The sequence below is a fragment of the Oryctolagus cuniculus genome, chromosome 3 (assembly GCF_964237555.1).
Source record: "Oryctolagus cuniculus chromosome 3, mOryCun1.1, whole genome shotgun sequence".
Taxonomy (NCBI): Eukaryota; Metazoa; Chordata; class Mammalia; order Lagomorpha; family Leporidae; genus Oryctolagus; species Oryctolagus cuniculus.
Window position 1 is genome coordinate 90,499,438 of NC_091434.1, and position 143,387 is coordinate 90,642,824.

Below are 143,387 nucleotides of genomic sequence, written 5' to 3' on the forward strand. Positions count from 1 at the left end.
GTGCTTGGGTCCCCATGTGGGAGACCAGGATGGAGTTCCTGGCTCCTGGCCTTGGCCTGGCCAAGCTCTGTCTGTTGTGGATATTTGAGAAGTGAACCAATGGATAGAAGATTCTCTCTCGCTCTTTCTCTGCTTTTCAACTAAATAATCTTTATTAAAAATAAATTTATTATCATACAATTCCGTAGCTAAGTCCAAATGGGTCACACTGGCCTGAAATGCAAGTGTTGGCAGGGCTTTGTTCCTTTCTGAAGGCTCGGGGGAAAATCTGTTCCTGCACATTTTCTGGCTTCCAGAAGTGACTTCCTTCCATTCCTTTCCTTCCTTCTTCCCTTTTCTTCCTCCTTTCTTCCTTCCCTCCCTTCCTCCCTTCCTCTCCCTTTCTTCCTTCAAGATTCATTTATTTATTTGAAAGTCAGAGTTGCCGGGGGGAGACATAAACTCCCCAAAAGACTGCAATAGCCAGAATCAGGAGCCTGAAACTCCATCAGGGTCTCCCACGTGGGAGCAGGGAGCAAGACTGGCAGTGGAGTAGCTGGGACTCAAACCAACACTCATATTGAATTGTACCTGGTGGCTTAACCCCCTGTACCACATTCCTCCATTTTCTTTTTAAAGATTTATTTTTATTTATTTGAAAGACAGAGTTGTAGAGAGAGGTAGAGTCAGAGAGAGAGAAAGAGAGGTCTTCTATCCATCCACTGGTTCACTCCCCAAATGACCACAATGGCCAGAACTGAGCTGATCAGAAGGCAGGAGTCAGGAGCTTCTTCTGGGTCTCCCATGCGGGTGCAGGGCCCAAGTCCTTGGGCCATCTTCCACTGCTTTCCCAGGCCATAGCAGAGAGCTAGATTGGAAGAGGAGTAGATGAGACTTGAACTAGCGCCCGCATGGATGCCAGCACTGCAGGTTGGGACATTGACCCACTGCGCCACAGTGCCAGCCCCCCTCCATTTTCAAAACTGGTCATAGAACATTTCTCTGACTCTGCTTCTTTTGTCACATCTCTTTCCCTGTCATTTCTCACACTTCTCTCATCTACTTTTTTGAAAGGCTTATGATGACTTTGGGCTACCTGCATGATCCTAGATAAAGCTCCCTATTTTATGGTACTTATCACACTTACAAAATTGCTTCTGCCATATAAAGTAACATTCACAAGTCCCTGGGCCGGCACCATGGCTCAACAGGCTAATCCTCCGCCTTGTCATGCCAGCACACCGGGTTCTAGTCCTGGTCGGGGTGCCAGATTCTGTCCCGGTTGCCCCTCTTCCAGGCCAGCTCTCTGCTGTGGCCAGGGAGTGCAGTGGAGAATGGCCCAAGTGCTTGGGCCCTGCACCCCATGGGAAACCAGGAGAAGCACCTGGCTCCTGCCATTGGATCAGCGCGATGCGCCGACCGCAGCGGCCGGCCGCGGCGGCCATTGGAAGGTGAACCAACGGCAAAAGGAAGACCTTTCTGTCTGTCTGTCTCTCTCACTGTCCACTCTGCCTGTCAAAAACAAACAAACAAAAAAACAAACAACAACAACAACAACAAAACATTCACAAGTCCCAGAGATTAGGACTGAGATATTTTAGACGGCTGGAGAATGATGGAATATTATTCTGCATACCATAAAAGGTGAAATTTATTTTTTTAAAGATTTATTTATTTATTTGAAAGTCAGAGTTACACAGAGAGGAGAGGCAGAGAGAGAAAAAGAGAGAGAGAGAGAAAGAGAGAGAGAGAGAGAGAGAGAGAGAGAGGTATTCCATCTGTTGGTTCACTCCCCAGATGGCCACAAAGGCCAGAGCTGTGCTGATCCGAAGCCAGGAGCTAGGAGCTTCTTCCAGGTCTCACACGCGGACTTGGGCCATCTTCTACTGCTTTCCCAGGCCATAGCAGAGAGTTGGATCAGAAGTGGAGCAGCCAGGACTAGAACCGGCGCCCATATGGGATGCCAGTGCTTCAGGCCAGGGCATTAACCCACTTCACCACAGGGCAGGCCCAAAAGGTGACATTTCAAATCTCATTGTCTGGGGCCAGCACTGTGGTGTAGCAGGTAAAGCCGCCACCTGCAGTGCCCCCTTGTTCTCTAAGATTTTCATGCCTTGGAGACAAAACATCTGCAGACCCTGGGAGGCGCAGATGATGGCTCAAGTACTTGAGTCACTGGCACCAACACAGGAGATCTGGATTGAATTTCCCATTCCTGGCTTCAGCCTGACTCAACCACAGTTGGGAGCATAAGGGGACAACTAGCCAATGAGAGATCTCTGTCTCTCTCTGTCTCTCTGTCTCTCTCTCCCTCTCATTTTTTTTAAACAGAAGCAAAAAAAATTTCTACTTTAACTGTAATGTAGTAATTCTACCTCTTTTTTAAAAGAAGTTTTATTTTTATGTACTTGAAAGATAGAGGCCAGTGCTGTGATTTAGTGGGTAAAGCTGCCGCCTGCAGTGCCAGCATCCCATATGGGCACCAGTTTGAGTTCCGGCTGCTCCACTTCCGATCCAGCCCTCTGCTATGGCCTGGGAAAGCAGTAGAAGATGACCCAAGTCATTGGGCTCCTGCACCCACTTGGGAGACCTGGAAGAAGCTCCTGGCTCCTGGCTTCAGATTGGTGCAGCTCCAGCCATTGCGGCCAATTGGGTAGTGAACCAGTGGATAGAAGACCTCTCTCTCTCTCTCTCTCTCTCTCTCTCTCTCTCTCTCTTTCTTTCTCTGTGTAACTCTGACTTTCAAGTAAATAAATAAATCTTAAAAGATGGAGAGAGAGAGAGAGATCATCCATCTGCTGATACGGGATGGTAGGTGTCCTAGGCAGTGGATCGTGAGCTTGATGGGCAGTTTCAGTAGATGTAGGAGGCAGAGTGGGTTTAAAAATTAATTAAAGGTAGAAATTAAAGGCAGTGGGTTTGTCTGTAAAGGCAATGATATCTGTCAGGGAAGTCTTTAAAAAATGGATTTATTTAAATTGACATAATCATTGCACACATTTATGAGGTAAACTGAGATAATTCAATACAAGCACACAATGTATCATGGTCAAATCATGGTAATTAACATGTATATCACCTGAAACATTCATTATTCATACCAAACAACTAATTATATTGAAACCCATTACCAAATCCTTTTAAAATTCAAATATGTGGGGCTGGGTTGCAGCATTGCAGGTAAAGCTACTGTTAGAGTCTGAAAAAGCCCACCGCCCAAGGAACGACTCCAAGAGACTTTTCTCTCATGCAACCAGCAAAGGGTTAAAGATTTATTGATTATCCAGCATGCTGGGGCTGTCTGATCATACAAAAGCAGAGCAGCCCTGAATAACCAAAGGTTAGGGTTTATAAAGGCAAAAACCGCAAAACCGGGAAGGGGGGGGGGATACATGGTTGCTATGCACGGTTGTTATACACAGTTGCTAAAATCAAAAGAGAGTACATAAAATCAAAAGAGTATATGGTTACTGGGGTCAACATAACCTAAAACCTAATTGAAATTAATATTTATCATAATCTTGACAATACCAGTTACAATATTACAATTAGCAATTAGGACTTGACATTAATGTAAGACACAGACAAATCACATCTTTATTATTAGCCCAGGTAACCCAGGTGCAACCTTTCTACTTTTAAGCTTGAGCAGTCATGCTAGGGGGTTTTTGTGCATTGCCAAGGGTGATGTAGTGCACTGCTATTGTCCGACTATTTGAGATCATAGTTTCAGACCAGAGTCTCACAGTGGGGGGTGCTGTCTCAGAATGGAGTCTCAAGTGCTCCAAAATGGAGTCCCTACTGTCAAGGTGCTACTTCACTCTGTCTTATTTTTACAGCTGTACCAGGAAGGTTTAAACCTGTAAGCTTAAGCTTAACTTTTTACACCCGCACATATACAATTTTAACTCTTCACTACCTCCTCAGCCCATATGGTGCTACTTTGAGACTCAGCTGCTTCACTCTGATTCAGCTCCCTGCTAATGTGCCTGGGAAATCAGTGCTGGGGACCCTGTACCCACATGGTAGACCCAGAAGAAACTCCCGGCTATTGTCTGGCCCATCCCTGGCTGTTGCTGCCATTTGGAGGTTGAACCAGCAGATGGGAGATATCGCGCTTGCTCTCTCTCTCTCTCTCTCTCTCTCTGACTCTATAATTCTGCCTTTCAAATAAATAAATACATATTTAAAGAAAAAAATTCTAAAACTCAAATATGTGATACATTTTTATTACTGCAACACACAAGAGCTAGCAACAAGTCTAATAACTACTATGATTTCAAAGTAGTGATACATACATATAATATTCTACAATATCTACCAAAACATTATGGGGATTGCTGAGAATGGCTGGCTTCTGCTGAACTTTGATACTCCACTTTGGACCAACAGCAAAACCATTTTATGATATTGTTATGGATTGAACAGGACTTGGTACTTCACACTCATGCAGATGCTAAAGCAAGTCCGTAAGAGGCTAAAGGGCTCTTGTTAGAAGCCCCCACTTTGGGGCTACCTGTTCTGGAAAAGCCCTTTGACCTGTATATCATGAAAGGCAGGAACCATAGTGGGGGTCCAAGGCCAAACGCTAGAGCCATTAAAATGAGTGCTGAGTTATTTTTCTGAACAATTAGATACAGTGTCCTGAGCCGGCGCCGCGGCTCACTAGGCTAATCCTCCGCCTAGCGGCGCCGGCACACCGGGTTCTAGTCCCGGTCGGGGCGCCGGATTCTGTCCCGGTTGCCCCTCTTCCAGGCCAGCCCTCTGCTGTGGCCAGGGAGTGCAGTGGAGGATGGCCCAGGTGCTTGGGCCCTGCACCCCATGGGAGACCAGGAAAAGCACCTGGCTCCTGGCTCCTGCCACCGGATCAGCGCGGTGCGCCGGCCGCAGCGCGCTGGCCGCGGCGGCCATTGGAGGGTGAACCAACGGCAAAAGGAAGACCTTTCTCTCTGTCTCTCTCTCTCACTGTCCACTCTGCCTGTCCAAAAAAAAAAAAAAAAAAAAAAAAGATACAGTGTCCTGGGGATGGCCACACTGCTTGGAGGTGGTTGCAGCTGCCTGCTTGCTGGCTAGAGAAGCAGAAAAGCTAACTACAGGAAAACCCCTGTATGTCTAGACCCCACACCAGGAGGCAAATGTTCTGGACACTAAAGGGGACCATTGGCTACTGACGAGATGATGCAGCATCAAGCCTTACTGCTGGGTACTCCAGATATCACTCAGAAACCTGCCATGTGGTGGCCAGTGTCCTCAGAACCCCCTACCACGTGACTGCTCTGAAGGGATACACGTGGGGCACTAAAGTAGAGAGGATCTCAGAAGTGAACCACTGCTTAATGTGAAAATACGATCTGCTGAGGGGAGCAGGTTTATGATCAGTGTTCAACAGGGCAAGTCTGCAGTGCTGTCCACGTGGAACTGTGGAAGCTGGAAGTCTCTTTCCAGGGCTGAAGCTAAGAATCCCTTCAGGGATGGCTGTGCAAAAGGCAGAAAGTACAGCCCTGACCATGTGCTAGAACTGGACAAGGAAAGACTTTAACAGCCTACACTAACTGCAGATAGGCCTTCCCAGTGACCCATGCTCACGGGGCCATCTGAGAAGAGGGCTCCCAAAAAGGAAGTGAAATATTCTCTTGTTAGACCCTCGGAGTGAGGATGCTAACACGTCGAGAGGCACACCCCAAAGACTCAGAGTCCAGACCAGCTGATGCAAAAGCAAGAGGATTTATTCAGCGTCTGCGCAGACGGGCCTCCTGAACTCGGGAGTCCAGAGAGCGCCCCCAGCACAAAGCCACACGGTTTATATACCCGCAGCGACCAATCAAAAGCGCTATAGAGGCCGGTGCTGCAGCTCACTAGGCTAATCCTCCGCCTTGCGGCGCCGGCACACCTGGTTCTAGTCCCGGTTGGGGCACCGGATTCTGTCCCGGTTGTCCCTCTTCCAGGCCAGCTCTCTGCTGTGGCCAGGGAGTACAGTGGAGGATGGCCCAAGTATTTGGGCCCTGCACCCCATGGGAGACCAGGAGAAGTACCTGGTTCCTGCCATCGGATCAGCGCGGTGCGCCGGCCGCAGCGTGCCGGCCATGGCGGCCATTGGAGGGTGAACCAACGGCAAAAGGAAGACCTTTCTCTCTGTCTCTCTCTCTCACTGTCCACTCTGCCTGTAAAAAAAAAAAAAAAAAAAAAAAAACACACACAAAAACAAAAAAACAAAAAACCACTATAGAGTCCATGCACACAGCAGTCCAATCCGCGAGCTGATCATGTGAAGGGCATGCGTCTTCTATCCAATCAGCTACGGGATCACACGGGAGGTATGCACCTTGTCGCCATTTTGTTGTTTACTTCTTTGGTAGTTCCTTTCCCTGCCAGCGCCATCTTGTTCACCCTGAGGGGGACGATGTCTCGCTCCCTTTGTTCCCCTGGTGGGAGAGCAGCGTCCCGCTTCCCACACCGTTATTTGAGTATTAGGAGGCATACAAACTGGGTTAGGTCTTAGCACAGCCAGGCAAAAGTGTTGCAGCTAGCTAAGCATAGGGTCCCTTATTTTTATAGCTGCACCTAATTTTAGCTTTGGGGGAAAAGTTTAGGACTATAATTTTTAAACTTTAATTTTATTTGGGGCAAAGGTAACTTCTTGTTTTTAATGGTATTGGCTTAGGTCACTCCATCTTGGTTTGATTTTTAAGGTTCTTCACTCTGGCTGTACAGGATGTAGAAAAACCTAAAGAAGTAGCCATTTTACACTGAAAAGGACACCGAAGTGGGAGATTCTGATGTGATAAAAGGGAACAACTTAGCCAACTTACAAGAGACTCTCCAGTTACCGCTGATACCTTCCCTGCCCCTTTGTAAGTTTTAGCCTAAGTACTCTCAGGCAGACTCAAAGGAAGCCCAACAAGAGGGTTTACAAAGAACCACAGTCGCGGGGAGTGGATGGTATACAAAACAGGAAAAGTGTAGATACCCCGGAACCTAGGCTGGGCTATTACTCTGCGTGCCCACGGTTCTACCCATTATGCCAAAGACATATGTATAACTGGCTGCTTAAGGTAATCAAAACCAAGGAGGAGGAGATGGCCGATAAAATATCAAAATCATGTACACATTGCCTTAAAAACAAATGTATGCACCAGCCCTCCTGTGCCCCCGCTGGCCCCAGTGGTACAGATGAGGGGTATGCTGCCCAAAGATTGACAGGTCAGTGTCCCACTTAGGCTGGAAAAGTCATTAAAAGTCTGATGAGAACATAATCTCAAGAGCTAGTCTGCCTAGGCCTTGCTTCAAAGGTGGTGGCTGCCGTGTCCCAGGCGTTAGGGCTGAACTGCAAACTACATGCTGCCTGGATGTCTCTGGCGTCCAGGAAGACTGAAGGAGACAATCAGATTCTAACAGTAACGTTAGCTAATCTTTGGCAGGAAACTCCTCAAAGCTGATTCGTTGCTGACAGGTTTGGTGACCTTACAGCGGGGGAGGTTTACTCCTGTAACCCCTGGTGTAGCAGGAAGCAATTGCCTCCCTTCCCCGCCCCTCAAGAATGTGGAGCCAATTGTCTTGGAGGAAGGCACTTTGTAACCCAACGGGCGGGCTTCAGGCAAAAAGGGGGCTGCTGGAACAGAGGCAGAGAGCCCGGAACAGTTTTAAGTGATCCTTTCTCAAGCTTGTTTTTCACAGGGTGTTTCCCGCTTGTCTTGCAACATTGTGCTCAAAGCTGCATGACGAGGTAAACTGCTTGAGAAGGAGGAGCCCTGACTCCATCCACCCTTACTACATCCTGGGCACTTTCCTAATCCCAGCTGTAAAACCCTTAGCAAACTGCTTCTCTGGAATTCAGTTTCTTTTCGGTTTCTTTTCGGCAACTATTCCTTCCTACTGTTTCCTTAACTTGTGACAAGTAAATAAATCTTTCCCCTGAGCGACTCTGGTTTGAGGCTGATTATTTGGCAATGCCCCTAGTGTGGCGTGGACCCGCCCCCCACCATTTGTTAATAGCACCACTAATACTTCCGTGTTTATCACTTAAATTAGAAGGCAAAGCTACACTTCAGATAAAAGTCTGGAAATAACGACACATTGTCTAGGGGTGAGCATGGTAGTGTAGTGGGTTAAACCACTTTAGAATACGTGCATTCCATATCAGAGTGCCTGGGATCGAGTCCTGCCTCCATTTCTGATCCAGTTTCCTCCTGTTGTGCCTCTTGGGAGGCAGCAGATGACGGCTCAAGTCCTTGGGTACCTGCCACTCACATGGGAGACCCTGATGCAGTTCCAGGCTCCTGGCTTTGTGACTATTGCAGGCAGTTGAAGAGTGAACCAGCAGATGGAAGATCTCTCCGAGTCTGTCTGTCTCTCCTCTGCGATACTGCCATTTAAAAGAACAAATACATTTTACTAAGGAGATGAATTGTCTCATGCAATATCACACCCTGTGGACTCAGTCCACAAACCTATTAGGAAGGAGGCAGAGTGTAGGAACACAGAAGCTGACGGGTGAGGATTTAGATAGTGAGAGCATGTGGGGATCCCTTGCTTTTCATTCCTCAATGAGGAGTCCAGAGCCAAGCATAAGGATGGAGAAGTAGATGTAAGAGGCTTGGGAGGAAAGAAGTACTAAATAGTCTTCTTCTTCTTTTTTTTGACCAGCAGAGTTAGAGAGAGAGAGACAGACAGACAGAGAGAAAGGTCTTCTTTATGTTGGCTCACCCCCCAAATGGCTGCTACAGCTGGCTGCGCCCATCTGAAGCCAGGAGCCAGGCACTTCCTCCTGGTCTCCCATGCGGGTACAGGGCCCAAGGATCTGGGCCATCCTCCACTGCCTTCCCGGGTCACAGCAGAGAGCTGGACTGGAAGAGGAACAACCAGGACAGAGCCAGTGCCCTAAGCAAGACTAGAACCTGGGGTGCTGGCGCCGCAGGCGGAGGATTAGCCTAGGGGGCCACGGCGCCAGCCAAAATGGCCTTCTGAACTAGCAGAACAGCAGGATTACCAAACAATATGAAGGGCCCATCTTAAGTTTGTGATCATGGATTTTAAGAGTGGTTGGCGGGCTGTGTTTTCCTCCAGTCATACTTGGCTACACAAGGGCAAAGACACACTAGAGGGAGAGTTGGGTTAACCAGTGCTGGGATTTTGCTGTGTGAGTTTAAGAAGAGAAGGGCAAGAAGGACTGCAACGACAATCCATGGAATTTAGTTTTACGAGAAGGGAATGGAAGACATTGTGGCAATGAGGGGCCATGAGAAAGTGGCAGACTTGATGAAGTGAAGGCCCCCAAAGGCTCAAATGATTGTGGAACCCAAGTGTGACAGATAGGAGGAAGATGCCGAACAATGAGATTGTTTTTTATTTTTTAAAAGATTTATTTATTTTATTTGAAAAAGTTACACACAGAGAGAAGGAGAGGCAGAGAGAGAGGTCTTCCATCCACTGGTTCACTCCCCAGTTGGCTGCAACAGTGGGTGCCCCCTGGGATACCCACATCCACTATTGAAGTGCCTGGTTTCCCTCCTGCTGCTCTGCTTCCAATCCAGCTTGGGATTCAGCAGATGATCTTAGTGGTTGGGTTCCTGCCTCACACCTGGGAGACAGGTGTTCCTGGCTCCTGGCTATGACCTGGCCCTGCCTGGGTGTTACAGGCACTTAGGGAATGAACCAGTGGATTAATGATACCTCTCTATTTCTCACTCTCTGTCATGCTGTCTTTCAAATAAGTAAATAAACCTTAAAAAACATTCAAGGATGAGACAGTTTACCAGGGAAATAAGATTTATTAACAAAAGCAAAAGTACATATAAAGACAAGTGCAGGCATGTGCTAGAGTGAGCTATAACCCTCAGAGGTTCAGGGTAACCTGTTTGTGATCTGGAGGCATAAGGTGTGGTTCTTTGGGTGAAGTTGTCTAGGAAAGGGCAGAGATTTCCAGGAATTGGTGACTCTTCCATTTCTGGCTTTTTTTAGGAGGTCTGGGTAGTGTCATGCCTCAGGTGCATGAAGGGAGTGAGGTGTCAGCCATGGCAATTGTATTAAAATGATATTACAATAAGCTATAGATCATTGCAAGGATACGGTCAGTGGGCATGATGGATAATTTTGGTTGTCATCGGTCCTGCATGTGGCTTTGATACAGTAATGGTTTCAGGATGCTGGCCGTGGGAAGACTTTAAGGGGCAAGTGTAGGAGGAAGAATGTGGGGACACATTTCTTTTTCTAATCCCTTTACAAATAATGCAATGACAGGAAACTGGAATCGGGAGCTGGAGATGAGAATCAGACCCAGGTTCTCTGATGTGAGATGCTTGCCTCTTGCCTCTTTTTGTCTTTTGAAAGATTTATTTACTTGAAAGCAACAGAGAGAGAGAGAGAGAGAGAGAGAGAGAGAGAATCTTCTATCTGCTTGTTCCTTCTCCAAATTGGGTTGGATCAAGCTGAAGCCAGGAACCAGGAACTCTATCCTGATCCCCCACATGGATGTCAGGGGCCCAAGTATTTGGACCATCTTCTGCTGCCTTCCCAGGAGCATTAGAAGGAAGCTGGATCAGAAATGGAGCAGCTGAACTTGAACTGGCACTCTGACAGGGGATGCCAGATATTGTAAGAAGCAGCTCACCCTGCTGTGTCACAATAGAGGCCTCAGATGCTTGCATCTTAACTGCTAGGCTAAATGCCTGCCCCAAGCCTAGGGATTTTTGTTTACTTGGTTCTCTGTTACTTCCTAAGTGCTCAGAACCACACTAAATTTTTGCACATAAATTTTTGTTGAATTTCATTGGATACTAATCCTTCCCCTCTCATATATAGAACAGCAATTGTGACTCCCCAACTTAAAAAGACAAAGTGCTAAAATAAAGTAAAATGTAGGTGAATAAATATCACATCTTATAATAGAAACACTCATTAAACAATATTTATAGCAGGCTCAGTTTGGACTGAATTCCTGTACTAGGTCCATCAGACTGAACAAAAACAGTTACTCATGTGGAAGTTCCATGTCACCAGGAGGAAACTAACTTGTTTATCTGACCTTTCATGATATCAGGAGGGAGAGAGAGAGAAAATAGCCAATCCCAAGTAGGGCAGTTTTAGCCAGCTTGTTAGGAAAGTCCCCTGTGTTTTAACCTTTACAAGACAAGTAACTTGGAAATGACCAATAATCTGGTTCTGGTTCTGTTTCTATGTTCTTCAACACTTTTCTGCCTATTAAAAAAAACTCTTCTGCTCAACTCATCAGAATATTCATTCTTTTTTTTTTTAAGTGATATTCCCAAATTCTAGAATCACAAATAAAAGCCAGTTAAGAGCCGGTGCCGTGGTTCACTAGGCTAATCCTCCACCTTGCAGCGCAGGCACACCGGGTTCTAGTCCCGATCGGGGCGCCGGATTCTGTCCCGGTTGCCCCTCTTCCAGGCCAGCTCTCTGCTGTGGCCAGGGAGTGCAGTGGAGGATGGCCCAAGTACTTGGGCCCTGCACCCCATGGGAGACCAGGAGAAGTACCTGGCTCCCGCCATCGGATCAGCGCGGTGTGCCGGCTGTGGCGGCCATTGGAGGGTGAACCAATGGCAAAAGGAAGACCTTTCTCTCTGTCTCTCTCTCTCACTGTCCACTCTGCCTGTCCAAAAAAAAAAAAAAAAAAAAAAAAAAAGCCAGTTAAGACTGTGCCTGCATGGACTGCATGTGAACAGACTTGCCATTGGCTGGGAGCGTCCTGCTAGGGGAACCTTGGGTATATAATGGGGATAGTATTGTGCAGAGAGAGGCTTGGCTTCTTTTCTTTCGCCTTGCATCTGGGTGAATAAAGTTCCATGAGAACCGAGTAAGCAGCGATCGGGTCTTTACTACGCTGGACTCTGGCTGGCGAGCGTCCAGCATGGATCAGAAGTGGAGCAGCTGGAATTGAACAGGTGCTCATTATGTTGCCGGCAGTAGCTTAACCCACTTCACCACAACACAGGCCCCAGTCCACTTTTTGTTACCTTAACTAAAATACCCAAGAGGAGATTCTTGGGAAAGAAAAAATTTACTTTAGTTTACAGTTTGGAGGTTACAGATCAGGATCAGACATCCCCATATTCCAACATCTGTAGAGGCTGATCATGGCAGGGACAGAAGAATGATCAGATAGCAATCCAGGAAGCAGAGAGAGCAGCGAGGCCAATCTTCAACTCAAAAAATCAATACTTTCACAAGAACCACCTTCTGAGTGCCCATCACCAAAGACTAAGACCTTCATTGGCCCCATCTCCTAACTGCCAAGTTAGATGACGTTTCTACCTTTAACCCACCAGTATCAAGACATCTGAGTTTAAGCAGCTGCATGAATTTGGGAAGTTCTGCTGTGCCCATGACACCTAACCAAAGAAAATTATGGAATGAGCATTTGGCTTACTGGTTAAGACACTGGGTTGAGGGGTAGGAGCTTGACTTAGCAGTAAGATGCCACTTGGAATGCCTGTATTCCATAATAAAGTGATTGGGTTCAAGCACAGCCTATGCTCCCAATTTTAGCATACTGCTAATACACATCTTAGGAGGCAATGAGTGGTGGGTCAAGTACTTATGTTGTAGAGTAGTCCCTGGCTGTGCTTTGTCCAGGTTCCTGTCTACACAAAATAGGGAGTTCAAGGAAGGTGATCAGGAAAGCAAAATTTATTTACAGGCAAAGCAAAGTACACTCAGGAGAGAGAGCCACAATCAACAGATTTCAGAGCATCTTTCTATATGATCTAGAGGTGGTATCTGGGCTGAATTGAACATTCAAAGGGAGTTGGAATGTGGAGTGGGGCTTGAATATTGCCCATTTCTGTGCTCTTTTTTGAAATCTCAGAAGTGTCATGGCATAACATGCATTATGGGTATGGGAATGTCAGCTGTGGTAATTTTATTATAATGATGTAAAAATCCTCAGGGAACACAGCCTGCTGCCATATTGTATATTTCTAAATGGCACGGGTCCTAAGTTACAAAAAAAAAATCAAGGTTGTGGTTTCTGCTACATGGAAGGGTGTTTTGGACAGTGCACAGAAAGAAGGTTTGGGTGGTGCACAGGAGAGGTTGGTTTTGGGTAATGCAAGGAAAAGGGGCATGGCTTGAGTAGTGCTGGATTGGTTGGGGCTGCTGTGCAGGCTGGCTGGGGCTGTCCCTCAGGGCCAGAGTGGACAGCGCTGCAGCAGGTAAGGCGACAGGACCATGCTGTCAAACTTCATCTCCTCTTGCTAACACTACCTCCCTGCGTACATCACTTGGGTTCCTGCCAACCACGTGGGAGACACACGTTGTTCTAGACTTCTGGTTTCAGCCTGGCCCAGCCCCAGCTGTTGGGAGCATTTGGAGAGTAAAGCAGCTATTGGGAGATTTCTGTCTATTTGTCTCTCTATTTTTTTTAAAAAGAAAAGAAAAAAAATTCTACTTTGATTAACTTCTGATCCAGTAATTCTACTTCTAGGACCATGTTGCATAAAGTTACACAACTGCACAAATATGTGTGTTTAAGGATATTTATTGCAGCAATATGGAAACAACCTAAAATTTCAACAATAAAGATAGGTTTAATAAAGTATGGAAGAATCGTAGTAAGGAATATTTTACAGCTGTTAAAAACATGTTTTCACAGAATAGTTGATGATTGGGGAAAATGCTTAAGGTATAAAATTTTTAAAATCCCAGATATAAAACTGTACATAGGTCAGGATTCTAAAATTTCAAAATACAAATACTTATGGATACATATATACATATACCACAAATAAAAAACTGAAAGAAAAATTTATAAAAAATTGTTAATGCTTATTATTTCTATGCAGTGGGATTATGAGAGATTTTATTATTTAAAATCTTCTGAATTTCTAATATTCCCAAAATTAGGTATTGCTTTCACATTTAGAAAAGTAATAAATAAATGTTAACAGTAGTAACAATATAACAATGAGATCAAAGATATCCCAAAAGATACAAACAAAAACATTGTATTTTGAAATTTTTTTTGGTTTGGTTTACAAATGACTAAATCTTCCAGCTAAAAAGTTTTTGTTTCCAGAAACAGTACTTGTATTTTTTCCTTGACTGGATTTGGATGCAGGATCTACTGTAACATATTTAATTTGGAAACCTCCTGCTGTCACTGAAGCATCACTCAGAAACTTCAAGGTCATGACGTTCCCTGTGAGGGGAGGAGCACGACAAAGAGCAAAGATGTTACTTTCCTTTGATTTAGCTCACAGTTCAAAGAGCCATCATTCTCTTACAAGAACATAAACATTCATGAGCAAGACTCCAGACATCAGAGGTGAGCCTCAGGTTCTGTAGTCTGTGGTCTCATTGCCAAGTGCAGGGGGTGATGGGCTTTCACATGTTTTCCTCTGGCCCTCCGATAGGTTCTACAGACGATTTTGTCCATTCTGGTTTAAAAGGCAGTGTTTGTGGAAGGAACCTCCAGAGAGTTACAGGAGAATGGCAGGTGGTTCAAACCGGTAAGGTATTGATAGGTTATTTACTAAATGATGCCAAGGCAACTAGTTTTACATTGGTTAGTAGCAAATCTGAAACACCAGCATGCCATACAGAGCTCAGGTTCGAATCTTGCCTGCTCCTCCTCCGAACCAGTTCCTGGCTAATGCAACTGGGAAAGCAGTGGAGGGAGGATGGCCCAAGTGCTTGAGCCCTTGCCATCATGTGGGAGACTCGCTTGGAGTTCTAGGCTCCTGGCTTTGTCCTGGACTGGCTGTGGCCAATGTAGCCATTTGGGGAGTGAACTAGTGGATGGAAGATATCTCTCCCCCTCTTTATCTGTCACTCTCCCTTTCAATAAGTAGAAATTAAAAAAAAAAGGTAAAAATTTATTATATAAAATGTAAGAATATTTTTATGTTTTTCAGGAATGAAAAGCCTTCTTAAACCAGATCCCAAATCCAGAATTAATTACAAAACAGAAACTCAAAATAAAAACTATTTTCGTGTATACTATATACACATATATAGTATCCTAGCTTGCTTTCATCTATTAACTCAGTTTCCAGAAGAACTCTATGAGGGAGTACTTTTTTGTTTTAAAGATTTCTTTTTTGTTTTGAAAGGCAGAATGAGAGAGAGGGGTGGAGGTTGGGGAGAGATATCTCCTCTGTTAATTCACTCCCCAAATGCTTATAACAGGTGGGCTGGGCTAGGCTGAAGCCAGGAGCCAGGAACTCCAACCAAGTCACATCTGGGGGTAGCAGCCACGTACTTGAACAATTACCTGCTATCTTCCTAGGCCCATTAGCAGGAAGCTAGATTGGAAGTGGAGTGGCTGGGACTGGAACCAGCTCTCCCATTGCACGCCAATTCCAGCCCCATGAATACTCTTTTTTAAAAAAGATTTATTTATTTATTTGAAAGTCAGAGTTACACAGAGAGAGGAGAGGTGGAGAGAGAGAGAGATAGATAGAGAGAGAGAAAGAGAGAGAGAGAGAGAGAGAGAGAGAGAGAGGTCTTCCATCTGCTGGTTCACTCCCCAATTGGCCGCAACAGCCGGAGCTGCGCTGATCCGGAGCCAGGAGCTTCTTCCAGGTCTCCCCTGTGAGTGCAGGGGCTCAAGGTTTTGGGCCCTCTTCCACTGCTATCCCAGGCCATAGCAGAGAGCTGGATCGGAAGAGGAGCAGCTGGGACTACAACTAGCAACCAGTGCCCGTATAGGATGCCAGAGCTCGAGGCCAGGGCATTAACGGGGTGGGGGGGAATGAATACTCTTAAAATACTCATTTTTCAAGGCACAGTGAAACCAAGTACCTTGACCAAAGCCACAGGGCTAAAATGGCTGAGCCACATCTGAGCCCAGGCAATCTGGCTTCACAAAGTTTATGCTCTGGTTCTCTCTCTCTCTCTCTCTCTTTTTTTTCCTGATAAGCCCTATCTACAATTCTTTTTTTTTTTTTAAGCTTTATTTATTTATTTGATATGAAGTTACATAGAGGCAGAGAAAGAGGCAGAGGCAGAGAGAGAGGTCTTCCATCTGCAGGTTCGCTCCCCAAATGGAGGCAACTGCCAGAGCTGGGCCAATCCGAAGCTAGGAGCCAGGAACTTCTTTTTTTTTTTCTTTTTCTTTTTTCTTTTTTGGACAGGCAGAGTTAGACAGTGAGAGAGAGAGACAGAGAAAAAGGTCTTCCTTCCATTGGTTCACCCCCCAAATGGCTGCTACAGCCGGCACGTTGTGCCGATCCGAAGCCAGGAGCCAGGTGCTTCCTCCTGGTCTCCCATGCGGGTGCAGGACCCAAGCACCTGGGCCATCCTCCACTGCCTTCCCAGACCACAGCAGAGAGCTGGACTGGAAGAGGAGCAACCGGGACAGAATCCGGTGCCCCAACCCGGACTAGAACCCGGGGTGCCGGTGCCACAGGCGGAGGATTAGCCTAGTGAGCTGTGGAACTGGCCTGATGCTCTGGTTCTCATACTGAGCTGCTCACACGGGCATATTTGCATAATATGAAAAACCTCTCTGCATTGTGAAAGAAACCAGAGTTAAGGAGCAAGAGATGGACTGAGAGAAAACGGAGTTGATACCTCTAATATACAAAGAGCTGCCAGAAATAAGTTGTGTCAAAAAACAACACTGGTTTGATTACACTTGGAATAAGTTGTCTGCTTTAGACTAAACAAGAAAAAAATTTGCAATTTCAGGCTTCCTTTGAACTCCAGCTATAAGTTTGTTTGTTGTTTTAATAGGATTATTCACATCCTCCAGCTACCTCCTACAGCTCTTCAATGGCTTCTTTTAACTTTCTGTTGACACAAAATTTGTCCTTAAGACAAAAATAAAGGGTTCAATAGGTTACCCTTCCTGGGAAGTTTGTGACAGAGTAAATGAACTAATAAGGTCTAAGCATTAATCATTCAAGGATAAAGCAGGAAGTCCCATCTCTTGTCATAATGACAAATATACTATAGTCTGGTGCACCTCAAGACTGAGTGTGGGAGTAATTAACTCTTTGTATCTAAATTTAAAGATTCCATAGACGGCCGGCGCTGCGGCTCACTAGGCTAGTTCTCCGCCTCGCGGCGCCGGCACACCGGGTTCTAGTCCCGGTCGGGGCACCGGATTCTGTCCCAGTTGCCCCTCTTCCAGGCCAGCTCTCTGCTGTGGCCAGGGAGTGCACCATGTGGGCCCTGCACCCGCATGGGAGACCAGGATAAGTACCTGGCTCCTGCCATCGGATCAGCGCGGTGCGCCGGCCATAGCACGCCGGCTGCAGCGCGCCAGCCGTGGCGGCCATTGGAGGGTGAACCAATGGCAAAGGAAGACCTTTCTCTTTGTCTCTCTCAGGCACACTGTCCACTCTGCCTGTCAAAAAAATAAATAAATAAAAAAATAAAGATTCCATAGACATTGCAGCTCAGTGTAGCATTGTTGGTTTTGCTGCAGAAGTATTGTGATAACTTGATGACTGGGAGGAAAAATATAAGCTGTAACAGTGCCAACTGCTGGTGCTGGTGATGAAAATAAAAAGAGAAAATGAAGACCTCCCAGAAGGTAAAGGTTTTTAGCTGGAAAATAGCAGTTTGTGATAATTAAACAGTAGTGTTGCTTATTGTGATACATTTATGCTCCAACAAGGATGTGTCTTGAGGTATATTTCTTGGAACAAAAAGTCATACAAGATGACTTGGAGATATAGAAAACATTATGTATTGTATCTAGCCTTTTGTGGTATATTCTGCATAATTGGCAATTAAGCACTCCCTGCTATCTTCCCATAAGGAAAGACATTTAACCCAATGTTTTCTATATTTATGTATGTTAGGGCCCTTTACTTGTGCAACACCTATTACAAGCATCTCACAGGACTGTGCTCTTCAAAACACTCTCTGCGAAATACTCTACTAAGATAAAAATGCATTAAATATAAGTAAATACAACTTTTTTTAGAGATAGAAGGCATTTTTAAAACAACATTATAAATTACTTCAGTCCTTCCTTTGCCAATGCAAAATTTCAGCCATTTTAGTGTCACATTTTATGGAAATTATAAATCTTATGGAAATCCGCAGATTCAAGAGTATCTCAGACTATATTTCCTGCAAATAACAAGGGTTATTTTAGTGTGAGGAATTGGCATAACTCTTTCTGTAAGTATACATTTTAGAATCTTTGCATTTGGTAAGACAGCAAGCTATGTTTGGCCTACATTTTCCTAACTTTAACATGTAAATCATCAGGGCTGGTGTTATGCTGGCATCCCACATAGGGACCGGTTTGAGTCTGGGCTGCTCCACTTGTGATCCAGCTCCCTGCTCATGTGCCCAGGAAAGCAGTGGAGGGTGGCCCAAGAGCTTGGGCCTCTGCACCATGTGGGAGACTTGGAAGAAGCTCCTGGTTTCTGGTTTCAGCCTGGGCTGGGCCATTTGGGGAATGAACTAACAGATGGAAGATTTCTTTCTATCTCTCCTTCTCTCTGTCTCTGTAACTCTGCCTTTCAAATAAATAAAATAAATATTTTACAAAAGCAGTAACTAATGACCCATAAAAATAAGGTCCTTCAGTTTTAGGGACACAGTGAAAACACAAAGTTTGTTCCTCAAGTTGAGCATTACCTGTGCTAATAATGTCTTCTGGAAGTTCGTCTCCACAGTACCTGAAAGGGAAATTTTAGGAAAGAGAAGTCACACGAATGAATACTGCACAGCCATTGAACTAGTTCTTATTGATCATGAAACTTCTTTCTCTTATGTAATGGCTCAATTTTCTGCAATTTAAAACTATTTTTGTTGTTTTCTTACTTGGATTTGTAAGAGATAAAAGGTTTTGCCACAGAATTTTGTGGTTTGAAATAATCTCACAATGTTAAATGAAATTTAAAGAAAAGGTTTGTGGCATTTCTACTTAGTGTAAGTAGTGTAAGACTATTTGTACATTAGAAAAATTTGAATCTATTTGGAAAAATAAAAAAATTTGTTTCTGATTAATTCTATAAAGTTCTCTTCACAGTTAAAGAACAGTGGTTGCATAATTGGTAATATTAATGTTGTAAAATTTAGGATAGATTAATTTAAATGTGAAAAAATTACGTTGGGCATTATAGACATAACAGCATTTTCTTTTTGTCTAATTCAAAACTTGAAAGGAACTTGCTTGTCCATCATGTAAAATATAGGGTTTTGTGAGTTTCTACAAATGTAATTCATTCTAGAGGAGGGAAGAATCTATTATAAAGGTACATTACATGATATAAATATAAATTAACTTTTTGAAAGCCTTCTAAAATTAGTAGTTTATGATTTTATGTAACTGCTCTGTAGCTGATTTCTGAAACCAGTTTTAGAATAGAATTATCTTAATTCCCAAGGTAAGAGGTCCATTCTTTCAAAAAATACCTCCTTAATTCTTCTAACCATACTTTGTGTCTTTTTCAAACTATTTTACAAAACTACTTGTATTGTCTTCAACAGTAGTGATCAGTTAGCCAAAGAGCAAAATGAAGAAAAACAAAAAAGCCATTTTTCCTTGGGTCACACATTTGGCCTAGCAGTTAAGATACTTGTTTGGATTCCAGCATCCCATATTGGAGTGCCTTGTTCCAATCCCAGCCAGCTCCACCCCTGATTGCAGCTTCCTGCTAATGCACGCCCTGGGATGCTGCAGGTGATGGCTCAAGTGGGTGTATTCCTGCCACCCATGGGAGACCTGGATTGTGTTCTAGGTTCCTGGCTTCCACCTGGCTCAGCCTTGATGTTGTGAGCATTTGAATAGTGAACTGCTGGATGGGAGGTCTCTGTGTCTGCCTGTGCTCTCTCTCTCTCTCTCTCCCTCAAAAAAAAAATTTTTTTTTAAATTTTAAAAACCAAAGTTTCTTTTAAAACTGTTCATTTATGCAAGAGATGCCTTTGTTTTTCTTGGTTTAGATTGCCCATTTCAGAGTCAACATAGGGGCATAGGGTGTTGTGCTGCCATTGGTTAAGCTGCAGTTTAGTAGCCCACATTCCATACCGGAGTGCAGGTTTGAGTCCCAACTACTCCATACTTCAGTTCTAGCTTCCTGCTAATGTACCTGTAGGCAGCAGATGAGGGCCCAAATCCTTGGGTTCCTACCATTCATTTTGGAGGCCAAGATGGAATTCCTGGCCCTTGGCAATGGCCTGGCTGAGCCCCTGCTATTGTGGGTTTTGGGGGAGTTAACCAGTGAATGGAAGTTTTCTCTCTCTCACTGTCTTTTTTTTTTTTTTTTAATTAATTAATTAATTTTTTTTTTTTTTTTTGACAGGCAGAGTGGACAGTGAGAGAGAGAGAGACAGAGAGAAAGGTCTTCCTTTGCCGTTGGTTCACCCTCCAATGGCCGCTATGGCTGGCGTGCTGCGGCCGGCACATTGTGCTGATCCGAAGGCAGGAGCCAGGTGCTTCTCCTGGTCTCCTGTGGGGTGCAGGGCCCAAGCACTTGGGTCATCCTCCACTGCCTTCCCGGGCCACAGCAGAGAGCTGGCCTGGAAGAGGGGCAACCTGGAAAGAATCCGGCGCCCCCACTGGGACTAGAAGCTGGTGTGCCAACAGCCTCTCACTGTCTTTCAAATAAATAAAGTAAATAAATCTTATTAAAAAGTTGACATAAAAAGCGATCAAATCTGTGAATTTTAATTGTCTGCACTCCCACTTTCTTTCATTAAATTACTATCAAAGGCCAGCGCCGCGGCTCACTAGGCTAATCCTCCACCTTGCGGTGCCGGCACACCGGGTTCTAGTCCCGGTCGGGGCGCCGGATTCTGTCCCAGTTGCCCCTCTTCCAGGTCAGCGCTCTGCTGTGGCCAGGGAGTGCAGTGGAGGATGGCCCAAGTCTTTGGGCCCTGCACCCCATGGGAGACCAGGAAAAGCACCTGGCTCCTGGCTCCTGCCATCGGATCAGCGTGATGCGCCGGCCGCAGCGCGCCGGCCGCGGCGGCCATTGGAGGGTGAACCAACGGCAAAGGAAGACCTTTCTCTCTGTCTCTCTCTCTCACTGTCCACTCTGCCTGTCAGAAAAAAAAAAAAATTACTATCAAGTATAATAGAGACTTGCTGATAGTCAATTGATAATTGATAGTCTAAAATAAATATCAGTTTTTAAATTGGGACCTGACTATATAAGACATCTAATTGAAATTTGAATTATATTAAAGCTTTTGGGTGGGAGCACAACAAAGATTGTATCCTAGCATGTTGAAAAAACAAAGGAAAATATTGAGGAAGGGGGTACTTGTTTTTTATGGCAAAGATATTTTTAAGAATATATCCAAGGGCTGGCACTGTGCCATAATGGGTTAAGCTACCACCTACAATGTCAGCATTTACTATGGGTTCCAGTTTGAGTCCCAGCAGATCCACTTCTGATCCAGCTCCCTGCTAATGTGCCTGGGAAAGCAGCTGATGATGGCCCAAGTCCTTGGGCCCCTGCACTCCATGTGGGAGACCCAGATGAAGCTCCTGGCTCTTGACTCCAGCCTGGGTCAGCCCTGACTGTGACCATTTGGAGAGTGAACCAGTGGATGAAAGATGTCTCTCTCTGCCTCTTCTTGTCTCTCTCTAACTCTGCCTTTCAAATGAAAAAATAAATCTTAAAAAGAAGATATCCATTGTATGTATAGCTAAACTGTATGAAAGAAGAGACTATACTTGCTTTTCTACCATACATTCATAGTGTTGAAACCAAGCCCCTATTCAGTGCCTTTGACAGACACTAGATGCTCTCAGACTGTAGTCTTCCACAGTCTTTCATCCTCCCTCCCTTAGCTTTAAGTTTCTTTGCCCTGTGTAGATAACTGGAAATTAACCTCTTAATAAACATAATTCAGTGAATTGAGGAAGTGGTACATTAGGTCTAGCTGACCCCAGTGGGTCCCAAAACACAATACTCAAGTGGCCATTTATCTCATATATCTTGATGCTCTGTCTTGAGTGTTTTCCCAGGCATCCCAGACCCTGTGCAAAAAGTAACCAACCACCAGCAGCACATAACTTCCAGACTGACTGGACCCAACTTTGCTGTCATCACAATTCTCAAAAGAGCGTAATACTGCTGACAAATCAAAAGCGGGCCATGAATGCTACAGATCAACCACAGACCTTCACATGAAATAAGCACACAGCTCTCAGCACCAACTTCAGTGTATGAGATCCCCTTCCCTTACTCCCTGGAGAAGTCTGGTAATTAAATGATAGCTGCTTGATTTTGCAAATGAATATCTACATTCTCCCACCACTTTGAGGTCAGTGTTTGGCTTGCTGTGCCTCTAGTGAGTGGACCTAGGTGTTGGGGGTCCTACAACAATGCTTAGCACAGTGCTTTGTATGAATAAGGAAGACCAGCAATTACAGAATTTATAATCACTTTTAGGTGGGGAATGGAATTAGAACACTTAAAATCCTAGCAACATTTTCAACTCACATAATCCCTCTTCTTCCTTATTGTTAGCCAACTTTTGAGGTCTTCATAAATAGACCAGTGAAATCCTACAGCCTAACAGTACAAAAAAGGCAGCTATCACTATTTTAATAATAAGTACATGTAGTAGTGAGCTAAGAAAAATCTTTGGTGTAAAGAATGTTTGTTGGAGGAGAGTAGAAATACTAAAAATCAGTATGAGGTGACCACAAAAATTTTGTTGAAAATGCATATCATGCAAGAGTTATGGATGGATTTCAAACGTTTTGCACCAAAATAAATTTGTCTTTTAATTCAGTTTTCTACAAACTTTCTGAAATACCCTTGTAGGGTCACTGGTGAGAAAACTAAATAAGCATCAAACAAAATACTGGACATTGATTTAATTTCTTCCTACCTTCCTACAAAGCCATGGACATCATCATAACTGTCATATATTTCAACGTAGTCAGCCAAACAGCCTGGGTCATACTCAAGGTCAAAATTCAAAAAGCTCAGGTGAATACGCTGACCATACTTGAGTCTGATGTGCCAGTAGCAGATCTGGTTATCATCATACTCATTTGGGAAGCCTGGAGATTTAAAAATTCGCTTTGGATCTGTAAATACACCACCACACTCCTTTGCTGAAATGAAAAAGAAAACAAGAAAGCTTTAAAAAATTATCCCTATTAAAAGTGATACTTCTTATCTATCAATTTATGTTTTTTAAAAGTGTATTAAATTTTATTAAAATGGCTTATTGAAAATTTATCAGTTTTTATTAAAAATGTCTTAATATAATATACAACACATATAGTACAATATATATGTGTAAAGCCAAGTAATAAATATTTTTCATCAATAGTTTTTAAATTTTCTAAAATGAACATGAACTACAGTGCAAGCCCTTGAAGAAATAGGAAAGGAACAAGAGAAGAAGGGAGAAGAGGGAGATTCATGTATTATTAACAGTGATTAAGTATAAGGCTGAATATATAGTAGTATAGGACTGTACGGCCCAAATAAGCCTGAAGCATGATGTAGACATTATAGTCCTATTTGAAATACATTGTAAGTGTTTATTCATATTTTAAGTGTGACCAGGTATGGCCCTAAGCAAAAGTCTTTCTACTTGGAGTGCATATTATTTTGATATCAGTTAATTAGATATGAGAAATTGTTGTTTCTTATTTAACACCATTAAATAATAAATTATGTAATAATATAGTAAAACCTCACTATAGCTCTTTTACCTTGTTATGGAATTTCTTATAGGGTAGATGTAAATGGGAAACCACCCCAGGATGTTTATAATCAAAATTCTACAAAGAAAGACTTTCTAACACTCTGTAACACTTTATAAATTGTCCTGATAGAAATATCTACAAAAGAAAGTCAATTTTTCTCCAAGAACATGAACAAAGGGTAACTGTTTGTAGTAATCGTACTGAGTTTTTTCTCACTAAATATTTCCTAGTTGAAAGCAACCATGGAACAATATGACTAAAATATACTCTATAATGATAATTACTATATACAATATATAATTGTTAGATTGAGAATTGCTTAGTTTGGAAATCTAAGCATTTATGTAAAAATAAAATTAGGGAAAGATTTTAGTTTGTCTTCCTTTTCACATTCTATGAAACAAATAATTTTGAACAGTTAACAGCTGGTAGCATAATGTTATTGTTTTAGCTAACTAACTATGCCAAATTTATAACCTGCAATATTTCCTTTATGGCCAGGAATTTCTCTGATACAGAAAAGACCTGAATTCTTGGATATTTGATTTTGGGTAAGTGACTTCACTTCTTTAACTTTTGTTGCCCCTGATTCTAAATCCCCCCCTTTTAAAAAAGATTTATTTTATTTATGTTGAAAGAGTTACAGAGGGAGAGTGAAAGGGAGAGAAAGAGAGAGAGAGAGAGAGAGAGAGCGAGCGAGCTTCCATTCACTGGTTAACTCCCCAGATGGCCATAACTGCCAGCATTGAGCCAGGTCTACACTAGGAGCCAGGAGTTTCATCCAGGTCTCCCACATGGGTAGCAGGAGCCCAAACACCTTAACCATCTTCTGCTGCTTTACCCAGGCCATTAACAGGGAACTGGATAGGAAATGAAGCAGCAGGGACACGAATCGGTGTCCATATGGGATACTGATGTTGCAGGTGGAGGCTTTATCAGCTATGCTACAATGCCAGCCTTTCATTTCCTGATTCCTAAAAAGAAGTATAACAATACTTCCTTGTCGGGTTGTGAATATTAAGTGAGAGTGTAGATGAAGGAGTATAATTCATGTCTGGCACAGCATAAAGACTCTATGAACAGCCTTGATTAATAATTACCAAATTGAAATATTTCTGGAAGAAGGAGCCAATTCTTTTTAACAACCTCTTAGTAGCATGTAACTCTTACTGAAAACACAAAATTATTATTTTTAACAAACCATGTGGGTTGTAGCAATAGGCATCCCATCTTTCACTCCTGTTGAGACGGATCCCATAGTCAATAATACCAGTTTTTCCAAATCCACAATTGGACCCTGGCTTCACAATGGGGTATCCAACTCTGCCCTTGGCCATCCATCCAGCAGCACAGACATGAAATCCTGCAAGAGGTAGGAGGGGTTACGGATGTAACTGGTAAATTCCCTCAGTTGAGCAAAGGTCACATTAACAAAAATGACCACTCCAACAACAAGTTTCTCAAATGCCCAATCCATTGCACATAAAGGGGAAGAAAATGCTTTCTTAAAATGTTTGAACATACAAAAATAGAACTTCTGACTTTTACTAGAAAAACATATCTTACTTGAAAAAAAAAGATGCAATTGGACTAGAAATCATAATACCGTGGATATCAAAACAATCTAAGTTCAGAGTTCTCTTCTTTATGCAAACAGCCTATCTAGAAATCTAATTTCAGAGATTACAATGAATTCTGCAATTTACATCTCTCTATCAATTAACATACAATATTTTAAAAGACTTGAATAAAGATAAATTCATAAATTTCAAACAAGAGCTCATCCCTGTTTCTCCTGCCCAGCTTCAGAGGTATTTATACCACCCAAGAGGTCTAGGATGGCTGGTAAAGATGTGGCCTTTGGCCGGCGCCACAGCTCACTTGGCTAATCCTTCGCCTGTGGCACCGGCACCCCGGGTTCTAGTCCTGGCACCGGATTCTGTCCAGCTCTCTGCTGTGGCCCGGGAGTGCAGTGGAGGATGGCCCAAGTGCTTGGGCCCCGCACCCACGTGGGAGACCAGGAAGAAGCACCTGGCTCCTGGCTTCGGATCTGCACAGAGCACTGGCTGTAGCTGCCATTTGGGGGGTGAACCAACAGAAGGAAGACTTTTCTCTCTGTCTCTCTCTCTCTCTCACTGTCTAACTCTGTCAAAAAAAAAAAGACCGTGGCCTTTGTGCGAATCATTCTGCTTATTTTGGCCTACACAGCCCTGTGGTTATAGAGCAGCAATATAGAGAGGCTTTGGGAAGTTGGCGGGAACACCTTTAGAGTTGGTCCACCATATCCGAGGGTTCTGAGTTCTTCCATTCAAATACAGAAAAACTGTGTTTGTTCTGAACATGTACATTTTGACTTGTTCTTATGCCTTACACAATACAGCACAACAACTATGCACAAGTATTAAATTGTATTGAGTTTTATTGGTAATTTAGAGATGTTTTGAAGCAAGCAGGATGATGTGTAGAGGTGATATGCCAATATACTCCATTTTATATCAGAGACTTGAGCATCCCTGGATTTTGTCATCATGGAGGGGCACTGGAACCAATCCTCAGGCATTCTGAGGGGCAACCATGTTTTTGTCTTGGGTAATTTATAAAAATTGCATAAGCTTTGCAAAGCATCTTCCTGTCAGCAAAAGAGTTCTGAATGGGGGCAACCCATTGTCCTGAAAATTCAGGAGAGATGGTAGCTGCCCATATTTGCATAAAAAAGCAAATGGCACCAGTTAATTCTTGGGATTTTCACAAACTTCCTGACATCAGCTTCTAAGTTTCCTCCTCTAGCTTTCTTAGTTGCTTATCTTCCTTGTCCATACATATATTTATGTATATATGTATATTTACATATATATTCAGATTTATTTTACTTATTTGAAAGTCAGAGTTACATAGAGAGAGGAGAGGCAGAGAAAGAGGGAGGGGTCTTCCATTTGCTAGTTCACTCCCTAAGTGGCCACAACAGCCGGAGCTGTGCCGATCCGAAGCCAGGAGCCAGGAATTTCTTCCAGGTCTCCCATGTGGGTGTAGGGGCCCAAGGACTTGGGCCATCTTCTACTGCTTTCCCAGGCCACAGCAGAGAGCTGGATAGGAAGTGGAGCAGCCAGGAAAACCAACACCCATATGGGATGCTGGCACTGCAGGCGGCAGCTTTACCTGCTACGCCACAGCGCCGGCCCCCCAAGTATATTTCTAAGTAAAAATCAACAGTGTAGCATCTTTCATCAGCTGAGGAAGCCAATACTCAGAAGTCAAGAAGAGGTAGACAGTATCAATTGTGAAAAGCAACTTCATGAAAATTAATAAACTTTAAATGATATTGGAATAATGAGATTCAATTTCTATTGATGTTTCTTTTTTCTTTTTCTTTCTTTTTTTTAAGATTTTTATTTATTTATTTGAAAAGTAGAGTTACAGACAGTGAGAGGGAGAGACAGAGAGAAAGGTCTTCCTTCTGTTGATTCACTCCTCAAATGGCTGCAAATGCCAGAGCTGAGCTGATCTGAAGCCAGCTGGGTCTCCCACACAGGTACAGGGGCCCAAGTTCTTGGGCCATCTTCTACTGCTTTCCCAGGCCACAGCAGAGAGCTGGATGGGAAGAGGAGTAGCCAGGACTCGAACTGGCACTCATATGGGATGCTGGCTCTGTGCTAGCCCCTGATATTTATTTTCTTAATTCACGCTGACTTGTGACCCCAAAAAGGCTGTTTGGTCTATAGCCTTTTGACCAGTTTTAGGCAGAGATGATGGGAGAAGTCAGAGAGCAAAGAAGTCCTAGGAGCTTAGAGAGCTGTCACAGAAGACTGGGGAGAGAAGTCTTTGTAAGGGTTACAGGAAAGGTGGATTGTTTTTTAAGGAGAAAAAGAAAGATCACTGTCAGGTTAGTTACCAATTTTTCTGGCTGCCTCTAGCTGCTTGTAGGTGGCGAGACGGCCGCCTTCAAATTCACACACCGCCTTAGCTTCTGCGTAGGTGAGCTTGTACTTGCCGGACCGAGCTTCTCTGTGGTACACGCCTGCTGCCTGTTCTGTGAAATCACAAAAAGTCATCAAGATACTATTATCCATGCTTCTGAAACAAAGGGAATTTGGCCTCAGCTGGAAGATGACATCAGCTATTGTTTCTTGCCAAAAGGCTTTCTGAGTTAGCTGCCTTGGTTGGCTAACTTTTCGTTGATGGAAAGTTTGGGAAAAAATGTGAATCAGGGGAAATTTAGGGGAGTTTGGGGGGCATGGACAGGCACTCGAGGCTAAATTATGTTTCTGACCCAATAACATGAGAGGTTTTTTTCTTTTTTAAAATTAGTTTATGAGAGACAGAATTGTCATCCACTATTTCATCCCCAGATGCCTGCAGCCTCCCTGGGACTGGGCAGGACAGAAGCTAGGAGCTGGAACTCGATCCAGCTTTCCCCTCTGAGTGGCAGGAGCCCAATCACTGGAGCTATCAATGCTGTCTCCCAGGATCTGTATTAGCAGGAAGCTGGAATCAGGAGCAAGAACAGCATCGAACTCTGGCAATCTGATATAAAACACAGGCACCTTAACCGGTATTTTTTTTTAATTAATTAATTTTTTGACAGGCAGAGTGGACAGTGAGAGAGAGAGACAGAGAGAAAGGTCTTCCTTTGCCGTTGGTTCACCCTCCAATGACTGCCGCGGCCGGCGCACCGCGCTGATCCGATGACAGGAGCCAGGAGCCAGGTGCTTTTCCTGGTCTCCCATGGGGTGCAGGGCCCAAGCACCTGGGCCATCCTCCACTGCACTCCCTGGCCACAGCAGAGAGCTGGCCTGGAAGAGGGGCAACCCAGACAGAATCCGGCGCCCTGACTGGGACTAGAACCTGGTGTGCCGGCGCCGCAAGGCGGAGGATTAGCCTAGTGAGCCGCGGCGCCGGCCCCCGGTATTGAACCCACTAGGTCAAATGCTAACCCCAGCCTGAAAGTTTTTAATTGACATGATTTCTGTATTATCTTCAGGTGATAATGTTTTAACTATTTGGAGGGAGTTACGTCATAAAAACTTGGAGAGCAATAGGAGGTGAAGGCAACAGACACCAGTGAAAATTCATCCTGATAGAGGCTCATAATGAGGGAGAGAAATAAGCCAAAATATCCATTTGAATGAAATGACTAAAGCTGCTTAATTTGGACTTTAGTAAGCAAATCAAAACCGAAGGGAACATCTGAAGGAATCCAAAGCAAAGCAATACTGCAATAAGGAAAAGATAGATTCAAACACAGTTGAGAAGCTACTGGGAGCATTTAGCTAACTACCAGTTAGTTCCTTAATTCTTTATCTGGTTTGTCTTTTAGTTGACATGCTATTCCCAACATATTTTGGGCAGTGACAAGTAATCTATGTACCCTCTTCCAATAATCACTGTTTAAATGGATTGTTTTGAGTTTGGAGTGTTTTCTACCATAGAAACAATGTGAAGAAATTCCCCGGATAAGAGTCATAACGTTAGCTCTCATCGTTAGCTCCAAGAGTTCCGTCAATAGTTTGCCAGATTATGGTTAAGTCTTTGTACACTGATCCGTGCAGCCACCCTCCATTAAGACCATTTGCGATAATGAGAATAGATATTCCTTGACAGGCAGCAAACACAGATCCATTGGTATTTGGAATGTAGCTCCTTGTTATCATTCCCAGACTGAAGTTGACACTGCTACAATTCAATGGGAGATGGTGCTTGGTATTTTCCCTGCTTTTCCAGATTCCAAGGGATCCTGCTGTTACGTATTACATAGTAAATGCTCATCATTTACATACAAAAAGCTTGAGTCAATTTGCTGCTTATGGATCTGAGAATACCAGAAACTTCAAGTCATAACCAGTCAAGATGGAAGTTGCCTGCAACCCCATTGCCCTTTCCAGTCTGGTTACTTTGAGCACTCACTGTGAGGTATTTTCTAGGCGCTGTGGAACAAGTCCTATCCTCAAGGAGTTCCAACACTAGTGGGCAATATGAGTATCTTTATCTTGAAATAGAAGACCAGTTAAGGCTGTTTGTAGAGAAAGGAGGCATGTTTCATTTTCTTACGAATCTATAGAGATTGTTGTTCATTTTTGAAACTGCTAAAATTGTACCTGTTCCCTTAGAATATAGTCTAACATATCTTTATTTTAATAATTTTTTGTAGAAATTATTTTAAAGTTTGTCAAGTTTTCTTGAACAGATTTCCTTGGTATTTCACCCCAGTTTTGAAATATGTAGGAAAGGAAAACTGAGATTTTTAAAAAATAATTAAAATTTTTCTTCCTGGTAAGTTTTCTGAAACTTTTGGTACTTGCTGATATTCGCCCAGTAATAAAATAGTAACTTAAAAGCAAACGTGCACATAATTTTCAACTTAATTTATCATATATTGATAAATTCCCCAAAGAGCAGCAGACCTCCCCGTATCTTGCCTTATGAATGATTTCAACACTTAGTGTGTGTACTTGACAATTATGAGTAGGGCATTGGTTTTATAGTACTTGCCAATTCAGAATTTTAAGCTATTAAGATGGATCTTTGTAGAATAAATCCTAATTTTAAAAGTTTTACCTTTCAGAAGAAATAATGTTTTATTAATTTTCCAAGTCAATAGTCATTTTTTAGAAACAGAAAACATGTTTAACGAATATGTTTCCTTCTCCTTTGAGCAAGAGGCAACAATAGAATGTTGGCTCTGGTTTCCACTGCCAGTTCTACCAGGAAAGAGATGTACAACCTTGTATAAATTGCCATTTGAGTCTTAGTTACCCCATCCATCAAATGGGAATAAAGATAGCGTCTGGACTCTACTGGGAACTCCAGATCTGTTGCTCTTCCTTTCCCTTCATTTCCAGATTCAATACAAGGCCTTAATCCATGCATTTTCAGTCCATGTAAAGGGACTGAAATCTTTTGTCTTTGAGTGTTTTTTGTTTTTGTTTTGTTTCATTTTAAATGACTATTTAAGGAATAAGCCTTAGGGATCTCCTGTTTCAACTTTCTCATTTTACCAGTGCAGAGCTGGAACCTAGAGAATTTACAGTGCCCTGTTCTGGATAGTTGCTAGCAGATTCCTGCCTTCTAACCCAACTTGCTTGCCTTCTTAAACAGTTTCTAATATTATATTGACCCAACCAACTGTAAACAATTTGTGCTAGGCTGACTGGCCAATAATTTGTCCCAGATTGAAGCAATTTCCAATTATCCTAAGCCTCAGATTTGCAGCATACTATTTAAGCCTTTGGATTTGTTTCGCTCTACCTTTGGGGTAGAACTTCTATTGTCCAGGCTTATATTTTTGTAACGTACAACACCATTTACAAAAGCAGCAACTTCAAATTACTTGATCGTTGCAGTTTGCTGCATTTCAAAGCTTATCCATATGGGTTTAACTCTTAACTAGCTTGATATTTTCCCCCATTTCTCACAAATGTGGATACATTTCCTAAATGTATGAGATGAAAATAAACACAGAGATTTTCTCATGCTGGTACTAAATTCCAAAATCCCTCTTGGCCAAATGAATTACACTGAAACTAGTTCACTGTCTCAGGCTGAGAAGAAAAAGGCGGCAAGGCATTACAAATCGGGCTGTTTAATGAAATCCTCATGGTTGTAGTTATTACCAGAGAGAAACATGCCAAAAGGGAAAAATCTTCTACAACCATGTGCTGCTTAGCAAGCACAAAACCAAGATGTAGGTTGCTTTTGCCTTCTCTTTATTTCTGTATTTCATGCAAGAATCTCAGTTTTTCCTTAAGAAGTTAAAAACTTTTCTCACTATTAAACACAATAATGAGCATAAAGCCATATTGACTTGTATTGTGAGAATTAAAGCATTGTTTAGAGTACTCCAGGGCTGTTTGGGGTTTCCTGTATTTAGCCTTTTTTGGTCTATTGTTTATCTTCACCATTTGGCCTATGTCATTCCTTACACTTAACAAGACAAAACAAAAGACACTCTGCCTAACAAAAGGGATAGAAAAGTGTACAAGTAGTATGAAAAAAAAGGAACCAAAAGGTATAAACCTTTTGCCTTTTTTACTATACTGCAAGCTGACTTTGTCAAAGCATTTGAAAGATGTTTGGAAAAACTGAGACAGACACTGCAGTTCAGAGTACACGGAGCAATGACTGTAAAATCTGTGTACATTCCAATGTATTTGAAATCTTGACTACAAATGCTATTGAAATAAAAACCAGCAGACTGATGTTCTCAATTTATTAAAGAGATAATCAGTATGCTACCACATCTGCTCTGACAAAATTTATGTTTCCATATTGAATATACAGGCTAATCTCTATTTTCTATTGAACATTTCCCTTTATGACAAGCTACTTATAATTTTAAAAGGCAAAAACACTTTTAGCAAAATAGTGTGTGCCTCCCAATGGCTATCTTTTCTAAGCATTTTCTTTGAAAACATCTGCCTTGAAGAGAATAGACAGTTTACTGCTTTCACTCGCTCCTCTGTGGTTTCAAAGAATTGACATTCCCAGCAAGAAGCTCATGAACAAAATTTCTTACCAAGCCATATGGAGTTGTGAAAAATCCCATTCTTGAATCCCCATCCTTGAGCCTCTTCCCACACCAAGACAAATAAGTAAATTAAGATGATCATATCTTCAGTGGCCGAGGCGCAACAGCCTGGCCGGCTGCTCACGATCAATTCTCAGAGCAGCGGCTGAAATGTGACTGAAACATCTGGTTTCCACATCTTTTAAATAGTTTTTTTCAACTGTGAGGTCAGCAAGTACTCTCCAATGGCATTTTTCCTCTGTAGAGTTACACAATTAACTCAGTGTCTGAAGCAAATCCTCTGACTCATTTGCATTGGCAACCCAAACTAAGGATATAGAATGATCCATCTACATTGTAAAATTCACTTACTTGGAAAGGAGTTCATTTATTCTGTCAGTCACCAACACTTTTCTAGGAAGAAGTTTGTATAACTTGGTATGGATTCAGCAGTAGTTAAGAGAAAGCCAAACTTACGAGGGAATTTGAAGAGGAGAAATTTTTGCAGTAAGTCAGTTATGGGGTGTGGGGTTTGGGGTTAAGCATTAATCTTTAACCTGACCTGGTAATGTTTCGTTGGTTTTACCTAAATAGTGTCTATATATTTAAAAGTTAAAAAAAAAAAGTGTACATAGTTTGGCAAATTCTATGACTTCTCTAGTGAGGTGGAACTTATTCTCTGCATTTGTCTTGGCATGGTATCTGCTGCAGTCCTTGGCTGGTTGTGGTCAGCTGGTAAATACGTACGTGAGCTTCCAGAAAAGTAGTTCAATGTCAGCATCTTAGGACAATTGAGTGGCTACGGGGCATCCTATTATTACACAAATTTCCCCTTTCAACCTTGAAGAGTTGGGAGAGAGGTGGGTAGACTGTAATAAAGGTAACCAAAAAATGGCCCTAGCTTCCCTAGACCACTTTAACTTTGAAGGAGATGATCAAAATAACAGGTAATAATTACCATAGTAAAGTCACCATGCTTTCAAATATCCCAGAGGTTCCTGTCCTTTTGTGCTCAGTCCTTGGGTAACATATCTGATAATATTCCATTGTGCCACTGATGCTAATGTCTGTTCCTGCTGTGATCTTTTGCTTCCCCTTCTTATTGGTCATTCTCTGCTACTTAGCTTCTCTACTCTTTGTGTCAAACAGCATCCTGCTTGCTCCTGTTACAGTATGATTTCTCCCATGTTGCCTCAGTCCCTCCAATGATATGAAATCCTTTGAAAAGACATGCTCTGGAGTTAGCATTGATTCCTCTGGGCCTCTTCGCATTGTTATTACAGTCTTGCCATGGTTTTGTCTCTCTGTGGGGATGTGGCTGAGGATACAGAATTTACTGGACACTCATTGAGATATGAGTAAAGTTAATAAGTGTCAGAATCTCTATTTTGAGCCCAAGGCAAATGAGAGATGAGGAAATTGTGTTCAAGTTCACTGATAGAGTTTCTGTTGCAAAAGAGGATGTCGTCTAGACCACGTGGGTGTGACTATGAGAAGACAGCCATGGTCAGGGAGAATAGGATGAACAGATACTTGGAAAGAGCAAACCAGAACATTTCTTTGGCAAGTAGAATTAAGTGTGTATTTTAAGTTTGTGGTTAAAGTAAGTATAACTTTACTTGCTCACTGTTACAGCAAAACTGTCACAAACTTCCCCATTCTTTGCCTGGTCATAGTCCCTGACTCTGGCCTTTCTGCATCTCTCTTCAAACACCTAATTTCCTCTTAGTTCTCATTAATCAAAAACTATTTGCAGGAAAGGGATTGCAATTAATCCTCGCTTCCACCAAATAGCTAACAACAGATACCCTTCTGTGCTCATTTGCATCTTAATGAAGCTCTAAGTATAGCAAGGTGTGAATGTTCAACTTGTTTTAACATGAACATTTAATGAGTTACTTTGATGGATTAGCCCAATCTAGAGTGGAGCATTTCTTTCCTCCTCCCAGCTCTCATGCAGAATGTAAATATTTCCCCTTACCTCTGTACAGCGTTTGAAAAGCTTGCCCTCCTTATCATGAAGGAAACCGAAAACAATGCCTAATGGTGTGGGCTCTGAGCTGGTGTTCAGTTCTAGTGTGGAAGGAAAGCGGAAATGGGTTTTTATATGGAAAAGATGCAGCAGGTAATCCAGGCAAGGACAAAAGGGAGAAGAAGAAAAAAAAAAAAAAAAAAGGAATAGCAAATAGCAAAGGGAGTGTTGTTTATGAACTTACTTTGGAAGTTGCTTGAGAAGAACTCCCCCAGCAAGCCCCTAGTAAGCAGCACCCGGAATGTGCCTCTTGAGGAGCTGAGAGAACATATGTGGATACACGTTCCTTTCCTGGGCTCGGAAGGCTTCACCAGTCAGTCAAAAGTGCTGCTTTTGCTTTCCTGGATAAGTGACCCCTTCCTGCAATCTCTTGATCTTTGGGTCAGCAGGTGCAGTGGCTCCTTATCCACCTGTCATCACTGGCTGAGATCTCAGCAAGAGCAGGACAGTGCTTTTTTGTACAGGCAGCTCCTCTTTTGGTTACTTTTCTACAGTGTTCCAATACCCATAAGGCTAAGCAGCTACTAGACTACTAGACTTTAGGTAAAGGCGTGTTGGGGAATACTCCACATGTGAATTAAGGTAGCACTGTACTGAACAAACTTAAGATCTCCTAAGCTGGCATGGTGGTTTAGTGATTCACTACTGTATAAGCTTTAAAATAAAGCAAGACTCTAAAGTCAAATCTGAAACATCTATTCTCTAATAGTTGTATTTTAAATCCATTTGATATACTCAGTATCAGCCCACAGGGAGGAGAGGGCTACTGGGTGAATGTGGACAGAGGGAGAAAAGAGAAAGAGCGGGAAGGGAAACCAGTCAGAAGAAATCACATGTCTGATGATACTGTAAGAAGACTGGATTTGAATAGTGAGACAATGTCAGAAAATGGATTTTTTAGAACGCAGGATGAAAAACCACAACATAAATTATATTGTTTATTGATCACATTTTTGTAATCTTGGAAAGAGAAGGCTAAAGCAAGATGGGGAGAAAAGAGAAGGGTGGAGCTCAGTGCGTTACAAAATAAGTCAGTGGAGGACATCTTCCACACTGCCAGTAAGGACATGAAATGACAGTACAGGAATAGCCACCCACCCTAGGATCTGCATGTGGGTTAGGATGGGAAAAGAGGACATAAAAGAATTAAACTCATTGCTTATGAGTGTGATTCAAGATGACTGGAGAGAAATTGTTATGCATGGCACGGAACCAAGCACACTTACATTTGAAACCCAAGTAAAAATATGCTCACTTAAAATCTCTTTTTAAACACTTTTTAAAAATTTATTTATTTATTTTTAAGGGATACAGATTTCATAAGTACAACTTTAGGAATATAGTTATTACTCCCACCATACCTGCCCTCTCACCTACACTCCCACCCTTCCTCCTCCTCCCTCTCCCCTTCCCAGTCCCATTCTCCATTAAGGTTCATTTTCAATTAACTTTATACACAAAGACCAGATCTATACTAAGTAAAGGTTTTAACAGTTTGCACACACAATCACACACACACAAACTGAGAATTAGTTTTACAGTTAACTCTCATGATACAACTCATAGAGGACAGAGGTCCTGCATGGGGAGTTAGTGCACAGTGACTCCTGTTGTTAATTTTAAACATTTTAAAAAGTTAGATTATGAAATATGAAGTTCAGAGTGAAGCTATCTTGATAAGGAAAAGATATGTGCAAGTATATGAGAAGAACAAGTCTAGAAAAAGACATGCAAACATCAAGTATCTTTGATTCAGTTATGCTTTCATGATTGAATGCTTTCTAATTTCTGTTTCTTCTCTTTTTTTCTTTTTTGTATTAAAAATTTTGTTTGACAATTATATATCATTTGTTTAGTAAACATGTTTTATTGTGTTATACGTGAAAAATTTATGATGCACATATATGTATTTAAAAGCATTGATTTAATTGACGGGACAATCAAACTGTAAAAAGCATGACTAGAACAGAGAATTAAAATTTACAAGTTCCTGAGAACACTGAGCATTGTGTATTTAATTACATAAATGGATGGTAAGATTAACAATCTTTCCAGGGGTAGATGTTTGGCACAGCAGTTAAGTCACTACTTGGAATGCCCGCATCACATATCTAAGTCCCTGGTTTGAGTTCCTGATCCTGTAGTTCTGATCCAGCATCCTGGGAAGTGGCAGGTGATGGCTCAAGTACTTGGGACACTGCTACCCACAGGGTAGACCTGGATGCAGTTCCAACTCCCTGTTTCAGGGCCATCAGGAAGTGAATTAGCAAACGGAAGGTGTCAGGTGTCAGGTGTCATTCTCTCTTCTCTCTTTCTGTCTCTGCCTCCATGCCTTTCAAATAACATGGAAATAAATAAACAAAAAAGTCTTTTCAAGGAAAGAGATTAGTCATTATGAGTTGACAGGCAAATCCTAATTCATAAATTTGTGCTAGCGTTACATGGTATAGTTGGTCCCTTTTGGGTTACTCTACAGGGCACTTGGGATGTATCTTGGCCTTAGCCTCCACACAGACAATTTTTTTGCAAGTTTACTGAAGAAGCCGGCTCTGTGGCGTAATAAGTTAAGCCTCTGCCTATGGTGCTGGCATCTCATATGGGTGCTGGTTTGTGTCCCGGCTGCTCCTGCTATGGCCTAGCAAAGCAGCAGAAGATGGCTCAAGTCCTTGGGCCTCTGCACCTGTGTGGGAGACCCAGCAGAAGCTCCTGGCTCCTGACTTCTGATAGGCCCAGCTCTGGCCGTTGTGGCCATCTGGGGAGTGAACAGTGGATGAAAGACCTCTCTCTCTAACTCTGCCTTTCAAATAAATAATTAAATAAATCTTTAAAAAAAAGTTTTTTTTTTTTTTTTTTTTTTTTTTTTTTTTTTTTTTTTTTTTAGGGAAACTGCCAGTAAGGACATAAAATGACAGTACAGGAATACCCCACCCACTCTAGGATCTGCTTGTGGGTTAGGGTGGGAAAAGAGGACATAAAAGAATTAAACTCATTCCTTACGAATGTAATCCAAGATGTTTGGAGAGAAATTGTTTTGCATGGCACAGAACCAAGCACACTTACATTTGAAACCCAAGTAAAAATATGCTCACTTAAAATCTTCTTTTAAACATTTTTAAAATAAATAATAAATATGCTGTATATTAGGATATAAATGTCATTCCACATCCTCTAACACAGGACAGAGATCTTTGATTTTTTTTTTTTTTTTTTTTTTTAGGTATTTGAGAGGCAGAAATCTCCCATTTTTTGGTTCACTCCCCAGATGCCCATAATGGCTGGGGCTTGATTGGGCTGAAGTAAGAAACCCAGAACTCAATCTGCCACATTGATGGCAGGGACCTAAGCACCTGAGCCATCACCTGCTGCATCCCAGGGTTTGTATTAGCATGAAGCTAGAATGAGGAGCAGAGCAAGACTTCATCAAAGAAATTCTGATATGGGCTACTAGCCACTCAACTGGAATCTTAACTACTATGCCAAAAGACTACCCTATCAAGAAGACTTTTATTTTAGTATTTTTTTTATTTTAAAAATTTACTCGACAAGCAGAGAGACAGAGTGAGACAGTCAGAATCAGAAAGCCAGAGACAGGCATAGAGCTCCCATCCAAATGCCCACAATAGCCAAAGCTGGGCTAGGCTGAAACGGGGAGCCAGCAGCTTAGTCCAGGTCTCCCACATGGGTGGTAGGAACCCAATTACTTGAGCCATCACTGCTGCCTCTCAGAGTCTGCACTGGTGGGAATCTGAATTCAGGAGCCAGGGCTTAGAATTGAACCTAGGAGCTCTGATGTGGGACAAAGGCATCTTAACTGGTAGGCTAAATACCCATTCCCCAGATTTCACAGTTGATTCTTGTTTTCCTGTCGCTAGTCTCCTCCAGTTCATTTCCATGTCTTGTGGTCTCTATCGCCAAAATAAAAAGGTGGCAGATAGGTGGTTTCCAAACCAGGTTCTGTTTCTACTTGGGCACAGTTGCAGACCCTATGTCCCTCCTTTCGTTGCCACGTTCTGAAATCACACGGCTAGATTCTGGCTCTTGGAATGTGAGTTAACGTGACACGGAACACTTTCAGACCAGGCCCATGGAAGTTTGCTCATGGATGGTTGCTCATTTGCCACCTGATGACCAAATGAAGAGGATTCTGAGGCCCTTGAGGAAACTGGATTCCAAAGATAGAAAAAGCCTTATTCTCCACGGCACCAGAAGAGGGAAGCACACAATCAGGAAGACCTGACCAAATTCTGCTGTTAAGCCACTGAGTCTGAGGTTTAGGTTAACCTGAGTCACAGAATGCCAGTAATAGCTCAGCTGCTCTGTGCTCTCTACGTGGTGACACTGTCATCTCTTGCTTGGACTTCCTATTTGCCTTCTTCCACTCTGACTCCCTTAAAGTCATTCTCTACATAGCAACCTGAATGATCTTTTGAAAGCATAAATCCTCTGTAGAATGCAAAACAGCAATCTCTGATCCCGGTTTCCAAACCTGCCCCTACCCTGGCTCTTGTCTATTTCTTCAGCCTCACCCTTCTCTATCTATCTTGAACGAGCCAAAGTCTTTCTCATCATAGGGATGTTGCAGTTACTGCTTCCTTTTTCTGGAATAATTCTCCCTTCATCTTCTTTCTTATACTCAAACTCAGCTTAATTGCTTCTTCCTTAATGTGGACTTTGTTGCTCAATCTAACAATTTTAGTCACTTTCATTACAGGACTGTATTTTTTTTAAAGATTTTTGTTTATTTATTTGAAAGTTGGAGTTACATAGAGAGAGAAGGAGAGGTAGAGGCGGAAAGAGGGAGAGAGAGAGAGGTCTTCCATCCGCTGGTTTACTCCCCAATTGGCTGCAATGGCTAAAGCTGTGCTGATCCGAAGCCAGGAGCCAGGAGCTTCTTCCCGGTCTCCCAAGCGGGTGCAGGGGCCCAAGGACTTGAGCCATCTTCCACTGCTTTCCAAACCATAGCAGAGAGCTGGATCAGAAATGGAGCAGCCCAGTCTTGAACTGGTGCCCATATGGGATGCTGGCACTGCAGGTGGTGGCTTTACCCACTACGCCACAGCGCTGGCAACAGGACTGTATTTTTTGTAATGTCAGGTTTATTGAGGCGTGATTGACATTCAGGAAGACACATCATTTATAAGGTGTACCATTCTGTGAATTCTGAGAGACACATAGCGTCATATGATCACCACTCTCACAACCAAAATGTGGAAGATTTTCATCACCCTAGAAAGTTCTCTGGATAGCATTCTATTTTGAATCGTTGTATTACACTGATCATAGTCATTTATACCTGCTTGCTTATGTATTCATTTGCATTTTCATTCATTTGTTGGTTTAATCACCTGTCATTTTCTATTAGAATATGGATCCATGAAAGCAGGGAACTTTTCTTGTGGTTCACTTCTGAATCCACAGTGTCAATAGTATTATCTATCTGGTATAGTGTAGACTCTCAACCAGTATCTGTGGAAGCAAGAAAAGTGAGCAAGGCAGGAAGGAAGAAAGAAGGAGGGAAGAAAGGAAGGAAAGATGAAAGGAAGGGAGGGAGGGAGAGAGGAAAAAGATGGAGAGAGAAGGAAGAAAGAAAAGAAATGTGTACGCGATTCCATATGCAATGAGGGTCTGTAATCTCCCCTCTCAGAGATGTTACTGGGAGATGCTGACTGTAAAAACCTCAGCATCATGCTTGGCATTTAGTAGTGTATAGTTCGTGTAGTTCCTGTTGCCTTTGAAGTCAGTTCTTCACTCTTCATTGGTCCACTTATGCCAGCAGTTACTCTTCCTTTTGCTATTTTGTTCCACAGCGCAGCCTTCCACTGTTTCAGGGCTTCTCTCTCACTAGGGACAAGGTTTCAGGTCAGATGCTCGCTGAACGCCCTCAGCGGCCCCCATGCTAGCAGGAGGGAGGTTTCCAGGCTCTTTGCTGCTCTGGCCTGTGATTACAAGAGTTTCCTTCACAAGACCCACAGTGCTATACAAGGCGTCAGATAAGGAGTTCTCTGTTGTCTCCTGTCTGACTTAGTGACTCAGCAAACAGAGGCTCGCTGTGCAGTGAGAGTCCTTGATTCTCCCATGGATTTACACCCTTTTTAAGCCCCCTTTAGCCCTCAACTTTGGCCTGAACCTCAAGGTGGCCAGAGCCCTACACATCAGCACCAACGTCCTTTCTAAAGAGAACATCACAGCCGGTGCCGCGGTTCAATAGGCTAATCCTCCGCCTTGCGGCGCCGGCACACCAGGTTCTAGTCCTGGTCGGGATGCTGGATTCTGTCCCGGTTGTCCCTCTTCCAGGCCAGCTCTCTGCTGTGGCCCGGGAGTGCAGTGGAGGATGGCCCAAGTACTTGGGCCCTGCACCCGCATGGGAGACCTCGAGAGGCACCTGGCTCCTGGCTTTGGATCAGCGCAGCGCACTGCCCACGGCAGCCATTGGAGGGTGAACCAACAGCAAAGGAAGACCTTTCTCTCTGTCTCTCTCTCACTGTCCACTCTGCCTGTAAAAAAAGAGAGAGAGAGAGAGAAAGAGAGAGAGAGAGAGAGAACATCACCCACAGCAGATGCTCGGTAGCCCCCGGCTGCATTTTTTTTTTTTTTTTTGACAGGCAGAGTGGACAGTGAGAGAGAGAGACAGAGAGAAAGGTCTTCCTTTGCCGTTGGTTCACCCTCCAATGGCCGCCGCGGTCGGCGCGCTGCGGCCGGTGCACCGCGCTGATCCGATGGCAGGAGCCAGGAGCCAGGTGCTTTTCCTGGTCTCCCATGGGGTGCAGGGCCCAAGCACCTGGGCCATCCTCCACTGCACTCCCTGGCCACAGCAGAGGGCTGGCCTGGAAGAGGGGCAACCAGGACAGAATCCGGCGCCCCGACCGGGACTAGAAGCCGGTGTGCCGGCGCCGCAAGGCGGAGGATTAGCCTAGTGAGCCGCGGCGCCGGCCGCATTTTTCACGTTTCCTATGCATTGTCAATATTCTCTAAGGCCCCATCTTAATGGAATTTTGGGATGTCTGCATATGCAGGGGACCCAGCTATTTCTTAAATTCTTCTTAGAAAATTTATGGTGGGACAAAGCCCAGAGCACAGACTTTGCTGTGAGTAAAGCAGAAATGCACTAGAAGATATATTTCTTCTTATACAGATGTTCACTCTACTGTTGCTTGTAATAAGACAGATAAGAAGCAGCTGTCACATCAGTTGACAAAGAAATGGTTAAATAGAAGAGAACGCAGCCATATCATGAAATACTGTGCAGCAGCAGAAGCACGAGCGGGAAGGATTTCAGGATTCATGAGGGGACGTTGACAAATATTTTCCAGTATTATTTGAGTATTTTATTCTTTTTCCTAAAGATTTATTTGTTTATTTTGAAAGAGTTGGTTAGAGGGAGGCGGGGAGAAACAGAGAGAGAGAGAGAGAGAGAGAGAGAGAGAGAGAAAGAGAATCTTCTATCCACCAGTTCATTCCCCAGGTGGTCACAATGGCCAGCACTGGGCCAAGCCAAAACCAGGAGGCAGGAGCTTCCTCCAGGTCTCCCACATAGATGGAATGGGCCCAAATACTTGGGCTATCTTCCACTGCTTTTCCCATGCCATTAGCAGGGGTCTGGATGGGAAGGTCAATAGCTGGGACATGAACCAGAGCCCATACAGGTTGCTGGCATCTTAGGCAGCAGCTTTTCCCATTATGTATGTCACAATGCTGACCACTATTTGAGTATTTTCAATGATGATGTGGTTACTAAGTAACCAAAATAAGATTGTTCTAGGAATTAAAAAAAAAAAAAAAAAACACACACACAGTAAAATTGGGGCACAACAGGCTAAAACCACAGACTTCAGTGCCGGTATCCCATATGGGCGCTGGTTTGAGTCCCGGCTGCTCCACTTCTGATTCAGCTCTCTGCTAATGTGCCTGGGAAAACAGCAGACAATGTCGCAAGTGCTTGAGCCCTACACCCATGTGGGAGGCCTGGAAGAAGCTCCTGGCTCCTGGCTTGAGCCTGGCCTAGCAGGGTCGTGGCAGCCGGTTGGGGAGTGAACTGGTGGATGAAAGATCTCTTTGTCTCTCCTTCTCTCTCTTTGTAACTCTGTCTTTCAAATAAATAAATAAATCTTTAAAGTAAAAATAGTAAAATTTATTGAACTTGTTATCAAATTTGAGAGCTGGAGAGAGCTTGGAGAGCCTTTCTGGCATACTTAGTTTGCACGTGTAGAAATGGAGATGCAAAGAAATTTAACCGGGTTGTCAAGGTCATATTCAGAATTTGGACTGTCTCCCGTTCATTGACTGCTGTTAATGAAGTCCACACGTTATCTCCTGTAGAGGGAAACTGGGTGTTTTGCAGTCTTTGTACCTATTTAATAACTGTCACTGCTCAGTCAGCGCTCACAGATGTGGGTGGCCTCAGGATCTGGGAGGAGGCTGGCTCATCAGTCTCTGCTGTGGCGCCCTTGAAAAGGAAGACAACAGTGCAGACAATGGGGTGAAACACAGTAGGCAACAGTGATAAATGTGTTCTTTAAACAAAGAATGATTTTGAAACTGTTAGTTTCTTAGTGAAATAATCTTGCCAGGACCAAAATGTTCCTAGCAGAGACAAGCATAGAGGGGGCCTCAGAAACTGAAACAGATAACTCCTTTGGAGAACAGCAAGTTTTTCAGTATCTGGATAGCTGGAGGAAGCGGGCATGGTGTGAGATGGGAGGATGTGGGCAGATACGGCCAGAGGGAGGCACTCACCATATCTTTGTTAAACTAAGGAATCTGAATTTTATCCCAACAGCTAAGGAATGCATTTAAAGGGCCAGAAAACTTTCTAGAACCTATTTTTTTAAAGATTTATTTATTTGTTTGAGAGGCAGAGTTACAGAGAGGGAGAGACAGAGAGAGAGTCTTCCATCAGCTGGTACACTTCCCAAGTGGCTGCAATGACAGGAGCTGGGCCGGTCTGAAGCCAGGAGGCAGAAACTTGTCCCAGGTCTCCCACATGGGTCCACGGGCCCACGCACTTGAACCATCTTCCACTGCTTTCCCAGGCACATTACCAAGGAGCTGCATTAGAAGAGGAAAAGCCAGGACATGAACCTGTGCCCATATGGGAAGCCAGCGCCACAGGCGGAGGCTTAACCTACTACACCACAGCGCCAGCTCCTAGAACATGTTTCTTTAATTACTTTGATCTTCAAGATTCCTTTCAGAAGTCATGTCTTTCATGAACTTTGATTCCTTGAACAATTTAATTAATTAATTGAATTTAAGAGCTCCAATCTTTTTTTTTTTTTTTTTAATTTTGATAGGCAGAGTTAGACAGTGAGAGAGAGAGAGACAGAGAGAAAGGTCTTCCCCTTTCCGTTGGTTCTCCCCACAAGTGGCCTTTGTGGCCAGCGCGTTGCTGCTGGTGCACTACACTGATCCGGAGCCAGGAGCCAGGAGCCAGGAGCCAGGCACCTCCTCCTGGTCTCCCATGCGGGTGCAGGGCCCAAGCACCTGGGCCATCCTCCACTGCACTCCCAGGCTACAGCAGAGAGCTGGACTGGAAGAGGAGCAACTGGGACAGACCCGGACGCCCCAAGTGGGACTAGAATCCAGGGTGCCAGAGCCGCAGGCGGAGGATTAGCCTAGTGAGCTGTGGCGCCAGTCTCCAATATGTTTTGAAGACAGAAACGTTAATTGAATGACAAAGTGTGTGTATGTGTGCATACACACACACACATATGAGTACTTCACAAAGTTCATGGAAAATGGAATTAACAAATAAGTTTATTTGGGTGCAAATTTGAAGTGTATGCACAGATTTTTCATAATACACATTTCTCATGAGGTTTTTGAAAGCCCATGATGTATATTTCCATACACTCAGTATGTCTTGCTTTCAGGTGCTATTGAGAGAATAAATAAATAGAAATAAATATGTACAAGCACACGCATATATAGTTTTGAAAAAGATTTGTTTATTTGAAAGGCAAAGTTACAGAGAGAGAAGGAGAGAGAAAGAAATCTTCATCCATAGGTTCACTTCCCAAATGACTTCAAAAACCAGGGCTGGGCCAGGCTGAAGCAAGGAGCCTGGAATTCCATCCAGCTTCCCCCATCGGAAGTAGGGGCCCAAGAATTTGGGCCATCTTCTGCTATCCTCTGAGGCACATTAGCAGGGAGCTGGATTGGAAATGTCGCAGCTGGGACTCAAGCTGGTCCCCATATGGGATGCTGGCATCACAGGCAGTTGCTTAACCCTTTGCGCTACAATGCCAGCCACATATTTTTTAAAAATGAGTTTATCTAGCCATGCTTTAGTAAAATCCAAGTGCATACCATTAGATTGAGAAGCCTTCTTAGAGACAATTTATAGTACTTAAATCTCTCCCATATAGAAATTCCAGAGTTGCCATGAAAGACAAAAATTCAAAAAGAATACATTTGTAAAAAGATTAAAAACTAGGAAAAATGAGGTAATCAAGCAGGATTTTGAAAAGTTCCAAAGAGAAGATAAAATTTGCTCAGTACAGGAGAATATATAAGCAGGAAAGCTCCATTAAAGGTGGGAGGGATTCCAGGATTGTTTTAAACATGGAGCAATAGCTATAAGGAATGGGAGAGATCTCTCCAGCAATGATTAGTGTGATGATGAGAAGCATCCAGAATGGTCAGTAAGGTTAGCCCTGCCCTGACAAATTGAAGAGAGCAGGACTGTTCCCTCTTAGAGGTGACAGCTTGCATCACCTGAGAGTGAGAGCTTGGGCCAGAGGAAAATAGCTGTTTACCTTCAGAAGGGAAGAACTGATGTGTCCAGCTGTTGTAACATCTCAACAAATACCTGATTCTGGGGCTGGCGTTGTGGCATAATGAGTTAAGCTGCTGCCTACAATGCCAGCATCCCATATTGGCACCAGTTTGAGTCCTGGCTGCTCCATTTCCAATCCAGCTCTCTGCTGTGACCTGGGAAGGCAGTGGAAGATGGTCCAAGTACTTTGACCCCTGCATCCATGTGACTCACAATCAAGGAGACACGCCTGTGCACTCAGCACTTTCAATTTTTTTTTACCCTCATTCATAAATATGAGCAAACACTCATGGGATTATAGAATTGAGTCAGCATTTAACAGGAAAAATGAACAAAGGCCCAGCCTTGGCTATTGTAACCATTTAGGGAGTGAACCAACAGATGAAAGATCTTTCTCTTCATATCTCTTTCTTCCTTTCTCTGCAATTCTGCCCTTTAAATAAATAAAAAATCATTTTTTAAAAAATAACTGATTCTACTCCTTCTCAATATTAACTGGTATAGACTTTGTGAATAAAAGTAGAATTCTCAGGTAAACATAGGATCTCAAAGACACATATGAATGGTAATCCAAGTATCATCAAGTATTAAAGGAAAATTAAAATCATGAAAATGAAGTATTAAATTCAACGGAGAGAACTAACACGAAGGAAGCAGAATCTGTAGAGCAGAAAGTAAGGGTAGATTGTAACCATGACACAAAATCAGAATGTTATGAAGGAGAATCAATAAATGCTGATGGCAGTATAATCATTGAAATAAAAACTCAATAGGTTACCTGAATAGCAGAATGGACACAAATGAAAGCTGAATACATGCTGGCAGATTAAAAAGAGAAATTATCCCGTTAATATGCCAACATTCTTCACAGAACTAGGAGAAAACTTTTTTAAAATTTGTATGGAGGGGCTGGCACTGTGGCTCAGTGGGTTAATGCCCTGACCTGAAGCGCCGGCATCCCATATGGGATTTATTTACCTGGGACTGGCACTGTGGCGTAACGGGTAAAGCCGCCGCCTGCAGTGCCAGTATCTCATATGAGCGCAGGTTCAAGACCAGGCTGCTCCACTTCCCATCCAGCTCTCTGCTATGACCTGGGAAAGCAGTAGAAGATGGTCCAAGTCCTTGGGCCCCTGCATCTGCATGGGAGACCCAGAAGAATCTCCTGGCTCCTGGCTTCAAATTGGCGCAGCTCTGGCTGTTGCAGCCATCTGGAGAGTGAACCATTGGATGGAAGACTTCATGCTGTCTCTGCCTCTCCTCTCTCTGTGTAACTTTGATTTTGAAATAAAATAAAATAAATTAAAAAAAATTAAAATAAAATAAAATTTGTATGGAATCACAAAATAAAGCCCCAAAGCAAAAGCAATCCTGAGCAAAAAACAAAGCTGGAGGCCTCACAATATTTGATTTTAAGACATACTACAGGGGCCAGTGTTGTGGTGCAATGGGTTAAGCTGCTGCCTGTGGCACCAGCATCCCATATTGGAGCACTGGTTCAAGTTCTAGTTGCTTTGCTTCTGATCCAGTTCCCTGTTAATGCACTTCAGAAGGTGGCAGAAGTATCTGGACTCCTTCCACCCCTGTGGGAGACCTGGATGGAGGTCCCAGCTCCTGGCCTAGTTCCAAGTCTCATGGCCATTTGAGGAAGTGAAACAACAGATGGAAGATCTCTTTCTGTCTCTCCTGTAACTGCCTTTCAAAAAGGTAAATAAATATTTTTATTTTTTTTAAAGATTTTATTTATTTGTTTGAAAGTCAGAGTTACACAGAGAGAGAAGGAGAGGCAGAGAGAGAGAGAGGTCTTCATCCGCTTGTTTACTCCCTAATTGGCTGCAACTGGCCAGAGCTGTGCTGATCTGAAGCCAGGAGCCAGGGGCTTCTTCCTGGTCTCCCACAGGGGTGGAGGGGCCCAAGGATTTGGGCCATCTTCTACTGCTTTCCCAGGCCATAGCAGAGAGCTGGATCGGAAGTGGAGCAGCCTGGTCTTGAACCTGCGCTCATATGAGATACCGGCACTGCAGGCGACGGCTTTACCCGTTACGCCACAGTGCCAGCCCCAGGTAAATAAATCTTAAAAAAAAAAAAAAAAAAAAAAGACATACTACAAATCTATAGTAACCCAAATAGCGTGGGACTGGCATAAAGATGGTCACTTAGATCAATGTAAATGAATAGAGAACCCAGGAATAAATCCACGTATTTATAGCCAATTGATTTTTTTTAAAAGATTCAATTTATTTATTTGAGAGGTAGAGCTACAGAGAGAGGGAGAGACAGAGAGAGAGTTCATCTAGCTGCTGATTCACTCCCCTAATGGCCACAATGATTGGGCCAATCTGAAGCCAGGAGCCGGAACCTTCTTCTGAGTCTCCCATGCGGGTGCACAGGCCCAAGTGCTTCCACTGCTTTCCCAGGCCATAAGCAGAGAGCTGGATCAGAAGAGGAAAAGCCAGGGCATGACCAGGCACCCATATAGGATGCCAGTGCCGCAGGCGGAAGCTTAACCCTCTATGCCACAGCGCCAGCCCCTAGCCAATTGATTTTTACTTTACTTTATTTTATTTTTTTGACAAGCAGAGTGGACAGTGAGAGAGAGAGAGAGAGAGAGAGAGAGAGACAGAGAGAAAAGTCTTCCTTTTCCGTTGGTTCATCCCCCAAATGGCTGCTATAGCTGGTGCGCTGCGGCTGGCGCACCACGGATCCGAAGCCAGGAGCCAGGTACTTCTCCTGGTCTCCCATGCGGGTGCAGGGCCCAAGCACTTGGGCCATCCTCCACTGCTTTCCCGGGCCACAGCAGAGAGCTGGACTGGAAGAGGAGCAGCCTGGACAGAATCCAGCACCCCAACCGGGACTAGAACCCAGGGTGCCGGCACCACAAGCAGAGGATTAGCCTAGTGAGCCGCGGCGCCGGCCTAGCCAATTGATTTTTAACAAATGCAGAAAGAATAAGAATATACATTAGAGAAAGGAAAGTCTCCTCAATAACTGATGATGGAAAAGGAGATATCCATATGCAGAAGAAAAAAAAACTAGATCCCTATCTCTCATCTGGAGATGGTTGAAAGACTTAACCTACAAAACTATTAGAAGAAAGGATAGGGGAACTGCTTAGGACATTTCGTCTGGGTAAAGAGTTTTTGGATCAGACCCTAAAAGCACAGGCAATAAAAGGAAAAACTGACAAATGGGATTACCAAAAAACTAAAAAGCTGTATAACAAAGGAAACAATTATAGTTAGGAGGCAACCAATAGAATGGGAGAAAATATAAGCAAACTACTCCTTTGAAAAGGACTTAACAACCAGAATACATAAAGAACACAAATCAACAGCAAAAAAAAAAAAAAAAAAAAAAAACAAATAATCTCATTAGAAACTGGATGGAGTTAACGTTGGGTGCAGTAGGTTAAGTTGGGGTTTGAGATGTTTATATCCCGTAACAGATTGCCTAGGTTTGAGTCCTAGCCTGGCTTCTAATCTCAGCTTCCTGATAATATGCACAGTGATAGGCAATAAGTGATGGTTCAAGTACTTAGGCCCCTGCCATCCATATGTGAGACCTCCATTAAGGGTGCCTGTTAGCATGTTGTTGGAATCAGAAGTGTAGCCCATGAATTCTTATATGGGATGGGGTGTCCCAAGCTTCGCCTTTAATGCTTTTTATTTATTCTCATCTACTTTGAAAGGCAGAAATAGATAAGTAAACAGATAGATAGAGATCCAAGCCATCATCTGTTGCTTCCCAGGATGCATTAGTAGGAAGCTGGATCAAAAGCAAAGCTGGGACTCGAACCAGCACTATGACATGGGATGCCAATTTCCCAAGAAGCCACTTAACCCACTTGGCCATAGTGCCTTCCCTGTGGGGAGCAATCCGGACTAGACTAAGTTACTCGAATTAAGACTTATTCTATGCATCTGCTCTCCCACAATATGGCGCTGGGAGAGAAGTAAACAGCTTCCGCACAGCTGCCTCCAGTTCAACCAATTAACTGTAGGACTTGCTCCTGATTGGAGAGCAGCGTACTCGGCGTGTGGGCAGCCGAGTTGGGATTGGCAGAGAAGGACTATAAAGGAGGAGAGAAACGGCATGCACCAGGAACATCTATGGGGAACATCTAAGGGAACCCGTGCAGCCCCCGAGAGAGCCGGCCGGCGGTGTGCCGCTCCCCTGCGGAAGTGGGGAATGCGGCCAGGGGGAACTGCCCTTCCACGGAGGTGGAAGGGATAGTAGCCAACCCGGGAAGAACCAGCAGCAAACCCGGGGAGGGCCGAGCAGACGAAAGAACAGCGCAGGGTCCTGTGTCGTTCCCCCACGAAGAGGGGGAGCGACATAATGGTGCCGTGACTCGGATAGGAAACCTGACTCGGATAGGAAACCTAGCTCGGATAGAAAACCTAGGACGGATAGGAAACCTAGAACGGATAGCAAACTTAGGAGGGAAGAAACGGGAAGAAACGGGAAGAATTGGGAAAATATCGGAGAGAGAGACTAGCAAACAGCCTAGGGAAAAGCCGGACGAAAGAGGTGCCGGAGGAAGCTGTTGAAAGCCTAGGCATAGACTCGGATACGGACTACGGGGGGAAGCTGGGAGAAATCTCTAAGGTCAAAAGCGAAAGTGAAAGCTAGAACAAACAGACTCGGATGCGGACTGTGGGGAGAGGCCAGGAGAAATGAGGGAGGAATATTGTTGGAAGAAAACTTAGGGAAACATACCGGGTAGAGAAAAGTGTTAGGGAAATTGAAGCCGCGGGGGGCAGGCCAAGGCGGAAACGAAAGCCACTTTGGGGTTCTCAGTTAGCCCGGGAATAGGGGGCGAAAAGTTGAAGCCAGAAGCTGAAACGTGAGCCAGGTTGGGATCCGTCTGGTTAGCCCGGGGAGCAAAGGACGGGAAGCCAAACCGTGGGGCGGAGACGTACGCTGGGTTGAATTCGCCAGGCTAGCCCGGGGAACTTGGATTGAATCCTAGTGGCGGAGACGCAAGCTACGCTGTGTTACTCGCGGAAGCCGCCGCGTGCAGAGAGAGCACGGGGCGTGAATAGATAGGGAACGCTGGCGTAGGCCGTGGTTCAGACGCGAAAGGGTTAAGCGTGGAGACCGCGAAGCCGAGCCGCGCAAAGCCGGGAAGCTGCGCAGATGAGAGAGGCGCGCGGGCTGAAGCGGCGCAGAGCCGGGAACCCGCCGGCGGGGCAAGGTGCCGGAAAGCTGCGGGGATAAGAGAAACAGAAGTTTAGAAGTAAAAGAGAAATAGGAATGTTGGCAGACAGAAGTAAAATGGGAGAAATAGAAATGCCCGGAGATAGAGAAATAGAGAAAAATAAGGCCTCCCCTCAACATGCCAATTAGGAGGCTTGGATTCGGTCTGCCTGATTTAAGGCGGTAAGCGCCAGCAAAGCTCGACCAGAGTATGAGCTGCAGGTCACCGAAGATAGGCACAAACCAACACTAATAAGTCTCCCCCACAATACGGCAATGAGAAGGCTTGGATTCGGTTTGCCTGATAGGTTTTGTAAACACCTGCAGGCAGTTCTAGCAGAGCAGAGTATGCGCTGCAGGGCACCGAACACAGGCACGCATCAGCGCCTAAAAACCTCCTCACAACATGGCGAAGAGAGGACCCGGATTCGGTTTGCCTGATGGATAGGACTTGTAAGAGCCTGTGGCAACTCTAGTGTGTGCCGCGGGACACCGAAGACAGGCGCGTATCAACGCCAAAAATAAAAAGAAAGGGGGATCTGTGGGGAGCAATCCGGACTAGACTAAGTTACTCGAATTAAGACTTATTCTATGCATCTGCTCTCCCACAATATGGCGCTGGGAGAGAAGTAAACAGCTTCCGCACAGCTGCCTCCAGTTCAACCAATTAACTGTAGGACTTGCTCCTGATTGGAGAGCAGCGTACTCGGCGTGTGGGCAGCCGAGTTGGGATTGGCAGAGAAGGACTATAAAGGAGGAGAGAAACGGCATGCACCAGGAACATCTATGGGGAACATCTAAGGGAACCCGTGCAGCCCCCGAGAGAGCCGGCCGGCGGTGTGCCGCTCCCCTGCGGAAGTGGGGAATGCGGCCAGGGGGAACTGCCCTTCCACGGAGGTGGAAGGGATAGTAGCCAACCCGGGAAGAACCAGCAGCAAACCCGGGGAGGGCCGAGCAGACGAAAGAACAGCGCAGGGTCCTGTGTCGTTCCCCCACGAAGAGGGGGAGCGACACTTCCCCATCCATGGACTTTCAGATAACTCTTGGTTTCTAGATACTGTCTCCCAACTCTCCATCACATCAGAAGTCTCACCACTGTACGAAAATGCCCTGCCTTTCTTCTAATGTGGTTGCATAGTAATGTGTAATTCAGAAGTAGTGTGGCTATGCCTGAAATTTCTCTCTGCCAGATGGATTTATTACTTCTCTAAAACGCTACACAAATACTATCATTTCCTCCTTGTGTTGGATCATTCTGTCCGCTCTGTTCCCACAGCATAAGGTACAGCTGAGTGTTGTTTTCCCTCCTCTCCCAACAACTATTGGGTGGCATAGCTTTTATTTATTAATTTTTTTGTATAAAACGGCATCATCTTTATTTTGCATACTTTAATTTCAGAACAAAATAAACAACAACAACAAAAAAACCCACAATACACAACATCCAACCCCATTGTCAAATTAAGGAGGGGATGGGGCTTGAGGCCCTTGTTTCCTGCCTTAGGACACAGGACAGGAGAGAGACCACTAGACATCAGCAGGGGGGCCAGGTGGGACAGGGCCACTCAAGGCTGCTGTGGGAGCCACGGGGACACTATACAGAGGGCAGGAGTTTCCAAGGAGTTCCTAGTCTACTTCTTCAATGCGGGAGGCGTCCTCGTCTCCCCCGAGAGGGGGGATCTTCTCCAGAACAGCTGCGCTGGGTTCCTCTGCTGCCACCTCATCCTCATCAATGCCTAGGCCTAGCTTGATCATGCAACAGATGCGGTTGGAGTGGGTCTGGGGATCCTCCAGGGAGAAGCCGGAGGACAGCAGCGCAGTTTCAAAGAGCAGCACCACCAGATCCTTGACTGCTTTGTTGTTCTTATCCACCTCGGCCTTCTGCCGCAGCGTCTCCACAATGGGGTGGTCGGGATTGATCTCCAGGTGCTTCTTGGCCATCATGTAGCCCATGGTAGAGTTGCCTCGAAGTGCTTGGGCCTTCATGATCCGCTCCATGTTGGCTGTCCAGCCGTAGGTGCTGGTCACGATGCAGCAGGGCAAAGACACGAGCCTATTGGAGATTGTCACCTTCTCAACCTTCTTATCCAGCATCTCCTTCATGAGCTTGCAGAGGTTCTCAAACTTCACCTTGCTCTCCTCCATCTTTTTCTTCTCCTCCTCGTCCTCAGGCAGCTCCAGGACCTCTTTGGTCACGACACCAGGCTCTTCCCGTCGAACTCCTTGAGCTGCTGCACGCAGTACTCGTCGATCGGCTCTGTCATGTACACCACCTCGAAGCCCCGCTTCCGCACGCGCTCCACGAAAGCTGAGTTGGCCACCTGCTCTTTGCTCTCCCCAGTGATGTAGTAGATGGACTTGTGTGTCTCCTTCATGCGAGAGACGTACTCGGACAGCGAAGTCATCTCATCTCCAGACTGGGAGGTGTGGTAGCGCAGCAGCTCAGAGAGGCGGCGCCGGTTGGTGGAGTCCTTGTGGATGCCAGGTTTCAAGTTCTTGGAGAAGGCCTCGCAGAACTTCTTGTAGTTCTCCTTGTCTTCCGCCAGCTTGGAGAAGAGCTCGAGGCACTTGTTCATGATGTTCTTGCGGGTGACTTTCAAGATCTTGCTCTGCTGCAGCATTTCGCCGGAGATGTTCAAGGGCAGGTCTTCGGAGTCGACCACGCCACGGATGAAGTTGAGATACTCTGGGATCAGCTCATCACAGCTGTCCATGATGAACACACGGCGGACGTACAGCTTAATGTTGTTCTTCTTCTTGTTCTCAAAGAGGTCAAAGGGAGCTCGGCCAGGGATGAAAAGCAAAGCCCTGAATTCCAGCTGACCTTCCACAGAGAAGTGCTTGACTGCCAAGTGGTCCTCCCAGTCATTGGTGAGGCTCTTGTAGAACTCGCCATACTCCTCCTGGGTGATGTCATCAGGGTTTCTGGTCCAGATGGGCTTGGTCTAGTTCAGTTCTTCCCCATCGATGTACTTCTCCTTGATCTTCTTGGTTTTCTTTTTCTTGTCCTTGCCGCTGTCATCTTCCTCATCGGAGCCCACATCTTCGATCTTGGGCTTCTCCTCGTCCTCCTTATCTTCCTCCTCCTTTTTCTCCTCGCCTTTTTCTTCCTCTGCTTCATCATCACTGATTTCCTTTTCTCTTTCCTTCTCCAAGTAGAGGGTGATGGGGTAGCCTATGAACTGCGAGTGCTTCTTCACCACCTCCTTGACCCGCCTCTCCTCCAGGTACTCAGTCTGGTCCTCCTTGAGATGCAGGATCACCTTGGTGCCTCGGCCAATAGGCTCCCCGTGGTCGGCGCGCACGGTGAAGGAGCCCCCAGCAGAAGACTCCCAGGCATATTGCTCCTGGTCGTCGTGCTTTGTGATCACGACCACCTTCTCGGCCACCAGGTAGGCAGCATAGAAACCGATGCCAAACTGCCCGATCATGGAGATGTCGCCACCAGCCTGCAGAGCCTCCATGAAGGCTTTAGTCCCCGACTTGGCGACTTGGAGATGGTCCCCATTGAGCTTTTATTTGTATGCCTGTTACATCCCTAGAAAAAGAATCCAAGGAATTTCCCTCCTGTGGGTTTTCATTGTGTTTCTTCATGGTCCATGATGCCAGCTGAGGTTGTCAGTACAATGAAACCAAACTGGCAGGATGGAAGCAGATTATTCTGCCATTTTTCTAGATCTTTCAGCTGCACGTCAAATCTGAGGCTGATCACTCCGCACTTGTTTAACCTGCCGGTGAGGTTCACCACGATCTTCCCAGCTCTGTGATCATCAATGATTTCAAACTTGCCAATGTAACCATGCTTCATCATCACAGTCAGAAACCTGACGATGACTTTGGAGCACGGGCTGATGAGAACCTGGCGCTTGCCTCTCTTCTCGGCATTGTTGATGCTCTTGAGAGCATCGGCCAGGACGTTCATGAGCACCACCGCAGCGGCACGGAAATATGGCGGAAAGAGGAGGGGAGGAGCGAGAGCAAGGAGTTATGGGGGTGGCATAGCTTTAAAAACATTTGCTGGGGCTGCCACTGCTTGCAGTGCCGGCATCCCATATGGGCTCTGGTTTTGAGTTCTGGTTGCTACACTTCTGATCCAGCTCTCTGTTATGGCCTGGAAAAGCAGTAGAAGATGGCGCAAGTCCTTGGACTCCTGCACCCACGTGGGAGACCCGGAAGAAGCTCCTGGCTCTTGGCTTTGGATCAGCTCAGCTCTGGCCATTGAAGCCATTTAGGGGAGTGAACCAGTGGATGGAAGACTTGTATCTCTCTCTCTACCTCTCCTTCTCTCTCTATGTAACTCTGAATTTCAAGTAAATAATAAATCTTAAAAAAGTTTGCTAGTTTTGTAAACCAAAATTGGTACTGATTATCATTTTAATTTGTACTACTTTGATTACTTTAAAGTGAAATATTGAACAATATGTTCTGTATACGAATGGCTATTTATGTTTTAAACTAATCATATTTTATGGTCATGCCAATTCTATTATTTTATTATGATGTGCCTCACCCACCCTAACCTGTTACTCCATCCTATCTGGCACCTCTGGGGATTATGGTATTCATTTTGTGAAACAGTACATTGTGGTGATCTGATTAAGCTATTTCTTGGGAAGTTATATTAAAGCCACAACATGTTCCTGGAAAATGGTAGTGCTGAGCCAGTGCTTAACAATTGTCTCTGCCAGTCACGCTACTTCTGAATTACACATCACTACTAGTAAGTCCAATAGCATGCTTGTTCCAAATGACGTACGGCTAATAAATCTGGAGGAAATTTGAAAAGTTCCTAGGAATCGGTGGAAATTGCTTTCTGTGTTAATAAAATTTTTTCACTATGTGCTACATTTTGTGTTGAAGAATCTCATTAGGGAAAAGGGTTTAGGAAATGGTTAGAAAGTTTGCCAATGTTTGATTTCATGTGAGTGTTAGTAATTCCTTGTTGACAACAATAGTGGTGATGAAACTAACAACATCAACAACAATGATAGCCAAAATAGATTAGGTATTCAAAAGGTGAGATTATTCTCAAGTCTTTACATGTTTTAACTTATTTTCTCCACTTTATCCACCCTATTGATTTCCATGGAGACCAATTTTTTTTTAAAGATTTATTTTATTTATTTGAAAGACAGAGTTACAGAGAAAGGTAGAGACAGAGAGAGAGGTCTTCCATCTGCTGGTTCACTCCCCAGATGGCTGCAAAGACTGGAGCTGCACCGATCCGAAGCCAGGAGCCAGGAGCTTCCTCTGAGTCCCACGTGGGTGCTGGGGCCCAAGGACTTAGGCCATCTTCTACTGTTTTCCCAGGCCACAGCAGAGAGCTGGATTGGAAGAGGAGCAGCCAGGTCTCGAACCGGCGCCCATATGGGATGTCAACACCTCAGGCCGGGGCTTTAACCCGCTGCACCACAGCACTGGCCCCAGAGACCAATTTTTATAGACCGCATCAAAGTCATTTGCCATCTGACTTTCATTGGTGTGTGGCCAATGGGAGGCACAGGCACGAGCTCGGAGGGAGGAAGATGGAGGGTGAGGCTGGGGTATTGGTTTCCTGACCTCCTTCTTGCTAGGTTGAGGCAGTTGTTTGCATCCTCTGCTAAAGCATGGAGCTCTGGTCTTGTGGCCCTCTGCATACAGGTACCCTCTGGGAATGAGCAACTCATTCCTCCCTTCTTGCATGGGCACGGTAAGAGTAATCTGCCCAAAACTGTATAGTCCATCTCTTTATTAAACCTCCTCCGTTACCTGTTTCCCCCATCCCCTGCCCCAGATGACACCATTCTTTTCCTGCTAAAATATTGATTGATATGCTTGATTGATAGTTTGTCTAAATTTGCAATTCTCAGAAATAATCCACTTCAAAATTTTATGTGTTTTACTTAATTTGTAAAAATTCATTTATTTTTACTTTTATTTGAAAGGCTGAGAGGTAGAGACAGAGAGAGGAGAGATCTTCCAAAGACTTGTTCACTCCCCAGATGCCTGCAACAGCCAGGGCTGGGCCTTTGTTCAATTTTTGTCATCACCATTTTTCCTGTTAAGTGCTTACTGAATTCTATAATCCCATGAGTGTTTGCTCATATTTAAGAATGGGGGTAAAAAAAAAAAATTGGAAATGCTGAGTGCACAGGCGAGTCTCCTTGATTGTGAGTTTCATTCAAGGGCTGATCTGGCTGCATGGTCCTGTTGGGAAACCCTCAACATCAGTGTCTTTAGGTCTGAATCCTAGGACTGGTTCTGATTCCCAGATAAAAGTCTTCCAATAAAGTTTTGCCTGAAAGATACAGCCTAGCTGCAACGTCCTGAAAGAAATTGTTGATGCTCATCATTGATTATGCAAATATTCACTTAATCCCTCATTTTTAACCCCCTACTACCTATTTTTTTAAAAAAGATTTGTTTATTTTATTTGGAAGTCAGAGTTACACAGAGAGAGAAGGAGAGGCAGAGAGAGAGAGAGGTCTTCCATCTGCTTGTTCACTCCCCAATTGGCTGCAACTGGCCAGAGCTGTGCTGATCCGAAGCCAGGAGCCAGGGGCTTCTTCCTGGTCTTGCACATGGGTGCCGGGGCCCAAGGACCTGGGCCATCTTCCACTGCTCTTCCAGGCCAAAGCAGAGAGCTGGATCAGAAGTGGAGCAGCTGGGTATCAAATTGGCGGCCATATGGGTTGCTGGCACTGCAGGCGGTAGCTTTACCTGCTACGCCACAGTGCTAGACCCACCTACATTCTTTATTACCATTAATTTTGCCCTCTGTTTTACCCCTTTCAAAGGGAAAAATAACGCTCTAGTCTTCCATAGCAGAAGGAGAAGGAAAGGACAGTGGCTAATCTGATCAAGATTAGGGCATGGATTTTAGAGTTACGAAGGTTCCTGTAAGCTCTTGCAACCAATCCTTACATTTCCAGCACTTCTAGCAGCATATGGCACTATCAACTCAAAGCGTTTTTTCTTTTTCTCTATAGTGTAAATCAGTTATTTATCTCAGATTCCCTCACAAATTCTTTTTAGCTTACAAAATCTTTAAATTAGATATATTTTAAAACAGAACAATTTAGTGTCATTTTAGCCGGACTTTAGGGGGCAAGGATATTACAGCATTTGTTAAAGCCATCATCTTTATTTATTTAAAGCTGATTGTAATTGCCTACAGCTGAGAAGAATGACCCATAATAGGCTGTTCTTTGCCTTGTATATACTTTGTTTTATTTACCCCCCCCCCCCAAGCCAAACTGTATCCAGCTTTATTTATTTATTTATTTGACAGGCAGAGTGGACAGTGAGAGAGAGAGAGAGACAGAGAGAAAGGTCTTCCTTTGCCGTTGGTTCACCCTCCAATGGCCGCCGCGGCTGGCGCGCCGCGGCCGGCGCACCGCGTGTATCCAGCTTTGTTGAAGATTCTTGTCATAAACAATCATGGTATTTCAGGCAGGACATGGGCAGTCAGTCACGTACAAGCAGAACAGAACAACTTTCAGCTCCCTTCTTCACTGGACCACCAGAATCAGAAAGCCACCATGAAACCCAGCGAACTCTTCATGGGAGGTCTGAGAAGGGGAAGTGTGCTGTGAGGGTTGCCGCTTCATATCAGGCACGTTATTTAGCGACTTTCTGCAAGCTGACCCTGACTTTCAGGAAAGGAAATGAAAATGACAGAATGGTCAGTTTGAAGAGCCACTATCTAGAAAAGGAACTGTTGCCCTTTTGGGGGACACCACCTCAGTGGGGTCACTATGAAGTCCAGATAACACATTTTTGGGGAACAGGTCCAGCAGGTCTCTGGGTTTGAGGGAGTTAAGGCGATGCCGAAAGCAGACAGGGAGGAGGAAGAGGGCGTAAAATTGAATTTAGTTTTATGCCCTGGTGCCTGTGTGTCAATGGCAAGGAATCCTTCCTGAGAGCTAAGAGGACATCTCTCAAAAATCGAAGGGAAAGGAGTTTTCCCATCAATCCAGCTTTAGATCCTTCTGTTAGTGACCCATGCTCCTTTCCAAAACAATAGTGAAGTGTTAAGCTGTGTTCAACATAGCTTAAAAAAAAGTAAAACAAAACTCTGCACTTTTGTAAAAACTTGATAAAAAAATAGTATCTCAAATGGTATAGTTACCAGGAGCGCACAGTTATTAATAACACACACGCTTCACTTGGCGTCTCCGGCACCTGCCGCTTTCTGGGCCTGGTCCGTCTGGCGTCTCCATTGTCTGCAGGGTTATTCCCATCCTTGCCAGCATCAACTTCTCCCTTTTCCCTTTTGGGCACCTTCTCTCCCTTTTTGGCAAGGGCCCTTCTAGGCTTCGGTTCTGGCTTTGGAGGAGTTATTTAGCAGACAACCTTGTGGATCTTTGTGGTTCGCCCTTCGCCTTGGCCTAAACTCCTTTAGCATCCCCTTCAGTCCTTCTGCTGGGCGCGGCGGTGGCAGTGGTGGTGGTGGGATGTAGGCGCTGGGTGCAGGGATGCAGCTGCGTGTGGGCTTTGCTCAGTCCAGGGGTCATTCTTGCCTCTCCTTCTACCTTCTCTATACTTTAAAGTACTCCCTTCCCTAGTATTTGGCTGTTTATGATTATTAATGAAACATGATCACTTTATACTTTGTTGGGATTGAAAGTATACATTATTCCTACATGAAAATGAGTGGTTTTACAAAAAAAAGAAGAAGAAGAAGCAAGGCTGATTCAGGAGCTGTGCTCTTGTGCTCTTAGTACTTTTGGAGCATTGTACCCGTAAGTTAACAATAGTTCCCTATTAGGGCCAGGTAGTTTTACCCATGATCAGGGCCGCCATGCAAACTGTGGGATTCTATTTTAGCTCTCTCATCTGCCCTTTGACAAAAATCTCCTAATGTATTCTTGTAAGAGGTGGTAGCCACCTTGGCCTTGTTCCATTGAGGCAATGTTTGACCTTCAATCATCCTTTTGGATGTTCTCTCCTGCACTTTGTCATGCAAAGGATGGGAATGGTTGTGGGAACAGATGGAAATCAGATTTGTCACAGAGGCAGAGGCCTTGTTGTCCTGCCGGGTGACTGTTGCCTAGACTCCTATTGTTTGATCAGGTCACACAGTCCGCCCTGAGAATATTCCCATTTCTCCAGCCTGCCCATCTGGCCTTTCATTTCCCTTTTACTTAAGATAGCCAGCTACGTTTCAGTTGCTTGCAAACAAAAGCCCTGACAGATGAACGCTACAACCATGGGAATGCAAGTTGCAAGTGTCACAGGAGGTTTTGAGTATGGGATGGAGAGACACAAATCCAACAGGTCCTCAGAAAATAAGTTTAAAATCTATTGCTCGGGTGTGTGCTGTGGCATAGTGGGTAAAGCCAATGCCTGCAGTGCTGGCATCCCATATGGGCACTGGTTCAAGTCTCAGCTGCTCCATTTCTGATCCAGCTCCCTGCTGATGTGCCTGGGAAAGCAGAAAAAGACAGCTCAAGTTGGGCCCCTGTGCCCAGGTGGGAGACCTAGATAAAGCTCCTGGCTCCTGGCTTTGGATTAGCTCTGCTTCGGCTGTTGCAGCCATCTGGGGAGAGAACCAACTGGTGGAAAATCTCTCTCTACCTCTACCTTTCTGTGATGCTATCTTTCAAATTAATAAATAAATCTTAAAAAAAAATCCATTCCTCAGAAGGAATGGATTAACAGCATCTTCTGCATATGAAAACAATGGAAGAACTTTATAATCTCTCCTGTTTACTATCTAAGTGTGGGTCAATGGTCCATTTCTATGCCTCTGAAATCCCATGTTTGTTTCATCAGAGCCAGAAGGAATGACTCACTAATGAGGACCAGATTTGCCTTTATCTAAAATACCAAGGGAGTTGTTTAGTAATATTTGGGTACAATCCCTAAAAAACAGCATAAATCTAAAAGAGTATAATAAATTAGGTGAAAAGTTAAATTTTTAGGCTGCCTGTATTATAACATTTCTATACCCTCAATTAAATCAATTAAGTTCAATTTGACTTATGGCCTAAGAGTAAGAGTTACTTGATGTTGGCATTAATTAATATGCATCCCGTACCTCATACATCTGAAAACATTGTAAGTAATTTAAAAATACACATAACAATTTTATTCTAAAAGTAATTTTGGTACCTATATTGTGGTGCAGCGGGTTAAGCTGCTGCTTGAGCCCGCGGCATCTCACATTGGAGGGCCAGTTCCAGTCCTGGATCCTCTGCTTCCGGTCTAGCTTCCTGCTAATTCACCTGGGAAGCAGAGGATGATGTGCCTGCTGTCCTTGTGAGGGAGACCTGAGCAGCATTCCTGGCCCCTGGCTTCAGCCTGGTGCAGCCCCAGCTGTAGTGGCCATCTGGGGAATGAACCAGTAGATGGAAGATCTCCAGTGGAAGAAAGAGCTCTCTCCTCTCTCTCTCTCTCGCTCTCGCTCTCGCTCTCGCTCTGTCTAATTTCAAGCAATACAGAAATATGTAAGGTGAAAGCTGAAAGACTTCCGATCTGCATTCTCTCCAATCCCATCCCAATACCACTGCTAACATATGTGTGTATTCTTCCATACCTGGCTGTGACTTAAGATTTTTAAAATTTGTTTATGTTATTTGGAAGGCAGAGCAGAGAAAGAGAGAGAGAGAGAGAGAGAGAGAGAAATCCTCCATCTGCTGATTCACCCACTCCCCAAATGCCTACAACAGAAAGGGCTGGGCAAGTCTGTTCTAAAATTATATGGAAAGTTTCAGAGACTAGGACAGTCTTGAAAAAGATTAATAGCACGGAGGAATCACTGTATCTGATATTAAGGCCTATGTTATGGCTACAGTGATCAAGACAGTGTAGTATTTGCAGAAGGATAGACATACAGATCAATAGAACAGATTGAGAACACAGAAGCAGACCACACAAATGTGGCCCAATTAATTTTTTGCAAAGGCAAGTTAGAAATTCAGTTTGAGGAAGAGTAGATTTATAATAAATGGTGCTGGAACACCGACAGGCAAAAAATGAGCCAAGACCTAAACTTCAATCTTGTTTAGAAATCAACTGGGGCTGGCATTGTGACATTAAGGTGCAGCCTGTGTCACCAGCATCCATATGCGTGCCAGTTCAAGTCCTGGCTGTTCCACTTCCAATCCAGCTCTCTGCTAATGTGCCTGGGAGCAGTGGAGGATTGTTCAAGTGCCTGGATCCTTGCACCCTCGTGGAAGACTGGGAAGAAGCTCCTGGCTCCGGGCTTTGGCCTGGCCCAGCCCCAGGCTGTTACAGCCAACTGGGGAGTGAACCAGCAGATGGAAGATCTCTCCCTCTCTCTCTGTATCTCTCCCTCTCTCTTTGTGGCTCTGAGCTTTGAATAAATGGGAGGGAGCAGGAAGAAAGAAGGCGGGGGGGAGAAAGAAGAAAGGAAGGAAGGAAGAAAAGAAGGAAGGATTGAAGGGAGGGAGAGAGGGAGATAGGAGGGAAAGAAGGAAGAAGAATGTTACTTTTAAAATGTAACGTGTTGGGCTGCTATCTGGGATGACACGGGCATCCCATGTGGATGCTGGTTTGAGTCCCGGCTGTCCACTGCTGATTCAGTCCTTGCTAATGTACGTGAGAAGGCAGCAGATGGTGACCCAAGTACCTGGGCTCCTGCCACCCATGAATAGACCCAAATGAGGCTCTGGGCTCCAGGCTTCTGCCTGGCCCAGTTTTAGCCATTGTGGCCATTTGGGGAGTGAACCAATGGACAGAGAGTCTCTCTTACTCTCTCTGTATCTCTCTATCTATCTCTGTAAGTGTGTCTTTCAAATAAATAAATAAATAAAATTTATTTATTCATGATTGGTGGTTTTCATGGGCATACAATTCTGTATGTTTGAATATTTTTCCTCAAAATTATGAGGGCATTGTTCCTATTTCATTGTGAAGACTGTTATTATAGTCTCTAATATTTTATATATAACCTATTTTTTCTCTCTTTGCAAGGTTGCACAAACCAATTGTTTTTCTTTCCAGCCTGGGGCTTTCCTCAAATGTTAGCTGACCCTGGGCAATGCAAGCTCTGCGGATCTGAGATGCAGCCAGTGGTAGAGTTGATAGCAAAGTCAGGGATCAGGCTGTTTCTGGCCAGTATTTGTTAGCCTTCCTTTCTGGGGCCGGTCACTTTCTGCAGCAAGGAATCCTTCGATTTCTTTCCAGGATGGTGGTGGCAGAGGGCTCTGGGAGCTGTGGGTTGGTGAATCTCATTGTTTGTTTAGAATGCACACTTTCGCCTCCAGTCTGTGCTGCCAGTGAATTGCCCCGGTCATGCGCCATATGTTCCTGGTATTCCTAAGCCGGGAGATTTTGGTGGTGACTTTCCCTGGTAATAATTCCTAGCCTTCTGCAGAGGAGTGGGGGTGTTTTGTGACTGTGCTGAGTGGGGAGGAGGGTCTGTGGTTGAATTACTTTTATGTGACTCATCAACCCCTCCTCTTGTTCTCAGCCTCATCTGCTTCAGGCATTCAGAGATAACTTGTAGTCATAATTCTGGCCCTTTGGAGAGTTTGGCAACTAAATCTTGGTTTTGCCACCCTCATCCCTGTTGCAAACATTTAGTTTCAGCTTCCTCTAGTCTGCTAAGTTGGTCATCATAATTTTGTTTTGTTGACATCTCTTGACTGCTAGTATCTTTTCTCTCATTCTCTCTGTGCTTATGAATTGTTGCATTTTTACTTTCTGATTTTCAGTAAGATTTTGGGTTACATTGGGTTACAATGAGAAGAAGAATATGTGTACTTTGCCATATATGAATTGTAGCCCAAAGTCCTCGCATTCTATTATCAATGTAAGTGGTGATTTTTTTTTTCCAAAGGAAACATCTTACGGAGCTTCTGTATTTTTAGGAGCCAGGAGACAACTGTGGCACTAGTTTCCCCTTACTATTTGCTCTTTTATTCTTTTTAAAAATTAAAAAAAATTATTTATTTATTTGAGAAGTAGAGTTACAGACAGTGAGAGGGAGAGATGGAAAGAAAGATCTTCCATCCACTGGTTCACTTTCCAAATGGCTGCAATAGCTGGAGCTGGGCCTATTGGAAGCCAGGAGCCAAGAGCTTCTTCTGAGTCTCCCATGCAGGTACAGGGGCCCAAGCACTAGGGCCATTTTCCTCTCCTTTCCCTGCCTGTAAGCAGAGAGCAAGATCAGAAGAGGAGCAGCCAGGACACGAACCAGTGCCAATATGGGATGCCAAAGCCATAGGCAGAGGCTTAACCTACTCTGGCACAGTGCCGGCCCCATGTTCGTCTGTTGTTTAGCAATGTGATTTTTAGGTGGGCGTAGTTTATCTGCAAGGAAGGTTTTGGGAACAGTAAAATGATTCAGTGTAAGAAATGGGTCTGGGCCGGCGCTGCGGCTCAATAGGCTAATCCTCCACCTGCGGCACCAGCACCCCCAGGTCTAGTCCCAGTTGGGGGGCTGGATTCTGTCCCGGTTGCCCCTCTCCCAGGCCAGCTCTCTGCTGTGGCCCCGGGAGTGCAGTGGAGGATGGCCCAAGTGCTTGGGCCCTGCATGGCAGACCAGGAGAAGCACCTGGTTCTTGGCTTAGGATCAGCGCAGTGCTCTGGCCGCAGCGGCCATTGAGGGGTGAATCAATGGTAAAGGAAAACCTTACTGTCTGTCTGTCTCTCTCTCTCACTGTCCACTCTGCCTGTGGGAAAAAAAAAAAAAAGGAAGAAGAAAAAAGAAATGGGTCTGGTTTCATCAGCAGGAATGATATTAAGGAAGATATATTTGCACACCAGACTGCGTAGGGAAGAATAACCTCAGGAAGTACCTTCACAGTGTAGGAGATGATGGAGACTGTGCAGTCTGAGGTTGTTGAAGGAGAAAAGGGTGAGGAGGCAGCGACTGTTACAGGCAGCAAATATGCAGAGGACCGTCATCTTTATACGTTCCATTCATGCCATTACCAGCACAGCTTCCAGAATAGTGTAAGTGGGGAAAAGGAGGGACCAGGCCCAACCCTACCCACCACACTGCAGGTGAAATGCCCACCTTACTCCATGTGGAGACCCTAGGGGTGTGAACCCCAGTATTCCATCCTTCCTGTGCAGGAAGAAGGGGTGAGAGGTGCTGACAGCCAGGTTGGAGGAGAGCAAAGTAGACACATGAGACAGGGTACGTATTGGGGTTATAGGCCATGATTCAGCAGGGGTCCTCCTTGCTAAAGACCGCCCAGAGAACGTCAATGAAGAGGATAAGGAAAATCCAGGAGATGAGACCCACCTTAGTGTTGGTATTGCCACAACTTCAGTTACACACACAGATGTCCAGATAACCCTAAACCGCAAGACAGGGAAAAGATAAAGGCAGTGAATCTGCTAGCTGAGAATTTGTTCGCCCAGGAGGCTGAGCAGGGTGGAGCTGCGTAAATGCCACCTACCATCTCTACCATCATCTGGTTTAGTCATCCAACAAGAGGAAGCGAATATGAAATCCCTGCAATAGGAAATTAACTAAAGATTTCAGCTGAAGAACTTACGTGTTTGCTTTTTTCCTACTGAACAGATTATTGGAAATATCTGCATTACCTATGCAGCATGGGTATTTGTTATTTTCATCTAAAGATGTTTTTATTTTTTTGGTAATGACAAATGTGTGTTTTTAAAAAAAACTTAGTTTTCCTCAATGCACCATGAAAGTCTTAAAATCGTTTCCTATCTGGTCAAGCTGAGATTCCTAAGAACTTCATTTTTTGTTTGGAATAGAAGTTTACAACTTGATTTTTTTTTTTCAAAAAAGTTGATAAACTGGAAATAGCTGTTAATACAGGTCTTTAATACTACTACTATAATTCTTATTATTGAAATAGTTATGAAAACAAACATAGGAGGAGAAAGAGAAATAGTTAAGAATGACTTTTTCCCATAAGTGATTCGGTAGTTCACTAAAATAAAGTGTCATGGGGCCGGTGCTATGGCACAGCGGGTTAACGCCCTGGCCTGAAGCGCTGGCATCCCATATGGGCGCCGGTTTGAGACCTGGCTGCTCCTCTTCCAATCCAGCTCTCTGCTGTGGCCTGGGAAAACAGTAGAAGATGGCCCAAGTCCTTGGGTCCCTGCACCCACGTGGGAGACCCGGAAGAAGCTCCTGGCTCCTGGCTTCGGATCAGCGCAGCTCTGGCTGTTGCGGCCATCTGGGGAATGAACCAGAGGATAGAAGACCTTTCTCTCTGTCTACCTCTCTCTGTAATTCTGACTTTCAAATAAATAAATAAAGCTTTTAGAAAATAAAATAAAGTATCATTTCTTCAAGATTTAGGGCTCACAAATTATCATCCTGATTTTGGAAGTCTTTATACAAAGATCTCATTTTTTTTCCTATGAAAAAGTTACAGAAAAATAGCATTATGTTCTACTTATTAGTTGACTAATCTTAGGTTTACTTTTGACTGGTGAGAAATGGGGCTCCTTTTTCCATCTCTATATTTTAGCCAGACATGATGTCATGCAAACTGGTTACATTTTTTTTGAAGGTAAAAAATTATTATTATTAGGTCTTTCATACTTTTAGTGACTGTCTTGTAGTTCCTCCTACAGATTAACCACTAAGCCTGTGAGTAAAGCAAAACCACAGAGTTCCTCTGTAAGGGATTTCCAGTGATGTGTGGCTGCAGTAAAAGCCCACTGAGGTCAGCTGGTTACGTTTTTAATTTCTTTTCTCTGATGATTCAGCATCACTCTTGTTTATTTTTCTACCATGTCTAGGTTCTTGGGTTGGGAGAACATGATGACAGACTGATTTGTTTTGTTTGAGTAGATAAGTTCAGGATGTTGATATTACAACTTCTGTTTCTAAGAAGCAATACTGAATTACTCCTTAAAAGTTTATTTTTATTTTTCTTTATTATTATTATGTGTATGGAGATGTTAATTATAAACAATAAAATGCATAGACACTATATGTTTGAATTCAATGAATTTTGGCAAAATTCATCCTCATGCTCCTTTTCAGGCAATATTCTGCTATGGTTTGAATGCTTATCCCCCAAAACTCATGTTGAAATTTAGTTTTCATTATAGCACTATTCTTTTTATTTTTTATTTCGTTATAGTACTATTAAGAGGAAGGACAGTAGTGGGTGTTGTGGTACAGGAGTGAAGCTGCTTCTTGGGACACCCACATCCCATCTTGGAGTGCCTGGTTTGAGTCTTGTCTATTCTATGTCCAATACAGCTTCCTGCCAGTGCACCTGGGAGAAAGTGGATGGTAACCCAAGTACTTGAGTTTCTGCCACCCACATGGAAACTCAGATGGAGTTCCTGACTTCTGGCTTTGACTTGGCCTAACTTGCCTGTGTGGGCATTTGGGGAGTGAACCAGTGGATGGAAGATACCTCTCTCTCTTTCTCTCTCTCTCTGTCTCTCTCTGCCTCCCTCTCTCTCTGCCACTCTGCTTTTCGAATAAATAAATATTTTTTTTTAAAAAAGAGGTAGGATCTTTTTTTCCCTTGTCATTAGGTGTATTTTAATGCATAAACCAAAATACACTTTGTAGTTCTTAATAAAACACCCATATGAATCACCACTCATACTTAAGAATTAGAATATTACCAGTATCTGTATCTATTTTGTGTTTCTACCTTATTTCATTTCTCTACCTCTTGCCAAGAAACATGCACATGATTTCTGTTTAACTTTTTTGTTTCCTAACCTAACCATTTTATCACAATGTAAACATTACTAAATAATATATGAAGATGGGGCCGGTGTTGTGGTGGGTAAAGCCACTGCCTTCAGTGCCAGCATCCCATATGGGCGCCTGTTTGAGTCCCGGCTGCTCCACTTCTGATCCAGCTCTCTGCTATGGCCTGGGAAAGCAGTGGAAGATGGCCCAAGTCCTTGGGCCCCTATACCCGTGTGTGGGAGACTCAGAGGAAGCTCCTGGCGCCTGGCTTCAGATCAGCCCAGCTCCAGCTGTTGTGGCCAGTTAGGGAGTGAACCAGTGGATGGAAGACCTCTCTCTCTCTCTCTTTCTCTCTCTCTCTCTTTCCCTCTCTCTCTGCCTCTCCTCTCTGTGTAACTCTTTCAAATAAATAAATCTTTTTTAAAAAACCCGATATATGGATATCATGTAATGTTACTTGATTTTGGACCTTATAGAAATGGTAAGTGTTGTATATGTTTCTGTGACTAGATTTGTTTTTCCCCCAGAAACCTTTTATCTAAGGTATACAAACTTAAAGCATTTCATAAATACAACTTTAGGAACACTGTGATAGTGATTCTTCCTACCCAACCTCCTCCCCACCCCCTACCCTTCTTCCTTCTCCCTCTCCTATTCCCATTCTTATTTTTTACTAATATCTATTTTCAATTAACTTTATACACAGAAGATTAACTCTATACTAAGTAAAGACTTCAACAAATAGTATAAAAAAACCTATTAATCAACAGTTTTTTCATTTCTTCTATGACCTCTGTTCATTCAGAAGCAGACTGTTCAGGTTCCATGTGTTTTTGTGTGCTCTAGAGACTCTTGAGTTGTAGATTTCCAGCTTCATTCCATTGCGGTCAGAGAAGATGCATGTGAATGTGCTGAGACATGCTTTATGACCTGGCCTGTGGTCTATCCTAGAGAAAGTTCCATGCACTAGTGAGAAGAATGTGTATTCTGCAACTGTAGAATAAAAAGTTTTGTAGATATCCATTAGGTCCATTTGGTCTATAGCGTCGATTAACTGTTGTTTACTTGTTGATTTTGTATCTGGTTGTTCTCTGCATTGCTGAAAGTGGGGTACTGAAGTCTTCCATTGTTATTGTATGAGTCTATATCTCCCTCTAGATCCATCAACATTTTATTTAAATAACTAGGTGCCCTGTAATTAAGTGTGCATACATTTATTATAGTAAATCTTTCTGTTGAATTGATCCCTTAATCATTACATAATGCCCAACTGTTTTTGTGTTAAAGTCTATTTTTTCTGATATTGGGATAGCTATACCAGCTCTTTTTTGGTTTCTGTTGGCATGGAATATCTTTTTTGATACTTTCACTTTAAGTCTGCATGTATCTTTGTTGGTGAGATGTGTTTCCTGTAGGCAGCAAATAGATTTTTTTTTTCCCATTCAGCCAGTCTGTGTCTTTTAACTGGAGAATTGAAGTCATTTACATTCAAGGTGACTATTGATAAGTAATGACTTGGCCCTGCCATTTTTCCATAAATATACCTGTTGTTTATTTTGGATTTCCTTTGTACCTTTACTGGAAGAGTTTCTGCTTTGACCTTTCATTGTGATGAGCATGTTTCTGTGGTTCTGTGTGCAGCATATCCTTGAACATCTTTTGTAAGGCTAGATGAGTGGTAAGAAATTCTTTCAATATGTTTGTTATGGAAGGTCTTTATATGCCCTTTATTCATAAATGAGAACTTTGCAGGTTACAGTATTCTGGGTTTAGTTTTTTTCTCTTAAGACTTGAAATATATCACGTCGTTCTCTCCTTGCCTGTGGCATTTCTGGTAAGTCAGCTGTGAGTCTATTTGGAAATCCTTTGTAAATAGACTGGCATTTTTCTTGTGTACATTTTATAATCTTTATGTTTTACTATGGAGAGTCTGGCTATAATGTTGTGGTAAAGATCTCTTCTAGTCATATCTATTAGGAGTTCTATGTGCTTCTTGTACTTGGATGTCCCTTTCTGTCTCCAAACTGGGGAGGTTTCTGTAATTATTTCACTAAAAAGGACTTCTAATCCATTCTCTCTTCCCATGACCCATATGTTGGGTGTTTGATGGTATCCCATAGATTTCCAACAATGTTTTTTAGTTTTCTAATTTCTTCTTCTTCTTCTTCTTTCTTCTTCTTCTTCTTCTTCTTCTTCTTCTTCTTCTTCTTCTTCTTCTTCTTCTTCTTTTGTCTGACTAAAATTTCCAGCAATTTGTCTTCTAACTTGGATATTGTTTCTGCTGCTTCACTGATTCTGTTGTAAAGGCTTTCCGCCGCATTTTTTATTTGTTCTATCGACTTCTTCTTTACAATAAAATTTTTATTGGATTTTTATTCTTATAAATAAATGGATTTAATTTTTATTCTTTCCAATGAAAATTTTAATTTCTCTTAAAAAAATCTCAAATTCATGAAAAAAATTTTCTTTCTGGCATGTACAGATTTATTTACTTCATGTATTTGCTTCTGATTACTTCTAAGTAATCCTACAATCAATTTTTGAATTCTGTTTCTGGCATTTCTTCAATCTCTTCATTTTTACATTCTAGTATTGACAATATCAATTAGAATTTTAACATTAGTCCAGGTACCAACCTAAATCATATGTGGAACATAGACAGATTACAATCTTAACATTAATCCAGGTGTAGCCTATCTGTTTTAAGCTTGAGCAATGATGCTAGGGGATTTCTATGTTTTGCCAAGTGGGATGTAGTGTACTGTTATTGTCTTAGTTTTAGACCATAGTTAGTTTCAGACCATAGTCTCACTGTGGGAGGGTGCTTTCTCAAGATGAAGTCTCGGGTACTCTAAAATGGAATCCCTACTGTTAGGACGTCACTTTGCTATGAGAATGTTGAGTATTTCCTTGAGGAGGGGGGGTGCCCTGGCTACCAGTACTTAAGCTCAGGAAAAAGATGCCAAAACAGAATGGAATACAGCTAACCCAGTAATTTCAGAAGTTAGAGTGCCAACACAAAAGGACTTCTGGGTTTTCCTTTTTGGGTACATCAGTGAGTAGGAGGTGTGGAAAGACCATGGAACAATGTTAGTCTTTTTATAAACCCCTTCTAAGAGACACCAGTCTACCATTGGCTGCCTACTACAGTACTCTGGTAGGATAGGATAAATTTGAATGTCTCCAGGGCAAGGACCAGGCCTTACTCATCTTAGAATTCCTACCCAAAGTTTAGCAATGCTTGACATAGAATAAATCCTAGAGTAAACAAGTGCTGAACTGATGATTTGGGTGGAGACTCAAGAAAAGGAAAAAATGACAAAAGCCCTTTGTGCTCTGTAACTCCAACATCAAATTTATGTATTATGGTTTGGCTTTTATCCCATTAAGACAAATCTCTTTTTCTTGGAAATAAAGTCATTATCAATCGCAGCTTTCCATTTGTTTAAGCACACGAAACCCATTTATTCAACTACTTTTAAAAATTAATTCATTTTTGTTCTATTGCATATTTTTACATCCTTGGCAACAAATTGCCATCTCAATTCTATTCATTTATGTGTATAAACATTATCTACACATGCTTTGTTCATTTATTGAGGAAATAACCCTAAGTAAATAAAAATTAGAAAATACAAATAACAAAGACAGAATATGAAATTACCCATTGTTGTGGGGATCAAGAGCCCTGGCTGGGCTCAGAGAGACTCCCAACTAGACTTAGTCCAAGTTATTGTCTTCCCATATGTATGAATACGACCAGGAAACAGAGATCAAGGTGAAGAGATGAGCAGGATTTATTGAAAGGCAGAGAGAAAGCACACGCTGAGATGTGAGTGTAGGCAACCTCAATAGAGAGAATCGCCCCCACCCAGGCTGGGATCATCTGTTTTATAGGGCGGGGTTAGTGCTTAGGGTAGGTCCTGATTGAAGATCCAAAGGAGATGGGATTTGAGATGGGGCTGCTGTGTACTCCAAGAAGGTGTCACAGTGCCTGGGGCTTGATGGAAGGCAAGAGTGAGTGTGCTGAGTCTTCAGTCACACTGAATGGGATGATGATGAGATTTGGACAGTGCACATGCTTGGGTGTTGGCATTTCTGAACTTTGTCCTTTCCTGATGCCCTGCCTTGCTCACAGCACTATGCCTTTACTTCCAAAGAAACATTATATGCTTATGTAAGGACTTCTTTCTAGACACATTTTTGGAGATGGGGAATTCAACTGAGATCACTGGAGATTTAATTCTTTACAATTAGAATTAGATACTATTTCAAAATATAATTAATATAATTAGTAAGTGAGAAGAATTTAACTTTGAGTTTAAATTATATTTCTGTCTTCTATTTTCTATTTACCTTGAGAATATTTTTTAAAATAACTTTTTTTCCAACTAGGAAAAGTGACTGAAAGTTCAACTTAGCAAAATGTCAGCCCAACTTTAAGAAGAACCAAGAAGAGGGGATCCAGGCATCTGGTGAACAGTTGCCTGAATTGCTCCAACTCAGATTCTGAATGAATACAGGAGACAGGAATGTGTAAGGCTAATTGGGTGGGAATGACTGGAGTGACTAATGTAAGACAGTTCTGGGAAAGTAGATTGGAAGGCAGATTGCAGCCTGGCTGCATTGTATCTTCAGGCCAAAGCCAGGTATATAAGTGTGGGTTGGGGGAAACTTGTGGGAGTGGATTTGTGTAAAAGATGAGTGCCACAATCAGAATCTTCCTTTTCCCCTTCTTCCTCCTTCTTCTCTTTTTCCCTCTTCTTTGCTTTAACTTTTACATAGAATGATCAGATTCTCTCAACTTTCTGAGCCTCCTCTTTGAATTCCCACATGAAGTCACGTCTACCTAATGAAGTGAAAATAGTAAATCTTGGTCCAGTGTTATGGTGCAGCTAGTTAAGCTGCCACCTTCAATGCTGGCATCCCATATGGGTACTTGTTTGGGTCCCAGCTGCTACACTTCCAATCCAGCTCCTTGCTAATGTGTCTGGGAAAGCAGTGGGAGATGGCCCAAGTGCATGGGCCTCTGCCACCCATGTGGGAGACTGGCTTGGAGTTCTAGGCTCCCTTCCTGGCTGTTGCAGCCATTTAGGAAGTAAACTGGCAGATGGAAAATCTGTTTCTCCCTCTCTCTATAACTCTACATTTCAAATAAATAATAAATAAATTTTAAAAAAGGAAAATAGTTAACTTTCATAGAGGTAGGGACTGATTTTACCTACATTTTATAATGTCCTACAAAGATTCCCATGCAAATGGATCTCACTAAAATTTTTACTTTTAACAGTGGTAAAAACACATAGCAAAATTTGTCATCAACTATTTGCAGTGTATAGTTCAATGGTATGAAGTACATTCATATTGTTGGGCAACCATCACCACCTTCTATCTCCAGAATATTTCATGGTGCAAAACTGAAACTCTGCATATTTAACAGTATCTTTCCATTCACCTCTTCTGAAGCCCAAGGCAGTCATAATTCCACTTTCTGTCTCTGTGAATTTGACTAGTGTAGGTACCTCATGAAAGTGAAATCATACAGTATCTGTCCTTTTGTGAGTGAGCTATTTCACTTAATATAATGCTCTCAAAGTTACGTCCGTACTATGTTAGAATTTCTTTCTTTGAAGTAATGAGAAAGCTGAATCACATTCCATTACCTTCATAATACCACATTTTATTTTCCCATTCACTTAACTAAAATATTGGGTGATAATCCTGCAGCCCATAGTTCTCCTGAGGCCTCTCAGATTGCTTTGGGGGCCTGGAAAAGTTATTACTGTACCATTTTAAGCTTCCCCAACATTTCCTGATTTTATTTGACAGTCTGGGGTTCTTTAAGGTGTTGTTTTATTTTCAGACATAGTCCACTGAAATTCTTCCAGCTAGCAGGGCATCTTAGGGTCAAGGCTGTGGTTAAATAGGAAAAGAGTGAGGTCGAGGTTCCTATGACCTTATTCAACAAGTATTCACAAATCACTCCTTTGTGGAATACACCACTTTTGTTGCTATGGTAGCCACACCATCACAGTATCCAGATGGCCTTTGGTGGAGATAAGTGCTAAGACAATGAACTAGATACTGCTTTCTCCTTGTGCCCAATAACCATGATAGGCTCTTGGAGAGACATTGTGCTTTGCAGTCACACAGGTGTTGTCATAAGTCAAGAAACAGCAGATAATGGTTGAGTGACCTTCCCTCCCTGCCATTCCACCCTCCACCCCAACTCCTTGCTGATACAGCTTGGTTTTGAGGTTTCACTGTAGACTAGCTGCAGAGGAGGGTCAGGGAAGGTGTTTCTAAGCACTGCACAAGCTCCTGAGTCTCACATTACCATCACTGAATTTTCAGGGTTTTCGGTGAGGCTCTTCCCCATGTGGTAAAAGGCATATCACTATACAGAGTGACACAGAGAGAAGGAATCCTTATTTCAGACACGCTCGTGTATTATCATAGTCATCTAAGCTGATGAAACTTTGGGTTGCCACTGAGTCACAGCCCTCTCAATTGCACACCCTCTCTCCTACTCATGTCCAGAGAACTGATGTAATTTCTCTAGAGATCTCTTGGAAACAGGGACTTTTTATGTCTCCTGGTAATATTACCTTGGTTTACAGCCAGAAAAACACAAATTGGATGAAATCTTAATCAATGTGTATTGAGCTAATTTTTTCCTCATTGTTTTCTTCTGGGTTCCTTTTAAATATCTATATCTAAAATAATAAAAATGATCCAAAGCGTAATAAAATATAAATAGTATATAAATTTTTTCTACTTTTTCCCCAAAAGGTGAAGCCAATTAGGATGAAATATGAGAAAGTAATTTCACTACGAATTCATGCCTGTGCCATAGCAGGGAGCTTCTTTTGTTAATAATTTTTCTTCTTCCAGAGAGAAGTTTATTACAAAGAGCCTTATTCATTGCCTCTGGGAGTTGACGAAAGTCCCATCTCTTTGACTCATGTGTGTAACTCAGTGGAAGTGGCAATGATCTCATGATTTTACTTATTTATTTAAAAATTTATTTATGTATTTATCTGAGAGGTTGAGAATATAGAAAGACAGCGAGAATGGACAAACACAGAGACACACAGAACTCCCAGCTGGTTCGTTCTCCAATAGCCTAGGCTGGGCTAGAGCCAGCAACTGTGAACTCCATCCAGGTCTCCCACATGAGTGGCAGGGATCCAATTACTTGAGCCATCACCTCTGTCCCTCAGTGTCTGCACTGGCAGGGAACTGGAATGGGGAGCCAAGAATCAATCCCAGGTACTCTGATGTGGGATATGGTTGTCTCAACCACTAGGCTAACTGCCTGCCCCCTCATTATTTTATACCTTATGTCTATACTTTAGGTTATGTACCACGTTGCTTTCCCTAATGGAAAATGTGTTATGACAAAGTTGTTCTTGTATTTGCATATGTCCATTTCCCATTGCAGTTCAATAGGAATCATGGACCACTTTAGCGTGTGGTACTTATGAATTAGTTCAATCAGTCAGAGATGGTCCCGCTCCAGATTGTCACTGGCACGTGTTATTTGAGTACAACAGGTAATGAGTGTATTTTAGCTGAAACCCACAGTCAATGTTCAACACCCAGGAGGAGACTGGGTTGCTACAGAAAGCATATGCTTCGGATCAGCGGGGTGCGCCGGCCGCGGCGGCCATTGGAGGGTAAACCAACGGCAAAGGAAGACCTTTCCCTCTGTCTCTCTCTCCCACTGTCCACTCTGCCTGTCAAAAAAAAAAAAAAAAAAAAAAAAAAAAGAAAGCATATGGACTATGTTGCTCTTTTGCCTCCTGGGTAGAGGCCAAGAGACAGAAGCTTAGATATGGTAATACAATAATGGATGCCTAAAGGAATAAATAAGGTTGAGCTCTCCCAGTATCTCTGGGATACTGGGGCTGGTGATGTGACATAGTGGGTAAGGCTGCTGCCTGTAGTGCTGACATCCCATATGGGTGCCAGTTTGAGTCCTGGGTGCTCCACTTCCGATCCAGCTCTCTGCTGTGGCCTGGGAAAGTCCTTGGGCCCCTGCACCCACATGGGAGACCGGAGGAATCTCCTGCCTCCTGGCTTCAATTGGCGCAGCTCTGGCAGTTGTGGCCATCTGGGGAGTGAACCAACCCACATGCAGGAGGAAAAGCATACAGGCAGAGAGATAGGGTCAGAAGCCATAGGAAGTTCACTCCCACCATGCTGCCTAGTTTTAAAATTTCTTAAAAATCAATCCCTTCTTAAAAATTATAAATCCCTTAAAAATTTCATATTTTAAGTCCCTTCGTGGTTGCCATATGAAATCAGACATGACCCCCTAAAATCTACACTGAAATGTGGCCCTTTAAGTTCCCCAGAAGTGCTATCTGGGGTGCCACATGTGCTACAGGAATTTGGGGCGTCTTACGATTTCACCATGAGCTTATTAATAAATCCCCAATATTAATAAGCCCGAGAGGGTTCTTGCCTAATATTTAGAGAAGAATTCTAAATACCGGCACAGATAAACGAGGCAGCATGGTACATTTTAAGCTTTCATTTAGTGAGAAAGATGCATAGGAGAGTGAGAGCTTTATTTAAGAGAGAGAGGTGAACGGGGGTTCATACTGAGCACCAGGAACCAACCACTTGGATGAGTATCTAGGCCAGGGAGCCAGGGCACATGAGGGCCATGCGCCATGGAGGCACGGGGCTACAGCCAGCCCCCTCTTGGCAAGAGGCCAGGGAAGAAGAGAAGGCGGGGCCACACCGTGTCCCGGCTTTTAACCCACTTCCGAAGGGGAGTGGTTAATTACCTTGATTGGCTGGTGGGCACCCAGGTGTGGCCAGGTAGGGGAATGAAGCCACACAGGGGTGTGGTGAAGGCATCAGGTAGGGGCATGAGGTCACACAGCGGTGTGGCGAAGGCGTGGTCTTCCAGTTCACAAATCTAATCAGTTTTAGCCTGTATGCCTGCCTACTTCAGATGGAAGACCTCTCTCTCTCTCTCTCTGCCTCTCCTTCTCTCTCTGTGTAACTGACTTTAAATAAATAAATAAATCTTTAAAAAAAAAGTCAATTTTTTTTCTGAGTGGACCCAATCTTTTTTTTAAGATTTATTTATTTATTTGAAAGCCATAGTTACACACAAAGAGAAGGAGAGGCAGAGAGAGAGAGAGGTCTTCCATCTGCTGGCTCACTTCCTAATTGGCCACATGGCCGGAGCTGCACCGATCCAAAGCCAGGAGCCTCCTCTGGGTCTCCCATGCTGGTGCAGGGGCCCAAGGACTTGAACCATCTTGTACTGCTTTCCCAGGCCATACCAGAGAGCTGGATCAGAAGTGGAGCAGCCAGGACTTGAACCAGTGCCCATATGGGACGCCGGCACTATGGGTGGCGGCTTTACTCGCTATGCCACAGTGCTGGTTTCCTCAAGAGTCTTTTTAAAAAGATTTATTTAATTTATTTGAAAGGCAGAGTGACAGGGAGAGATTGATTGATTGATCGATCGATTGATTTTCCAACTGCAGTTTCACTTCCCAAATGGCTGCAAAGGCCAGGGCTGGGGAAGGCTGAGGCCAGGAGTCAGGATCTTGTTCTGGGTCTCCCACGGGAGTGCAGGGGCCCAAACACTTGGGCCATCCTCTGTTCCTTTCCCAGGCACATTTGCAGGGAGCTGGATCAGAAGTGGAGCAGCTAGGAGTCAAACTGTTACCCATATGGAATGCCAGAGCTATAGGCAGTGGCTTAACCACAACGCTAGCCTCCCTCCAACAGCTTTTTATTTTTATTTTATTTTTATTTATTTATTTTTTGAAAGGCAGAGTGGACAGTGAGAGAGAGAGAGAGACAGAGAGAAAGGTCTTCCTTTTGCCGTTGGTTCACCCTCCAATGGCTGCTGCGGTTGGCGCACTGCAGCCGGCACACCGCGCTGATCCGATGGCAGGAGCCAGGTACTTATCCTGGTCTCCCATGGGGTGCAGGGCCCAAGTACTTGGGTCATCCTCCACTGCACTTCCTGGCCACAGCAGAGAGCTGGCCTGGAAGAGGGGCAACCGGGACAGAATTTGGCGCCCTGACCGGGCCTAGAACCCGGTGTGATTAGCCTAGTGAGCCGCGGCACCGGCCACTCCAACAGCTTTTTAAAGATCCCTTGTATTCATGAATTTCAAAAGTTTTGAGCCCAAATAAAGTTATCTTTGATTTCCATTTTCCATAAAATTTTTGAAGTATCCCTGTGCATAGATACAGAGAAAGAGATTTATCATGAGAGATTAGCCCATGCAAATAAAAAAGCTGAGAAGTCTTATAACCTTCAGTCCATGAACTAGAGGCCCAGGAAAGCCAGCGGTTCAGTTCCAGTCTAAGGCCAAAGTCATAAGAACCAGGAGTTCTGGATCTGATGGTGGAAGAAGATAGACATCCTAGCTCAAGTGGAGAGAGTGCATTTTCCTTTCTTCTGCTTCTATTGTTCTAGTTATGCACTCAAGAGGCTGGATGATGCCTGCCCACACTGGTGAGCAAGACCTTCTTTACCCAGTCTATGAATTCAGATGCCAGTCTTTTATGGAAGCACCCCCCAGAGATATGCCCAGAAAGAACATTTTACCAACTTTCTGACTATCCCTTAGCCCGGTCAGTTTGACACATAAAATTAACCATCACAGGCACTAAAAGACATTTTGTGGAGAGAAAATTGTACAGTAGAACTCCTTTTGGGAAAGATGACCACTTCTCTGGGGGATGAATTGTCTAACAGTCCCCCAAGGATAACAATACAAGACTGTAAATGTGCTTGCCTAATAAGTGGTGTGGGAGAATGTGCCAAAGTAATGTGGAGGAAGAAGGGCTTATACGTGGTCCTGGGGATGCTAGAGAATAAGTTTAAGTTGAGCCTGGAGATGCATTAGCAATGCCTCACACAGGCATTTGGCCAGTTTGTGCTGGACATTCATACTGACTGTTGAATAATGAAGTACAGTCATGTACCACCTCACAACACTTCTAGCAATGATTGTGCCTATGAAGGTGGCTACGCCATATAGCTAGGTATGTGGTAGGCTGTACCATCTAGTTTGTGAGTATACTCCATAATGTTTGCATGATGGTAAAATCACCTAACAAAGCATTTCTCAGACTCTGACCCATCGTTAAGTGACACTTGGCTGTATGTTTGTGCCAATTGGTAAAGGGTAGCAGATTTCCTTTACCCCCACCCAGCACTCCACTATCCACCCATACCTATCCCTCTACCAGGAATTTCCAGTCTTCTACCTTCCTAGATTGGAAACTGAAGGATCAATGCCTGGCCCAGAAAGCACTATCTGGGAAATTTCTCTAGCACTCTGGTTATAGCCATTCTGATGGTTCTGTATCTATGCTGACCAGTGACTATTGGCACTGCCTATCAAGTGTGCAATGTGGATTTGCTGGAAGTTCATGCATATGGCTGTAAGACTGAAATAACAGGTAGAAAGGAAATGGAGAAACATCTCTGGGAAGAAAAATGGTGAGAGAAATAAGAGGACCACTTTATTCTGGAGTTGGATAGCTGACTTATTTAGCTGGACATAGAAGAGGGGAAGTGGTGTTTGATAAAGTTAGAATGACAAGCTGTAGTCAGCCTATTGTGAAAATAGTTTAGGATTGGGGGTATAGGGAGAAAGGGTACCTTGTACATTCTAGAGGTGGGACTGTGTATATTGGATGCCAATTTCAAGTGCTTAATGTGTGGAAGGACATGATGAACATAGCATTTTTAGAATAATATGCAGAGATATGTAAGATGAGAGGCAAGCAGGTATCATTAGTAAGGCAACTTCCAGATACAAACTAGCAGAAATGAAACAACTACTAGTTTTCATGCAAGACAGTGGGGGGAGGGAAGTAGAAGAGATACTGTTTGTGGCAAGAAAATGAAACTGAGCAGACATTTTGAAATGGTCTTTAAGAAATCTGGACTTTCTGGTCACATTGTCTCTAGGAGGAAGGCAAATGAGTGAGTAACCACAGAAGGGGGTCTGTGTAGAGCAGGGAAAATCTTATCATGGCTAGGGGGATTTTCACAATAGGGTAGAGTCTAGATCACAAAAAAGCCACTGAATGGGGCTGGTGTTGTGGTACAGCAGGTTCAGTTGCTGATTGCAATGCTGGAATCTCATATTAAAGGTCCCAGCTGCTCTGCTTCCTGTCTAGCTTCCTGCTAATACACCTGGAAAAGCAGCAGATAATGGCTCAAGTTCTTTGGGCCCTGCCCCCCATGTGGGAGACCAGCATGGAGTTCCAATCTCCTGGCTTCAGGTTGGCCCAATGCTGGCCATTGTGGGCAGCTGGGGAGTGAACAAGCTCTTATTCTCTCTCTCTTTCTTTTAGATTTATTTTATGTATTAATAAGGCAAGCCAGAAAGAGACAAGAGAGACAAAGAAAGTGATCATCCATCCACTGGCTCCTTCTCCAAATAGCTGCAATGGCTAGGGCCAGGCCAGGTCAAAGCCAGGAGCCCAGGAGCCTCCTCTGGGTCACTCACATGGGGACAGGCGCCCAAGCACTTGGGCCACCTTCTGTTGCCCTCCCAGGCGCATTAGCAAGGAGCCCGACTTGTGCACACGTGGGATGCCAACAGTCCAACCTGTCATTCTTTTTTTTTTTTTTGACAGGCAGAGTGGACAGAGAGAAAGGTCTTCCTTTGCCATTGGTTCACCCTCCAATGGCCGCCATGGCCGGCGCACCGCGCTGATCCAATGGCAGGAGCCAGGTACTTATCCTGGTCTTCTATGGGGTGCAGGGCCCAAGCACTTGGGCCATCCTCCACTGCACTCCCTGGCCACAGCAGAGAGCTGGCCTGGAGGAAGGGCAACCGGGACAGAATCTGGCACCCCGACCGGGACTAGAACCCGGTGTGCCGGCGCCGCAAGGCAGAGGATTAGCCTAGTGAGCCGTGGCGCCGGCTCAACCTGTCATTCTACAGCACTAGCCTGAATTCTCTTTCTCTCTGTCTCTCCCTCTCTTAGTCACTTGGCCTTTCAAACAAACAAACAAACAAACAAAATAAATAAATAAATCTTTTTAAAAAAGCCATTCAACAATTACCTACCCCTCTTATATGGAGTTCAAAAATATGACAAAAGTAAGAGACAGAAAGAGAGAGAGAGGTTATATAGGCTTATCAATAGACTTGTTCAATTTAATTCTAGACCAAAACCAAACAAGTTATGGCAGCCCAAAATCCCTCCCCAGCATGCTCTGCCCAGTTCCAGAGGGTACTGGGAGGCACTGTGCAGTTATTTTATAGAATTGCTTTGGTGACCCAACTCAGTACTAAATTTGCTATCTAAGTTATCTAGTTGTTTTCTCCCACTCTATAATCACCCCTTTCAACACTTTTAATTATAGCTTAAAGTGAGGAGACAACATTCATATTAATAATGTTATTTGATTTTGCATTTACTGTTCAAAAAGTGTTTTGATGTACTTTAGCCTTTTAAATTCTCACATTGTTAAGTAAGCACTATTACTTTCATTTTTGTATTTAATGAAACTGAGAAACTGACCCTCAGAAAGCTTAAGAGAAATATTATTGTGTGCCAGACCCATTATATATATGCACAAGTTCATAGAGCTAGGAATACTCACCTTGGTTTTCCTGATGATTTTTTTTTTTTTTTTTAATTTGAGAGGCAGAGTCAAAGAGAGAGTTCAAAAGTGCTTGAGAGAGGGCTGGTGTTGTGGCATATCAGGTTAAGCCGCTGCCTGTTACAACCTCATTCCATATGGGCCCCAAGTCCTTGGGCTGCTGCACCACGTGGAAGCCCTGAGGAAGCTCTTGGCTCCTGGCTTCTGGCTCCTGGCCTGGAGCCCCAGCTGTTGTAGCCATTTGGGAGGTGAACCAGTGGATGGAAGATCCCTCTCTTTGTAACTCTGCCTTTCAAATAAATAAATCCTTGAGAGAGAGAGAGAGAGAATAAGAGAGAAAGAGAGAATGAGAGAGCTGCCATCTCTTGTTTTCACTCCTGCAGTGGGCAGGGGTGGGCCAGGAACTCAATCCAGGTCCCCTCACGTAGGTGGCAGGAACCCAATTACTTGAATCATTACCTGCTGCCTTGCAGAAATTGGCAGAAATGCTGGAGTCAGGAATTAAACTCACATATTCCCATGTGGAACGTGGGCATTTTTTTTAAAGATTCATTTATTCGGGGCCGGCGCTGTGGTGTAGTGGGTAAAGCTGTCGTCTGCACTGCCAGCATCCCATATGGGTGTTGGTTCGAGTCCTGGCAGCTCCACTTCCAATCCAGCTCTCTGCTATGGCCTGAAAAGCAGTAGAAGATGGCCCAAGTAGTTGGGCCCCTGCACCTGTGTGGGAGACCTGGAAGAAGCTCCTGGCTATGGATTGGTGTAGCTTTGGCAGCTGTTGTGGCCAATTAGGGAGTGAACCTGCAGATGGAAGACCTCTCTCTCTCTCCTTCTCTCTGTGTTACTCTGACTTTCAAATCAAATAAAATAATTCTTAAAAAAGATTCATTTATTCATTTTTTTTTTTTTGACAGGCAGAGTGGACAGTGAGAGAGAGAGACAGAGAGAAAGGTCTTCCTTTTTGCCGTTGGTTCACCCTCCAATGGCCGCTGCGGCCGGTGCGCTGTGGCCAGCGCACCGCGCCGATCTGAAGCCAGGTGCTTCTCCTGGTCTCCAGGTGTGCCGGTGCCACAGGCGGAGGATTAGCCCATTGAGCCATGGCGCCGGCCCATTTATTCATTTTAAAGTCAGAGTTACACAGAGAGAGAAGGAGAGGTAGAGGTAGAGGTAGTGGTAGCGGTAGCGGTAGCGGTAGAGGTAGAGAGAGGTCTTCCATCTACTGGCTCACTCCCCAGTTGGCTGCAACGGAGCTGACATGCTGATCCAAAGCCAGGAGCCAGGAGCCAGGAGCCAGGAGGCAGGAGCTTCCTCCAGTCTCCCATATGGGTGACTGGGCCATCTTCCACTGCTTTCCCAGGCCACAGCAGAGAGCTGGATTGGAAGTGGAACAACCAGAACTCAAACCGGTGACCATATAGGATGGTAGCACTGCGGGCCGGAACATGGGCATCTTGTGTCTTAACCCTTAGAGAAAAGTGCGCCTCTTCCTGGTGATTTTAGGCTGCTGTGATTTCCATGATACAACTACCAGCTGTTCATCCACCTGAGAAAACTTTTCTTCAAGTACTGGCACCAAAATTAGAGTCCTTATTCTTCAAAAAGTTGAAAAACAGCTTAGATCAAATTCCCAAAAGGACATAATATTTCCATTCCAATTCATAAAGTCACCAAGCAGTAAGATCTGAAGGATACTCTTTTCTTTTCTTTTTTTTTTTTTTTTTTGACACCGCCTGCAGTGCCAGCATCCTAAGGATACTCTTTTTTAAAAAAAATTTATTAGGGATGAAGCTTGTTTTTATTTAGAATTTCCTTAGAGGAACTTAAGCCCTGAGAAGGAATAATTAACTCTCACTTTACGGATCAGACATCCTCAAATTGCCCCATGTAGATATTATGTTAGTAAAATGAGTCTTGTGTTTGAGATCATTTTATCCTGTTACATTGCACATTAAGGCACATTTTTAAAAATAAACCGAAATGAATAATTAATGAAAGAGAAATGAATATTCCTTTTAAGCTGCCAGATACACTAGTCCTCTGCGTTTTTCCTGGCCCCTCCTTACTTCCTCTTTCCACTCCTTTGTGGGGCTTTGAACCATTCACCCTCATAGTTTATTCCTTCCTTTCCATCTCAGAGTAGCTGTGCTCCCTGAACAGCATGGCAAGGCAGACCAGAACAGCTGCTCTTCCGTCCTCAGGATAAGGGCACCAAGGGTACCCAGAAATGCCTCAGCTTCCATCCAGGACCCAGCAACCCGTCGGCAAATCAGAAGAGGGCCAAGAAAGGACAGGGAGAGCCAGAGAGCACATAGAACCCTTCCCCCAGGATGAAGCACATAAAACTCCCCACCCCCACCCTGGGACGAGGTTCCTAGTCATTCTTTGCTTTCAGCCAACTGGTTAGGCCTTGTTATTCATCTCCACCTGGGAAGCTCAAGAATGCAGAATCTCCTGCGAGAGGATTTTAACAAGGCTCCCAGTGGATCTAAAGTTTCAGAAGCATGGATCAACAGGATGTCTTCTTGCCCAGGGACACGTTTTTCCTTTTCTTGTAGCTGGTGCACATTTCAAGGGAAATCAAAAGAAATCATCCACCATGACAAGCCAAGTGAGAGTACTTCAAACATTCATAGGAAAATGGAATGAAAAGATGTCTGTTTCAGTGCAAAAGTTGAATTCCATTCCTATGTTTTCATAATAAGCATTTATCATGGATTTAAGAAAAGTGTTTTGGGGCCAGAACTGCAGTGTAGTGAAACAAGCTACTGCCTGCAATGCTGGCATCCCGTATTGGAGCACCGGTTCAAGTCCCAGCTGTTCTGCTTCTGATCCAGCTCCCTGCTAATGCAACAGGAAAGGCAACAAAGGTTGCCCCAGAGATGCTTGGGTTTCTGCCTGGCCCAACAGTAGCTGTGCGGCTACTTGGGGAGTAAACCAGAGGGTGGAAGCGTCTCTCTCTCTTTCTCTTTCTCTCTCTACCACTCTGCTTTTAAAGTCAACAAATCAATAAATAAATCTTGAAAAGTTTTCATTGAGTTTCATTTTTATTTGAAAGGTAGAGAGATGGAAAGACAGAGATCGTCCATACACTAGTTCACTTTTTTTTTTTCTTTCAAGATTTATTCATTTGAAAGGCAGAGTTCCCAAAGTAGCGTAGCCAGGATTCAAACTGGTGCCCATATAGGAAGCTGGTGTCTTAACCCACTGCGTCACAATGCTGGCCCCTGCTGGTTCACTTTTTAAATGCCTGCATCAGCCAGGGCTGGGCCAGCCTGAAGAAAGGAGCCCAGAGCTTCATCCAGGCCTCTCACTTGGCGGCAGAGACCCAAGTATTCAGCCATTCTGCTGTCTCCTAGGGTGCACATGAGCAGGAAGCTGAATTGGAAGTAGAGGACCCAGGCGCTCCAGTATGGGATGTGGGTATCCCAATTGCTGATTTACCTCTATATCAAACACCCATCCCTCTCATGAACTTTTTAAAGACCCTTTGTGTATTATTGGAGATTAGGTTCTTACATATAAGTAGGCTCACCAAGAACAACCAGAAAAAAATGTCTTTAAGAACAAAATGTTGAACTCTTTCACTGTCGCTCCCCCTCTTCGTGGAGGAGCAACACAGGACCCTGCGCTGTTCTTTCGTCTGCTCGGCCCTCCCCGGGTTTGCTGCTGGTTCTTCCCGGGTTGGCTACTATCCCTTCCACCTCCGTGGAAGGGCAGTTCCCCCTGGCCACATTCCCCACCTCCGCAGGGGAGCGGCACACCGCCGGCCGGTTCTCTCAGGGGCTGCACGGGTTCCCTTAGATGTTCCCCATAGATGTTCCTGGTGCATGCCGTCTCTCTCCTCCTTTACAGTCCTCCTCCGCCAATCCCAACTCAGCTGCCCACACGCCGAGTACGCTGCTCTCCTCCAATCAGGAGCAAGTCCTACAGTTTATTAGTTGAACTGGAGGCAGCTGTGCGGAAGCTGTTTACTTCTCTCCCAGCGCCATATTGTGGGAGAGCAGATGCATAGAATAAGTCCTAATTCCAGTAATTCAGTCCAGTCCGGATTGCTCCCCACATTTCACCTCTAGGTTTTTAACATTCTGAACAGAATTTCTTTGTTGCAACCATTTGACATTTCTTACAATGTACTGTTCAAGACAGGGAAACACTCAGCAGCAACTTATGCAAACAACAACTCAAACCCTGCTTCCACACTGCTTTGTATAGACTTCCAGGCAAAACAAACTACAAATTCCCAAGTCAAAAAATGGAGAGAAGCAAGATAATTTCTTCTAGCATTTCTTTAGCTGTTTTTACTATTATTTATGCAAATTTTATTAAAAATTGATACTGAGTAACTGCATCAATTTATTGGAATGCTTTGCTCTATTCTTTTAGCACCATTTTTTTTTTTATTTGATAGGTAGAGTTATAGACAGTGAGAGAGAGAAATGGAGAGAAAGGTCTTCCTTCCGCTGGTTCACCCCTTGTTAGAGTCTGAAAAAGCCCACCGCCCAAGGAACGACTCCAAGAGACTTTTCTCTCATGCAACCAGCAAAGGGTTAAAGATTTATTGATTATCCAGCATGCTGGGGCTGTCTGATCATACAAAAGCAGAGCAGCCCCGAATAACCAAAGGTTAGGGTTTATAAAGGCAAAAACCGCAAAACCGGGAAGGGGGGAATACATGGTTGCTATGCACGGTTGCTATACACAGTTGCTAAAATCAGAAGAGAGTACATAAAATCAAAAGAGTATATGGTTACTGGGGTCAACATAACCTAAAACCTAAGTGAAATTAATATTTATCATAATCTTGACAATACCAGTTACAATATTACAATTAGCAATTAGGACTTGACATTAATGTAAGACACAGACAAATCACATCTTTATTATTAGCCCAGGTAACCCAAGTGCAACCTTTCTACTTTTAAGCTTGAGCAATCATGCTAGGGGGTTTTTGTGCTCTGCCAAGGGTGATGTAGTGCACTGCTATTGTCCGACTATTTGAGATCATAGTTTCACACCAGAGTCTCACAATGGGGGGGTGCTTTCCCAGAATGCAGTCTCAAGTGCTCCAAAATGGAGTCCCTACTGCCAAGGTGCTACTCTGTCTTATTTTTTACAGCTGTACCAGGAAGGTTTAAACCTGTAAGCTTAAGCTTTAACTCTTCACCCTCAAATGGCCGCCATGGCTGGCGCCGCGCTGATCCGAAGCCAGGAGCCAGGTGCTTCTTCCTGGTCTCCCATGCGGGTACAGGAGCCCAAGCACTTGGGCCATCCTCCACTGCCTTCCTGGGCCACAGCAGAGAGCTGGACTGGAAGAGGAGCAGCTGGGACTAGAACCTGGTGCCCATATGGGATGCCAGTGCGGTAAGGTGGAGGATTAGCCAAGTGAGCCACGGTGCTGGCCCTGCTTTGCTCTATTCTGTCGCAATTAGTATATTTGGTGATTAAACAATAAGAATTTAGTATGTCTGTTTTTTCCAATATTTCATGGCTACATTCTCTTTGAGTTTCTGAGGATCTCAATTCTTTGAAGATTTTTTCTTCCTTGTGGTTTTAAGTTCAAAACAAACAGTTGAGTTTATCCTACCATTGGTTCATCCTACGGGAGTTCTTTTGGAAGCAGCTTTTAGTTTGCATTTACACAAAGCAGGAAAACATCAGCACTATTTTCAGATTTCCTTAAAATAATTTTCTTAATATAATGTTGAGGTTTTCTACTTGATATCTTAGAGGTTAGGACATTAAAGATCGCTGTTTATAAGAGAAACACTTAATCTCCCTTGTACAGTATTGTCAGTATTGTCAAAGACAATCCTCATTATCTATATATCCTAACACAAGTGACTTTTCTGACTGTTCAGCTGTGTGTATATCATAGACTGTGGCCCAGTCTATGATAAATTTAACAAGATAAATTCCTACATTTCAAATTTTATTATTACTTTTTGCTTGGATTTATTTCTATTTTAAAATGTTTGAACTATTTTGTTCACGTATACAAACACATTTTGTTCACGTATACATACACATTTGAGTATGAAAATCTGTACCGAGGGGCTATAACATTGGGCCCAGAGTATCTCACTCTTATTCTAATGACTATTAGTTAGAAATAAGCATTCACACAGTGTTCACTAGATGTAGTAACTGTACTTGTAACAGCAGGGAACATAAGAAATTAAACAATTAAAAGTAATTCTCTAAGTAGGAAGACCAAACAGAAGAAACGTAAAAACAAAACTGATGACAAGAATCTTACCATAGGATGAGATGGTAGCAGCCACCATCTACTGAGTGCTTACCCTGGGAAGTTTGCTGTGTTCGGTCCTTGACAGCAGCTGTATCTCACTCAAGACAGTTCCATTTTACAGATGAGAAAACTGGGGTTGGACAATAATAGCAACTTTAAATTGGTATTGGGACCCTCATGTAACATGAGGCACGCTTTTACCTGTACTCCTATAAAACTGTCTGCCTTATGAAGAGGGAGGTGTCTTGCTTTACCATTTAATATATTTCAGTAGCAAACCTCTTGAAAATAGAACAATATTACGTAATTCCTGTGTCTCCTAGAATCTTGCACAACTCTGGGCATAAGTGTTCCAAATTCTCTGGGGATAAATTGCAAACTGGATTGCCAAAACCATGGCAATAGTAGCATTTATTTGCTTTGTGAGCTCAACCTTTTCTAACCCAAAGAGCCTATTATAATGTATGTCAGGTAGCTTCCTCATGTTCTGCATACCCACTGACCTACTGGTGCCTTTTCAGTTGTTTTCCATTGTCTTACTTCATTTGGGCTGCTATTGCCAAATACATAAACTGGTGGCTTATAAACAACAGAAATTTGTTTCTTACAGTTCTGGAAGCTGAAAGTCCAAGAAAGACACTGGCAGATTCAGCGTCTGCTTCCTTGCTCCTAGGCGGTGCCTTCTAGCTGTGCTCACATAGTGGAAGGGGCCAACAAGCTCCTTTGGGCTGTTTTTATAAGGACACCCGTCCCATTCATGTGTGCTCCACTCCCATGACCTCATCACCTTCGACAGGCCCCACCTACGTCCGTCACCTGGGATTTAAGATTTCATCATAGACATTTTGGGTGAACCTACGCTTCCGGTCTATTGCACATGACTTTGGGATTTTTCACTGGGCCTTTTTTCTCAGTCCACCTCCTCTATCTTTATGAATCAACCCCATCTTCACCTCTTCAGTTTGCTACCCTCTGCCATTTACTACTCTTGGTGTCCTACCTTCTTCACAGCACACATTGCACTGGATGGAACACGAGTGTTTAGAGGATGGCTGGGATAACATTGCAATCTGGTGGGGAGACAGATGAGTCATGCAACATATACCTCAGATCTGTGAAGATTTACATGCGATGTCCAAGGACAAGGTGCTGTATCTCATGTGAGACATACTAGTTATTGAGTATAGGAGAGACACTCAATAATCACTTTTTTACTAGGGGTTGGTACAATTTAGCAATATCTTACTCAAATTACCCTTACAAAACTCCGTAAGATTTTGCTGTTCCTCAAAAAAAAAAAAAAAAAAAAAAAAGATTTATTGCTCAAATTAGTTTGACAAATTCAAGATTAAAGTGCAGATGTTTGGCCTAGCAGTTAGATGCCTACATCCTATATTGGAAGACTCTGGCTTCCTGCTAATGTAGACGGAAAGGCAGTGGTGATTGGAGTCCTGCCACCCACATGGAAGACCTGGATTGAGTTCCCAGCTCCCAGCTCTGACCCCTAGCCTGACATAGGCCATTTTGGCATTTGGGGAATGAATGAAGAGATGGGAGCTCTTTCTCTTTTAGTTTGTTTCTGTAACACTATCTCTCAAATAAATACAAATTCAAGATTGAATAAACTGGGGGCTGGCACTGTGGCGTAGCGGGTAAAGCTGTTGCCTGCAGTGCCAGTATCCCATATGGGCACCAGTTCAAGTCCCAGCTGCTCCACTTCTGATCCAGCTCTCTGCTATGGCCTGGGAAAGCAGTAGAAGATGGCCCAAGTCCTTGGACCCCTGCACCTGTGTGAGAGACCTGGAGGAAGGTCCTGGCTCCTGGCTTCAGATCAGTGCAGCTCCAGCCATTGCAGCCATCTGGGGAGTGAACCAATGGATGGAAGACCTCTCTCTCTCTCTCTGCCTCTGCCTCTCTGTAACTCTGCCTTTGAAATAAATAAAAAATCTTTTTTTTTTTTAAAGATTAAATAGGCCGGTGCCGCGGTTCACTAGGCTAATCCTCTGCCTTGCGGTGCCGGCACACCGGGTTCTAGTCCCAGTCAGGGCTCCAGATTCTGTCCCGGTTGCCCATCTTCCAGGCCAGCTCTCTGCTGTGGCCAGGGAGTGCAGTGGAGGATGGCCCAAGTACTTGGGCTCTGCACCTGCATGGGAGACCAGGATAAGTACTTGGCTCCTGCCATTGGATCAGTGTGGTGCACCGGCCGCAGTGGCCATTGTGGGGTGAACCAACGGAATAGGAAGACCTTTCTCTCTCTGTCTCTCTCTCTCACTGTCCACTCTGCCTGTCAAAATAAATAAATAAATAAATAAAGATTAAATAAACTGAATTTTTTGAGAGGCTGGACTACATACAGGCATATACTAAGAGAGACAGTGTTTGTGTTTAAGAGAGCTCTATCCATTGTTTCACTGCCAAATGCCCTCAAGGGCCAGGGCTAGACCAGGACCAAAACTGGGAGCCAGGAGCTAAATCCAATTTGCTTGTCACCGCTGCTTCCCAGGGTGTGTGTTGGCAGGATGCTGGAATCAGGAGTTGGAGCTGGGGAACTGAACCTAGGGTTTACAATGTGGGATGCAGGCATCCTAATCGCTAATCCAAATGCCCATCCCTGAATAAAGGTTTTAACGTGCTGTAACTTTGCCCTGCAATACTTCTTGGAACTCTTTTCTTCAAGATTTATTTATTTGAAAGTCAGAGCTATGCAGAGAAGTAGAGATAGATAGACACACACAGAGAATCTCCCATCAGCTGGTTCACTCCCTAGATGGTTGCAACGGCCAGGGCTAAAGGCAGGTGTCAGAAGCTAATTCCGCATCTCCCATGTAGTTGAGGGGCCTAAGCACTCGGACGGTCTTTTGCTGCTTTCCCAGGCCATTAACTGGGAGCTGGACTGGAAATGGAACAGCCAGGACATGAACTGGCACCCATATGGGATGCTGGCATCGAAGGTGGCAGCTGTACCCCCATAGCCTGCTATACTGCAAGGCCTCCACTTCTCAGAACTGTTAATGTGCTAATACACCTTGTGAATCTCTGAAAGTGAATCAATATGCAATATTTCCTCATCATATTTGGCTATAGCAGCCCTTCTCCATGTACCATAAAACACAACTTGGAGACATGTGTTTTACAGTTGATACAAGAGTATAATATTAATGGCACCACATGTTAACTGTCAGATTTTTGGTCACCTCTTTGAATCTTAGCTACCTCATGCGAAAAATGGAGATAATACCTCTATCTCATATGGCGCTTGGCAAAATTAAAAAGTTTCTGATATTCCCAGGAGTACTCAGGAGATGTTAGATATGAGAATTACTAAGAACAGTATCCACAGGATCATATTGTTTATCAGAGTCAATGTTAGATTAACTCTGTTCCGGCCATGATCCTGTCCCTTAAGTGACTTCTTCCTAGAAAAAATAAAAGTGAAATGAAAAAAATAGAAATGAGATTGGAATACATAGTGTCTAGAGTTTGTCAGGAGACACAAGAGACAAAACAACAATAATTCTAGTTGGAAGAACTGATTGGCTTTCATTTGCAATTCTAGAACTGGGCAACACCTCATCCTGCAAAATGGAAGTTGTGTGTTTGTGAGTGGAGCAAAGGAGGTTAACTTTATGGGCAAAACAGGTCTGAAGATGGCAGAAACAGAGAACAAAAAGCAGATTGGTCATTTCAAAGTTAGTTTTCTTGTAGAGATTAGAACAGGGGGGATTTCCTTATCCTGCTGGCTAACACTAGCCAGTTTGGGGACCTAGCTTTAATCTCTCTCTCTCTCCTGATTTCTTGAAAGGGCAGATAAACAATCTAGTTTCTTCTTGGTGACATGCAGCTTCCACATGAGTAACTCCATTCTGCTCTGATCTGTTGAGCCTGGTGCAGAAACTCAGTCCAAACTAGAATTCTCTCTGCGCCAGCAGACGGACTTCCCAACTGGGCTGATGTATTCAAAGACATCCTTATCACTCAACACTTTTTTCCCATGTAGCAATGATACCCTGAACTAGTTCTCACCAATATACTTGATTTAAAGGAATGTTATGTTATTTTAGACCACTCTTTGGTCACTACATAGGACTTTATAACACAATAAACTAGAAGTTCCAACTGGAAGTCATTTGATTTATGTCTCCTGGCCCCGCCTCTATTAATGAGCCCTGCAGCTGTGGGGTGGTTCTTTGTGCAGGGTTAAGGAGCACATGAGAATAGAGTATGATAATTCCTGTCGTTGCCCTTCGTGAAATAAGCCAGATGTTTCTATTTGCAAAGGAAAAGCCCACACCTAGTGAAGTGTTTGTTTACAAGCCTCCCAACAAAACAAAAGCCTGGAAGAAAACATTCAAGGGACATGAGTCTTAGAAACTTCGCAAAACACCACCGCTGTCCCCACTTCCTGGCCCACGGGGTTCTTGCAAAAAGACCCACAAAGGCTGAACTGCTGGGTTGTAAACCGCAGTTACAACGACTGTTACCACGTGAAGAGAGTCCTGCTCTGACTTTATGGTAATTATCCACTTTTCCATCATTACGGCACTCTAAAATACACACAAAAACATGTCTTTAAAAAAAACCTTGTCCTAAATTAGCTTTTGTGGAAACGTCAGGAATACTTTTGGGACAATGGCCGCCAAAGAAAAACTAAACAATCACGTTTTAAAAATCGAAAGTGAAATTAGTTGTAACTTTTTGTTTCTGTTAGTGAGACATCATTGGAGACGTCAGGTTTGGTATTCCGAGTTATATTTTAGAGGAACAACGCCGCCGTTTTCTTGTTTCGTTTTTCGTTCTTAAGGAACTAAGCCGCTTCCCGCGAGCGACAGCTCCTGCCTCGGCCGAGGCGCTGCTCGGACCCGGGACGTCCCCGCCCAGCCGCCGAGGTTCCGGCCACCCGGGCGGCGCTGGCTTTCCGGAAGGGCGAGCGCGCGGGGCTGGAGCGCTGCTCCGGGCAGGTGGACGCGGGTGAGTGGGGCGCCCTGGGCCCGGCTGCCGTCCCTGCCCCGGGCAGGCCAGGACTGGAGAGGAGGGAGGAGGGTTCGGTGAGGCCCGGAACAGCGCGAGACTGGGGAGCACCGCGCGTGGGGAGCCCCGAGCGGGGGTGTTTGCGCTTCCGGCCAGGGGGCGCCCACACCCACGTACCCCACGCCGTGCCAGTCCCCAGCTCCAGGCCACCTCCAGGGACCCATCTACCCCTGGGCCCATCGAGCTTTATCTGACCGCATCTTCTGTTTGCATTGCTTCATTCGGGGAAATTGAAACTTAACATTTGTGTTTTCCCACGGTTTTCCTTGGGTGTCTCTGGAGAGAATTCTTAGAACAATGGATTTCTTAAGGAGAGCGTTTTTGGCAGTCATGGAGTTTGGCCATCGTGGGGCACCTTTCAGAATTTGCAATGTTTTTTTCTTGAAGCAGACATCCAAAGAGGGAATATCAGTGTTAAATAAAAAAAAAATGTAGGAGACTGTTGTTTTGGACAAAGCTCCTGTGCCAGGCTCCAACAGACCAGGCTAAAAATCAAAATGGAGTCACCCAGGCTAAGCTGCAGCCACTAAGCCAAACTAAGCTGTCGTCTCTCCTGAGAAATCAGGGGAAATCTAACAGGCTCACAGGCTCTTTTCGAGTCCCAGGATCAGGGAGTGCCTTCTGCTTTAATCCTTAAAAAGTACCCTGAAGTAACCTCGAGTTAACCTATCAGTTGTTTTTCTATCGTTCTGTCTGTTCCTGCCTTGCAAGGGAGGCAACCCTGACGTGACTGATCCACTTTATGTTCTGGCTTTCTGCTTTTTTCACCTGGTCTGTGGCTATAAAATCAACTTCTGTGCTCAGCCCGTGGGAACACTTCCTGTATTTTATGGAATGAAGTGTTGCTGGATTCTAACATTAAGCCAATTAAATTATCATTTTGTCCCTTGACAGTGTGAGTTTTCAGCCTGTCTGACATACGCGTTCTATTTCCTTTCTTGGATTCTGCTGCCAGGCATGCATATCTGAAGATTTGGTCCTGTATGTCCTGGAACCACGATGATGTGAGAGTATTAGGGAAATAAGGTGATGGTGATTGGTACTGGTTTTTCATTCACTGCCCTAACCAATTGCATAGGTTTAGTGGCCTATCTTAGACTGTGGGCTTGAAGTTCTACTCAGGTATCACTGGGTGAAAATCAAGCTGTGGCAGGGCTGCCTTCCTTTCTGGAAGTTTGTGGGCTAAATCCCCTTCCCAATTTCCCAGGGCTGCCCACCTGATTTGGCTGAGTAACCCTCCTTCATTTTCAATGGCAGCAGCATTGCATACGTGGTTGTTCTGCTGTGACATCTCCCTGTGACTGCTCGTCTGCCTTCCTCTTTCACTTTTTTTTTTTTTCAAGATTTTATTTATTTGAAAGTCAGAGCTACATAGAGAGAGGGAGATACAGAGAGAGTGTTCTTCCATCTGCTGGTTCACTCCCCAGATGGCTACAATGACCCGGGCTGAGCCATGCCCAAGCCAGGAGCCAGGAGCTTCTTCTAGGTCTCCCACGTTGGTGGCAGGGGTCCAAGCACTTGAACCATATTGCACTGCTTTCTCAGGTGCATTAGCAGGGAACTGGATCGGAAGTGTAGCAAACTGGGACACGAACCGGCACCCATATAGAATGCTGGCACCACAGATGGGGGCTTTACCAGCTATGCCCTTCCTGCTTCACTTTTAAGGACACTTGCAATTACCTTGGATCCTCACAGATAATCCAGTATGATCTCCATATTTTCAAGTCAGCTTATTAGGAACCTTAATTCAATCTGCAGCCTAATTCTCCTTTGCAGGGTAACCTAACATACTCATGGATTCTTGGGATTAGAATGTGGACATTCTGCCTACCACATGATTGCATAAAAGGAAGAAATTACTGTACATTACACTTACGCAAAAAGAGAAAATACATCCAGATGCTCACTATGCTGCATGAGTTCTGGAAGGATTATGCAGTACACCATGTATATTGAGTCTTTAGTGCAAGCTCTTAAGAATTTTAGCATTGTCACAATAGTTTAAAGAATCAGTTAAGTAATGTTATAGTTTCTGTCTTCTGGACATGTGGTAAGAGGACTTCATATGCCCATGTTGTCCTGATCAGAACACATACTCAAGTCAAGACATCATGCAGTTCTATGAATCAAGTGCTTTTGGCGTGTAAACTTGGGCGATGTTAGGTGCCATGCATACCTCTGCCTTTCATATAAAATAAATTTAAAAAATTTTAAAAAACAAAAACAACATACAGGGGCTGGCATTGTGGTGCAGCAGGTTAAGCCATCTCTTGCGAAGCTGGCATCCCCTACGGGCCTTGGTTCAAGTACCAGCTGCTCCATTTCTGACCCAACCCCCTGCTAATGCACCTGGGAAAGCAGTGGAGGATCACCTGAGAGCTTGGGGCCCCACCACCCAGGTTAGAGACCCAGATGGAGTTGCAGGTTTCTGGATTCTGACCATTGCAGCCATTTGGGGAGTGAACCAGTAGATGCAAGATCTCTCTCTCTCTCTGACTCTTTTTCAGATAAATGAATCTTAAAAAAAGAAATAAACATATAATATGTTTACCATCCAAGTTTTTTTTACCCAGGAGGAGGTTTTGTGAAAACTCCAGGTGAGATTGCCTGTATAGAGAAAGAATTTGTTAGGAGCTGTTAAGCTCCGTTTACATTTGGGGAATAAAATAGAGAGAACTAAATATTTAAATCAAAACCTTTGGGAAGCCGGCGCCGCGGCTCAATAGGCTAATCCTCCGCCTTGCGGCGCCGGCACACCGGGTTCTAGTCCCGGTCTGGGTGCCGGATTCTGTTCCGGTTGCCCCTCTTCCAGGCCAGCTCTCTGCTGTGGCCAGGGAGTGCAGTGGAGGATGGCCCAAGTATTTGGGCCCTGCACCCCATGGGAGGCCAGAAGCACCTGGCTCCTGCCTTCGGATCAGCGTGGTGCGCCGGCGGTGGCGGCCATTGGAGGGTGAACCAACGGCAAAGGAAGACCTTTCTCTCTGTCTCTCTCTCACTGTCCACTCTGCCTGTCAAAAAAAAAAAAAAAAAAAAAAAAAAAAAAAAACCCTTTGGGAAAATGTGGGAGGTTAAAATAGTAGCATTTTAAAAAAAATATCTGTTTATTTGAAATAGTTACAGAGAGAGAAGGAGATAGAGAGAGAGAGAGAATCTTCCATCCTCTGGTTCACTCCCCACATGGCCACAACGACTGGAGATAGACCAGGCTGGAGCAGGGAGCCAGGAGCTTCTTCTCGATCTCCTGTGTGGGGTCAGGGGCCCTGGAACCTTGGGCCAGCTTTCACTGCCTTCCCAGGCGTACGTATTAGCAAGGAGCTGGATCGGAAGTGAGCAGCCAGGACTCAAGCTGGAGCCCACACGTGATGCCTGCGCTGTGGCACAGCAGTAGTATTTTTAAATGAGGCATAGTGTTATGATTGGGAGATGAACTACAAAAAATGTTAATACCAGGCCGGCGCCGCGGCTCACTAGGCTAATCCTCCGCCTAGCGGCGCCGGCACACCGGGTTCTAGTCCCGGTCTGGGTGCCGGATTCTGTCCCGGTTGCCCCTCTTCCAGGCCAGCTCTCTGCTGTGGCCAGGGAGTGCAGTGGAGGATGGCCCAAGTATTTGGGCCCTGCACCCCATGGGAGGCCAGAAGCACCTGGCTCCTGCCTTCGGATCAGCGTGGTGCGCCGGCGGTGGCGGCCATTGGAGGGTGAACCAACGGCAAAGGAAGACCTTTCTCTCTGTCTCTCTCTCACTGTCCACTCTGCCTGTCAAAAAAAAAAAAAAAAAAAAAAAAACCCTTTGGGAAAATGTGGGAGGTTAAAATAGTAGCATTTTAAAAAAAATATCTGTTTATTTGAAATAGTTACAGAGAGAGAAGGAGATAGAGAGAGAGAGAGAATCTTCCATCCTCTGGTTCACTCCCCACATGGCCACAACGACTGGAGATAGACCAGGCTGGAGCCGGGAGCCAGGAGCTTCTTCTCGATCTCCTGTGTGGGGTCAGGGGCCCTGGAACCTTGGGCCAGCTTTCACTGCCTTCCCAGGCGTACGTATTAGCAAGGAGCTGGATCGGAAGTGAGCAGCCAGGACTCAAGCTGGAGCCCACACGTGATGCCTGCGCTGTGGCACAGCAGTAGTATTTTTAAATGAGGCATAGTGTTATGATTGGGAGATGAACTACAAAAAATGTTAATACCAGGCCGGCGCCGCGGCTCACTAGGCTAATCCTCCGCCTAGCGGCGCCGGCACACCGGGTTCTAGTCCCGGTCGGGGCGCCGGATTCTGTCCCGGTTGCCCCTCTTCCAGGCCAGCCCTCTGCTGTGGCCAGGGAGTGCAGTGGAGGATGGCCCAGGTGCTTGGGCCCTGCACCCCATGGGAGACCAGGAAAAGCACCTGGCTCCTGGCTCCTGCCATCGGATCAGCACGGTGCACCGGCCGCAACGCGCCGGCCGCGGCGGCCATTGGAGGGTGAACCAACGGCAAAGGAAGACCTTTCTCTCTGTCTCTCTCTCTTACTGTCCACTCTGCCTGTCAAAAAAAAAAAAAAAAAAAAAAAAAAGTTAATACCTATTTTTTGTAGATTGTGTTGAAAAGCAGTGGGTTTTTAGAGTTACGTATTTATAGATGTGAAATGATTTCAAATGCAGACTTTGGATATAAACCACATGGTAATAAAAGCTTTCATGATCAGAGAAATGATAGAACAAAGAAGCGCTGTTTCAGGGCAGGTGTTTGGCCTAGCAATTAAGAAACTGATTGGAATGCCTGAGTCCTAATTAGAGTGCTTGAGTTTGACTCCTGGCTCCAACTCTTGTTTCCAGTTTCCTGCTAATGCAGACTTTACAAGGTAGCAACGTTAACTCACAGAAGTTTGGTTCATGCTACCACTGTGGGAGAGCTGGATTGAGTTCCCAGCTCCTAGCTTTAGACCATTCCAGCTTTAGCCATTGCAAATATTTACTCCTGTTTCTACCTCTCAAATAAGTAAATAAAAATTTTAAAAGTTATCCTAAAAAAGAAGAAATATTTCTTCCATAAAAGGTAAATTCTTTCTTTCCTGAATATATATTATTTTAAAAATATTTACTTGTTATAGTAAATCAGGAATCATGGCAGCCGGTGAAGACAACAAACAGCAAGTTTTGAAGGAATATGCAGACGCAACATTGGAGAACGCAGAAATTGAGGTAAAAAGGGGAAATTACTAGGTATTATAAAAAAATCTGTTGGTTCTTTATTAGTTTTGAAGTAAGGCATCCTTTGTATGTCTTTGACATTACCATGAATTTGGGAGGCCATTGGGCACTCATATTTTTTTTACTTCCACTTTGTCATCCAAGTCTTATAAGAAGGATCCTATTTCTGTTCTTTCTCTTATAAAGTCTACAACATTCGCTGCCTTCTTACTCCCTCCTTTCTTGGATTTGAACCCGAAAAGTGAATAGTTTAACAATTATCTGATCAGACCACAAGTAGTGACAGTGGCTGGATAGCTTAAGACATGTACCCAAGGCCATATGCCTGGCATGTCAGAGCAGCTGCGTACTATGGGAATAACAGGTAATCTTATAAAAGCTAGCCTCAGAGTGACATGTCCACAGTTATAGTGCCATTTAAGAATCATATGGTAGTCTCAAATAGCTGGGAAGGGACTGAGCTCTCAGAAGATCTGAGTCTCAATCCCAGCCTTAACTTTAACCATTTCTGCGATTATGGTACAGTGTGGAAGGTAGTTTCCTTTTTCATTAATGCAGATAATAAAACTTGGCAGAGTCATAGCTGATGAGGTAAACTATTCAACAAATCTATTATCCATATAATCGTTCTTATTCTGAGACTGTCTAAAGCCCCTGTTCGCTTTGCTCTGGGTAAAAGACACTTAGCATCTTTAATTCATTTAGAAAAATGATTTCAGGAGCTGTTTAAGTTTTTTGGAACCATTTCATATTTTTTAGAGATTAATTGATGATATTGCAAAGGAAAATGCCCTGCTGAAGGAGGAGATCCAAAAGTTTGAAGCTGAGTTGCAAGAGAACCCCGGAGACTTCCAGGTAGTCCTTTAATTATTTAATACACCACATTTTTAATGGATATGCACTCTGCAGGGAAAGCTATTTAATCTATAGAATTCACCTTTAAAGCATTGTGATCATCCATGGCACTTTTATTTGTAATTAACCCCAAATGGAAAGCAACCCAAAGCCCTACTGTCATGGACTGAATCAATATTAGGGTATATTTACACAATGGAATACTGTACAGTAATAAGAATACACAGACCATAGCTACATACAACTAGGGTGACTCTTACAAACACAATATTGACCCAGATAGGATAGATGAGGGCATATCGCGTGCCTCTATTTAAATAATAACAAGGGGCCAATGCTGTGGCTCACTTGGTTAATCCTCCGCCTGCGGCACCAGCATCCCATATGGGCGCCGGGTTCTAGTTCCAGATGCTCCTCCTCCAGTCCAGCTCTCTGCTGTGGCCTGGGATGGCAGTGAAGGATGGCCCAAGTGCTTGGGCCCCTGCACCCACATGGGAGACCAGAAGGAAGCACCTGGCTCCTGGCTTCGGATCAGCGCAGCACCGGCCATAGCGGCCATTTAGGGGGTGAGCCAACGGAAGGAAGACCTTTCTCTTTGTCTCTCTCTCTCTCACTGTCTAACTCTGCCTGTCAAATAAATGAAAAAAATAATAATAAAAGCAGGATGTTCAAAATTAGGATAATAGCTACCTTTGGAAGTGAGTTAGATCCATAAGGGAAACCAAGAGGATTTCTAGGGTGTTGTCACGTTTGTGTGTTGTCTGGGTCCTGGTTATATGTGTGTCTTAGTGTGGAATTTCATATTGCTGTATATTTGTGGTACAGGCACTTTTCTATTATTTCTTTAGTAAATGTTATAAAAACAAGAGTTAATAAAATTTACAAAAACAGAAAAGGTGGTAATTAGTAATCAGTCTTGGATCAAATTTTTGGTCTTCTCACTGATACCTTTTGTTATTCTGCTCATCCAAAGTGGCAGAGTAATTTGAATGAGTTTCACAGAAAAATTGGGTGTATATTAACTGTCATCATTTAAATTCTCTCTTTTTTGGTATTTGAATTTGATATAGCTTTCACCCTTGTTTTCCTGTTACCAGCTAAGACTGTTAAGAAATGAAACCATTGTCAGTGTTTGTTTCTGAAATAGAGGATAGGATTCACATGGGTGGACATCAGGAAGCAAGGCTGCCTGTCTCTGGCGTGGGCGACTTCTAGCAGAAAGCTCTGTTAGGGGTCCGGTTACTTCCAAGACTGGAACCAAGTCATTTGGTCTTACCCCAAAGAAACCAGCCAGCACAGTTGACACCTTTTACAGAGGACACAAACTGCGACTCAGAGAGCTAAGGTGAACTGCTCCTAGCCTCAGGCCTTTCTCTAACTTCAGAAAGCTCTTGACATTTCAGAGTATAAAGAGTATTTCTACATTACTGGGAAACCTGCGTTTTCTCAGACATTGCAAATTGTTTTGAAATTAGCTATGGGAGTCAGATATTCTACTGAAGTTGCATGTAAAGATGCAAAATAAATGTAAACTTAGAACAAATAACTCTCTGAATGTTTCTGATCTGTTTAGGTAATATCTTTCATTTCAACCTGTAAAATAACCACGCGGAATAGAAATGTGAACAACAAACTCATTTGGTTACATTTTTGTGTAGTTGTATATGTCCGTTAATCCCAATGGTTTTAAACAGTTAAGTAAAACCTAACCTTATTCTCTAGATTATAATTCTAGTTGATACTGTGTGTTCACATTTTTATAAACCTAAGTTGTGATGATGGTTGAAAAGTTGATGAGCAGATGCTGTAAAGACAGAATTTAAAACTGATACTTTCTTAAAAGTTTATTTATTTAGTTGAAAGTCAAAGTTACAGAGAGAGAGAGAGTGTGGGAGAGAGACAGAGACAGAGCAGAGACAGAGAGACCTTCTATCTGCTGAGTCACTGCCAAGATGGCCGTAATAGCCAGGGCTGGGCAAGGCTGAAGTAGGGAGCAAGGAGCTCCTGCCAGGTCTCCCACATGAGTAGCAGGGGCTCAAGCACTTAGGCCATACTTTGCTGCTTTTCCCAGGCCATGAGCAGGGAGCCTAATTGAAAGTGGAGCATCAGGACACAAACCGGTGCCCGTATGGGATGCCGCATTGCAGGTGGCGGCTTTACTCACTACATCACGATGCTGGCCCTTCAATTTAGTAAATTTTAAATCATATGATTCAGGAGGCTTTCATTTAGACAAAATTATCTGGAATTGCCATCAGAATAACCACATATATTCAACTTTATATTTCATAATTATTTGCAGTGAAATTAAATATACTGTCCAATGATTCCATTGTGATAGTCTATTATTAACACAGTTGTTTAAAGGGTCCTTATCCATATGAAGGACATAAGCTTCCGAATAGAACTTCCTATAATATTGACCTTCTTAAATGTTGATTAGAAAAAGTGAGAGGAGTATAACCCCATAATTTAATTTGTGAGATGATATTAAAGGATCAGTATTTGATTACATTATAGAGTACTTGCATAGGAAGAAGCAATTTTTTTTTAGATACTTCTATTTTTTTAACTTTTATTTAGCAAATATAAATTTTCAAAGTACAGCATATGGATTACAATGTTTTTTTCCCCCCATAACTTCTCTCCCACCCGCAACCCTCCCTTCTCCCGCTCCCTCTCCCGTCCCATTCACATCAAGATTCATTTTCAATTATCTTTATATACAGAAGATCAATTTAGTATATATTAAGTAAAGATTTCAACAGTTTGCACCCACACAGAAACACAAAGTATAAAGTACTGTTTGAGTACTAGTTATACCATTGATTCACATAGTACAACATATTAAGGACAGAGATCCTACATGGAGAGTAAGTGCACAGTGACTCCTGTTGTTGATTTAACAATTGACACTCTTGTTTATGGCATCAGCAATCACCTGAGGCTCTTGTAATGAGTTGCCAAGGCTATGGAAGCCTTTTGAGTTCGCCGACTCTGATCTTATTTAGACAAGGTCATAGTCAAAGTGGAAGTTCTCTCCTCCCTTCAGAGAAAGGAACCTCCTTCTTTGATGGCCCGTTCTTTCCGCTGGGATTTCACTCACAGAGATCTTGGAAGAAACAATTATTAAAGATATTAAAACCATACTCAATATTCTGTGAAATCAATGGAGAATGAATTATTGGGTAAGCAATTATCATTGGAAAGACTTAAGTTATTTCTTGATTTTAATCAAATATTTCTGCTTGAATTAGATTAAAGAAGATATTCCTGGAACAAAGATGAAATTCGTATCAGTAGAGAATCCTGTGAATGACAACCAGTTTTTAAATGTTTCCTGTTCATTTCAAGTGAATCTGGAAGTTCCTTATGAGCTACAAAAAGGACAAGCACTTGTCACATTTGAACAGGAGGAAGGTATGACCAGTGTTCAAGACTACAGCCCTGGGAGCTTCGGGAAGCTCTTGGACGTCCACAGGTCTTTTACAGATATTTAGCTATTGCTTTACAGTTTCATGTGTATCATTTCTTCTCATTCTCATAGTGACACTTCTGTGGCAGGTATGAATAACCACCCCCTCTTTTCTTTTTAAAGATTTATTTATTTATTTGAAAAGCAGAGTTATAGAGAAGCAGAGAGAGAGAGAGGTCTTCCATTCGTTGATTCACTCCTCAAAATGGCCACAACAGCTGGAGCTGGGCTGATCTGAAGCCAGGAGACTGGAGCTTCTTCCAGGTCTCTCGCATAGGTGCAGGGGCCCAAGGACTTGGGCCATTTTCTACTGCTTTACAGGCCATAGCAAAGAGCTGGACAGGAAGTGGAGCAGCCAGGGCTCAAACCAGCACTGGCACTGCAGGTGGCAGTTTTACCCGCTATGCCACAGTGCCAGGCCTTGAATAGCCCCTTTTGATGGATGAGGAAACTTACTCTGAGATGTGAAGTACCTTGAATATGATCATATTCAAAATATAATAACAGTAATAAGGTTGTAGAATTCTGCAGACCTCAGAGTGTTCTCAGAGACATCCCATTTTGTACTGCATACTCTATAGTGCAGTCAGATAGAACAGTTAACTAGTTCTTTCTCAGTATCCTTGAGAGATTGGTTCCAGGACCCTCACTGATACCAAATTCCATAGATGCTCACATAACATGGTATAGTGCAGTCAGTCACACACTACATGACATGCCAGTTTATAAGCAACTACTTACACTGAGATACTTACCCATCTCAGTTTGGGTAAGCTCACTCTATAATGTTCACTTGACAGTGAAATTGCCAAATGATGCACTTCTCAGGACATGTCCCGACACTGAGCTGCATGTGATGCTGTTTGCATTTAACATGCATATCCTCCTGTGTCTTTAAATTACTTGTCATTCCTACTACTGTATAAATGCTATGCAAATAGTTACAAGTGCTATATAAATGGCTATACTGTGTAAGGAACATTGACAAGGAAAGAAGAGTCTGTACATGTTGACTTACAGGCACAGTTGTTGTTTTCAGATATTTTGCATATGTGGTTGGTTGAACCTGGGGATGTAGAAACTGTGGATACAGAGGTGGGCTCTATTTACAGTTTACGGCCAAGAAAACAGACCCTGAGGATTTACTTATGGGCACATAACTAGGAAATGGAGAGAACTTGGGAGTAAGGCATTTGGGGTGGGACCTGATGTTTGCTAAGTCTGCCAAGATGTGGGCCCCTGCTCAGAGCTGAGGGCTTCTTAATGAGGGGGATGTGGCTTTGGGTACCAGCCTTGCCCCTTTCTAGAAGCATGATTCGGATGGGTTCTTTATAAATCTCATATTTTTTATGACGGACTGTGGTAGTTCCTACTTCCTGGTGAGGATTAAATGAGAAATGTTGGCAGAATACTTAGCCCAGTGACTGCCACATAATAAATGCTTATACATGTCAGCTGTTATTACTGCTACACATTAGGAATCTTCCAGATGAGGAAACAGAGGCTTAAAGAAGAGAAATAATTTGCTCAAGGTCCATACAGTTAAAAATTGCCGAGGTAAGTGAAATCTCTGAGTGCTCCTGTATTTTCTATTGGACCAACAGTCCTCTGCACAGATTGTCATCCTGGGTAGGTGATGGCATGGAGCTAGGTGGTCTTCATAGACATTCCCGTGGCAAGATCCTGAGAATGTGTGATTACAACCCACGCCTCCTGACGTCTGGTCCACTGCTCTTGCCTGAAAATAAGTGTGAAAGTAAAGTTGATTTAGCCGGCGCCGTGGCTCACTAGGCTAATCCTCTGCCTTGCGGCGCCGGCACACCGGGTTCTAGTCCCGGTCGGAGCACCGGATTCTGTCCCAGTTGCCCCTCTTCCAGGCCAGCTCTCTGCTGTGGCCAGGGAGTGCAGTGGAGGATGGCCCAAGTGCTTGGGCCCTGCACCCCATGGGAGACCAGGATAAGTACCTGGCTCCTGCCTTCGGATCAGTGCGGCGCGCCGGCTGTGGCGGCCATTGGAGGGTGAACCAACGGCAAAGGAAGACCTTTCTCTCTGTCTCTCTCTCTCACTGTCCACTCTTCCTGTCAAAAAAAAAAAAAAAAAAAAAAAAGTAAAGTTGATTCCAGCAGGTCTTCATATACACAGATGAGGCATGTATCCCGTGTGCTTTCATTCAGTCTGGAGCCAACACTACAGCTGAGGGTGCAGGAGGAGACCAAGGACCATGCTGGCAGTGGTAATTGGGACAGGCACAAATGAGGATTTGAGGGGCGGGCTTCTGCGCAGTAGTCGCCTGGGAGTGACGACATTGAGATTCTCTTCAGAAATAACCACATCACTTCTTCTACCCTTGACATGGCTCTCAGGTTCCCACTCCTGGGACAACATTGGGTTTAAGTACGATTAATCAGGAGCTGGCTTTTGACTATCAAGAATCACAGATGTTGAGACACGAGCAGTCACTCTCAACTGGGTCAGATCATCAGATGTTGGGGACTCTTTTGGGAGTGGTAGGGAAAGAGGATCATCCGAGTATGACCTCACTGATGTTTTGTTATTGTCGTCTGTTGCCGTTAGCAAAAAAAAAAAAAAAAAACTTCCAAGTTAGAGAGTCATGCTGCGGTACGGCTAGCCTGAATTTCCACAGAACAACGCCCTGCTTTCTAGCTGCGTTTTTCTCCTCCTCCAGCTGTGCTGTGCTCTCTGGTTGCCATAAACACATGTGACGTTTACAAGGCATAGAGCAACCACCTGTTATCTTCTTGATAAATTAGAATGAGCGGCTCCAGATAGCAACAAATGAATGTTATACACTCATGTCACGCAATTAAAAATTAATGCCCATCCACATACATTTTAAACAGATACCGAGTTTGTTCTCTGGAGTTCTAATCGTTTTTGGCATAATTGTATTACTGACCTTTTCTCATTTGTATGGATTAATTAGACTTGACAGATCTGTGATTGGCTTAACAGGGCTATCAGCTTTTTAAAGCATGATCTCAAGGGCATTTTACAAAAAAAAGAATTCCTCATTAAGTATGGCAAACAAAAAAGGCACTCTGATATATTCAAGCCTATGTTTAATATGTTATCCTTGGGAAGATATAGACAAAAATGAATATATACTTCTATGGTGCTAGGGACATATAGGGATGATTGTCAAATAGTAAAGTTGAATAAGTGTAAATATGACACTGATCCAGAGATGTTTTCCCAACTTACTCAGCATGGAAGAATTTCTGGCTATGCTGAATATGGTAGGGAAATTTTCTGGCAATGCTGTCAATGGTGTGAAAGAAAGTATGTGGATGAACTAAAATAGAATATGAGTTCATGGAGGAATTATCAGTCTTATCTCTTGATATAAGGGAAGAGATTGTCACTTAAGATGAATCTAGGATTTGAGAATGTCTACCATGATTTTTCTGATGGTTGTGATATTTAATATTTCTTTTTTGGGTGGCAAGACCATTATCACTTGGGATTCTCTAGAAAAATGTTACAATTACAAAATAGATAATTCATGATAATCTGTCTTAAACTAAAAGCATTAAAAATTAAAAATATCTCAAAATGCTGGAAATTAATCCTTCCCAAATTATTTTTCAGTTGCCCAAAATGTGATAAGAATGGGAAATCATTGTGTGCAGATACAGGATATAAACATGAAGGTTAAGGCCAAGCCGGTCCCATTAAACTCAGGAGTCAGATTCCAGGTAAGTGATTAAAGTTTTTTTAAAATTTCATTAAGTAAGAACATTTTCTCATCATTCATTGTTTCATAAATTTGAAACAATTTTATAGGTTTGTGCAGAAATTTCTAAAGTGAAGATCAATGTTAATGGAATTCCTGATGAATTGCCTGAAGATCAGATGCGGGATAAACTAGAACTGAGTTTTTGTAAGACCCGAAATGGAGGTGGAGAGGTGGAAAGTGTCAAGTATGATAAGCGGACCGGAAGTGCTGTCATCACATTTGTGGAAACTGGAGGTACTCACACATTGGACATTTAACAAATGCCCTACTGTATCAGTTATTTTCTGCTATTTCTGAAAGTATTCAAACTCTTCATTTTGTAATTTTTAAATATTTTATTTATTTATTTGAGAGGCAGAGTTACAGACAGAGAGGGAGAGACACAGAGAGAGGTCTTCTATCCTCTGGTTCATTCCCCAAATGGCCGCAGTGGCTGGAGGTGGGCTGATCTGAAGCCAGGAGCCAGGAGCTTTTTGTGGGTCTCTCACACTGATGCAGAGGGCCGAGCACTTGGGCCATCTTTCACTGTCTTCCCAGCCCATAAGCAGAGAGCTTGATCAGAAGAGGAGTAGCCAGGACACGAATGATGTCCATATGGGATGCCAGCACTGCAGGTGGAGGCTTAGCCTACTACGCCACAGCACTGGACCCCCAATTCTACTTTTTAAATTTAAAATTTATTAAACAACATAGTAATTGAGGATTTGTAAAAAAACATTTGTTTATTTGAAAGGGAGAGTGACAGAGAGAGAGAGAGAGAGAGAGAGAGAGAAAATCTTCATCTGCTGGTTCACTCCCTGGATGACCACAATAGCCAGGTCTAGGCCAGACTAGCTGGGCTCTCACAGGAGCCAGGAACACTACCTTGGTCTCTCACATGAGTGACAGGTAACTCACCTAAGATCACAGTGTGTGTGACACAGCAATTGAAATATATCAGTGTACACACACACACATACATATATATATTATATACACACACACTCATACAAGAAAGCTTCCAAAAGTTCATGGAAAATGTGCATTATGAAAAAACTGCATGGATTTCAAAAAAATTTTTTGCACCAAAATAAATTTGTTTTAATTTCATTTTCCCACAGAGTTTGATCTACTCTTGTAGAAAAACCTGTTGTTTCCTTTTTACATGGTATTAATATACCACATTTCTTAAGTGGAAGGAATCTGTTCCAGGGAGGAGAGTAGAGATGACTGGAAAGAGCAGGTTGATATTTGTTCTTTTGTAAGTTAGAAATGGACTTCTACCAAATCATCTTGGAGGATTTACAAGCTTAAGATGGAAAATAGGAAAATAGGAGATTCTCTAGCTTTCTTTGTTAATAAAGTTCATGGGAAAATGCTTATTGTGAAAAAAACTATATCATCTCCGAAAAATTTTGCAACAAAATGTACTTATCTATTAATTTCATTTTCCATGAACATTTTGGAGTATTTTCCTATTGGAAGTACCACCTGGGGATGTATGGACAGGATATTGTCTGGGATAGGGATGAGGAGACAGGATATATTTTTAAACTTGTCTTCACTTTTTTCTTTTCTTATTTTTTCAAAAGATTTATTTTTTTTCTTTGAAAGGCAGAGTTAGAGAGATTGCCCAGAGCCCCAGCTACACCCTTCACCCTCTCTTGAAGTCAGAGTTCCCACAGTCTCAGCACACAAGCCTTCCGCAGTCACAGGGTGCGGAGGATCCGCTCTGCTCAGCTAGACTGTCCTGTCTACAGAGAGGCAGAAACGTCCCCCCAGCCAGCTGCCTGTGGTTGCTCTGCCTAGGCAGTTTGAGACCCAGAGCCTGTGATATGTGGAGAGGCTGTGGACACCCCGCAGTCCTACGTGGGTGCCCAGCCCCTTGTCAGTCCTCTCAACCAGACTCAAAGTCAATGGGGAATGTGGATTTTCCCCCTCTGGTAAAATTCCTAGATCACAGATGTGCCCAAGAACTGCCAGTCCACAGCCCATTCTCATTTCACAATGATGGTTTCTTGCTGCTGGTTGCCAGGTGTGTGCACCAGAGCTGCTGTCACAGCTACTGACAAGATGGCATCTCATCTCGGCTGGGCATGTGCACAAGAGCTGACATAGCTGTTACATTTGTCCAAAATGGCACCTGCCCTCTCTCAGCTGGATGCCAGGTGCCATTGTGTGGGGGACAGGCAGAAACATGCCCTTTTCCCCCGCACTGGGTTAGCAAGTACCCTGTTTCCCATAGGGCTCCAGGCTGGATTCACACCAGACTCTCCCTGCTGTTACCTCGCCGGTGGCGTGGGCTGCCGCAGTCTGAGCTCATGTCATTCTGCAAAGCTGGCACTCTCTCAGGCTCTGTGCTGCGGGGGTCCTGTGTTGTTTGCATGTTAGTGCTGTGCATCTGTACCCTCCATGTAGATCCACAGCGTTGCTCTTCCTCCTGTAGAATTTCCACTGCCGTTTTCTCCCTAACTCTCCTTGAGAATGCACTCACTTCCTTGCTCTCTCTCTGTCTCTCTCTCTCTCTTTTTTTTTTAAACTATCTTTCTCTAGCCTAGAGCAGAGCACTCCCTCCCTATTCTGCCATCTTCACTTTCCCCAGTTTTTCTTTTACTTTTACTTTTTTTTTTTTCTTATTTGACAGATAGAGTTAGACAGTGAGGGAGAGAGACAGAGAGAAAGGTCTTCCTTCCATTGGTTCACCCCCAAAATGGCCGCTATGGCCGGAGCTATGCCGATCCAAAGCCAGGAGCCAAGTGCTTCTTCCTGGTCTCCCATGCGGGTGCAGGCACCCAAGCACTTGGGCCAGCCTCCACTGCCTTTCTGGGCCACAGCAGAGAGCTGGACTGGAAGAGGAGCAACCAGGACTAGAACCTGGCACCCATATCGGATGCCGGCGCCGCAGGCGGAGGATTAACCAAGTGAGCCATGGCGCCGGCCCACTTTCCCCAGTTTCTCTAAAAGACATTCCAGGCTCCTCTTCCTTGCCTTGACTTGTAGTTAACATCACTATTTCAATTTCCTGAATATCATGTATTAGTTATAGGACAACTTAAGTAATTTACTGGATGTGTGTGAGTATATTATTATATTTAAATATATTTACAATTTATAACACACATGTATGCAATGGAAAATGGAACTGAAAGTTTCTTTTGGTTCAAAAAATTTTTGAAAACCATACATGGTTTTTCCGTATATGCATTTTCTGTGAACTTTTAAAGACTCCTTGTATATGATACTCTAATCATCGTTTTCATTTATACTTCTTGAGAAACTAGGAAACATTCTAGTCTTGTTAGAATGATTGGATGAATTTCTGCAGCTGATTTTTATGTTTTACGCAGCTCAGAGTAGGTCTTGTTAAGGATGTTACTGCCCTCTGAATATTGTTGGTTGCAGTGGATAGTTTAAGAGAAAAAGAAGCATTTAAAACTATTTTTTTTTATTTTTAAAAACTATGTGCTTGAGTCTTCAAAATGGAGTGTATAATTCTTTAGAAATTAATCACTGAGGGGCCTGTGTTGTAGTGTAGAGAGTTAAGCTGCCACCTGTGATTCTGGCACCCTATTGTGGAACACTGATTTGAGTCCCGGCTGCTCTGCTTCTGATCCAGCTCCCTGATAGTGCCCTCGTGCTTAGGCTGTTACCACCTATGTGGGAGCTCTGGATGGCGTTCCGAGCTCCTGGCTTTGTCCTGGACCAGTCCCAGCCATTATGGCCATCTAGGGAGTGAAGCAGCAGATGGAGATCCCTTTTTCTCTCTGGGTCTCTCTGTGTCTCTGTAACTCTGCCTTTCAAATAACTAACTAACTAACTAGCTAACTAAATAAATAAATCTTTACAAAAGTGAACAATCATGTTGTAGTGTTCACTGCAGTATTGTTCTGTTTGCAGGACTTTTTTTTTTTTTTTTTTTTTTTTTTTTTGTTCATAGAGTTACAGAGAGAGAGGGAGAGAGAGAGAGAGAGAGAGAGAGCGAGAGCGAGCGCTAGCTACCTTCCATTCTTCCATTTGATGCTCCAAATATCTGCAATGGCCAGGACTGGGCAAGGCTGAAGCCAGGAGCCACGAGTTTTATCTGGGTCTCCTATGTGGGTTCAGGGGCCCAAGCACTTGGGCCATCTTCCACTGCTTTCCCAAGCACATTAGCAGGGAGCTGGATCAGAAGTGGAGCAGCTGGGACTTGAACCAGTGCCCATATTGGATGCCTTGCATTGCAGGTGGAGGCTTAACTTGCTGTGCCACAATGCTGATCTCTTGTAGGAAGTTTTAATTTGATTAAATGTTTGTGATACTAAAGAGAACCATTTCTTTTTATTTACTTTTAGTTGCTGACAGGATTTTGGAAAGGAAAGATTATCCTCTTTACACAAATCTGAAGTGCCATAGAGTGATGGTTTCTCCATACATGGAAACACATTTGAAAAAGTATCAGGTAAAGTCACTTCTTTTCTTTCAGTTGGAGAACTCACTGCCCAAGCCCACCCCACAAAAAATAAAGAAAAATTTGTATCTGTTACTATTTGAATGTTATCAGCTGGGAACATCAAAATAGTGACTTCATTTTTGCTTGATACAGAATGAATTTGTCTTCTTAAAGACTTTTAATATAAATCTGTGTCTTATTTATTGTACTGATTTTTATTTTAAAATATATTTATTTATTTTCATTTTACTTGAAAGACAAAGAGATATTCCATACACTGATTCACTCCCCCAAATGCCCTCAATAGCCAGAGCCGGGCCAGATCGAAACCAGGAGCTGGAAACTCTATCCAGGTCCCTTGTTTGGATGGCAGGAACCCAAGTACTTCAGCCTTGTCTGCTGTCTCCCAGGGTGTGCATTAGGAGGAGGATGGACCAGACACAGATGGGCCAGCACTGGAACCAGGCACTCTGATAATGGGATGGAGCATCCCAAGAGGCAACTTAACTGCTCTACCAAAAGCCCATCTTCATTATACAGTTTTTTTTTTTTTTTTAAAGATTTATTTGGCCGGCGCCATAGCTCACTTGGCTAATCCTCCGCCTGCAGCGCTGGCACCCGGGTTCTTGTCCCGGTTAGGGCGCAGGTACTAGTTCCGGTTACTCCTCTTCCAGTCCAGCTCTCTGCTGTGGCCCGGGAGGGCAGCGGAAAATGGCCCAAGTGCTTGGGTCCCTGCACCCGCATGGGAGACCCAGAAGAAGCTCCTGGCTCCTGGCTTCGGATCGGCGCAGTGCCGGCTGTGGCGGCCATTAGGGGAGTGAACCAACGGAAGGAAGACCTTTCTCTCTGTCTCTCTCTCACTGTCTACAACTCTACCTGTGTCTCTCTCTCACTGTCTAACTCTGCCTGTCAAAAAAAAAAAAAAAAAAAGATTTATTTATTTATTTGAATGGTAGAGACACAGAAATAAGGGCGGGGGGGGGGGGCGTGGAGAAACCTCCCATCTGCTGGTTCATTCCCCAAATGGCTACAATGGCTCTGGCTGGGCCAGCCCGAAACTAGGAGCCAGGGGTTTCTTCTGTTTCTCCCATGTGGTTGCAGGACCCCAAGCACTTGGCTGTCCACTGTCGCTTTCCCAGGATGTTAGCAGAGAGCTGTATCAGAAGTGGAGCAGTTAGGACTCAAATTGGTGCCCATAAGGGATGCCGGCACTACAGGCAGAGGCTTAACTTTCTACACCACAGTGCCAGCCCTAGTCATACAGTTTTTTGAGCGGAAAATTCAACATGATGGCATGACCTTTATTTTTAAGGTGGAGACATATGTTCATTTCTCTCATATGTCTACTCATTGTGTCGCTCCCCCTCTTCGTGGAGGAGCAACACAGGACCCTGCGCTGTTCTTTCGTCTGCTCGGCCCTCCCCGGGTTTGCTGCTGGTTCTTCCCGGGTTGGCTACTATCCCTTCCACCTCCGTGGAAGGGCAGTTCCCCCTGGCCACATTCCCCACCTTCCGCAGGGGAGCGGCACACCGCCAGCCGGCTCTACTCGGGGGCTGCACAGGTGTTCCTTCAGCTAGATGTTCCCCATAGATGTTCCCGGTGCATGCCGTCTCTCTCCTCCTTTATAGTCCTCCTCCGCCAATCCCAACTCGGCTGCCCACACGCCGAGTACGCTGCTCTCCAATCAGGAGCAAGTCCTACAGTTAATTGGTTGAACTGGAGGCAGCTGTGCGGAAGCTGTTTACTTCTCTCCCAGCGCCATATTGTGGGAGAGCAGATGCATAGAATAAGTCTTAATTCCAGTAACAGTCTAGTCCGGTTTGCTCCCCACAGATCCCCCTTTCTTTTTATTTTTGGCGTTGATACGCGCCTGTCTTCGGTGTCCCGCGGCACACACTCTGCTCTACTTGCTAGAGTTGCCACAGGCTCTTACAAGTCCTATCAATCAGGAAAACCGAATCCGGGTCCTCTCTTTGCCATTGTGAGGAGGTTTTTAGGCGCTGATGCGTGCCTGTGTTCGGTGCCCTGCAGCGCATGCTCTGCTCTGCCTGCAGGGGACTTACAAGACCTATCAGGCAAACCGAATCCAAGCCTTCTCATTGCCTTATTGTGGGGGAGACTTATTAGTGTTGGTTCGTGCCTATCTTCGGTGACCTGCAGCTCATACGCTGGTCGAGCTGCTTGCTGGCGCTTACCGCCTTAAATCAGGCAGACCGAATCCAAGCTTAATATTGTTGTATTGTGGGGAAGCCTTACTGATGTTAATTCGTGCCTGTCTTCGGTGACCTGCGGCGCATAAGCTGCTAGCTGCCCGCAGGTGCTCATCGCCTCACTTGATTAGGCAGACCGAATCCAAGCTCTCACATTGCAGTGTTGTAGGGAGGCCTTTTTATTTCTCTATTTCTCTATCTCCGGGCATTCCTATTTCTCCCATTTTACTTCTATCTTCCAGCATTCCTATTTCTCTCACTTTACTTCTAAAACTTCTGTTTCTCTTATCCCTGCGGCTTTCCGGCGCCTCGCCCTGCCGGCGGGTTCCCGGCTCTGCGCCGCTTCAGCCCGCGCCTCATCTGCGCGGCTCGGCTTTGCGTGGCTTGGCTTCGCGCGCTCCGCGGTCTCCACGCTTAACCCTTTCGCGTCTGAACCACAGCCTACGCCAGCCCGTTCCCTATCTATTCACGCCCCGTGCTCTCTCTGCACGCGACGGCTTCCGCGAGTAACACAGCGTAGCTCACGTGTCCGCCACTAGCATTCAATCTAAGTTCCCCGGGCTAGCCTGGCGAATTCAACCCAGCGTACGTCTCCGCCCCACGGTTTGGCTTCCCGTCCTTTGCTCCCCGGGCTAATCAGACGGATCCCAACCTGGCTCACGTTTCAGCTTCTGGTTTCAACTTTTCGCCCCCTATTCCCGGGCTAACTTGAGAACCCCAAAGTGGCTTCCGTTTCCGCCTCGGCCTGCCCCCCGCGGCTTCAATTTCCCTAACATTTTTCTCTACCCGGTATGTTTCCCCAAGCTTTCCTCCAACGATATTCCTCCCTCATTTCTCCTGGCCTCTCCCCACAGTCCGCGTCCGAGTCTGTTTGTTCTAGCTTTCACTTTCGCTTTCGACCTTAGAGATTTCTCCCAGCTTCCCCCCGTAGTCCGTATCCGAGTCTATGCCTAGGCTTTCAATAGCTTCTTCCGGCTCCTTTTTCGTCCGGCTTTTCCCTAGGCTGTTTGCTAGTCTCTCTCTCCGGTATTTTCCCAGTTCTTCCCGTTTCTTCCCTCTTAAGTTTGCTATCCGACCTAGGTTTCCTAATCCGAGTCATTTCTTCCCTCCTAAGTTTCATATCCGTCCTAAGTTTCCTATCCGAGTCAGGTTTCCTATCCGAGCTAGGTTTCCTATCCGAGTCACGGCACCATTATGTCGCTCCCCCTCTTCATGGAGGAACGACACTAAGTACTGCCTAGGCTTCATATCCGAGTCACGGCACCATTATGTCGCTCCCCCTCTTCGTGGAGGAGCAACACAGGACCCTGCGCTGTTCTTTCGTCTGCTCGGCCCTCCCCGGGTTTGCTGCTGGTTCTTCCCGGGTTGGCTACTATCCCTTCCACCTCCGTGGAAGGGCAGTTCCCCCTGGCCACATTCCCCACTTCCGCAGGGGAGCGGCACACCGCCAGCCGGCTCTACTCGGGGGCTGCACAGGTGTTCCTTCAGCTAGATGTTCCCCATAGATGTTCCCGGTGCATGCCGTCTCTCTCCTCCTTTATAGTCCTCCTCCGCCAATCCCAACTCGGCTGCCCACACGCCGAGTACGCTGCTCTCCAATCAGGAGCAAGTCCTACAGTTAATTGGTTGAACTGGAGGCAGCTGTGCGGAAGCTGTTTACTTCTCTCCCAGCGCCATATTGTGGGAGAGCAGATGCATAGAATAAGTCTTAATTCCAGTAACAGTCTAGTCCGGTTTGCTCCCCACACATTGGGCTTCAGATATAACTCCTCCTGCTCATTTTCTCCAAACTTGTTATTTTTACTACAGATCTGCTTCTTTTTCTTCCTCCTCTTCAGATATTAAGTGGCACTACCATCTACCTGGTCCACCAGCCTGAAAGCTAGAACTCATATTCAACTCATATTGCTTTACCGGCAACACCCATTTGGTGACTAGATCTTGTCAGCACCGCCCCCGCCTCGTCTTTCCCCGGCTCTTCTGTCCCTAGAGCCGCCCTCCTTGCCTCTGCTCCACATGATACCGCCACAGATATCTTCCTGACTCTGACATTCTCTTGCTTGAAAACTCTCCCTCAGGCTCTGTCTCTCCTAAGGCAGAGACCAAAATATTTTTTTATTTTTTGACAGGCAGAGTGGACAGTGAGAGAGAGAGACAGAGAGAAAGGTCTTCCTTTGCCGTTGGTTCACCCTCCAAGGGCCGCCGCGGCTGGCGCACTGCGGCCGGTGCACCGCAGTGATCCGATGGCAGGAGCCAGGTGCTTCTCCTGGTCTCCCATGGGGTGCAGGGCCCAAGTACCTGGGCTATCGTCCACTGCACTCCCTGGCCACAGCAGAGAGCTGGCCTGGAAGAGGGGCAACCGGGACAAAATCCGGCACCCCAACCGGGACTAGAACCCGGTGTGCCAGTGCCGCAAGGCGGAGGATTAGCCTAGTGAGCCGTGGCACTGGCCACGAGACCAAAATATTAAGCAGATCTTCTGAAGGTAGAGTTTTAATTCGAAGTTCTTGGAAATTTTTCTGTTTATCTTTTTTTCCTCTTCTTAGGCGTTTTCAGGAGTATCTAAGAGGACTGTGCTTCTGACTGGAATGGAAAACATTCAGATGGATGAAGAGATTGTAGAGGACTTCATTGGCATTCACTTCCAACGGGAGAAAAATGGAGGTGGAGAAGTCGAGGTGGTCAAGTGCGCGCTACAGCAACCTTACACAGCATATTTTGAAGAGTAGACTCATAGAGTCATATGAAAATTACAGCTCTGACCCATCACTGTAATATTTGACAAAAACTAGTACTATTTTCCTCAAAAAAGGAAAACTTTTAATTCTTCAGTGTCTATTGATTCTTAGACACAAAGTATATTCCCATGTATTTGGCTCCTTCATGGTATCTAACTGTGCTGCATGTTCTCAAATGGAGTAAATGCCCTGTATTGAAAACAGTTTTGTTCCTCAATTATACAGATGGTCTCCAGTCTGTTGAAATCAACTTTAAGTGGCCTAGAAGTCCTTCTGCCTTTACCGGCTCATTCTGCATGGCCATGTGGGCCAATTGGGTTGTGATCCCATGCCCAGCTTGCAGACTTGATGCTTAACATTTTTAAAAATGCAGTGACATTTAGCAGTTCCTGGTTTCTATGGACTTTACCAAAGATTCAAGGCATTTCACTCTGTAACTCTGAAGATTCTCAGAGCTGAGTGTGGTTGTTTTCCTGAAGCTTGCCAACCATCCCTTGACTGCTTTCAAGTATCCTCTTCCAAATAGAGCTTGTTAAGGCCTGTATTTTCTTTTCTTTTACACTTTAATGGAAAGAATCAGAAGACTTTGAAATAAAGAGAGAAGTAGTTCATCATGTTTGATGCTTGGGGTAAAAAATGCAGTACTTGCCCTCTAGGAGCTCAAAGTAGTTGAAGAGAGACCCAGTTTATTAGTATCCAACTGTTTTTACCTTAAAGAAACATAAATGATAAAAATCAGAGGTTCCTATTGAAAGAAGATAAGATTTTATTTTTGGTTAAGCAGCTTTGCAAGATTTTATCTTAAAATAGTTTGTTTCATGAAGTGCTGGAAGCAGAATTAAACTCATGAAATGTCAGCATAAACAAAATGCATTTACAAGGTATTCTCAACCTAAGCCTATCCAATGTGCCTGCCATCTAAAAAAACGCAAAGAGAAAAGCTTGGTTTTGCTTCTAACATACTACTTTTAGGTTTTAAAGTTAGGTTTCAGGGCCAGTGCTGTGGTGTAGTAGGTAAAGCCTGCAGTGCCGGCATCCCATATGGGTGCTGGTTCGAGTCCCAGCAGCTCCACTTCCGATCCAGCTCTCTGCTGTGGCCTGGGAAAGCAATAGATGATGGCCCAAGTTTTTGGGCCCCTGCACCCACATGGGAGACCTGGAAGAAGCTCCTGGCTCCTGGCTTCGGATCGGCACAGTTCCAGCTGTTGTGGCCATTTGGGGAGTGGACCTCAGCCTCTGAAACTCTGCCTTTATGTTGCTATCAGAAATACTCATTAGTCTCACATTTCTCTTAGGAATGAAAGAAGGTAGCTAAAAACTACTCACTTTATAGTAATTTTGTATTTACTGTTAAAAATATACTTCCTGTCTAATGTTCTTTGGGAATGGTAAAATTATGTAAACTAAAAAATGTAAAAGTCTACGTTTTGTTCCTATAACCAAACGCCTGAGCCTGGGTAGTCTGTAAAGAGCAGAATTTTGTAGCTCACGGTCTGGAGAGTGGAGAGACTGAGAGTGTGGCACTAGCACCTGCTTGGCTTCTGGTCAGGGCCTTCTTGCTACAAGGGTAGTACATGTTGAGACGAACCAAGCTCACCAGGGAGAACTTGCTTCCATAACAAAGCCATGCCTGTGATAACCTGTTATTCCATTATTCCATGAATCCATTCACAAGGGCAGAACCATTACAAACCAACCACCTACCAAAAACCCCATCTCCAAATACTATTAACATATATTTTCTGAATGGAATCTCCAGTACATGAATTTTGAGACATTCCAACCATGGTAAAGAAAAAGGAAACTTAAAATAACTTTTACGTTTCTGTTGGTGAAGTCTTACTAGCACAGAGAATATTAATCATTATGGTAGATTCCTCATCAGGAAGAATGTTTTCCTGTTATTTAGGACAAAGTTTGAAACAGTCACTTTTGTTTCTTCAGGATCTTCTTTGAGTCAGAAATGGATAATTTATTCAATTCTAAATTTTCATAATGGTTTTTGATAAATATGATTTAATCTTTGAATTTCTGTCCCCAACACCCAAGGGCAATCTGGCAGGACATTAGAAATAAAGCGTTGATTCTCTTATTCCTAGAGTTTTAGGATTTAGCCATAAGAAAGGTGCCTTGAAAACTTACTGAATTCACTGTATTGACTATCTAACATATTGAATATATCAGCATTCCACTTCAGAATATGAATTTCTGTATCAATCAGAATAGGCTATGTGATATTGATGTGACACATTATCTTCCTCAATTTCAGAGGCCTAAAACATCAAAGGGTTATTCCTTGCTCATGCTGTGTGGGGAGAAACCCGGACTAGACTAAGTTACTGGAATTAAGACTTATTCTATGCATCTGCTCTCCCACAATATGGCGCTGAGAAGGGAGTAACAGCTTCTACACAGCTGCCTCCAGTTCAACCAATAGACTGTGGGACCTGCTCCTGATTGGAGGAGAGCAGCGTACTCGGCGTGTGGGTAGCAGAGCTGGGATTGGCAGAAGAGGACTATAAAGGAGGAGAGAGACAGCATGCACCAGGAACATCTAGGGGGAACATCTATCTGAAGGAACACCTGTGCAGCCCCCGAGAGAGCTGGCCGGCGGTGTGCCGCTCCCCCGCGGAAGTGGGGAATGTGGCAGGGGGAACTGCCCTTCCACGGAGGTGGAAGGGATGGTAGCCAACCCGGGAAGAACCAGCAGCAAACCCGGGGAGGGCCGAGCAGACAAAAGAACAACGCAGGGTTCTGTGTCGTTCCTCCACGAAGAGGGGGAGTGACATAATGGTGCCGTGACTCGGATATGAAGCCTAGGCAGGGCTTAGTGTCGTTCCTCCACGAAGAGGGGGAGCGACAATGCTGCATGTTCATGATGGACCAACTAAAAGAGCTCTGCTCAATGGTAAACACTTAGGGACCCAGGCTAATGGCAGCCATCACTCTTTCATGTTACTGAGTGACATGCCTAGGGAAGAAAAGAGCTTTGAAGAGTCTTAATTAGCACTGAAATTCATAGCCTAGGAATGATATTTGTCATTTCCCCTAGCAGCCCAGAACTTAGCATATGGCCCCATCTGAGCATAAACGATCCGGGGTGGACGCTTCCTCCATATGCATGGAAGGCAGAAAGCTACATCTTCTTCTTCTTCTTCTTTTTTTTTTTTTTTTTTTTTGACAGGCAGAGTGGACAGTGAGAGAGAGAGAGACAGAGAGAAAGGTCTTCCTTTGCTGTTGGTTCACCCTCCAATGGCCGCCGCGGAAGGCGCGCTGCGGCTGGAGCACCGTGCTGATTGTGCTGATCTGAAGGCAGGAGCCAGGTGCTTCTCCTGGTCTCCTATGTGGTGCAGGGCCCAAGCACTTGGGCCATCCTCCACTGCACTCCCTGGCCACAGCAGAGAGCTGGCCTGGAAGAGGGGCAACCGGGGACAGAATCCAGTGCCCTGACCGGGACTAGAACCCAGTGTGCCGGCGCTGCAAGGCAGAAGATTAGCCTATTGAGCCGCGGCACCAGCCAGCTACATCTTCTTAGTGAATAGCACTAAAAATACTTGGGTGGTATTCAAAAATACATGTAGAATAATATAATGAAGATTATTTTAAAAATCACCAAAAATCCACCTCTTGAGGTAACGATAAATATTTTTTCAGTGTCCTCAATTATCAATTATATCACATTGCATCTTGTAAATATACCATATGTTAGCTATTATTCCCTTAGTGTTGGATATTAAGGTTATTCTCAAGTTTTTATACATAAATGTTATGATGTATATAAACCTGTTATGTCTTGGTGTACACAAATCTTTTTCAGCACTTCTGGGCTTACTTCAAGATGATAATCTCTAGGTTGATAGCCTGAGGTATAAAACCTCTTTTAAGGATTTTAAGGGTCTGGCGCTGTGGCATAGTGGGTAAAGCTGCTGCCTGCTGTGCCGGAATCCCATATGGACACCGGTTTGAGTCCTGGCTGCTCCACTTCCTATCCAGCTCTTTGCTATGGCCTGGGAAAGCAGTAGAAGATGGCCCAAGTCCTTGGGTCCCTGCACCCACATGGGAGATCTGGAAGAAGCTCCTGGCTCCTGCCTTCGGATCAGTGCAGCTCTGGCCGTTGAGGCCAACTAGGGAGTGAACCAGCAGATGGAAGACCTCTCTCTCTCTGCCTCTCCTTCTCTCCCTGTGTAACTATGGCTTTCAAATAAATAAATAAATCTTTAAAAAGGATTTTAATATGTGTGGCCAGAAAGGTAGGCATGGTTTGTACTTTTAATAATTGTGCAACAGAGAAATACATCATTGCTTGCTTTGAGTATTCCATATTGCTCCTATAAAAATGATTTTATCCCATTTTTAAACATCTTTATAAATATCCCAGAGCTCATAAAAATCAATAATTGTCAGGTACAGGTTAAACATCCAATAATGGGCTCTGTTTTTGTGTTTTGGTACCAGTTTTAACCAGTTTTCTGCTGATATAACAGTATCCCAGTATACCTTTCCTACTAGGTGATGGTTGAAGTAGCTGGGTCGCTGTCATTTGTGTGGGAGACCTTGATGAAGTTCCTGGCTCCTGGCTTCCGCTGGGCCCAACTCCAGCTGTTGTGGGCATGTGGGGGAGTGAACCATTGGATAGGAGATCTCTGTGTGTGTTTCCCTCTGTCTCTCTGCCTTTGAAATAGATAAAATAAAAACGTAAAAATTAAAAACAAAAGAAAAATTAAGCAATTGCAATGTCTGCATCTTATTGGAATCCTGATACAGGCAAACAAAGAAGACAACTGGAAATTTGAGCACTGACTATATATTTGATGATATTAAGAAATTGTTAATTTTTAGGTCCAATAATTATATTGCAGAAAAATATACAGATTATAAAAGTTACCATTTTAATCATTTTAAGTGTAAGATTCAGCGTTACTAAGCATATTTGTATTATTGTGCTATGATCATTCCTATCTATCTGTAGAACTTTTCCAACATCCCCAACCGAGGGCGGGGCACGTGGCACAGCAGTTAAGACATTGTTTCAGACACTTGCTTCCCATATTGGAGTGCCAGGGTTCCATTTCCGGTTCTGTCCCAGTCCTAGCTTCCTTCTGAAATGTACTCTGGGAGGCAGAGATGATGTCTCGACTCATTGGGTCCCCGCCACTCACATGGGAGACCTGGACTGAACCTCTGGTTCCTGACCCAGTCCTGGTTGTTGTGAGCATTTGGGAGAGTGAACCAGTGGATGGGGGATCTCTGTATGTCTCTGTCTTGCAAAAAAATAAAGAAATTAATAAAAATTAAAATTTCAATTGAAACTCTGTACCCTGTCCTTGGTAACTATATCATTGTGCTTCTTGTCTGCATGAGTTTGCCTATTCTAGGATTATACAATGTTTTCCCTTTATGTGCCTACTTCACTCAGTGTGGTGTTTTTTATATTCATCCATGTTGAACGAATTAGGTATCAAAACAAGGTTTTGCTAGCTACTTGGGCATTCCTTAGCCTAGTCAAGTGACATAAAGTTAACCGTGTGCCACATTTATGAGAGCTTATTTCTAGGCCCTCATTCAAGTTTCACTGGTGTACATTTTTGTCCTTATGCCTTTACCATACAATTTCAGTTACTGTAGCCTTGGACTCAGTTTTGAAATCAGGAAGTGTGTGCATTCCAGTTTGATTTTTTTCTTTTTAAAAGATTTATTTATTTATTTATTATTTATTTATTTGAAAGGCAAGGTGATAGCGAGAGAGGGTGAGACAGAGAGAGAAATAGATATGTAATGTGCTGGTTCACTCTCCAAACAGCCACAATGGCCAGGCTGAAGCTAGGAGCCAGGTGCTTCTTCCAGGTCTCCTGGAGGGTAGCAGGGGCCCAAGCACTTGAGCCATCTTCTGCTGTTTTTCCTAGGCCATTAAGAGAGAGCTGGATCAGAAGTGGAGCAGCTGAGACTTGAACAGGTGCCCATATGGGATTGCTGGCATTGCAGGCAGGGGCTTTACCTGCTGTGCCACAACACCAGCCCGCTCTATGGTATCTTAGTATTACTTGTGCACTAGGACTATAACTTTAGATTCAGTTCTACGAATGAAATCACTGTCTCAGGGTATGTGCATCTTTACTTTTTTTGCAAGTTACATTTTGATAGAATACAGGTGGAAAAGTGCTACCTTGTAAAAGTGCCCGCCATTGTAAGGTCATAGCCAATACTCCACTAACAAAAGGGATTAACAAGAAAAGCATAACAAATCTATTTAATGGAAGTTGCCAAGGTTTTATGTGACATGGGAGCCTTTGTAAATGAAGACCCAGAGATCCAGGGAAACTGTCCAAATTTATGCTTAGGGTCTGAGGAGAATGGACAGCCATGCAGAAATACGATTGGACCAGAGTGGGGTTCAATGGTCATAGGCTGAGGGGGGGATTGCTATCAAGGTCTGTTCAGAGTTCTTCTTGGCCTCTCTGTATTGCATCTCTTCTTCCTGGGTAGAGGGCAGGATCTTTCCAGAACAGGAATTTTCAAGAGAGAAGAGAGGAGACAGTGACCTTTCTAGGTTTCACGGCTTGCTTTGGGGAACAGGAATTCTGGTTCGTATGACTGTCTCAGGGGGAGAGAGAGGCAGGAATCAAGAGGGGAGAGGGTCAGCGAGCTTTGCCTCTGAGACCTTTCCTGTCTCCCTCAGTTCAAAGTCCTCAGCAGGCCAAGGTGCCACACACTGCAGTATTGTGCTCTGAGCCTCAACCATAGAGGCCAAATCCTACCCATTGCCTGCAGCCACACCAAGGCTTCCGTACAGAGAAGCTAACACTGCGAATGACCCCCCCCCTTCTAATGCAGTCAATGGAATCATGGAAAAACGGCAGCTTTTTGATTCTGCGGTGAAGCTTGTCTCTGGATTCCCTCTTGTCCTCTTGGGCGCCTCAAGGCTCAAAGGTCCAGCACAGCCTGGACAGCCAGGGGAGTTCCCTCTTGCGCGTTAACCCCTGCGCCCTGCGTGCCTGGAGGCCCGCAGTGCCGGGGGGCCAGCCCGGGAAAGACACTAGAGAGGGGTGTGTGTCTGTGGCACCGGGTAGCGAGGGGGAGCTGGGGAGAGGAGGCTAAGAGGATACCGGTGTGCTAGCAGCGGGAGCTAATGAGGGTTTAGGAAACGTGATACAGATTCCACTGAGCTCCCCGGCATCCGGAGGGAATCCCGGAACGTCAGCTTGGAAATCCTCTGGGCCTCTCTCCAGGGAAAGTTGCAAAACCACCCAGGGCTGTGGGCCGGCGGCGGAGTTCCCACCTGGAGACCACGAGGCCGCAGAACAGCTGGGTGGGTGGAAGGGCCGCCCCTTTCCCGTCTCCAAGGGAGCGGAGACAAAAAAAAACCGAAACTAAAAGTTGCTTGCCCAGCCGCTTCCCGCCGCCCGCGCTCTGCTAGGTTTGGGCACCGACGGCGCGTCGCTCCGCCATGGCAAGTCGCTTTTGCTTTGGGTTTTGCGCAGTAGGGTCACCTGCGTGCCGTCGCCACACTCCCCTGGAAAGGAGGGCGACCCCGCGGGGGCAGGCCCAGGCCCGGGGCTGAGCCGGAGGCGCGCGGAGGCCAGGGACCCCGGAGGCCGCCCTCGCCGGCCAGCCAGCCGGGGCCACCTCCTCGCCGCTGCCTGGCCCTGGGCGGGCGAGGGACGCAGCTCCTAGGGGCCAGACCTGGCCTACCGCCACCCGCTCCCGCCCCCACTGCCCGGCGTCAGAGCTGCCGCTGTGCCCTCCACGGGTAGCTTGTCGTCCCCCCCCCCCGGGGGGGGGGGCCGTGAGGGAACAAAAGTGGGCTTGAAACAGACTGGAGCCGAGGACGCGAGTTAGGAAGGGGTCGCGTCTTCCGTGTGCCCTGGTGCGCATTCTTGTCTTTTGCGGCCTTGGTTCGGGGTCCACAAAGAGCCCTGTGTTTCCCCATCTGTGCTGGCTGGGAAGAGCAATCCGCAAACTCCGCACCAAGCCTGCCGCCTGCCTGGGTGGTTCAGTCCCGCCCGGTCCGTGTCAAGGGCCGGGCTGAGCCTGCAGTTCCTGGTCTGAAATGCAGAACTGGAAATGTAGTTAACGGATGCAAGTGCGTTTTGTTTACGTGGTAGCAGGAAAGGCGTCGTCAGCGAAAAGAAACAACCGATTTTGATAAAACAAATATAAACAAAGGCAGTGAAAGACTCTTGTGTCTTGTTATCCTTTTCTGCTTTCTGATCCAATGGCCTAAAGGCGCTGAGAACCTAACACTGGAGCAAAGTGCCATCACCTTACTGTCTCTTGTTTCAGAATTCTTGGCAGGGCCGTCTTATTAATTGTGGCTAGAAGAGATTAATAACTCTCCTTGTTCATAATTGACCTCGGTAAAATGAAATGTGTTAGCCACAGCTGCTGCAGCCAATGAGAGAAGGGTAAGGAAGATTCCTGGCAGGCCATTGCAATTATTGATTAGGCGCTGCATAAAAATTACTGCGGTCTCACAAAACAAGGCCATCCCTTTATGTTCTCACTCGTGAAAACACTGGCTGAAGGACATGGCCTTTTGATTTTTAAAGGTGAATTGCATTTAGACACTTGAATAAAGAAATACACTGTTAGCACTGATGAGGATATAGAGGTGGAGGGAGATTTTTCAGAATTTGAATTGATTGCGTTTTCTTTGACATCAAGACCAAAAAGCAGAATTTAGCCTTCTGTCCAGTTTGGCTGGTGTGGGTTGTTAGAGCAGCGAATTTTATTCAGACAAATCTCATCCAGGAAGGTCCCCTGAGAATCTGAGAAATCTCTTTGGTTATCTTTTCCTCCTTGAAGGGAGAATTAATTTTGGGAAGACAGATTTTACCACTTGAGGCGAGAACCTAGGGACACTTACATCTGCTGTTTTATTGTTTCACTCTAAAATTTAGTGTATGAATAATTTTAAGAAGACTCTTCCTTAACAAGTGGCCAATAGTTTGTGATGGGTTGTGTGTTCTGGAACCACTCGTTTTGGTTTATATTCATTTCATCATGAGCTGTTTCTACCTTCCTCCCTACTTGCCTGCTCCTTTGTGTCTGCTGAAACTTCTCTTTCTTCCCATTTTTGCCTCATTAATTCATATTCTACCTCAGCCTTCAAGGCCTGTCTTCTGGGAAAACCTTTTTGACTGTTTTAGCCAAGATTGATCTTGCTTCCTAATCCTGGATGGCATTTACTTTATATTTTGGAATTCTCTTGTAGATAATCTTGTGTCATTTTCAGGTTGTTGGGTGCTGGCTCATATCCTCCTGTAGAGAAATCAGTCTCCCTCTTTTGAGCCTACTAAACTCTTTTGAAATAATTTACTTATGTGATTGCCTCCTTTTCTTCAAGATATAGGCCCTTTAAAAATGTCGTGAATCCTAAAATCTTGTCCTCATGCTCCACACATAATGAATGAATACTCAGTAAACTTATGTGGGGGAACTGAATGTCAGGGATGAGGGTGTGCTGGCTTTGTCAGTGTCTCTTATGGTACCCAGCATGTTGCCAGGGATAGAATGCATGCTTCAATAATACAATGTTTGTTAGCTGATTAACTGCCTGACAAGGTGCCAGATGAGGACACTTCAAAAATTTGTGTAGGGGCCAGTACTGTGGCATAATAAGTTAAGCGTCCACCTGTGGTGCTGGCATCCCATGTGGGTACTGGTTCGAGTCCTGGCTGCTCCACTTTCAATCCAGCTCCCTGTTGATGGCCTGGGAAAGCAGTGGAAGATGGCCCAAGTGCTTGGGCCCCTGCACCCACGTTGGAGACTAGGGGGAAGCGTCTGGCTCCTGGCTTCGGATCGGCGCAGCTCTGGCCGTTGCGGCCATTTGGGGAGTGAACCAATGGATAGAAGACCTTTCTCTCTGTCTCTCCCTCTCACTGTCTGTAACTCTACCTCTCAAATAAAATAAATAAAAAATCTTTAAAAAAAGAATAAAAGAAAAAGCTATGCATGGATTTCAAAACTTAAAAAAGTTGTGGAAAAATGGAATAAAAGCTAAGCTTATTTTGGTGGAAAATTTTGAAATCCATGCAAATAATATCCATAATGCACATTTTCTTTGGCAGTTTTGAAGATCCCTTGTGCAGGAAGTTCAAAGGACTGAGGCTTGGGGAAGCTTTTTCAGCTGGTACTCTGTGCCCAGCCTGGTGGCAGGGTCCGCAGTGGTGCGTCCTCTCTGTGGTCGCATTCATTCCCCAATATGTGCTTGAAGGAAAGATTTACTCCAGTGCAGCCCCATGTTTCTGCCTGGGTTTTATTTTTGGAGTGTGATTTTTCTTTGATTCACCCAGACAATAAAAGTTGGGATGTCATTCTTATTGGTTGATATATTTTTGACCCTACAATCAAGGAAACAGCCATTCCCAAACTACCATATTTGTAGTTTGGCTTGCTTTTACAGTTGAATTTTTAGAATATTTATCTCCTAATCTTTTCTTTTGTAATTTCTTCTATTATTATTATTATTTTTTTTGACAGGCAGAGTGGGCAGTGAGAGAGAGAGACAGAGAGAAAGGTCTTCCTTTGCCGTGGGTTCACCCTCCAATGGCCGCTGCGGCTGGCGCGCTGCGGCTGGCACACCATGCCGATCCGAAGGCAGGAGCCAGGTGCTTCTCCTGGTCTCCCATGGGGTGCAGGGCCCAAGCACCTGGGCCATCCTCCACTGCACTCCCTGGCCACAGCAGAGAGCTGGCCTGGAAGAGGGGCAACCGGGACAGAATCCGGCGCCCCGACCGGGACTAGAACCCCGTGTGCCGGCGCCGCAAGGCGGAGGATTAGCCTAGTGAGCCATGGCGCCGGCCTTAAGCTTTCTTAAGATCAAATATTAACCAATACTTTCAAAAGGGCTCATTTTTAACATTTAATTCTTAAATTCTTGTAGAGTTTATGCTGGTAGATGCTATGAAGCAAAGATCTCTTCCTCTTTCTTTTAAAGTATCTAACCAGTGGTGTTAGCACTGTTATTAAATAAGATAATCCTTTCTCACTGGTATATTGTCATCTTTATCGTGTGGAATGTTATATTTTAAAAAAGTACCCTACTATTTTTCTTACAGGCATCATTTTCAAATGTCAAGGAATCCAAAAGTTGGGAAAGAACAGTAATAGTTGCTGGGCTTCCGGTTGGTCTGTTCAGTGATCAGTTATTGGCCACATTAGTGAAGAGTCACTTCCAGGATGTTAAAAATGAGGGTGGAGATGTTGAAGATGTGATATATCCAACAAGAACCAAGGGAGTTGCATATGTAATATTCAAAGAAAAAAAAGGTATTTCCACATCAAATATTCATAATCTTAGAAATGTTTCTTCAATGAAATTATAATTGTATTATGTTAAAATGATTCATGGGATTGGTGAAGTAGAAAGTAGCTTTAAAAACAATTGGTTTATTCTGAATGTAAAAATGGCACAATATTGTATTAGCAGGAACATACAGTAGGTTCTCCATATCCAAGGGTTCCTCATCTGTGATTCAACCAACTGCAGATAGAAAATATTTGAAAAAAAATTGTATCTGCACTGAACATGTACAGATTTTTTCTTGTCATTATTCCCCAAACAATATAGTACAACAATGATTTTCATAACATGTATGTTATATTAGGTGATGTAAGTAATGCAGAGATGATTTAAAGGATACAAGAAGACTATGCGTACATTATATGCAACTGCTTCATTTTATATAGGAGACTTGAGCATCTGTGGATTTTGGTATCCAGGAGGGTCCTAGAATCAGTCCCCTACAGATGCTGAGAGATGACTGTGAAAATTGCTCATGATGAAATTGCTAATGACTGGCAAACTCTTAAAGATTACTTTTCCCTCTGTTTTGAATCTGTCTATATCATGGGCTAAACGTGATAGAGTTTATTGCAGACAACTTGTAAAATACAGGGGGAAATGAAGAAAAACCTCACCTACATTATGTATTATCTCATAAACAAGATAATCACTTCAGAAATTTTGATGTGGTTTCAACAATATAATTATACCATCTACTTCTCTCTTTAAACCAATAGATGGATATTCTATTATAGCACCATTAAATACTGGTATGGTTGAATTGAGAAATATGGCTTGCATTTGAGATCAGATTGAGTTTTTCTGGTCCCCACATTCACCCCTGCTGTAAAAAGAAAGTTGGATCTGCACAGCACACTCTCCCCTCCAGCCTCATGGAATGGGTAGGCTTCTTGACAGCTTACGGGGCTGGCAGAATAAATTGCCTTAGAAAATGCATCTCCATGTCAGTCTCTTGGCGGTGGATGTGCCACAAGGCAGTATGAGCAGAAGAGACATTGCTCTACTGGAGGGGGGACAGGGTCCAGAGAAAGCCAAGAGACTGGGGATTATCAGTCCTTTCAGGTGCCACCATCATTTAAGTACTTCCTTCTCAATGGGGATGTTCATGTAAGGGATGACAGGAAGGGTTTTATTTTATTTTATTCAGAGAAAGCAAGAGGGAGGGAGGAAGAGAGAGAGAGAAAGAAAGAATATCTCTTCCATCTAATGATTCACTTGCCATCCCAAATGCCTGTAACACCCAGGGCTGGTACAGGCTGACGCCAGGAGCTGAGAACTCAAACCTAGTCTCCTTTGTGGGTGACAGAGACTCAACTACATGAGTCATCACCTGCTGCCTCCCAGGGGGCGGAGCAGTAGGGAGCTGCAGTCAGGAGCTGGGCCAGGACTCAAACCCAGGCATGTCAAAGTGCCAAAGCTTGCTCCAGGAAAGTCTTCTCAGTTCTCTCAGTGACCCTCTATATTTTGGGAAGTTAATATTTTTTAGAAAGGTTTATTTATTTATTTGAAAGAAGGGAAAAACAGCAATAGATAGGTGGGTAGGTAGATTGATAAATAGATAGAGCTTGCATTCACTGGTTTGGTTCCCAAGTGGCAGCGACAGGCCAAAGCCAGGAGTCTGGAATTCCATCTGGATCTCCCATGTGGATACACCACTTGATCCATCTTCTGGTGTCTTTCCAGGTGCATTAACAGGGAGCTGGATTGGAAGTGGAGCAGCCAGGACTGAAATGTGGGATGCTGGTGTTGCTGCTTCCCGGGTGGTGGCTTAACCCACTCCCACATCAGCCCCGAGAAGTTAATATTTTATGTATTGAATTGGTAACTCCAAGAGAGAGACTTATTCTAATGAGTGAATGAAAGGTAACTCATTCATTCATTCACAAATATTGATTATCTCTCATTTGCTAGGCACCATCCTAGGCCTTGAGGATACAACAAGGAATGCAATAGGCAGAGTCTTCATGAAGTGTAGATCCATGGGGGTGGACAGATAATATGCAAACACATGCGTGTTACATATTGGGTGCTTTATTTATTGAGATTATATATGCTTATTTATGTGTTTACATATTTATATGTCAAGATAAAATATGAATGCTATAAAAATATAAAGAAGAATAAAGGAGTAAGATATTCTGGAAAGTGCTATTTTAGATAGAATGATGGGAAGATTTTCCTTTTAGATGTCAGTTGTGTAGAGACCTGAATGAAGTAAGGGAATGATTCATGCAGATAAGGGGGAAGAATACTCTAGCCCCAGGCTGGTGAACATCCTATGAGGGGAAGCATGCTGGGCAATTGGGAGAACAGCAAGGAGGGTTGAGTGGCTGCAGTGGAATGAGTAGGGGAGAGTGGTAGGAGATGTAATTAGATGGAGGACTGGGGCCAGTTTATGCTAAGTAACTTACAGATCAAGGTATGGTGTCTAGAGCCACTGCAGAGTTGTGAGCAGAGGACTGACACAAGGTTGGAGTGCCTTTTCCTACCTGATCAATTTGGCAGCTGGTGGCTAATAGAAGGTACTAGTTATTGCTGGCTTTAACCAGAGTGGTACCACGGTAGGTGATGAGAACTGGAAGATATTCACAATTTGTGAATGAATTAGGGGTCATTTTCTGAGACACAGAAGATCAGGGATAGAATATGTTTGGGAGTGGATTGGTTACCAAGACTTGAGATGTCTATTAGGATAACAGACTAGAGATTTCTGTAGGCAGAAGGAAGAAAGCTTGAGGCTGAGGTGATACATGAGAAAAAGTGTGTGAAACCATTGAAATTGGGTTCACTCAACAATTTCTTCAGGTCTGGGACTTGCCAACATCTGGAGAATGGGGTGAGAAGGAGGATTCACTAAGTGACTGTGCGGGTCAGCCAGTGAATTAAGAGACTTTAGTCTACTGTCCTGGATCCAAAAAGGTGTAGTCTCTTTATGACTGCGATGAACAGAATGGAGGGTTTACTTACAGGTTTTTGTTTTCCATTCATATATATACCTATGTGTATCTATAAAAGTATGATTAGGATCACATTTACATACAAATTGAACTACAGTGTGTTCAAGTGCAAGGAAAAAGCTATTAGAATACCAAATTTAGAGCAAAAAGTAGACACTGCAAATAACAGAGCTGAACATTGATATTATTATTAATTAAAATCATTATTAGGGTGGGAGTTTGCCCTAACAGTTGAGATGCCCACATCCAATATTAGAGTGCTTGGATTTGATTTCTACCTCTGGCTGCTGATTGCAGCTAATGCAGATCCTGGGAGGCAGTGGGGAATGACCCAGGTGGTAAAGTTCCTGTCATCCCTGTAGGAGACGTGGACTGAGTTCCTGATTCCTGGCTCTGGCCTTGGCCCAGCCCTATCTGTTGCAGACATTTGGGCAACATTTGAGTCTGAGGATGGTAGCACTCTTTGCCTCTCTCTCCTTCTCCTTTCTCACTCTTCCTTTCTCCCTCTCTCCCTCCCTATAAAATAAAAACATAATTAATGTGCCATGCCAGAAACACTTCTGATGCCAGTATTTCCACTTAGATGCGGAGAATGTCAGCAAGCAAAAGACACACCATCTAGCAAAGAGGGCTGGGTGTGCTCGACTCACAGTCTCTCACTTTAGTGACAAGGTAAGGGCGGTGCTGGAGGAGCTGGGTCGTATTTCTTCTGCAGAAATCATTCCTGTGTATGGGAGGCATACTCTTGCTTCATGACTTCTAAGAAAGAGAATCCAAATTCCCTATCCCAACTCAGTCTCTTGAAATTGCGTTTTTATGTATCTGTGTCCCATGTGATATTTTTTAAAGTGATAGTGAGCTTTTGGGGAAAAAAATAAAAATGAGCACAGAAAAGGAACTTTGAAGAGACAGGAAAGGTATGAAAAGGAAGAAAAAGTTCAATTTCAAAGCACTTGTTTGCAAACTACTCTGCTAAGAAACCCAGGGTTCTGAGTAGCCAGCTGGCATACTTCAAACTGGAGGTATAGGGTGGTGAGAATGGCTCTAGGGGGCCCTCTATCCATCAGGCAGAGCCAGAATAGTTTACATCTATGCATTCTCCAGAGAACCTTGTGTCAAAAAGGCTTCTGCCTCTAAGTCGTTGGACCACCTCTCTTTTGGGGTGTGCACTGAGGAACTGTGAGTCCCAGGTTGAACAAGGTGGGATTCCTTGTTGGGCAGCTTTGGGGCAAGGAAGCAGGGCCTCTGGGGTGGGGAGCTGGGGTCTGGTTTAGAGCAGTTGCTGTGGAGCAAAGAAAAATGCAGAAAAAGAGCATGTTTGTGTGTGTGTGTGTGTGTGTGTGTGTGTATTCTCTGTTCCATGAGGTGGTGCTGTTTAATTTCTCTCTTTTTAATTTTAGGTCTTCAACTCTGTAAGTGCTATCCTTGATCTTTCTGTTTTTGGGAGTAAAGTTTTTCTAGAAAATCTGATAACGGATCTTCAAAAGATGGTCCCAACGTTAAGCTTCAGCCGCCTGGAACCCAACGGAAGAGTCTCTGTGGAAGGTTCATTTCTGGCTATCAGGAAGCTCAAAGAATCTTTGCTATTAAAAGCAAGTTCTCTTTTAGAAAGAAACAGGAATTTTGTCAGTGAGGGGAGAGATAGGGATAGACAAAGCTTCCAGAAGCGCCTATCAAGAAGTGGGGACTCTCCGGGGTCACCCAGGACCCTGGGACCTGAGGTTACTGGACATGAAGAAACACTTGTGCTGGACACAGATGTTTTCCTTTATCTGAAACAGAAATGTAGAGTTTATGAAAGATCATTGAGTAAGTTCCATATTCTAAGTGGGGAGAGAGTGGATGGTGACATCACCACCATTAGTTTAAAGAATCCTCAAGTTGGTTTGTATCCAAACAACGTAAAACATGTCAAAAAGATCTTGGAAAAATGGTCCCATGTTCTTCAATATAAGCTCAGAAAAGAGACACTTCTTTTGGAAGGAAAGAAAAAAACAGAGAAAAGAAACATTGAATGGGCGTGTGAACAACTGCAGCCGAGATACCTTAGGGTTCTGATAAATTCTTATAAGACACATATTGACATTATAGGATTTTCTTCTGACACCTACCTGTTTAAAAAACAGGTGATGGAATTAATAGGGCACAAAGTTAGTTGAAGTCTAAGCAGTAGTGGTGATAACTGCTGCCTTCCCTTCATGGGTTATTGCCTCTGCAATACATGACCATAGCTTGACATGCCTTATCTCATTTTATCCTGTGACCATCCCTCATCATGAGCATCACTATCCCCATGATGTAGGGGAAGAAGCTAGGGTTTGGAGAAAAAACACTTGCCTGAAGTTACCTGGTTTAGAAAAAACAGGAGTGGCACTTAACTCAGACTGTCTGATTGCAAAGCTAATAAATATCTAAGGCACAAAACTTTGAAAAAATTCTCACTAAATTACCTTGGAGAAATCTCACTTTTTCCAGAACTCTAAAATACTTCAAAAATAAATCTGTGAGGAGTTGGGATGATGGTTATTATGCTGTTGCCACTTTCTTAACATTGACAAATTTGTATTTCCTCCATATAGAATTAGAGTGCTGGCAAAATCATTTGGAACAGGAGTTAGAAAGTGTTTCTCATGTAGATAGTTATTATTTGACTAAATACTATTTTTATAAGGCTTTTGGATATATGGAGCTTTTTTTTTTTACTGTTATTTAGTCTTATGTAAGTGTTGGTTGTAATAATTATCGAGAATTTTGAAAGAGATCCATAAGATTTCTATTACAGAAACTCCTTGTGATGAGTTATGTATTGATAAATTCATTGTAAATAGAAAGTATCATAAGTCGAAAATGCATTGAACATCCTGATTTAGCTGCACAGTGCACTGTAGCACATGAGTTGTCTCCCCTTGTGAACTCTTGCTGGCTGGGAGCTGAATCCTGCTGTCGCACTGCTCAGCAACATGAGAGAATATTGGATCTACCCACACGTTGTTAGCCCAGGAGAAGATCAATATTAAAAATTCAAAGTACCATTTCTTCTGAATGTATATCACTTTCATATGATTTTAAAGTAAAAAAAAATCATAAATCAAAGCAATGCAGGTTTGGAATCATTTGTATTCTTACTACCCTTGATCTTGTTCTTGTTGTCACTTTAACAATGTAATTGTAAAATAAAGGGAGAAAAAAAAAGATCTATAGCAATTGTTTCAACATCTGTGACTCTCTTGACTTAAACTTTAGATGAAACCAATTTAAGTATCTGGGGCACTGCAGAGACTTTCCTGGTTTAACAGATAATAAAACACACACATTTTGCTCATCCCGAGGCAGGCAACGTGATTATGATTATTAGAACTGCTTGTGTCAGTAGAAAAGTGTACCAAAAAAACTGTGCTTTCATTTTTCTTAGCCATCTCAATCCCAAATGTGTAATTTCCATGTCCTTAAGTAGTATATTTCTGACACCAAAAATATAGACTACAAAAGCAAAAATAGACAAATGGAACTGCATCAAACTTAAAACACTTTTGTGGCCGGTGCCACGGCTCACTAGGCTAATCCTCCGCCTTGCGGTGCCGGCACAGCAGGTTCTAGTCCTGGTCGGGGCGCTGGATTCTGTCCCGGTTGCCCCTCTTCCAGGCCAGCTCTCTGCTGTGGCCAGGGAGTGCAGTGGAGGATGGCCCAAGTCCTTGGGCCCTGCACCCCATGGGAGACCAGGAGAAGCACCTGGCTCCTGGCTTCCAATCAGCGCAGTGCACCGGCTGCAGCGCGCCGGCCGCGGTGGCCATTGGAGGGTGAACCAACGGCAAAGGAAGACCTTTCTCTCTGTCTCTCTCTCTCACTGTCCACTCTGCCTGTCAAAAAATAAAAATTTATTATTACTCATTTTTACTTATTTGAAATCAGTGACACGAAGATTTCCATCTGCTGTTCACTGCTCAAATGCCCACAACTGCCAGGGCTGGGCCAGGCTGAGCTGGGAGCCAGGAACTCAATTCAGGTCTCCCACACAGGTGGCAGGGACCCCATTCACTTGATGCCTCCTAGGGTGAGCATTAGCAGAAAGTTGGATCAGAAACAGAGCCAGCACTCAAACCAATGCACTTCCCAAATGGTGTTGTAACCACTAAACCAAACACCTGCCCCAAGCTTGCTAGGTTTTAGACCTGCTCAGAGTCTGTCACCCCTTCCTTCTCTTCTGTTTCTCCCTTTTGGAATGGAAATATCTGTCCTGTCACTGTCTCATCATGGTAGTTTTGGAAGCACAAAGCTTGCTTGGTTTCATAGGTTCATGGCTGGAGAATAACTTTGCCACAGGAACGCCTCATTCCTAATTCTCATTCCTATCTCAGTTGGACTTCAGATAAGATCTTGGACTTCAGACTTTTTGGAATTGATGCTGGAATGAGCTCAGATGTTGAACGCAATGAATGTATCCGGCATGTAAAGAGGACATGAATTTTGGAAGGCTAGGGACAGAAGGCTCTGGACTGAATGCTTGTACACCCCAATTCGTACGTTGAGATCCTCACACAGGGCCTTCAGGAGTGGAGCCTTCCAGAGACAATTAGATCATCAGGGTGGAGCCCTCATGATAGGATTAGTGCATTAGAGACTGAAGAGAGATTGCTTCCTCTTTCAGTTGCTTTCTTTCCTCTTCTTTCTCCATGCACACCTCTCTGATGAGGTGGCCCTCACCAGAACCCCGCCATGCTTGGCACCCAGATCTCAGACTTCCCAGACTCCAGAACTACGAGAAATAACATCTGTGATTTAAGCCATCCAGCGGCATTTTTGTCATAGTCTGAAATGACCACAACAGATCCCTTTTTGATTGTTGATTGTGTCTGTGTGTAGGTGCACTAAAGTGTTTTTTTGTTTTGTTTTGTTTTGTTTTTGTTTTTTAACAGGCAGAGTGGACCGTGAGAGAGAGAGACAGAGAAAAAGGTCTTCCTTTGCCGTTGGTTCACCCTCCAATGGCCGCCGCTGCCGGTGCACTGCGGCCGGCGCACCGCGCTGATCCAATGGCAGGAGCCAGGTACTTATCCTGGTCTCCCATGGGGTGCAGGGCCCAAGGACTTGGGCCATCCTCCACTGCACTCCCTGGCCACAGCAGAGAGCTGGCCTGGAAGGGGGCAACCGGGACAGAATCCGACGCCCCGACCGGCACTAGAACCCGGTGTGCGGGCGCCGCAAGGCGGAGGATTAGCCTAGTGAGGCGCGGTGCCGGCGAAAATGAGTAATAATAAATTAACACCCCACATGCAAACTGTGTGAGATCTTAGGGATTGAGAATAGTCCCCTTTGTCTTGATGCTGCCCTCCAGGCCCACTGTGGCCATCAGGTGGCGGCTTTGACAAGATACTGAATCAGCCCACACTTTGATCTTGGACTTCCTGGCTTCCAGCACCATGAGAAATAAATTCCTCTTATTTTTTTGAAGAGTGCTAAGGATTGCTGGGAGCCAGCAGGAATGGGAAGAGACAAAGGAATGCAGCCCATCTCCCTGTGAGCAGGGCTTTATTTCTCCACTTTATTCATCCCCAGTTTGTAATGGAACACTTCACACGTAGTAAGCATTCCACAAATACTTTGAAACAGTTGAACAATTTTTGTGCTCTGCAGAATTTAGTATAGTACTTTGCATTTAATAAGAATCTAATGAATTCGTGTTCATTGGTCTAGGAATTTTCTTTTTCTTTCTTAAAATTTCTTATTTTCTATTTAAAAGGCAGAGCAGTGTAGAGGAGAAACAGAGAGCTTGCATTATTGGTTTACTCCCCAAATGGCAACAGTAGCTGGGTCTGGGTCAGACCGACGTAAGGAGCCAGAAACTCTATCCTGGTCTCCCAAATGGGTGGCATGGGCCCAAGTGGATCATCTTCCACCTCTTTCCCAAGTGCATTAGCAGGGAGCTGGATCAGAAGTGGAGCACCTGAGATTTGAACAGGCACTCCATTATGGGATGTCAGCATCGCAAGAGGTGGTTTAACTACCCCCTAAGGAATGTTGTATGTGTTTGTGCTGTCTGGTGCTCCCAATCTCATGAATAGTAATCTCGTTCTCCCTCATTAGAATGTGTCTGCATTTATTATTTGAATTGTTTCCTCCCTGTAGGTGAAATTCTCTGGCAAGACACACTCAAGTAGCAGGATTTCTCTCTTTGTCTTTTATCTTCTTGTCAAGCTGGTTGACCGGTAATCACATCTTCCCATCATGAGTGATGATCTACAGTGATCCTCTACACTTATCAACACTAGGTATCACTAGTGAGATAAAAAAATCCCTTGTGATTAGTCTGATGGTTAAGAAGTTTTATTGGTTCTTTCTGCTATGGTTGCTGAATATTGTCAGGTGTGAGAGGCACTTAGGAATTTGTAAGGTATATAAACAGTCTACTCATTAATGCTTGAGATACTAAAACATTTTGTTTATCAGTGGAAAATACTATACAGTGTGAATTTGTGTGTTAGGGTTGTTTTGCAGTCATCACTTTACCAGCAATGCTGACAACACTGATAGAGGTAGAATTGTCCGTGACATTTAATATTGGAGGAAATCAGACTATTACATTTTACTGATCCCGGTATTGTACAGGTATTACCTTCAGGAATGAGGACTTCTGGCTAAGTGGGAAGTTTGATATGGAATATTATATCATGTGTTCCTCAAAGTGTTTTTGGTGGATGAATCTGTTTAAAATAAAAAGTGATTTCAGGGAGGGAATAAGAAGGTAAAATGTAAGGATGGTGGTGTTTTCATGGGGTGTGTAGGAACGCTGGGAGGAACACTTACATCTGATGAAGATAGATGCTTATGTGTATTACAGTGCCCACCAGCAGACAGCTGACCCCATTCTTCTCCCCTACCCCAAGCTGCCTTAGAATGACAACCCCATATTTTCCTTCCCTCATTCTGTAAATTGTCAAGCATTTTGTATTCTGTTTCCAAACCATCTCTGATACTTGCATTTGTTTTTTCTTTTCCATTTTCTGTGACTCTAATTAGTTCATCCTTGGGTTATTGCAGTATTCTTTTAATTGGCTTTCCTGGCTTGGGTTTACCTACCTCCATGCCTTTAATTCATTGTATGTACTACTAACAAATTAGTATGTCTGAAATGATTAGTGATGTCTGGGAGACTTAAACTGGCTGGTGTTAATTATTCTTTCTGAAATTTCATTGCAACATCTAATCATAAATTTCCTTTCCTTTTAAAGATTTGTTTGAAAGGCAGACACACACACACACACACATACACACACACAGTAGATAGAGAGATCTTCTATTTATTGTTTCACTCTCCAAATGCCTGCTACAGCTGGGGCTGGGCCAGGCCAAAGCCAAGAGCCAGGAATTCCATATGGGTCTTACCTGGGGGTGGTAGGGACCCATGCACTTGGGCCATCATCTGCTGCTTACCCAAGCACATTAGCAGGAAGCTGGATCAAAAATGGAGTAGCTGGGACTCCAACGAACACTCTGATATGCTGGTGTCCCAAGCTGTGTCACAGTATCTACCCTTAGATTTCTTTTCTTATTCATTTGCAGGATATGTTTTCTGAAAGATCCAGTTTACTAATGTACATAAAAGATTTTAGTATTTCATCATACATTGACATATTTTCTGTTTTTTAAATTTCAGTTATCAGATCTAAGTCCCCCCACCCCGCACCCTGCCAGCTAGTATAATTTCCTTACAGCAGTCTTGTGTGTCAGGGCACTGCCTTTGTGGTGGTCATATGCCATAATGATTGGCAGCGTGCGTTTTGTGGCTTGATAGATCTGAGATTGAGTTTTAGCAGTGGGCTTGCTATTGTGCGACTTTGGGCCTTTCTTTTCCACATCTATCAAATGGGGAGGATACCTGTGACTTCATAACATCTTGTGATAATGAGTCCTCAGCCTGGGCCTTGGCTCTTTGTAGCCAATGGTACATAGGGATTCCTATCATTCATAGGAGATAATGTGACATTCAAAGTAAATGCAGTGAGATGGTGTGAAAAGCTTCAGGCCTTTCTCTGTAAAAGGAAGAACACTGTAGGGAAGGCAATGCTAAACATTACAAAGCACTTTTAACAGAAGAGAGTGCCCTCTCCTCCAAGGTGGAGAGGGATTGCCAAAGCAGATGTTAGGGAAGGAATATCAAAATTCTATCCTGATGTTTTCATGAGGGGTGGGAGGGAGGAAGGGAGTAGTTTCTGTGCAGGTTGAAGGTCACAGGTGATTTCACCTTTTTTTTTTTTTAAGATTTATTTATTTATTTGAAAGGCAGCGTTACAGAGAGGCAGAGGCAAGGGGAGGGAGGGAGAGAGGGAAGAGAGAGGGAGGGAGGTCTTTCATCCGCTGGTTCACTCCCCAAATGGCTGCAACAGCTAGAGCTGGACTGATATGAAGCCAGGAGCCAGGAGCTTCTTCCGGGTCTCCCTTGTGGGTGCAGGGGCCCAAGGACTTGGGCCATCTTTTACTGCTTTCCGAGGCCATAGCAGAGAGCTGGATTAGAAGTAGAGCAGCCGGGACTTGAACTGGCGTCCATATGTGATGCCCGCACTGCAGGTGGTAGCTTTACCCACTGTGCCACAGTGCCGGTTCCTTGATTTCACTTCTTGATCTAGGAGAAAGCCAGAGCTCTTGCCTCCTCTCTAGTCTGTTGACTAAGGAAACCACAGCTGTGGCTCTGTGTACCTTCTGCCTCAGGACGCACTGGACCAGCTTAGAATGGATTCTTACAGTTTTCAAGTTTCTCCCTTGAATTTTCTGGTAGGGGAGAGAAGGGAACAGGAAGTATATTCTGTCATTAGCTGTAGATTGTAAACCAGGCCAGGCAGTCAGAAACAGCTCTAAGTCCTTTTAGCCCAGCCTGGTTTCTGTTTCATGTTGGGGCACAAAAGAAGGTGACTTTGTTTCCCAAGGTTTAAACAAATGCCTACAGTCCTTATTTTTCTTTCAGTTGTAAAATTGACTGACTCTAAAATTCCAGGGCTACTCACTAAGTAGAAGGGATCAGGCCTGAAGGAAGGAAACCTTCTGGCTTGCCCAGTTTGCCAGGGGAATCTATCCTACTGAATAGGCTGTAGCTAGTTGTCTGGCATTTCACTGTAGTTCTTGCCTTCAAAGTGATCAAGTCCTGGGGCCATCACTAATGTAGTTTCTGTGCATGAAGAAAGACTCGATGGGGGCCAATGCTGCAGTGTAGCGGGTAAAGCTGCTGCCTGCAGTGCTGGCATCCCATATGGGTGCCGGTTCGAGACCTGGCTGCTCCACTTCCAATCCAGTTCTCTGCTATGGCCTGGAAAAGCAGTGGAAGACGGCCCAAGTCTTTGAGTCCCTGCACCCGCGAGGGAGACCTGTAAGAAGCTCCTGGCTCCTGGCTTCGGATCGGCGCAGCTCCAGCCATTGCCGCCAATTGGAGAGTGAACCTGCAGATGGAAGACCCCTCTCTATCTCTCTCTCAGCCTCTTATTCTCTCTGTAACTGACTTTCAAGTAAATAAACAAATCCTAAAAAAAAGACTTGATATCTCCATTATATTCAGCAATATTCATTTAATACTAAGGTGGGCCAGCTCCCAGGGTCAGCCAGCCATCTCTAAGGACTGAGCTCTCTCCTCTTACTTGTGGTAGGTCCTCATTAGTCACAGATCCTGTATTTGTATATATTTGCCTACTTGCTGATACTTATTTGTAACTGCCATTTGCAGGCGTGCACAAAGGGCAAATATTTGAGCCTCTGGATGCAGAAATTGAACAGGGTGACACTGCTTTCTTTGCTGCTCTATTATTGTAAGCAAATGTCTTTTCTGAGGTTTTTTTAATGTCACAGTTTTCACGTTTCTTGAGCTTTTTGTTGATGATTTCACTGTTTAGAATGGGCCCTAAGTGTAAGGTTACAGTGTTGTTCACTATTCCCAAGCACAAGAAGACTGATGTGGCTTACAGAGAAAATACATGTGTTAACATAAGCTTCATCTAGGCATGAGTTTTTTTTTTTTTTTTTTAATTTATTTGAAAGACAGAGTTAAAGAGAGAGGTAGACACAGAGAGAGAGGTCTTCCATCTGCTGGTTCACTCCCTAGATGGCCGCAACGGCCAGAGCTGCGCCAATCCAAAGCCAGGAGCCAGGAGCTTCTTCTGGGTCTCCCACATGGATGCAGGGTCCCAAGGACTTGGGCTGTCTTCTACTGCTTTACCAGGCCATAGCAGAGATCTGGATTGGAAGAGGAGCAGCCGGGACTAGAATCAGCACCTGTATGGGATGCCAGCACTGCAGGCAGCGGCTTTACCTGCTGCACCACAGCGCTGGCCCCCAGGCATGAGTTTTAGTGCTGTTGACTATGAGTTCATTGTTAAATGGCAGTTTGTGTTAAAGGTGGGATCTTTAAAAAGAAATACACACAAAAACAAGGTTGTGAGGAGTCAGTGTACTAACTTCCCATGTAGGACATCTGTCCTCAAAGAGTTGTATTATGAGAGTTAACAGTAAAGCTTGTTCTCAAAGATTTACTTCATTTTAGTGAACTAAGTGGAGGATATTCTTATGTATCATAAGTTATAGTTATGTCTAAATGCTCACAAAACATGTATCATTCTTGGATTCTTTAAAGTTAATTAAGTTTCTAAAAAAAGAGAAAAGAATGCTTAAAAAAATTGAAATTAACTTCGAGATGTAATGGCGTTTAACAGCCCTTGTCTCGATTGTTGAGGAACAGTTTTTTTTTTTCATACAATTTGTTGAACTCTTTACTTAGTATAGAGTTAATCTTCTGTGTAAGAAGTTAATTGAAAATGGATCTTAGTAAAAAATAAGACTGGGAATAGGAGATGAAGGAGGAAGGAGTTGGGACTGTAGGTAAGAGGGCGGGTACAGTGGGAAGAATCACCATGTTCCTAAAGTTGTATTTATGAAATGCATGAAGTTTGTATTCCTTAAATATAAAGTTTCTTTGGGGGGAAAAAAAAAACCAAGGTTGTGAATTGATTAAATGAGGAGAGTGACTAATCCTGTATTCCTCCTAGGAGGGATGGGTCAATATTTGCTGATCTTGGAGACTTTCTAGGACATCACTACTAGCCATCAACTGTATATATAACCATTTATCTAAGTAATGCCATAATGCCAAGGAGAATGAGTCAGATACCATCCTTCTGTGGGGACTTGTGGAAAGGCCAGACTGTTGTTGTACCTTCCAAAGGGTTCTAGAGGATTGACCCTGTCCCTCTTGCTGTTCTCCAGAGACCTTGAACCTTCATGTATTATCTTTTTAAAAAAAAAATTTTTTTTTTGACAGGCAGAGTGGACAGTGAGAGAGAGAGACAGAGAGAAAGGTCTTCCTTTTGCCGTTGGTTCACCCTCCAATGGCTGCCGTGGCCAGCACGCTGTGGCCGGCACACCGCGCTGATCCGATGGCAGGAGCCAGGTGCTTCTCTTGGTCTCCCATGGGGTGCAGGGCCCAAGCACTTGGGTCATCCTCCACTGCCTTCCCGGGCCACAGCAGAGAGCTGGACTGGAAGAGGGGCAACCGGGACAGAATCCGGCGCCCCGACCGGGACTAGAACCTGGTGTGCCTGCGCCGCTAGGCAGAGGATTAGCCGGCCTCATGTATTATCTTGACGAAGAGTGTCTGTCCTTTCTGTTGCTGCCTCTAGCTGGGCTGGCGTGGCACGAGGCAGACGGGAAATTCAGAGGTGCAATAGTCAACTCACCCTGGTCCATCATGGGCAGTTTTCTACCAGACTCTTGTTCTGGCTTCAGGATGACTTTGGGAGGAATATTACTGTCTTGCTCTCATCCTGCCCCCAAACATGTGATTGTGAAAATGAAACAATCTGATACTGGTACATTTCCCAGCATCTGAGCTAGCCAGTTACCTCCAAGGCCACTGTGAGAGAGTGATGTAAACACAGAAAACAGTTACATGTGGGTCCTGCTTATGTCATTCCTAAAATAAAACTGTAGGATTCACTGGAAGGGAAGGAGTAAATCAACACTTCCTACAGTCAAGTCGGTTTGAGCTGGGCTAGAGATTGAATTCATGTTTCAACAAAACTATGTTGGGTTTTGTTGTTGAAACTTAGCTCTTGGTGAAGAATTCAGAAGTGATTGTGTTCTTCTAAGTTTGACATTCTCTTGACACAATTGAAAAGATTTCTTATATGTGCAAGATTCAAGTCTGGGAGCCCTATGTTACTGTGACCCTGAGAATTCCTGTATAAGATGCTTTGGGTGTGTTCATCTGGTGTTCAAAAGATGCTGTTCAATTTACACCTCGCTTCTTTATATATTTCATTTCAGATTTACTTATTTGTCCAGGAACATATATTTTTCTTAATGGTTTGTGGCAGAGAAATGATTATTTTTAAGCATAAATATACAAAAGTATCATTAAAAAATTCACATTTCAGCAGAAAATGTGTCATTTCCATATTCTCGGAGCTACAGAAGTTATTCAGGGGAAATAGGTATTTCTGGGAGTATCTGTTCTTGCCCTTGCCTTTTCTTTATTATAGCTTCTCTAATACTTTGTATAATTGATTATTATGTTAAAGTATACTGATTTAGTACATGCCAACTGTTTGCAATACTTTATGTTCTTTCTTCTTGGCACCTGATGCTATGGCCTGGTCTTCATGATTATGTTAAGTCATGTGTTTGCTTTTCTTTGATCTGGTCTTTCTTCTGTCCTATTTTTCATCATTCTATGCGATGATAAAAACAACTACAGGACAATTGCTTTTATAGAAACCCAGGCATTTTGCCCTCATTCTAACCCTAATACAGTGATGAATAAAATGAAACAGTAGCAGTTTGAAATAAAAGTGCTATTAAAACCATACATATATCTTGGAAATAGTAGCAAGACATTAGTTGCAGTGGTGGAATGTGACATCTTCCAAGGTAGAATGAGGAAGCAAATAAGGAAATGAACATTTAGCTTCTGATTCTGCACTTGCTCTTCAGTAACTATTATCTTCCATATTGAAAAGAGGATCATAATTTCTTACACACTGTTGAGTAGTGAGATGTAGCAAATACTTAACTGAAAGGGCATACTGCATGAAACTGTTTGATCAGGATTATTTTTTAAGTTCCTAGATTGGAGAACCAGAGGTCGTTAAAATCAGAAGAAGCACTAGAGGGAGCCAGACCCCTTTCTGATGAATTCTTTGTTTTGGAGTTAGAATGCAACTCCAGCCCTCCTTAGGATTTGTGTGCAGACTTGTGAATTGAGTGCTCAGTCCTGAGTCCAAAAGGTGATCACACCTACAATGGAAACTTAAAAATCACATACTTTACAGGGTAAACAGCTCCACGTTAAGAGGCTTGAGAGACTTATTAGCTAAATACAATCTATGGACTTTATTTGGATCCAGATTCATGCAAACTTGATTTAAAAAGGTGTTTGTGAGACAACTAGGGACATTTGAAGAGGAGTAAATATTATACAATTTTATTAGGTGTGATCATGGTATCTTGATAATGCTAAATTTTTCACTTGAAGAATTTTCAAGTAGGACCGGATAATGCCTGTAATTCATTATAAAATATTTCACAATAAAGAAAGTGTGTGTTAGGGGCAGGTAGGGAGAGATAATAGAAGAAACAAGATTGCAAATATCTTGGTCAGTGCTGGAACCTGAGTTCATTATGTTATTTATTCCATTATTTTTGAGTGTTTAAAATTTTCCATTGAAAGTAAACTTTTTCTCATTTAGGACATAAACACACCCTCTGTGCTAGTTCACAACCAGCTGATCCTCACTCCAGGCATAGTCACCACTAGTAAAAGGCTTGCTGGCCCTGTCACCCTCAAGTTAGAGACCAAGGTCCTTGCAGCCAGCGAATCTGGGGTCCACTCTCACTCCTTACCACCCTCCTGCTCTGCCCAGCAAACTGCCTGCCGAAGTGAGCCACTTCAGCTCAGGGCCCAGCATCCAACAGATTGAACTGTCCCCCATTTGGCAGCCACAAAACCAGACACACACTCTCTGAGACCCAGTGGGCTTGCTCCATCCCCGTTCCCAAGGGCCTGACATGCCAGCAGCACCACGTCTACCGCGCTGTCTACCGGTGCCACGCACGCTCATGCTGGCTGCAGGCATTCCTGTGCCTCAGCTCACCCAGAGGGCTCTCATCATGCCCCCTCCCCCCTCTGCCCCACAGCATCACCCAGATGGTGTCCCTTGGCCACTTGTCCCAGGGTGAGGTGAAAATGAACATGCTCGGCCTGTGCCGCGGCTCACTAGGCTAGTCCTCTGCCTTGTGGCGCCGGCACACTGGGTTCTAGTCCCGGTCGGGGCGCCGGATTCTGTCCTGGTTGCCCCTCTTCCAGGCCAGCTCTCTGCTGTGGCCCGGGAAGGCAGTGGAGGATGGCCCAAGTGCTTGGGCCCTGCACCCCATGGGAGACCAGGAAAAGCACCTGGCTCCTGCCATCGGATCAGCGCGGTGTGCCGGCCGAAGCGCGCCAGCCGCAGCGGCCATTGGAGGGTGAACCAATGGCAAAGAAAGACCTTTCTCTCTGTCTCTCTCTCTCACTATCCACTCTGCCTGTCAAAATAAATAAATAAATAAATAAATAAATAAATAAATAGAAAATGAACATGCTCATCTTGCCCAGCATCATCTACAGCATCCAGCCAGAGATGTTTCACTCTGTTCGGACCCCCTTGCAGCCCCAGCAGATTGAGATCGGGGCACCCCTGCTTGTGGGTACGCCCTAGCTGGCTGCTGCTGGTGTGCCTGCCCTGGCCTCCCAGCATCCCCCTGAGGAAGAAGTGCACTATCACCGCCCTGTTGCCCGAGCCGCAGCCCTTGCGCAGTCCAAGGTGCTGGTCATACAGTCTGAGGATCGGCTGCACCTGTACACTATGCCCCGGGACGTGAGGATCATGGTGCATCTGAACATGATGGCAGTCAGCGAGCAGC

The 143,387-nt window shown here is 44.1% G+C and overlaps 5 protein-coding genes, 1 long non-coding RNA gene and 1 pseudogene across 7 annotated transcripts; 2 read left to right on the forward strand and 5 right to left on the reverse strand.

The window, feature by feature from the left end:
- Window positions 1-13,455: 13,455 nt before the first annotated feature.
- On the reverse strand, window positions 13,456-32,247 carry TNFAIP6 (TNF alpha induced protein 6). Its single transcript, NM_001082311.1, is given in 6 exon segments — window positions 13,456-14,131; window positions 18,535-18,575; window positions 22,747-22,975; window positions 24,780-24,941; window positions 27,468-27,605; window positions 32,088-32,247. Coding segments are annotated over 6 exon segments (831 nt in total). The 5' UTR covers window positions 32,182-32,247; the 3' UTR covers window positions 13,456-13,964.
- A 10,669-nt stretch (window positions 32,248-42,916) lies between these two features.
- Window positions 42,917-86,778, reverse strand: LOC127491844 (uncharacterized). The gene is made up of 3 exons (XR_011387295.1): window positions 86,595-86,778; window positions 64,284-64,337; window positions 42,917-43,155 (listed from the first exon to the last, which is right to left on the reverse strand). It is a non-coding gene; the product is annotated as an uncharacterized lncRNA (long non-coding RNA).
- Window positions 51,625-53,567, reverse strand: LOC100350563 (heat shock protein HSP 90-beta-like). Its single transcript, XM_070070932.1, is given in 2 exon segments — window positions 51,625-52,281; window positions 52,284-53,567. Coding segments are annotated over 2 exon segments (1,836 nt in total). The 5' UTR covers window positions 53,548-53,567; the 3' UTR covers window positions 51,625-51,709.
- LOC100350327 (small ribosomal subunit protein uS8-like) lies at window positions 53,649-54,059 on the reverse strand. The gene has a single exon (XM_051848686.2). The coding sequence runs from the start codon at window positions 54,003-54,005 to the stop codon at window positions 53,661-53,663; it is 345 nt and encodes a 114-aa protein (XP_051704646.1). The 5' UTR covers window positions 54,006-54,059; the 3' UTR covers window positions 53,649-53,660.
- LOC138849131 (non-histone chromosomal protein HMG-17 pseudogene) lies at window positions 58,227-58,578 on the reverse strand (annotated as a pseudogene).
- Window positions 86,779-90,752: 3,974 nt separating the features above from the next.
- Window positions 90,753-114,811, forward strand: NMI (N-myc and STAT interactor). Of its 2 annotated transcripts, XM_008258576.4 has the most exons (9): window positions 90,900-91,054; window positions 91,344-91,510; window positions 96,658-96,748; window positions 97,517-97,612; window positions 100,870-101,032; window positions 104,697-104,803; window positions 104,892-105,078; window positions 109,155-109,261; window positions 114,009-114,811. In XM_008258576.4, the coding sequence occupies exons 1-9, from the start codon at window positions 91,052-91,054 to the stop codon at window positions 114,189-114,191; spliced, it is 1,104 nt and encodes a 367-aa protein (XP_008256798.1). In that variant the 5' UTR covers window positions 90,900-91,051; the 3' UTR covers window positions 114,192-114,811. The 2 variants fall into 2 exon arrangements, with proteins under 2 accessions (XP_051704647.2, XP_008256798.1); XM_051848687.2 differs by lacking the exon at window positions 91,344-91,510 and having other exon boundaries at window positions 90,753-91,054.
- Window positions 114,812-121,459: 6,648 nt separating this feature from the next.
- On the forward strand, window positions 121,460-131,555 carry RBM43 (RNA binding motif protein 43). Its single transcript, XM_008258575.4, has 4 exons — window positions 121,460-121,647; window positions 125,258-125,468; window positions 129,046-129,134; window positions 129,863-131,555. Exons 1-4 carry the CDS (start codon window positions 121,645-121,647, stop codon window positions 130,619-130,621), a joined length of 1,062 nt encoding a protein of 353 aa, XP_008256797.3. The 5' UTR covers window positions 121,460-121,644; the 3' UTR covers window positions 130,622-131,555.
- The last annotated feature ends 11,832 nt before the right edge of the window (window positions 131,556-143,387 follow it).

Coding starts and splice junctions, on each gene's coding strand:
- NMI (XM_008258576.4), top strand. Junction 104,804..104,891: donor ACTCAGGAGTCAGATTCCAG/GTAAGTGATTAA, acceptor ACAATTTTATAG/GTTTGTGCAGAAATTTCTAA. Junction 105,079..109,154: donor CACATTTGTGGAAACTGGAG/GTACTCACACAT, acceptor ATTTACTTTTAG/TTGCTGACAGGATTTTGGAA.
- LOC100350327 (XM_051848686.2), bottom strand. CDS start 54,005: ATGAACGTCCTGGCCGATGCTCTCAAGAGCATCAACAATGCCGAGAAG.
- RBM43 (XM_008258575.4), top strand. Junction 125,469..129,045: donor AATATTCAAAGAAAAAAAAG/GTATTTCCACAT, acceptor ATTTCCACTTAG/ATGCGGAGAATGTCAGCAAG. Junction 129,135..129,862: donor TCTCTCACTTTAGTGACAAG/GTAAGGGCGGTG, acceptor TTTTAATTTTAG/GTCTTCAACTCTGTAAGTGC.